Source organism: Balaenoptera acutorostrata, chromosome 11, assembly GCF_949987535.1.
Source record: "Balaenoptera acutorostrata chromosome 11, mBalAcu1.1, whole genome shotgun sequence".
Taxonomy (NCBI): domain Eukaryota; kingdom Metazoa; phylum Chordata; class Mammalia; order Artiodactyla; family Balaenopteridae; genus Balaenoptera; species Balaenoptera acutorostrata.
This window is the reverse complement of record NC_080074.1, coordinates 12,760,515-12,903,155: the sequence shown is the minus strand read 5'-3', so window position 1 is coordinate 12,903,155 and position 142,641 is coordinate 12,760,515. Positions and strand designations below refer to the sequence as shown.

Here is a 142,641-nt window from a genome sequence, read left to right as displayed (position 1 = left end):
AGATTTACTTTCACAGATTTACCTTCATTTAAGCTAAGAGGTTATTTTAAGCCATAATTTCAGCTTTTTACAGTTCTGGAGGATTCAGTGGAAGGGCAGGCTTACCTGAGATCTTTTCCTTCGAAGATTGGTGGGGGAAGATGTGGAGTGCAGGGAGGTAGGCAGAAGAGTGACTGTTGGATTATATTCAAGATTATATTTGAAATAATTTATAAAATGTCACATAGAAAATGTTCCTTTAAATGGAGACCGATGCTCCTTCACGCTGCCATTTTTCTCCCCTCCACCCGTGAGAAGTGTTCTGTTTTTACTGTCTCTCTCCCTCCCACCTCTGAGCAGCGTACAGGCACATTTCAGAGGAGCCAAGAATTAAATCAAAATTACATTTCTCTCGCTGTCTCTGAAACAAGTAAGACGGTTCACTTCCATTGGCTCCTGGAGGCCAGGCGAGGGTTAATAATAATAATACTCCGTATTCATAGACCGCTGTGCGGCAGGGAGTGCCTGCAAACATCATCCTGCAGCAGCCCATATTATTAACTGGTAACTGGGCTCTCAGCCCTAAGTCATAGGCTGGAATGAGACCCCACAGGCTAGTGAGAACCAAAAGCTATGTCTAAAAATGGCTAGATCCAAGGGTTAGTGCTCTGTAAGAGCAGACAACATTTCTTTGGCCCCTACCCTCCATGCAGGCCCTTCCTCCTGTCTGAAGATCTTGGTGCTTCACCACTAAGACGAGCTCAACAAGGGGAAAGGCAGTTAGAGATGCTTTCTGCTGCTGGTAACAGAACATCTGACTAACACAAACAAACAAGGGGCTGCCAGAATCCACTCATTAGCTCAATGATGTCAGGGCAGTGTCTCTGCAATTCTCTCGTCCTTTCCCTCATGGTTATAAAATGGCTGCTACAGCTCCAGGCATCATACCCACATTCCAGGCAGGATGAAAGGCAGAGGAGAGCAAAGACAACTCTACCTATCCCTTTTACCAGTAAAGCAAAAGCTTTCTTGGAAGCCTCACTTCACCTGCAACAAATTTCCACTTATATCTCATTGGCTAAAATAGGACCACATTAAAACACCTAGCTGTACTCTAGATTGACTAATCAAGGGAGAAAATGTTGGGAATGAGTCCCGGGTTAATCAGCTAGCAGTGTAAGGTAGTGGAAAGAGCACTGACCCAGGAGTCAGATGATCAGGCTCTTCTACCATCTGGGACTATGGTCTCAGTTTCCTTGCCTGTAAAATGGGAAGTATTGAACCAGATGATCTATAGCTCTGACACTGAGTCAGTTTATGACTTCTACAGAAACACCTGGGGCTGACATAGAAAGAGCCAAAAGGCTGTGATCCCCTGCTCCTTACTCTACCCTGAAATTGTAGCCCTAAGTGCTGGAGCCTCGTCTAGGAGGAAAGGAATTACAGCCATGGGGAAATCAAAGGAACTGGAGAGTCAAGACACTTGAGTTCCCTTTCCTTGTTCAAACTGCTAACTGCCCAAGGGTTTGAGTGTGCTCAGTATAGAGTCTTCCAATCAAAAGTCATGTAACCTGAAATAATAGTAAATTAATAATGCCAAACATTGAATGAAACTTTACTAGGCACCAGACACTATGCTAAGAGCTTCACCTGCATTATCTCATCAAGTCCTAACAATCCCATAATGTAGGTGTTATTAACACACCTATTTGATAGATGAGTAAACTGAGGTCCCAAGTCATGCCCGTGCCCAACTTCACACAGCTATGAGGTGGAGGAGTTTGGGTTCAGACCCAGGGACTCGTACCTACAGCCCATGTCTTTTTTTTTTTGTGGTTCTGACAATTTATTGGAAGAAAAAACACATGTCACTCATTTACAGAGCCTGTGTCACTCCAAGTGCCCCAGGGGGATGCTGTTCTATTAGCTCGAAAGAGCAGCCCAGGTTCTTAACACAACCTAACATTTATCCTCTACCCATCCATTATCCTGCTTATCCTCATTCCCATGGCAACCCTATGGGGGATGCATTGTCCTCGTCTCTACAGATGAAAAAAGCGAGTCTCCAAGACATTACATGATTGACCTAAAGTGACCAGCTGGTACGTGCTGGAGGGTGAATGGGAACACAGCGCTTGCCCTGAGCCTGAGCCGCGCCCTTGCCACGGTGCCCCGCTGTATGGGAGTGTGTCCGGGCAAGAGGCCCTGGGAGGCTCCTCGCCTTTGGATCCGTCCTTTGTAAGCCCTGCCAGAAAGCCAACCAGTGCTGACCCTGCTTGGCCTGGAATTTGCTAATTCCTGCTAATTCTGGAATTTGCATTATTAGTAATAGCCCGGGGAGGAACATCCTTAGCTGTGCTGCTCCTTTGGGGGTTTCTGTGGCAGCCAGGGGTGTTGGAAGAGCTGAGTCATGACAGGAGACTGACAAACACCGCAGCTCAACCTCCGCCTCAGCCGGCTGTCCTGGGGCTCAGGGTGGCCAGTGACGGGTGCGGGAGGGGAGACTGAGCCCCTCAGCCCCCGTCTCTGACCCTCAGTCCCTACAGAAGCAGAAGGCAGATCCCATGACAGCCGTGCCTTCCAGGAAGAGCAAACGCTGGTCTGAGGGATTCTGGAAGCCTGACCCTTCGGACCACAATTTACAGCTGTGCAGTGTGCAGATCGCCCTGCCACGAACATGGTGGTCCTGCCAGCCTCCCCTGAAACCCCACAGCGGACCCACGTCCCAGCCATACTCAGTTCCAAGGCGGAAGGGGGGCGGGGGCACTACTTCTGAGGATGCAGCATCATCGGGATGCCTTCAGGAGTCAAAAGGAAGCTCAGAAGATCATGTCATGTCAGCACCCCCGCTTCCTTCAGTCCACACATCCCCTTTACTACAGCCAAGTAAAGAGGGGGCCCCCAGGGACTTCCCTGGTGGTCCAGTGGTTAAGACTCCGAGCTGCCAATGCAAGAGGCACGGGTTCCATCCCTAGTAGTGGAACTAGGATCCCACATGCCGCACGGTGCGACCAAGAAAATATATATATTAAAAAAAAAGAGGGGGCCCCCAAACAAGGTGGGCACCTAGTAAGACCCCCCTGCCTGCCCCTCCCCTGGCCCAATACTCACGACTGCCAAATGTCTGGAGACCCCCCCAGGTCTATTCTCATCATGCCCTTTATGTCCATTTGCATCAGTCCCCAGGAGAAGTCCAGGACCCCTGGCACTCTCATCTCTGGACACATCCTCATTCGGTTCTACAGGTGGTGAGGCCAACCCTATTCCGGGAGCCCCCTTCCCTACTTTATTTTTCCCCACAGCCTTCATCCCCATCTGAAATTCTCTCTGTTTCATTTACTGATTTGTCCATTTTCCACCTCCCACATCTGAAAGTAAGTTCCGTGAGGGCAGGGATATCACCACCTTAGCCCCAGTATCTTGAAGGTCCTGATACACAGTCAGACATCTACAGATAGTTGTCAAACAAATGAAGAATGAAGAATGAGTGCAGAAAAGGATGCCTAACTAAAAGCGGCTTGCAGAAATGTATTTTACATCACAAGAAGTGCAGAAGCAAATTGCTTCCGGGGTGGATAAATCGGCAGCTCCATGACATAAGGGATCCAGCTGGTTTCTCTGTGGTTCTCCTCGCTTTTCCATTATGCTTGCAAGATAGCTGTCCCAGCTCAAAGCATCACATCTTGATGTGACAATGTCCAAAGTCAGGAAGGAGCAGGTGTCCACTCTCTGCCCCTTTTTAAGGATGAAGGGAAATTTTCCCACAAGTCCCCAGCAGCCTCATGGGACAATTTGCATCACATGTTTATCCCTCAACCTACCATTGGCCAGGAGAATGGGATTACTGTCTTCAGCTTACACCAATCAGCATTCAGTTTCCACCCCCCAACTAGGGAGGGGCCCATGGAGTACCTGGGCACTCATTACCTGAACAAAGCCTGGACGCTCTAAGAAGAAAGGAGGTGGGAAGGAAACGACTATCGCGGAGGCTGTGCTGGGCATCTGCCATGGACGCCTTAATTTTAAATGCAGTCTCCTCCTTCATTATGCTTTTCACGTGGGCAGAACACTTCACTGTTCCCCAATGCTTTACTGCCTCTTATTCTACTTTATCCCTCACAAAGCCCTCACGAAGTAGGGATGGCAGATAGTGTTGCCAATTCACAGAGGAGGAAACTGAGAACTAAAGAAACAAACATCTCCAAGTGGTGGCAAAACCGGAAGTGATTACCACGTGTGTTTGACACCCAAGTCGAGAATGCCCTTTCCATGGTGTCAGAGTGTCTTCCTGATGAAGGTTACTTTATATAGAAAGCTCCTTTCCTTGGGAGAACCTCAAATCAATCAATCAATCTCACTCTCTCTCTCTCCTCCTTCCATATATGTATATGTATAAGTATATGTATATGTATATGTATATTTGTAACATCATTACTTTCATTCCATGTAACCCCTATAAAACCAAGTGGCGGGACTTCCCTGGTGGCGCAGTGGATTAGACTCCGCGCTCCCAATGCAGGGGGCCTGGGGTTCAATCCCTGGTCAGGGAACTAGATCCCACATGCATGCCGCAACTAAGAGTTCGAATGCCACAACTAAGGAGCTGGTGAGCCACAACTAAGGAGCCCGTGAGCTGCAACTAAGGAGCCCGCTGCCACAACTAAGACCTGGTGCAACCAAATAAATAAATAAATATTTTACAAAAAAAAAAAAAGTGGCCTTAGGGTTCTACCGAGACCCAATATTGCATGTGACCCAGTATTGTATTCCAAACCAACAGTCTCTATGCTCTGGTTTTTTTCTTTTGAAAAGCAAGGTAAATCCTCACCTGAAGAGCCTCACAAAACTTCTAAAGAAGGAAAGTCTATTTATAACGCACAACAAACATCTCACAACTCCTCTTTCCTCAACTCTCTCAATATCTCCCATGAACCACCCCCCAAAACCCTCTTCTCCCTTTCTCCAAACTTCCCTAAACTCTTCCCCCAATCAGTCCATCTTATCTTTCTTCCATCTTCTCACACCTTTCATGTGTATTCTTCTGGCTTTGAGTTGTATCTCTCTGCATTTCCTTCTCCACCCACATTAATCACTCCAGCCAGCCTGAGTGACTGTTTCTGCCCTGACCCATTATCTCAGCTCTACACAAGGGCCCAGGAATCAACCTGACACAGACAGAATCCCCTTGGCAGCCTGGGGAGGGAGGAGGATGTACCCTATCACATGGTAACATTCTCCCCCATCCCAGTCACAAGTCAGAAGTTCAAAGAGCTTCTCACACCAGCACTGCCTCTAGGAGCACCCGATGAAGAAAGACACGGTGAACGAGAAAACAACCTTCCTCCCTATTCATGGTGGCTTTTCATGCTCTAAAAAGCAGTTTCCCTTTCAATTGTCTCACCCAATCTTTACAACAAGCCTGTGAGGTGACTGTTATGCTCACCCCCGTTTTACAAGTGAGGAAATGAAGAATCAGAGAAATAGAGTGGTTTGCCAAAGGACAGAGCCAGAAGGAGACCTAGAACAGTTCTGGCACGTGGCTATTGCATAAATGAACGCCAACTTGAATGCATGGGTGGATGGATGGGCAGAGGGGTGAACGAACAACTTCAAAACCCATATATGTTTCAACCACATCACACTGACCCCAAGACAAATGCTGCTTCTGGAAGCTTCCCCAATGATCTCTCCTCTGAATTTTCTTCTCAGGAATTCCAGAAACCATTCTGACAGTGGCACTAGATTCACCCTGTAGCCCTACATCAGGTCCCACCTGGGCCCCCATCCCTAGAGCCCTCCTCTCCCCACCACCAAGGCCATTTAGCAACCCTGCTCTGGCTGTGGGTTCAGACCCACTCAAGTCAGACAGAGTGAGGACTGAGCCTCAGCGGGATGGATTTAACCACTTGACACTCTAAGCGGGGTCCCCAGCCCAGCAGCACCAGCAGCACCTAGGAGTTTGTTAGAAATGCAGAATCCCAGGCCCCACCTTAGATCGCCTGAATACAAATCTGCGTTTTAACAAGATGCCCAGGAGACTCACAGGGGCGACAGCAGCCTCAAGTCTTCTTTTAGGGTACAGCACCATGCTCTTGGCCTGACCATTCCCTTGTGCCTCACTTCTGCAAGGAGAGCTTTGCCTTGTTTCCAAGAGAGATCCCTGCCTACATTCCACTTATGATAACTATGTCCCTTCATTGTTCCCAGTAAATGAATGTTTTGGGGGGGGGGGCCCTGCTTACCAGCCCCACTCTCTAAGGCTGAGAGCCCCAGTTTAAAATCTCACAGTCTTAGTACAAGGTAAAGCATGTTCCCGTATGTCTATATATCATGGATAGACTTTGAAATTAGAAAAACCTGTATTTGAATCCTGGATCCACTATTTAACTTGAAGTATACTGCAAACTCTCTAAGTCCTACCTATGAAATGAAGGCAGAAACCTCCACTGCAGGATTTTTATGAGTATTTCATGGATCACAGAAGAAAAAGCCATTGGCCCAAGATAGGCACTCAATAAATGTTAGTTCTGTTTCCCTGCCCCTGCCACAGATGGCTTTGTTAAACCTGCAGACGAACCTCTGTGGTCCTGACATTGTGAATCTGTAATTACTCCCCTAAATTTGTTAGGATGCTCTGGGCTACAGGTAATAGAAGACCCAACTGGAAGTGACTTAGATGATAAGGAATTTATTATCTCACATAACAAGGAATCCAAAGAAGTCCAGGATTGGTAAATTCAGTGATTCAACACCTTGAAGGACCCAAGCGCTTGCTTGCTCTCTGCTCTACAATCTTCATCATGCCTTATGGGCCCAAGAAGGCTACATCATTTTCAGGCATCACACATCACATCCAGCAAAAAAGAAGTTTCCTATCATGTACTTTTTAAAATCTTTTCAGAACAACAGACAACAGGCCTCCTCTCAGTTCCCTGGGCCAAGACTGGCTCATACACCTATGCCTGAACTATTCCTCGGTTTGACCACTCATGATCTCCTCCCTGGGGCTGAGTAAGGGCCCAGCATCTAATGAAGCACATAGTTCCTCTGAGCAGGGAAATAAGGTAGGGGAAGCTGTTGGCTCATCAATCAACAGTATCTGCTACCCACCTGCTTCCCAGGGTGGGCCTTCCCTCCACCGCCTACTGCAGTAAAGCGCCACCCAAGCCGATGGCCATGCTCTCAATGTGCCCATTCTGCCTACGGCACTGGTTCTCAAACTCACTTGCACCTTGGAATCTCTTGGAGAATTATTTTTTAAGTACCGATGCCTGGGTCTCCATCCCAGAGATTCTGATATTAATTGGTCCAAGGTGAGGCCTGAGCCTGGAGATGATTTAAATCTCCTAGAATAAGCTAATGTTTGAGAACCACTTGTCGGTTCCAGTGGTTCTCAACCATTAAGGCGCATCAGAGTTTCTGACTGAGCAGGTCTTGAGTGGAGCCTGAGGGCTTGCATTTCTACAAGTTCCCAGGGGATGCCAATGGCGCTGATCCAGGGACCACACTTTGAGAACCAATGGTCTAGATTACTGCTTTTTTTTTTTTTTTTTTTTTATTTCTTTCGTGTGAGGGCTTTCTCTAGTTGCGGCAAGTGGGGGCCACTCTTCATCGCGGTGCGGGGGCCGCTCTTCATCGCGGTGCGCGGGCCTTTCACTATCGCGGCCCCTCCCGTTGCGGGGCACAGGCTCCAGACGCGCAGGCTCAGTAGTTGTGGCTCACGGGCCCAGTTGCTCCGTGGCATGTGGGATCTTCCCAGACCAGGGCTCGAACCCGTGTCCCCTGCATTGGCAGGCAGATTCTCAACCACTGCACCACCAGGGAAGCCCCCCTGATTACTGCTTTTTAAACTTCAATGTGCACAGGAATCACTTGGAGAATCTTGTTTAAATGTAGATGCAGACCCAGTAGGTCTGGAATGGGGCCCGGGAGTCTGTATTTCCAACAAGATCCCAGGTGACGCTTGCAGCCCAAACTGCATTGCAGGGTCTAGACCAGGGATCAGCAAACTAGGGCCCATGGGCCAAACCCAGCCCACTGCCTGTTTTTGTAAATAAAGTTTTATTAGAACACCACCTCACTCATTTATTTACACATTGGCTATGGCTGTTTTTGCAACAGTGGCGGAGCTGAGTGGTTGCAATAGAGAACACGTGGGCGGCAAAGCCAAAAACATTTACTATCTGGTCCTTTACCAGAAAAGTCTGCGGACCCCTGGTCTAGAACGATAACTGGTTCTCAAACTTGGCTGTACATTGGAATCAGCTTTGGAGTTATAAAAGCTACTGATCCTATTCCCAGAGATTCTAACGTAATCGGCGTGGGGGGTTCAGTCTGGGCCTCCAGATTTCTATAAACTTCCCAAATGATTCTACTGTGCATTTGAGAAACGCAGGTCTCCCGGACACACCCCCAGCCCTGCAGCTGTGCCAGTCCTTACCTGTAGCTGGAATCTGCTTCCAGAAGAACTAGGCTTCTGCTTTTATCAGCTGCTTTAGTTAAACACGACAGCCAGCTGGGTCCTGAGCCGTGCCCCTCCCCAGGGGAGAATTTTGGAGGAGTTTCTGCTCCTTCCGATGTGTCAGGTTTTGCACGCTCGTTTGCAATAAATAAATGGACATTCCCACCCCTTCCCAGTTAAATTTCATTCAATATGCAAAAAAAAAAAAAAAAAAAAGTCCATCCTGCCCCCAGCCTACCGAGAGAGTCACCGTTGTCTGGACTGAGCCATGGCATGAAGTCACACACCAGATGTGCTCCTCAAAACATGTGCATTGTCCTTCCTGGGAATAAGGAAAAGAGAGAGAATTACTGGTAACAGGAGGGGAGTTTCCAGGCTTCCCTTTCCAAAGGTAGTGTATACAAGCCCTCGGCAATGGGCTCCAATTAAAGTCCTTAGGAGTCCCCTGGTTAAAATATTTGCATGTAGCACAGGGAGATCAGCTCAGTGCTTTGTGACCACCTAGAGGGGTGGGATAAGGAGGGTGGGAGGGAGGGAGACGCAAGAGGGAAGAGATATGGGGATATATGTATATGTATAACTGATTCACTTTGTTATAAAGCAGAAACTAACACACCATTGTAAAGCAATTATACTCCAATAAAGATGTTAAAAAAAAAAATTTGCATATAGCCCTTTAGTAAACCCCAGCTTTGCATATAGCCCTTTAGTAAACCCCAGCTTTAGAAGGAGAAATGTTGAAAGAAAAAAATCAAATGGGCACTGCAGATAAAGCAACTGAAGGTCACGAGGTTATTTCCCAATTTTACATCACAGATAATGACAGAACCAGATTTTGAGACCTAGTGACTCATTACATTGTGATGCACAGTCTTATAATGCGTGTGTATTCTTTTTTTCATTTGAGTTAGAAAAAACATGTTCCAAAAGGTCCCAGCCCTGATCATTGGATGCCTGTTATCCTCAGATCCACGACGAGACAATACAGTGCTGGCTGCAGCTGTCAGCCAGAGGGAGAGAAAGTTCCTTCTAGCTCCTGCCAGGCTGAGGGAAGAGGCTTGATGTGCAGGTTCAACGTGTGAAAAAGGTCATACGCATCCCTCTGTTGGCGTGCAGTATTGCTTCGGCAGATACTGACCATCGCCTGCCTAAGCGTCATTCCTCCCTTCTCCCCTGCTAATAAAACGTCCGTTTCATTCAGGTGACAAAGTGCCCAGCTCAGGAGATAAACCATGACTGATTGGTCCAAACTAGTTGTACAATCTTATTTCCCTTTGCCAGGTATTAGGTCCGAGAATGGGCATTCGATCCAGTTCTGGAAAAAAAGATACTCAGAGGAGACAACCAGGTGCTTCTGGGAAAGCTATTTCTATCTAGTAAGAGAGAGACATCCTCTCCCTTACTGATTGGTCACTGCAGTGAGGGCATGATCCTCAAAGCTGAGGCAACCATACTGCCCTCATGATAAAAGACGTTACCCAACACACAAGAATACTTGACAGAGCAGAAAGATAGGAAGATCTGGGTCCCTGATGACACCATTCAGTTGCTGAAACAACCCTGTAACTACCTAATTTCCTGTTAGGCAAACAATTAATCTCCTTGTGCTTTAAGCCACTGGTAGTTGGGTTTTCTATTACTAGCAACCAAACACATCTATATTAGTTATCTATTGCTGCATAAAATTACCACAAACTTAGCCATTGAAAACAACACGTATGTATGATCTCAGTTTCTGGAGGCCCAGAATCTGGGCACAGCATAGTTGGGTCTTATGCTTCCGGGCCCCTTAAGAGGCTGCAGGCAGGGTGTCTGCTGGGCCTGGGGTCTCATCTGAAAGGACTCTGGTTGTGAAAGGATTTGGTTCCCTGCTGGCTGTTGGCTGGAAGTCACCCTCAGTTCCCTGCCATCTGGGCCTCCCCAGAGGGCAGCTCACAACGTAGCCGCTGGCTTCATCAAAGCCAGCAGGAGAGAGATTCCACAAATATAACGGAAGCCAGCATCTTCCATAATCCAGTCACAGAAGTCTGCACCTTTGCCATATTCCACTGGGTAGAAGAAAGTCACAGGTCCTGCCCACTCACATAGAAGGATTTAGACATGGCAGGACTGCCAGGGGGTGGGCATTACTGGAGCCATCCTTCAGCCTGCCCACCATCCTTACTGATACATCTATTGATCGAATTCAGATTAAAATCCTCCCCTCCCACCTCACCTGGATCCTGAGTGAAAAAACCCAACTCCTATAAAATACTTTTAAGGCACTTGGGAAATTTTGAATATACTTTTAAGGCACTTGGGAAATTTTGAATATAAACTATATATTATATTATTAGATGATATGAAGAAAATAGTGTTAATTTTATTAGGTGTGCTAATAGCACACTGTGATGCTATATAAGAAAATGACCTTTTTTTTTTCCTTTTATCGCCATGGTGTGCGACCTGTGGGATCTTAGTTCACCAACCAGGGATTGAACCCTGCCCCGGCAGTGAAAGCTCAGAGTCCTAACCTCTGGACCACCACGGAATTCCTGAAAATGACCATTTTTCAGAAATACATAATAAAGTATGTTGGGATGAAATGCCATAGGGTCTGAGGTTTACTTTCAAGTATTTCAGCAGGGAAAAAGGAAAAGAAAAAGGATAGAGCAAATGTAACAAAAACACAGTAATTATTGATGAATATATGAGAAGTCATTGTACTATATCTCAATTTTTGAGTATGTTCAAGTTTTCTATAATCATTATTTTAAATCTGGCTATCCTTTTATGACCTCCATAAAGCTAAGAACTCCACATTAAACATAGAAGATTGAGCAAACTTGTGCTGAGAATACACGAGTGGCTCTGAGCTGATGTCCTCCAAGGTCTGTCCCTGCCTCCTTCTCCATCCTGCTGCTTTCCTACATATATGCTCTCACCCTGCCAACCGAAAACAACCTAGTTCCCCAAACAGATCACAATCCTTCATGCCCCCTACAAGCTTTTGCATTTTCTGCGCCTTTCCCTTGTGGTTTCTTCCAACACCTTCCTCAATGCCATCTATCTATCTGGTCTACCTCCAAAATTCAGCTCAAGTGTCAGATCTTCAGTGAGGACTTCCCTGACCCCATCTGCTATGTAGAATGGACCCTCCCTCTCTGGAGCTCCCACTGTGCCTTGTGCACTATAATGATTATTATAGTATGTATCACAATGTATTGGAGTTATCTGTCTTCATACCCGATTTCCCCACCAGGCTAACGGCTTCTTGAGAATATAAGATTTCTCATTCATCTCTGTATCCAGTGATTAACACAGGGCTTGGCACACGGTAAGTGCTAAACAAATGTTTGTTGAACAAATAAATGAGAGATCGAATGAATACATAAATGAATGAAAAAATCTATACATCCAATTGCAATGTATTGATCGGGTAGAGATGAGTCCTGGAAGAGCGTCAGCTCACTAAGTGATTCCTGCAACCCAGCCATGACTCTCTCACCATCTGAGTCTCCCTTGGTCTAAATACGGGATCGTTGCAAATCCCAATACAGAAAAGACTCCAGGACACTGATATTAAGACAAAGCACCAAGCACAATTGCTTTATATGGCTCAGAAACAGGCACCAAAAACCATTTTTAAAGAGGAGCTGCAAAACTAACAAAAAAAAAAAAATTGCTTATTGACCTGAACAATGACAGTTGATATCACATATATTAACAGGTGCTTAATGGCCATTTCCTGCCCGAGGAACACGTTCCCAGAAGCAATCTGCTCCAGTGGGTTCCTGAGGCTGTACAGGTGGAGCCCTCCTTGAATGCCTCACCTAGAAGTGCCAAGTGCATATTTTGGCAATCTGAGCCCAAAGTGCCCCAACATTTTCAGCAAGATTCAGAGCCAGAGCCTCTTTTGCAAAAACAACCAATTTAGTTTAAAGCTAGAGGCTGTGCTGACCCAGAGGAAAGACAGCCAATATTCATTTGGCAGCTGGAGTACACATCCAGTCAAAGCCAAAAGACTACAGCCCCATCCACAAAGAGGTGTAACCATTGCATCTTAGCTCCTCCAGGAAGGATGCTCTTAGTACCCTACCTGGGTCCTCTTTACGAGGCCAACACAACCATCCGCTGGTTCTGTGACTGTTTGCTAACAGTTCAGAGCTGTTCCCTTCCCTGGAGAAATGCCCTTGGATCCTAGGACATTATGCCCCCTCATACCCTGGGGTACTACTACAGAAAATGAATGACTGACATGGGGCTGCGGAAGGCTGGCCCCTTGCCTGAAGATGGGGCTAACTCTGTAGTGTAATTCATGCTCCAGAGCCCACCATAGGATCAGGCTGAAGCTAGTTTTCAGTTGAGAGCACACCCTTGGCTCCTGCCCCTGCCTACTTGGTCCTCACATTCCCTTTCTCCTGAGACTAAGCCCTTCAATAAATCATTTGCATGAGAATCTCCATATTAGACTCTTTCTAGGGAACCCAATCATGTTTAAAGCGTTGAATCGTTTCTTGGGAGCCTATCATGGAGTCATAGTTAAAAACAAGAGCTGCCGGGCAAGACAGATCTGAGTTTAGATACAAGCTCCATCACTGACTGGCTGCGTGAGCTTGGAATATTTCCTTACCTCTCTAAGTATCAATTTTCCCATGGGGAAAAATGAGACAAGTGGCTCTACCTCAAAGTACTATTGTAAGAGTAACAGTTTGAAAAGTGCTCGGCCTTTGAAATTCTCTATCAGATTGCCTTTTACACAATATGATTGCTCAGTAAATATTTGTTCATTCATTTATTTAATAAACTCTAACTTATCATTAAAAAAAAAAAAAGAGGAGCTGCAGAAATTGTCTTTGAATTGATCTTGGAAAGGATAGCTTCGTTGGCAGCTACCATTCTGTGCGGGTAGCGCTCAAAACAACAGGGCCATGGGATAGGAAGGCAGATTTGGGCTCAATATTGAGAACTTTCTTGAGGCAAGATCCCCATTTTCTGAAGAAGTTCCCCATTTACCCAAAAGTGAACAGTTACTTACCAAGCACCTATGGTTCCAGGTGTTGGGTTACTCCCAGGAACAGCATAGAAAGGTAACTACCCTTGGAAATGACATGCTGGATAAGCCAAGGCAAAGTCTGGGTGATTCCAAGAATATTGCAGAGGGGGGTCCTTTCAATCTAGACCCCCAGACATTGGACCAGATAATCTCTACAGTTCCTTCCAAATATCAGAGCTGTTTTTCTTGCCCTAATGCTCCTTTCCCAGTTATAAATTTCACATAGTGGCTTCTAGGGATCTTCTAGGGAGACTGGAGAAGATACTAAATATCTTCTATCAAAGAATGTAAACTGAATCGTATCTCAACAAAGGGAGATAGAGGGAGGGAGGGAGGGGTGACAAAGGGAGGGAGGGAAAGAAGTGAGAACCTCAGGGACAAGAACCCAGACAGGCAGTCTGAGCAGATCCACAGGGCAAGGGTGGAAGAGGGACAGAAATTAAGACCACTGGTGTCATCCAGGTGAGAGATGACAATAAGAGTGGTGGACACAGACCTGGGAAAAGCTGGGGGTAAAATGTAAACTTGAGAAAGCAAGAACCACGTGCCTCTGGTTTGCCATTATATTCAGAACTTGGCACATAGAGAGAACACAAAATTGAATAAATATATAGTAATGGAAGTGGGTGGGAGGGGACAAAAGCAAGAGGGCCATTATAGTTGGGATGATTGGGGTGAGGGGAGCTTTATGTATGTGAGAGATATGAAGAGTACAAGAAATAAGGAGAAATGAGTATTAAGAAGTTTTGTTATGCCTTTTAATGCCAATTCTCTTTGTCATTTTCTCAAGAGGATTGCAATAAAAAATTAAGTTGCCTGTTCAACTACTTTTGGATTCTGGACTGATCATTCTTTGCATGAGATTCCTGTTGAAAACAGATAAAAAGTGGCCTACAGGGTTTCCCTGGTGGCGCAGTGGTTGAGAATCTGCCTGCCAATGCAGGGGACATGGGTTCGAGCCCTGGTCTGGGAAGATCCCACATGCCGCAGAGCAACTAGGCCCGTGAGCCACAACTACTGAGCCTGCGCGTCTGGAGTTTGTGCTACGCAACAAGAGAGGCCGTGACAGTGAGAGGCCCGCGCACCGCGATGAAGAGTGGCCCCCACTCGCCGCAACTAGCGAAAGCCCTCGCAGAGAAACGAAGACCCAACACAGCCAAAAATAAATTAATTAATTTAAAAAAAAAAAAGTGGCCTACAATTTATATGCGTGATGATGTTTTTAACATGATAGGAGACCATAGCATTAGTCAATCGGCAATGATCTCTTTGAGACGCCGGTCTTACGCAAAATGAGAACGCCACAGAATTAGCTCGACATACAGCAAACTTAAAAGTCACTCCTGAGGTTCACTGATCTACAGTCAACTTGTTGTCTGGTCTTGTTAGATTGTCCAAATTTCCTTTCTGTGTTTTTTTCATGACCTAGCTAAGGAAGAAGGCAGGAGTGGAGAAAGGACCCATGGGAAGATTTGGTCTGTGTGGTTTTAACTGGCAGTGACAGGTCCAGCACCTTGTGATACAAAAGGCCCCAGTAGCTCATGCAACACGGGTTGTCCAAAGCAGCAGGAGAGGAACTCTCGGATGGATCTGCAGCAGAAGTTAGATTCACTCTGACTTCCCAGCGGGTCAGTGGGCCACGGGATTGGATGACCTCTCCACTGGTGGGCACGGAAAATACTCTTGCCCTTGCACTGTTCTGGGAGCCAGATGCCGCTGGGAGCCGTCTCCGCTCCATCGTTCCACTAAGGAACCACAGCCTTCAGCATTTTCTTCCGCTTCAATACAAAATATTACCTGAATTAATTCATGCAGAAGTCCCAAGAGTTAGCTATAATTGGCCTAATTTTATAGATCCCAGGGTCACACCGCTAGTAAACAGAGAAACATGATTCTCAGATCCAGTTTTCCAACGACTCTGTTATGGACTGAATGTTTGTGTTCTCCAAAATTCACATGTTGAAGCCCTAACCCCCCGTGTGACTGTATTTGGAGATGGGGCCTTTAGGGGGGGTAATTAAGGTTAAATTAGGTCATAAGGGTGGGGCCTTAATCCTATAGGACTAGTGTCCTTTATAAGAAGAGGAAGAGACACCAAGGATCTCTCCCTCTCTCTCTCTACCTCTCTCTCTCTCCCCTCCCCCCACCTGCACAGAGAAAAGCCCATGTGAGGATATAGCAAGAATGCAGCCATCTGCAAGCCAGCAAGAGAGCCCTCATTAAGAAACCAAATCAGCCAGAACCTTGATCATTGACTTCTAGCTTCCAGACCTGTGTGAAAATAATTGTTGCTCAAGCCACCAGTCTGTGGTTCATTGCTCTGGCAGCCCGAGCAGACTAAGACAGACATCAGCACCTTCTTAATGTGCCCCTGTCACTTGCCCCTCACTCTGAACTTTGCTCATCCTACTTCCCTGCACTTAGGTCCCTTTCCTGGCTCAGGTGCGCCAGCACCACTCAAATCTCTGAACAAGCATCACCCTCTCCAACAAAACGTTCCCAACCCTCCTTACGCTGGCCCTGTACAGATGTCAGTAATCAGGACAGCAACAAAAAGCATTTATTAAGCACTAAGTGTAACCAGGCACTCTGCCATGCATGTGTCATTTACTCCTCCCATCCACTATTTCTATCCGCTTTATCAAATAGGCACTATTTCTATCCACTTTGCAGATGAGGAAACTGAGGGTAAGCACCTTGCCCAAATAAGTGGCAGGGCCCAGATTCGAACCCTGGCAGTCTGACTCCAGAGCTTGTGACTCTCCAGAGCAAGCTCCAGACCTTGCCCAACCTCATAGCACGTGAACACCTTATCACCTGCCCTGTTTATCACTTTGTCTCCTCCCACCAGACGGTGAGCTCGGCAGGGGCTGGGACCTTGTCGACCCATCTTGGCATCTCTATGCCTCCAATGCCCAGCACAACGCCTGGTGCATCCTGGGCCTCACAATGGCTTGGGGAATGAATGAACAAATGAATGAATGAATGCCTCAGCCTCACACTGGTAGCCACCTGTCACAGAGATCAGAAAATCTGCAGTGCCTTTGACCGCGGTTATTAACAAAGAACCTCAGTGTGGGATAATGAAAGTTACAGCGTGTGCCGTCTGTCCACACGGCCTCCCTCTGTCTCCATGCACACACGTCTGAGTGAACAGATAACTCACGCTGAGATTTACTTAAAAGGCATTTAACTCAGCTCGCACGTCTGCCAACCAAGCCTATTACTTGCAGTAATCTATTCCATGCATTACAATTTTGATTTCCAGCGCGGAGAGACGGTGGTGGGTTGGTAGGGTTATCTTTCCCCCTCTCGCCAGTTGAGTTATTGTCTGCTTTTGTGGAATAAATTGCTATAAGTTGAGTCACCAGCACCCCAAAATGGGCGAAAATATTCTAGATGCTCTATGGGCAGCTGACAACATTACGGAAATACACAAAGTGTATGTCCAAGTTTACACGGATGGTGATGAGTTGTGAGGGATGTCGGGAGAAGGGAAGGGGTGGGGGGTGGCCTCAGGCAGAGAGACGCTCACAACATGCTTTTCCTCCTGCAACGGGGTTCAGCCTCTAGGAAGGGAGTTTGGGAGGTGAAAGGCCAAGAAGATTTCAGCTACGAGGATAAACAAGGGGGCTGATCGCTGGAAAAACCAGCTTGGGAAATAAAATAAAACCAGCCTAGTAGGGATGGTACTGGGGACATTGCTGGTACCCTGCTCATATTCCCTTAGATGGCTCTTACCTGTCCTGTGTGCCCATCACCCAGCTTCTAGGTGCTTTGATTCTCAAGGCTACACCTGTAAACTCTCTTTGGAAGCCTGCCCTTGGGCTACTGGAGTGACTTTGCAACTCTGCAGTCCACCTCCCAACCCCAATCTCCAACCCCGTCCCCCCACCCCCAAGACAGCTCTCAGCTAGTGACTGTCTGGTGTGACAGTACGAAAGCCCAGAGCCCAGAGCTCCGAGTGGGGACGTGTTCTGAGGTTTAATATCCACTCCAGAGCTTCCCATGGAACCAGACTGATGCTGGGGCTTCGCCTAAGGTCGCGCGGTTGCTAGGCTTCTTCCCCTTCCCTGTCCTCCTTTCCCAACTTGCTTACAGGTTTCTCCGGGGAGCATCTCCTTAATAAACCACGTGGACACAAAGGTTGGTCTCAGGATCTGCCTCTGGGAAAGGACCCAGGGTTTGCCAGTCAGGTGGCTTCTAACAACTGCAAGGGTCTGTGGGAGTGGATTGTGGGAAATCCAGGAGCTGATGAGGCAGAAGTGTCCAGGGGAATTGAATGGGAGTTGAGGGCAGCAGTGGAATCCCCAGAAAATCCATCCGGCGCCCGAAAGAGAAGGTCAGCTCCACTGAGCACTCCAAAGATCTGGAAGGCATGTGATAACACTACCAGGCAAATAAGAACTTTCCTGACCCCTTTTCCTCCTACCCTCCACATCCCCCTACCCAATGCTCCACAACCCCAGAGGAGCCAGAAATAGCAGCTCTCAGTGGGAAAAAGAGAAGGACCATCCCCTTCCCAAGGCCAGAGCCCTATCTGCAGCCGGCCCAGCTGGATGGGGGAGGGAGACATCCTACCTTGGAAACACACTGAAGTGCTGACTAATAGATTGGACTGTACATTCCAATTTCCGAACAAAGGTTCTGTTTTGTATCTTAAAGTGACCACAGGGGTTTCCCTTGCCTCAGCTGACCTGCGGAGCCATGAGGACACCAGAATTTTCCTCCAGGACCAGGGAAGGGACAACTCTTCTAAGGCCAGGGTTAGAGGGACAGGGAGAGACAATAATAAAGTGACTTTTAGAATTACGCCTCACAAGTCCTGAATGTTCGACACACCAGTACACATATAATAGACATTTGCCATGGGTATTATTATTACCGTCTGTACTGTAATTGATTTGCTGCATATAATGGTTTCTTATGACCCTAAGACAGACACTTTGTCAATGGGAACACTCTGGTGAGAATAGAGACAGAAAGGTCAGTTAGGAGGCTGATGAGATGAGGGACGATGTAGCAAATGCCAGGATTGGCTACCTAAAGCCATTTGCATTCCCCTTTCCCCTGCCTCCCTCTCCTATAGAGCCTGGAAAGTGAAATACTCACCTCCCCAGATTCCCCTGAGACCCGTGGGAGTCATGTGACATGGTTCTTGAGATGTAGATGGAAGACTCTAGAAAAGGGTCCCCTTCCCAAATAAAAAGACGAAGGCTCTCAATTAAAAGGAGTGATGGCCTAGAATGTGGAAGTGATGGTCAGAGAAGCAGCAGCTATCTTGTGACCATGAGAAGCAATGCCAACGCTGAGGATGGTGGAAGAGAAAAAGTAGGAGGAGCCAGGGTCTCTGACGACGTCCTTGGGCTTCCGTTCTAATCCTGAACTGCCTGCCCCAAACTTCTTTTTGCATATATCAATACACTCTTTACCTTTTTAAGCCACTACAGCAGAGTTTCTTGGTACTCAGTCCTAGCTGATCTGAATGATGAGGGCTTGACCTAGAGAAGCTGTAGAGGGACAGAAGGGGGAATGTGGGTGATGCTTCAGAGGTATAATTGATAAGACTTGACACCTGATTGGACATGAGAGGAGGAGGGAATCAAGGATGAAAAGAGTGAGTGTCTTGCCCTAGATAAGGAATAGAGGAGTAGAAGCAGATTTTAGTGGACAGAGGTAAATCCTCATCATTTTAACAAGTTCCTAAGAACTGAATTGTGTCCCCCTAAAATTCATATGTTGAACCCTAATGTGATGGCATTTGGAGCTGGGGCCTTTGGGAGGTAATTAAGTTTACATGAGGTCATGAGGGTAGCGCCCTCATGATGGGACTAGTGAGCTTATAAGAAGAGGAAGGGACACCAGAGCTGTCCCCCTACCACATGAGGACACAACGAGAAGGCTGCCAGCCAGAGAGAGGGTTCTCACCAGGAACCCAATCGGCCAGCACCTTGACCTTGGACTTCCAGCCTCCAGGATACCACGAAATAAATATCTGTTCCTTAAGCCACCCAGTCTATGGTATTTTGTGTGGCAGCCCGAGCAAACTAATACCTAAGTACTGTGTGTTGTGCTAATGAATGAGTTTTTTCTCCTATTGTCCCAAAGTTGTACATAAGCCCCCAAACTTAGGACAATGGGCACCAAAAACTCTCACGTCTGAACAGAGCTGTGACACAGCCACGGAGGAGGAGCTAAGAGAAGGCAGAAGCACCTCTGCCCCCCAGTCATCCCCCCTCCCAGAACCCCTCCAGCCTCTATTAGCAGAAGAGCTAATACCTAAATTTAAGGGGATGCATTAGAGAAGGGAGCCTTGAACTAGGGGGAGAGGGCTGCAACTTTTCCTTTCCTGCCACATACCCCTCCTCTCCCCCAGCCAACCTCAAGAAAACCACTTACAAAGATTAGGGCTCAGTCTCCGTTTGGGTTCCCCCAGAAGGAGACCTTGACACAAGGGTTGAAGGACAAGTGGTTCACTTGAGAGATGATCCCAGGAAACACCAGGAGGGGAGTGAGAAGGAGCTGGGGAAATGAGGGCAGTGAAAAGGGTTTGGTTATTGAGCAAGGGACCCCTTGAACAACGGAGATGAATCCCGCTGGGGAGCGCTGGGGTCAGGGATGAGCAGGAGCCCCAGAGCTATCCCCCATCAAGGGACAAGGGAACAATGGGGGTTAATTCACCAACACTCATTAGCCATCGGCTGGGGGCTGCTGTTGGGCTGTTGATTCCCTGCACTTCTGTCTGCCACTCCTGCCAAGGCCCCCGTAGAAAGCTCTGGGGCAAACAGATGCAGGGGCTGCCCCAGAAGTCAGCGAGTGAGCACTTCGGTGGGGGGTGGGCGGGTGGGCACCCCAGCACCTGCTCCAGGTGGCCTGAAAGGAAGGAGGCTGAGTCTGTGTTAATGTCGCAGGCTTTCCAACTTTCCCTCTAAGTCTAACTCAACGGGGAAGAAAAGAATTGGAGAGGATGGAGGAAGAAGCTGTGAGCTCCACCGTCAGCAATGGCGCGGGGGCGGGTGGTGAGGATGGCCAGAGGGCAGGACCGTGCAGAGGTCTCCACAGGGCCCTCGGAGAAACCCACACGGGGGCCCCTTGGCTCTCAACCTTCCCATCCCCCAGCCCGTGCAGGTCCTTGCAGGTCCCTGGTGCCCCGGGTCAAGTGTGCGCTAGAGGGAGGGAAGAGGGCACGAACTGGAATGTGGAATTGAAGTTCTCAGCTGCAAATAACCAGAGAGCTGTGGGATCCGCCTGCAGCAGTATGAGAGGGAGACGGTAGCGTGTATTGCGCCCCCACGTGGTCAAGAAGGTCCAATACATCCATATGGCAATGCTACTGAGTACCAGACGCACAGCCCCGTGCTTGGCATCGGTGAGCTCGGTTAATCCTCTCAGCAACCTTACGAGGAAGGCATTACTGTCCTGATTGTACAGCTGAGAAACGTGAAGCTCATAAAAGCCACAGTTTGCTGAGAATCGTACAGCTGATATGTAGCGGAGTCCAAATTCAAACCCAGGCAGCTCTGCCTGACTTTTAGGTTAATTTTAGATGCCTCGGTCATTGACTGGTAGGTGGATTAAACAAATCATGGTAAATCCATACAACAGAATACTACTCAGTCATAAAAAGGAACAAACTACTGCTGCAAGACAGAACATGGGTGAATCTCAAAGACATTACCATACGTGAAAGGAGCCAGGCACTAAAGACCACATTCTGTGGGACGCCGTTTCTGTGAAATTCCAGAAAAGGCAAAATACAGGGACAGGAAAGAGCTCAGTAGTCACCAGGGGCCAGAGATGCGGGAGGCAAGGGGGCCATGAGGAAACTGGGGGGGTGACAGAAGTGTTCTATATCGTGAGCATGGTAGAGCTTATGCTCTTGTGTGCCTTTGTCAAAACTGACAGATGGCCGCTTGAAATGGTCAATCGCACTGTACACAAATTATACCTCAATAAAGCTGATAAAAACCTTGGACGCCTGAGTTGAAGGTGCCAATGGAAATATCATGGCAGAGATGGGTCTGGAGTTCAGAGGACGTGCTTGGCTGCAGAGTTTGTGAGTCATCGGGGTATCCACGATAGACACCTGGGGAGTGGAGGAGCTTACCGAGGGAGAATATGCAGAGCGAGGAAGGCAGAAAAAGGAGCGTACAACCCTGCAAAACCCCAAAACTGAAGGGGCAAGCTCAGGAAGGAGACTGCAAAAGAACCATCAGAGCAATGGAAGGAAAATCAGAAATGGTGTCCAAGAAGTGACCAGAGGGCTGTTATGTAAGCCCTTGGCTCTTCCTTGGCTGATGTGGCTCTGGAAACCGGGATGGCGGAGTGGGAGGAAAAGTGAAGCTAATGGGGGCAGCAGAGGGGGACCAGGCAGGAAGGGAGCAAAGCCTTTCCTGGTGCTTGAGTGGGTGCTGAGAAAAGCGTGGCTGACCTTCTCCCCATCCCCCTGCCCACGCTACCCACCCAGCGCCATCCTTGGTTCCTCAGACACGGAAACCCAGAAAACCACACCCTGCTGAGGACTCCAGACCTCCCCCAAGGGTGTTAGCAGAACCAAGGGGGCTCTGGCCATGTTAAGGCACAGGCTGGGGGCAGGGGTGGGAGGGGGCACAAACAGAGAAATTAAAAGTCAGATGAGGGGCTTCCCTGGTGGTGCAGTGGTTGAGAATCTGCCTGCCAATGCAGGGGACACGGGTTCGAGCCCTGGTCTGGAAAGACCCCACATGCCGCGGAGCAACTGGGCCCATGAGCCACAACTACTGAGCCTGCGCGTCTGGAGCCTGCGCTCCACAACAAGAGAGGCCGCGATAAAGAGTGGCCCCCACTTGCCGCAACTAGAGAAAGCCCTCGCACAGAAACGAAGACCCAACACAGCCATAAATAAATAAATTTAAAAAATAAAAAAATAAAAAGTCAGATGAGAGGCAGCAGAGGAGAAAAAAGGAGAGAGGATAGAGAGAGAATCTAGAAAAAATCTCTGGCCGGGAGGGGCCTCAGATGAATTCTAGACCACCTCCCCCCACCTTGGAAATTGAGCAAGTGAGACAAAAGAGGAGAAAGAGGAAAAGATAAAAGCAGTGACACTGGCTGATGTTTGCGCCTCATTTATTCACCCAACAGACATGTGTAGACAGCTTACTGTGTGCTACAGACCAGGAATCAAGGTCAAAAAGGGCAGAGTCCGGCTCTCTGGGGGTCCACAGTCCGAAAGAGGGGACAGCCACGTCCCGCGGAAAGTTACTCTCTGTGCTGCTCACGAGTGTCAGTGTCTCAAAGCTCCCAGCCCTTAGTTCTCAAAGTATTTGCGTGAGCTGGGGTCAATACAGATTTGGGGGGTCTGAAGCTTATTCGGAGACGCCTCTTGTGGAAAAATAATTCAAAATTATAAATGCAAAATTGGGTACAAAAGTAAAAGGGGTCTGTGCAAGTGAGAGACTCTGAAGCTTAAGCTTTTTTGGCTTTCATAGCAATTCCTGCTCTGACCACATATAAGTTGTAGGGAAAGTAAGTACTTCTAAACTGGGCCAGCAGTGCCCTCTAGTGGAAACGCAGAGGAAAGCCTCAGAGGGCCCCAAAGCTCGGACACAGCTGCCCGCACCGCAGAAAGCCAGGCAGGCCAATTTGGCCATCGGCTTCCCCGAAGTTTCTCATCAGCCCCACCTTCCAACCCCAGAGTTGTGTCATTATTATTAGAGGTTCAGAGATCAGCATGTACAGTTACCTGTAGTTGGATTTGAGGCAAGTAAATTTACCCTTCTGAACTTCAGTTTCCTTTCCCATAAATAAGATGTATCTGTATACGATTAAATTAACTGCCTACTTCGGAGGGTGGTTCTAAGGATTAAATAAGATGACTCACATGTAAGTGCTTTATACAAAGGGCAGTTTGATGTGTACGTTATTTTTTAAGGAAAATGTATTGACATTGACCTATGTTTCTGCTTCTGAATCAACTCTTCTGAAGAAATCACCTTTACTATGCCCCCAAGAAGGACCATGCAGGGCCCCAGTTACACTGTGCAGGATGGAAAGGGGGTGTGTGTCTACCTCATGCACCACTCTGCAGCCCCCAGGAGAGTCAGGTGGGAGTTTATTCATCTCCGGAGCACCCCCAGCATTTCCATGTCTCACGGGCAATCACAGGCTTCAGAAAAAGCCACTGTGTGAATGAGTGATTGGACAGGGTATGAGATGGTTGAACCTAAGTAAGCACTGTCTTTTCATTCTAAGTATATTTTGACATAATTTCAGATTTAGAAAAAAAGCTGCAAGAATAGCGCAAAGAATTCTCATGTTCCCTCCACCCAAATTCCCCATGCACGCACCTGTACCACGTGTGCTGTATCCTCTCTCGATAGATGTGAGTGTATGTGCATTGTCTTCTGAAGCATCTGGAGTAAATGGCAGACGTGAGGCTCCTTTGCTCCTAAATCTTCAGTGCGTATTTCCAAAAAAAACAAAGACAGGCTCTTATAGAATCACAGTTCAATTATCAAAATAAGGCAATTAACATAAACTCAATACTATTATCTACTCCAAGAACCTTATTTTGATTTCACCAACTGTCCCAATCATGTCATCTATACAAAAGAAAATCCAGGATCATGCATGACATTCAATTGTTTTATCTTTTTAGTCCTCGTGAATTTGGGGCAGTTCCTCAATCTTGTGCCCTTGTGCGTGCATGTGTGTGCATGCTTCACCACACTGACTTTTTTTTGGGGGGGGGGAGTATTTTCTTTTAGCTGCGCTGGGTCCTCGTTGCTGCGCGCTGGCTTTCTCTAGTTGCAGCGAGTGGGGGCTACTCTTCGTTGCGGTGCACGGGCTTCTCATTGCGGTGGCTTCTCTTGTTGCGGAGCACGGCCTCTAGACGCGTGGGCTTCAGTAGTTGCAGTGCACAGGCTTCGGTAGTTGCAGCAAGCAGGATCAGTAGTTGCAACACCTGGGCTCCAGGGCACACAGGCTTAGTTGCTCTGCGGCATGTGGGATCTTCCCAAACCAGGGATCAAACCCGTGTCCCCTGCATTGGCAGGTGGATTCTTAACCACTGCGCCACCAGAGAAGTCCCCACACTGACTTTTTTTAAGACTTTTTTGGGGGGGACATCCCTGGTGGTGCAGTGGTTAAGAATCCGCCTGCCGGGCTTCCCTGGTGGCGCAGTGGTTGAGAATCTGCCTGCCAATGCAGGGGACACGGGTTCAAGCCCTGGTCTGGGAAGATCCCACATGCCGCGGAGCAACTAAGCCCGTGAGCCACAACTACTGAGCCTGCGCGACTGGAGCCTGTGCTCTGCAACAAGAGAGGCCGCGACAGTGACAGGCCCGCGCACCGCGATGAAGAGTGGCCCCCGCTTGCCACAACTAGAGAAAGCCCTCGCACAGAAACGAAGACCCAACACAGCCAAAAATAAATAAATAAATAAATAAATAAATTATTAAAAAAAAAAAAAAAAAAAGAATCCGCCTGCCAATGCAGGGGACACGGGTTTGAGTCCTGGTCCAGGAAGATGCCACATGCCGCGGAGCAACTAAGCCCGTGCGCCACAACTACTGAGCCTGTGCTCTAGAGCCCGCGAGCCACAACTACTGAGCCTGCGTGCTGCAACTACTGAAGCCTGTGCACCTGGAGCCCGTGCTCTGCAACAAGAGAAGCCACGGCAATAAGAAAACTGCCTACCGCAACAAAGAGTAGCCCCTGCTCACCGCAACTAGAGAAAGCCCGTGCACAGCAACGAAGACCCAACACAACCAAAAATAAATAAATAAAATAGAGAAATTTTTTTTAAAAAAGACTTTTTTTTTTAGAGCTGTTTTAGGCTTAGAACAAAACTGAGAGAGAGGTACGGATATTGACATTTTAAAGAGGACAGCCTAGTAATATTGTAGAACAGCTTTCATTTTGGGTTGTCTGATGTTTCCTCATAATTACATTTGGGTTATGCATCTTTTGTAAAAATAACACGAGAGTGATGTTTTCTTCCCAGTACCTCATATCGGGAAGCACATGATGTCAATTTGTCCCCCTGCTGGTGATGTTAACTTTGATGCCTGGCTAAAGTGGCATCTGCCAGGTTCCTCCAGTAATGCTGCCGGTTTTTCCTTTGCAATTAATAAGTACCTTGTGGAGAGCTAATTTAAGACTATGTAATATTCCATTACTCCCCAACTTTACCCACTATATCAGCATCCTTTGCCCACTGCCATCTGAGTCAATTATAACTATGATAGTTGCCAAATGGTGATTGTCTAATGCCATCATTTTTTTTCTCTGTTTATTGGCTTTTCTTCATAAGGAAGCACTTTCTCTTCTAGCCCATTTTTTATTTACTTACATTTATCAGTGGACTCAATGATTCTTCCTTTATTCAGGGGTTGTAATTTGTTACTACCATTGTTTATTTTCATGCTCGAATGGCCTCAGATTTGGCCAGTAAGAAAAATTGGGAGAAGAGTAGGTTTGGGGGCGAGTGGGAATAAAGTATATTTTTAATGTCACAAGAAGACAGTCCTCAGCAAGGGCCTAGGATTTAGCAAGGACTGGAAAGTAATGGGAAGTCATCCCTCTCATTTGCATAGCCACAGTTTTACATACAAGAAGAGCCTGCAGGGAGAAGAGGGAAGAGGACTCTGATCCCTTCCTTCTATAGTTTAAAGTCATTAAAATATTTCTTATGGGCCACAGTAGCCCCAACTGGAGCTTGATTGCTGGAAAGGAAGACGCAGGAAGGAAGTCTGCCCTGGGATGGGGAGCTGGGAATTGAGGGGCGCAATGATGCACCAGTGACCTGGACGCAGCACTGAGATTCTGTCCTCAGGGAGAGGTCATGGTCCAGCCATCTGGCGCCGTGGATGTACCATGGGGACAAGACATGGCTGCCATCATCCCCTGGGAGCTCATCACTGAAGAGCTGCTGGGACCTTTGGGGACCCATGTGACTCCCCTGACTGAGCATAACACAGAGAGAAGGAGGAAGGCAAAGGTGGGGTCACAGGGAGTGGGCAGTCCTGCTGGAGGTCAGGGAGGGCTGTTGGGGACCAGGAGGGGCAGATGAAAGCCAAATCATGGGTATGTGAAAAGACCTCTGGGCATTTAGGAGACCCAAGGGAAAACTGGGCCCCCTCTAAATAAATTGAGGGCTCAGAGCAGTTGCCATTTGAGCAACTCTGCTGGGTCCATGAAGTGGAGAACTTCAGGGATACACTTCCTGAATCCCTGGACATTGAACCAGAATTACCAGCTTTCAGACACAAGGACAGGGTGGGGAGTGACTTGTCTGGGGGGGTCAAGAAAAAGTGAGTTTTCATCTCAGTAATGCCATCAAATTACTGTGTGATCTGGGATATGTCACTCTTCACATCTGAAAAACCAATAGGATAAGACCAGCCAGGTACCAAAAGGAGTACTTATGAGAAGAAAATGTATATCTTGAATGACCAAGCAAATGACTTGGTATCTGTGAATGTGTCCTTCAGTTTGTTGGGTAGTACAGAAAATTACCAGATATGTACACCAGGTTGATTTCTCTTACACTGGACTTGACCAGGAGATCGCGGCTTTGAGAATATTTTGAAAGAGTAAAATTCAAAAGGTTATTAATGCATTTCAGGAGGTCTCGGTGAAAGACATAGCATTGTTTCCATCAGCAAGGATCAACCTTAATTAATCATCTCATAGGCAGAAGGCATAGAGAGGAGGGAGAGAGGTGGAAGCCCCCAAATCAGAGACATAACAGAACCCAGGAAGCCAAGGGTAGGAAAAATACAGAAGTCCATTCAACCGCTTTGGAAAGCAACCTGGCAATATCCAGTAAAGGTAATTATATGCACTATGATACAGCATTTCCACTCCTAGGAGATACCTCAACGAAACTCTCACACAATTGCACAGGGCACTTGAACAAGATTGCTGTGCTACTGTTTACAATAATTTTTTTAATGGATACAATTTATTTATTTATTTATTTATTTATTTTGGCTGCACTGGGTCTTCATTGCTGCGCATGGGCTTTTCTCTAGCTGTGGAAAGCAGGGGCTACTCTTTGTTGTGGTGCGCGGGCTTCTCTTGTTGCGAAGCACAGGCTTTAGGCACGCGGGCTTCAGTAGTTGTGGCATGCAGGCTCAGTAGTTGTGGCTCGTGGGCTCTAGAGCGCAGGCTCAGCAGTTGTGGCGCACGGGCTTAGTTGCTCTGCGGCATGTGGAATCTTCCTGGACCAGGGCTCGAACCCATGTCCCCTGCATCGGCAGCCGGATTCTTAACCACTGCGCCACCAGAGAAGTCCTTAATGGATACAATTTAAATGGCCCTAGGGACCTGGTGGCGCAGTGGTTAAGAATCCGGCTGCCAATGCAGTGGACATGGGTTCGAGCCCTGGTCCAGGAAGATTCCACATGCCGCAGAGCAACTAAGCCCGTGCGCCACAACTGCCGAGCCTGAGCTCTAGAGCCCGCGAGCCACAACTACTGAAGCCCACGTGCCTAAAGCCCGTGCTCCGCAACAAGAGAAGCCACGGCAATGAGAAGCCCTCACACCGCAATGAAGAGTAGCCCCCGCTCACCACAACTAGAAGGAGCCCGCGTGCAGCAACAAAGACCCAACGCAGCCATAAAAATAAATAAATAAAAAATAAATTAAATAAATAAATAAATGGCCCTAGTGGGATTTCCCTGGTGGTCCACTGCCTTCCCTGCACTTCCACTGCCAGGGAGCCCAGGTTCGATCCCTGGTTGGGGAACAAAGTTCCCGCAAGCCACACAATGCAGCCAAAAATAAATTAATAAATAAATGCCCCTAGTGATGAAAATGAATAAATAAAATTTGGTACACTGTCGCCATAGAATACTATACAGCTATGAAAATAGATTACCTGGATGTATATGTGCCAACACAGATGGATAGCAAAGACAAAATTTTGTGTGTGTGCATTTTGCAGCTTGGTTTCTGATGCCTTCTCTTCTTTTTTCTCCCTGATCAGTCCAGCTAGAGATTTATCCATTTTATTGATCTTCTCAAAGGATGACCTTTTGAAAATAAAATAATTGGAGTAATTTTAGACTTACAGAAAACTTGCAAAGATAGTCCAGAAAGTTCTCATACCCCCCCCACCCACCCAGTTTCAGGTTCCCTTTATACTACTATCTCACATTACTGTTGTATATTTGTCAAATCTAAGAAACCAACACTGATACATTACTATTAACAAAACTCTAGACTTTGGATTTTCCAGGTTTTCTATTAATGTCCTTTTTCTGTTCCAGGATCCATTCTGGAATACCACTTTGTGTTTTGTTGTGTTAGTGTCTTCTGGCCTGTGACTATTTTTCAGCCTTCCCTGGTTTTTCATGACCTTGACAGTCTTGAGGGGTACTGGTCAGGTATTTTGGAGAAGGTCCCTCAATTTGGGTGTGTCTGATGTATTTTCTCGTGATTTGGCTGGAGTAATGGATTTAGGGGAAGAATACCTGAAGGAGAAGTGTCCTTCTCATCTGGCATATCAGAGGTGACTAGTATCATTTGGTTAAGGTAGCATTTGTCAGGATTCTACATCAACACTTACTATCTTCTCTTTCCATAATTTACTCTTTGGAATTGAGTCACTAAGTCTAGCCAACTCTCAAATGGAGAGGTGGGAATTAAGCTCAGCCTCCTGGTGGGGGCCAGGGGTGCCTGCATATACTATTTGGGATTCTTCTACAATGCATATTTGTCTCTTCTCCCTTATTTATTTATTTATTTATTTATTTATTTATTTATTTATTTATATCATTACAGACTCATGTATATTTATTTTATAATCTGTGTTATGATCCAATATATCATTTAGTTTGTTGCTTGAACTGCTCCAGCTTTGACCATTGGGAGTGCTTTCAGGTTGATGCATCTGTCCCTTTGACATACCCTTGCCCCCTTCTCTCTTTGTTAAGAACTCTCCTTACTTTCTGGTACTACAGACTGCTCCAGGCTCATTTGTATTTTCCCTTCCCCAGCCTAGAATCCATTTTTCACTCTCATTTCTTTTCTCTATTGTTCTTCTGCTTTCCACTTTACTGATTTCTGCCCTTCCCTTTATTACTTCCTCTCTTCTGCTTATTTTGAGTTTAATTTGCTCTTTTTTCCCCTCATTTCTTAAGGTGAAAGTTGATGTCCTTGATTTAAAACTTTTGAGACCTGTCTTTCGCTGATAGATGTATTTTAGTGCTATAAATTTTCCCCTAAGCACTACTTTAGCTGCATCTCACAAATTTTGATATGTTTTATTTTCGTTCTAATTCAGTTCAAAATACTTCCTAATTTCCCTTTTATTTTTGGACCTATGCATGATTTAGAAGTATATTATTTCATCTCCAGATATTTGAGAATTTTCCAAGTATCTTTATGTTATTAATTTCTAATTTAATTCCATTGTTGTTAGAGAACATATTTTATATGACTTGAATCCTTTTTAAATTTATTAAGACTTTCTTTAGGGCTCACTGTACAGTCTATCTATCTTGGTAAATGTTCCATGTGCGCTTACAAAGCATGTATTGTTGTTGGGTGGAATGTTCTGTTAATGTCAATTAGGCCAGTTAACATGCTGCTCAAGTCTTTAGTGGCATTCCTGATTTTCTGTTTACTTATTCTATCAGTTATTGAGAGACGGTTGTCGAAATCTCTGATATAATTGTGTATTTGTCTATTTCTCCTTACAGTTCTATCAGCTTTTGCTTCATGTATTTTGAAGCTCTGTTATTGGACCATGAACATTTAAGATTGTTATGTCCTCTTAATAAATTGACCTACTTATCACTGTGAATAAACCCCCCCTTTCTCTCTGGTAATATTCTTTACTCTGAAATCTACTTTGTCTAATATAAAAAGTTACTCCAGCTTTCTTTAGGGTGTCTTAGGCTGCTGTAACAAAATACCACAGACTGGGTGGCTGAACAACAAACATTTATTTCTCATAGTTGTGGAGGCTGGAAGTCCAAGATCAAGCTGCTGGCAGATCCAGTGTCTGGTGAGAACCCACTTTCTGGTTTGCAGATGGTCTTTTCCTCATTGTATCCTCACGTGGCAGAGAGCAGAACAAGAGAGAGGAAGAAAGCTCTCCTACATCTCTTTTTACAAGGGCACTAATCCCATTTGTGAAGGCTACATCCTCATGAACCTATTAACTCACAAAGGTCCTACCTCCAAACACCATCACATTGGGGATTAGGTTTCAACATATGAATTTGGGGGGGGGGGGACACTTTCAGTCTATAGCACCATATTTTTTTCCATATTTTACTTTTAATTTATTTGTGCTTTGTATTTAAGGTGGGTTTCTTATAAGCAGCATATAGTTGGGAGGTTTTTTTCCCCAACCTGTCAATTTCTTTTATTTTTGTATTGTTTAGGTCATTTCCATTTAATGCAATTATTGATATGGTTGGTTTCAAGCTACCATCTTGCTACTTGTTTTCTGTTTCTCCCATCTTTACTTTGTTCCCTTTTCTCTCTTTTTATGCCTTCTTTTGGACTAATTAAGTATTTTTATGATTTCCTTCTATCTCTTTCTTTGGCTTATGAGCTGTAACTCTTTTGAGTGTTTCTGTGATTGCTTCAAGATTTACACTATACATCTTTAACTTATCTCAGTCTGTCTTCAAGTGATATTTACCACTTCATGTATATTACAAGGATCTTTCAACAATTTACTTCTTTTTTTACCACTCTTGACCTTTGTGATGTTGTTGTCATTCATCTTATTTTACATACGTTTTTAAAAACCCACAATTCGTTGTGAATATTTTTGCTTTGAAAAGCCAATTTTCACTTAAAGAGATTTCAAAGAAAAAAAGCTTTCACATTTACACACATAGTTACCACTCCCAGTGCTGTTTATTCCTTTATGCAGATCCAGATTTCATCTGGGATCATATTCCTTCCATCTAAAGGAATTCCTTTCACATTCTTGTGAAGGTCTGCTGGTAATGAAATTTTTAGCTTCTGAAATTGTTTCTTTTTTACATTTTTATATCAGTTATAGCTTCATTTGAAAGATACTTTTGCTGGGTATAGAATTCTAGGTTGACTTCTTTTTCAGGACATTACAGATGGTGCTCCACTGTCTTCTGGTTTACACTGTTTCGAACAAGAAGTCTGATGTCATCCTTATCTGTGCTCTTTTTTGTGTAATATGTGTGGGGTGCCAAAGATCACCCACATATTCAGAAATCTGTTGGAAGGACTCATAGGATTCACCATATAGCTGTACTCATGGCTAAGATTAATTATAGCAACATATAAGGATACACCGTAAGGCTACAATATAGTAAAGATACACAGTAGGGGTACACAGTGAGTATACATAAGGGGAAAAGACAAAAGAACAGCCTGGAGGAACCCATGTACAGACTTCCTTATGCTCTCTCTCCCATAAGTCGTCACACAGTGCACTCTACCCCTGCAGTAAAAATGAAGAAACATGTGTGATATTCCTGCCCAGAGAAGCCCATTGGATACTCAAAGCTTATATTGGGGGGTTGGTCATGCCAACTCTGCCTAGCATGTACTAAAATTCCAGACTTCCACAGAGAAAGCAGGTGTTCATCATAAATCACATTTTTTGCACAAATGGTAGGCACAGTGCACCACTCCTACCAGTTAGGAAAGGGTGGAAACCACCCTCCCCAAAATCCAACTTCATAGACACCAGCCAAGGGCCAAATTTTCTAAGGAGAGTAGTCTTAGGCCTGCAATGTTAAGTCTTTTCTGCACAAAATGTCTTCTTTTTCTATTTACACCTTTAAGATTTTCTCTCTATCACTGCTTTTAAGCAATTAGATAATGATGTGCCTTGGTGTCATTTTCTTTATGTTTGTGATTTTGGAAAATTTGGAAAATTTTATACCAATATTTCTTCAAATAGTTTTTTTGTATCCACTCTCTCTCCTCTCTCTCCTCTTTCAGGGACTCAAATTACACTTTACATTAAACTTAATCTTTTCCTACAGCTCACTGATACTCTTCATTTTGGCGTGGGGGGGGGGTATTTTCTCTCTGTTTCATTTTGTATAGTGTCTCTAGCTATATCTTAAAGTTCATTAAACTTTTCTTCTTCAGTGCCTAATTGACCATAAATCCCATTTAGTATATTTTCCATCTCAAATGTTGTAGCTTTCATCTCTAGAAATTTTATCTAAGTCTCTTATTTTCTGATATTTTTGACATCTTTATTGAAATATAATTGACATGTATTAAACTGCACATATTTAAAGTATGATATTAGATGAGAAGTTTTGACATATATAAACACCAATGAGACAATCACCACAATCAAGGTAATAAAATAATATAGAGTGCATCCACGGACCACAGTCGAATCAAACTAGAAACAAAGATACAGAAAAATCTCCACATGCTTGAAAACTAAGCAACACACTTTTAATAATCCTTAAGTTAAAGAGGAAGTTTCAAAGAAACAGACAAATAACACTGAATGAATATAAAACATATGAAAATCATGGGACACAGCTTTAGCAGGGACAAGAGGGAAATGTATAGCATTAAATGCACACATTAGAAAAGAGGAATGTAGGTGACATCAGAAACATGGCAGAGTGAAAAATCTACCCTTGTCTCTCCCCGTCAATCTATAGCCAGTAAAAAAAAATCCACAACTCAACAAAGGCGCCTCTGCCCAACATAACAGGTCGCCGAAGAATTTCACACATTTGCACATCTAAAGGTGGGTGGGCTGTAACACACAGAGGAGGGAACAGCAGCCATGGTTCCCGCCAATCCTAGCCCTCTGACCAGGGAGCAGAGCCCACAGTTTCAGAGAACCCAGTGACAGCAAGAAAGGCAGCACACATGACTCCAGTCACCCAACCACACCAGTGCCCACAGCCACTGCTAACTGGGCAGCAGCAGCAGTGAGGCCTGGGACCCCATCCCTCCAGCTGCTGAGGCACCCATGATCCCAGCCCCCACCTCCCTCCATTCACAGTGGCAGAATTCATGAACCCAACATCAATGGACAAGGTAGAGGCACCTGCACGACCCTGGCTTCTCCCCCTGCGTTGACCCCTCCCTCCACAGCAGCAGAGCCTGTGACTCAGGGGGTCCCAGATGCAAGGGAAGAGCCCACCATCCCGGTGATGACAGAGGCTCTGGCAGAAGCAAGGCAGCAAACACCCAGGTGGCACAAGAAGCAACAGCAAAGGCACAAAGCCACACCTCTTACAGAGCCAGTGGAGGCTGGAAAGTGCCACGCTCAAATTTTACCAGGAGCAGCTCAGGCAAGAGAAACCAAAAATGTGCATGACAGTGCCACCTACCAGAAAACAAAAGAAAGGAATCAAACACCTAACCTGTCTTTTAATATCAGCAGAGGAATAATTCATCAAACAACATGAAGAGCCACAGTTAACACTACACAAAAAGAAAACGACAATTCTCCAAAAGCCAAACTTAAAGTCACAAAATATTGCAATCTAATGGATAGAGAATTCAAAACAGCTGTCATGGAGAAACTCAACAAGATGCAAGAAAACACAGGAAGGCAGTTTAATGAGCTCACGAATAAAATTAATGAACAGAAAGGATATTTTACCAAAGAGATTGAAATTCTAAAAAAGAACCAAACAAATTCTGGAGCTGATGGACACAATAAACGAGATAAAGAATGCATTAAAAAGCATTGGAAATACAGCAGACTATATGGAAAAAGTAATTAGTGAGCTCAAAGACAGAAATCTAAAAATGATACAAGAGAAAAGGTAAACAAGACATTTTTAAAATGAGGAAATCCTACAAGAGCTATTCAACTCTTTTAGGAAGGGCAGCATTAGAATAATGAGTATCCCAGAAGGAGAAGAGAAGGAAAAGGGAGCAGACAGATTATTTAAAGAAATAATAGCTGAGAACTTCCCAAACCTGGGGAAGGAACTGGATATATAAGTCCATGAAGCTAAGAGAACACCTAATTACATTAATGCAAAAAGACCTTCTCCAAGACACATAATATTAAAATTGCCAAGAGTCAATGACAAAGAAAGAATTTTAAAGAATTTCCAGCTAGGGGAAAAAGGATGGTAATCTACAAAGGAACTCCAATTAAGCTATCAGCAGATTTCTTAACGGAAACCCTACAGGCCAAGAGGGAGTAAAATGACATTCTCAAAATACTGAAAGATTAAAAATCGTCACCCAAGAATATTCTAGGGGAGTTGCCTAGTGGTCTAGTGGTTAGGATTCAGCACTTTCACTGCCGTGGCCTAGGTTCAATCCCTGGTCAGAGAACTGAGATCCCACAAGCTGTGCAGTGTGGCCAAAATCTTTTTTAAAATTCTATACAGCAAAGTAATCATTCATATATGAACAAGAAATAAAGACCTTCTCAGACAAACAAAAGCTGAGGGAGTTCATCAACACTAGACCTGCCTTATAAGAGATGCTGAAAGGAGCTTTCTACCAGAAAAAAAGCAGGCAAAATACACAAAACTTTGAACAAGGTGATAAGCAGACAGAACCAGAAAACTGCAACTCTCTATCAGAATTTATAGGTTTTTACATGCTCTATTATAGTATAAAGGTTAAAGGGAGAAAAAAGAAGGCAGAAAAATAACTACAGCTATCTCAGTTTGGTAACAAACTCACAACATAAAAAGGGATAATTTAAGACAAAAGAAACATAAAAGGGTAAGAGGTAAAGGATAGAATACATAAAACTAAACGAAGACAAGATGCAAGCAACAGAAAAAGGACTACTTTATCTTTGAGGCATTTTATACAAGCCTCCGGGTAACCACAAAACATAAACATGGAGCATAGAAACACAATATTTTTTAAAAAGGAAATTCAGAAAAATATAGAAAACCACCAAACCAAAATGGCAGCCAGAAATACAAGGAAAAGAAACAATAGAGATATAGAGCAATCAGAAAACAAAAAATAAAATGGCAGTATCGGGACTTCCCTGGTGGCGCAGTGGTTAAGAATCCGCCTGCCAATGCAGGGGACACAGGTTCAATCTCTGGTCCGGGAAGATCCCACATGCCACGGAGCAACTAAGCCCATGCACCACAACTACCGAGCCTGTGCTCTAGAGCCCGCGAGCCACAACTACTGAAGCCTGTGCTCCTAGAGCCCGTGCTCCACAACAAAAGAAGCCACTGCAATGAGAAGCCTGCACACCACAACAAAGACCCAACGCAGCCAAAAATAAAAATAAAATTAATTAATTAATTTTTAAAAATGCAGTACCAAATCCTAATATATCCATAATCACCTTAAATGTAAATGGATTGAATTCATCAGTCAAAAGACACAGAGCGGGACTTCCCTGGTGGCCCAGTGGTTAAGAATCCATTTGCCAATGCTGGGGACATGGGTTCGATCCCTGGTCCAGGAAGATCCCACATGCCACGGAGCAACTAAGCCCATGCACCACAACTACTGAGCCTGTGCTCTAGAGCCCGCGAACCACAACTAGTAAGCCCTCGCGCCACAACTACTGAGCTCATGCGCCACAACTACTGAAGCCCACGTGCTCTAGGTCCTGCATGCTGCAACTACTGAGCCCGTGTGCCGCAACTACTGAAGCCCACGAGCCTAGAGCCCATGCTCTGCAACAAGAGAAGCCACCACAATGAGAAGCCCACGCACCACAGTGAAGAGTAGCCCCTGCTTGCCACAACTAGAGAAAGCCCACGCGCGGCAGTGAAGACCCCAACACAGCCAAAATAAATAAATAAAATTTTAAAAAGACACAGAGTGACTGGAGGGATTAAAAAACAAGACCCAACTATAAGCTGCCTCCAGGAAACATACCTCAGCTCTAAAGACGCACATAGGCTAAAAGTGATGGGATGGAAAATAATACTTCAAGCCGATACTTCAAGCCAAAAGAAAGCAGGTGTGGCCATCCTCATATCAGACACAATAGACTTCAAGCCAAAAAGGTAACAAGAGATAAAAATGGACAGTATATAATAACAAAGGGGACAATTCATCAAGAAGACATAATAGTGATTAATACCTATACACCAAACATAGGCACACCAAAATATATAAAACAATTATTAACAGACCTGAAGGGGAAATTGACAGCAACACAATAATAGTAGGAGATTTTAATACCCTGCTTACATCAGTGGATAGATCATCCAGACAGAAAATCAACAAAGAAACAGCAGCCTTAAATGAAACATTAGACCAGATGGATTTGATAGATTTGTACAGAATATTCCATCCAAATGCAACATACATATTCTTCTCAAATGGAAACTTTGAAACTGCGTGCAAATGGAACTTTCTCAAGAATAGACCATATGTTGGGACACAAAACAAGTTTCAGTAAAGTTAAGAAGATGGAAATTAAAGACTGAAATTTAAGAAGGCTGAAATCGTATCAAGCATATTCTCCAATCACAATCGAATGAAACTAGAAGAAAACTGCAAAAATCACAAATATGTGGAGACTGAACAACATGCTACTGAACAACTATTGGGTCAATGAAGAAATCAAAAAGTACCTGAAGACAAATGACAATGAAAATACAACATACCAAAATCTATGGGATACAGCAAAAGCGGTACTAAGAGGGAAGTTTATAGTAATACAGGCCTACCTCAAGAAACAAAAATCTCAAGTAAATAATCTAACCTTACACCTAAAGGAACAGAAGGGACATACCTCAACATAATAAAAGCCATATAAGACAAACCCACAGCTAACATCATACTCAATAGTGAAAATTGAAAGCTATCCCTCTAAAATCAGTAACAAGACAAGGATGCCCACTCTCACCACTCTTCTTCAACATAGTATTAGAAGTCCTAGCAAGAGCAATTAGGCAAGAAAAAGAAATAAAATGCATCCAAATTGGAAAGGAAGAAGTAAAACTGTCATTATTTGCAGATGACATGATTTTTATATGTAGAAAACCCTACAGATTCCACCAAAAAACTATTAAAAATAATAAATGAACACAGTGAAGCTGCAGGATACAAAATCAATATACAAAAATCTGTTGCATTTCTATACGCTAACAATGAGCTAGCAGACATAGAAATTAAGAAAATAATCTCATTTACAATTGCCATAAAGAAGAATAAAATACCTAGGAATAAATTTAACCAAGGAGATGAAAGACTTGGACATTGGAAACTACAGTAAGTCCCCTACGTACAAACGAGTTCCGTTCTGAGAGTACGTTTGTAAGTCCAATTTGTTCAAAGTTAGCCTAGGTACCCAACTAACACAATTGGCTATATAGTACTGCACTGTAATAGGTTTATAATACCTTTCACACAAATAATACATAAAAAAACAAACCTTGAAAAGTACAGCAGTACCAGCTACATCGCTGCTGCTTTTACGCTTGCTTCCAGACATGCTGGGCTTGAAATAAAAGATACTGTACTACTGTACTCTACACAGTACTGTAAAGTACACAAAGGCGCAACCACTTGTAGAGGATGCATGCACATGACAATGTATGCCAGACGTGTGAACTAACTTACATGATTGGACACGTGACACACATTCATATCTTTGAAAGTTTGAAACTTGAAGGTTTGTATGTAGGAGACTTACTGTATAAGACATTGTTGAAAGAAACTGAAGACACAAATAAATGGAAAGATATTCTGTGCTCATGGAATGGAAGAATTAATGTTGTCAAAATGTCCTTATTATCTAAAGCAATCTACAGATTCAATGCAATCCCTATCAAAATCCCAAGGACATTTTTCACAGAAAAAGAACAAAAAATATATAGTTTATATGGAACCACAAAAGACCCCAAATAGCCAAATTAATCTTGAGGAAAAAAAGAACAAAACTGGAGGTATCACACTTCCCAATTGCAGACTATATTACAAAGACATAGTAATTAAAACTGCATGGTATTGACAGACAAATAGATGTATAGATCAATGGAAAAGAACTGAGAGCCCAGAAATAAACCCACATATATATATGGACAATTAATTTACAGCAAAGGAGCAAAGAACATACAATGGAGAAAGGATAGTCTCTTCAATAAATGGTGCTGGGGGACTTCCCTGGTGGTGCAGTGGTTAAGAATCCACCTGCCAATGCAGGGGACACGGGTTCGATCCCTGGTCTAGGAAGATCCCACATGCTGCTGAGCAACTAAGCCCGTGTGCCACAACTAATGAGCCTGTGTGCCACAACTACTGAAGCCCGCATGCCTAGAGCCCATGCTCTGCAACAAGAGAAGCCACCACAATGAGAAGCCCACGCACCACAACGAAGAGTAGCCCCCGCTCACCACAACTAGAGAAAGCCCACGAGCAGCAACAAAGACCCAACGCAGCCAAAAATAAATAAATAAATAAATTTACATAAATAAATAAATAAATGGTGCTGCGAAAACTGGACGGCCACGTGCAAAAAAATGAAACTAGACCACTATCTCACACCATACACAAATTATTTCAAAATGGGTTAAAGACTTGAATATAAGACCTGAAACCATAAATCTCTGAGAAGAAAACATAGGCAGTATGCTCTTCGACATTGATCTCAGCAGTATCTTCTAGATATGTCTCCTCAGGCAAGGAAAACAAAGGCAAAAATAAACAACTGAGATTACATCAAACTAAAAAGCTTCTGTACAGCAAAGGAAACCATCAATAAAATGAAAAGACAACCAAGCAAATGGGAGAAGATATTTGCAAATGATATATCCAATAAGAGGTTAATATCTCAAATATATAAAGAACTCATACAACTCAACAGCAAAAAAAAAACCATACAACCCCGTTTAAAAGTGGGCAGAGGAGCTGAATAGGCATCTTTCCAAAGAAGACATACAGACTGCCAACAGGTACATTAAAAGATGTTCAACATCACTAATCATCAGAGAAATGAAAGTCAAAACCACAGTGAGATATCACCTCACACCTGTTAGGATGGCTGTTATCAAAAAGGCAAGAAATAACAAGTGTTGGCAAGGATGTGGAGAAAAGGGAACCCTCTTACACTGTTGGTGGGATATAAATTGGTACAGCCACTATGGAGAACAGTATGGAGGTTCCTTAAAAAATTAGGAATAGAACTACCATATGATCCAGCAATCCCACTTCTGGGTATTTATGCAAAGAATACAAAAACACTAATCCAAAAAGATATCTGCACCCCCATGTTCATCATGGCATTATTTACAATAGCCAAGATATGGAAACAACCAAAGTGCCCATCAACAGATGAAAGGATAAAGAAGATGTGGCACATATATACACAATGGAATAATACGCAGCCATAAAAAATATGAAATCTTGCCATTTGGGACAACACACGCATGAACCTTGAGGGTATTACACTATGTGAAATAAGCCAGACAGAGAAAGATAAATACCATGATTTCACTCATACTGGAATATAAAAAACTAATAAACAAACAAAAACAAAAATAAATGAGCAAACCAAGCCAAACAAGAACAAACACATAGATACAGGGAACAGAGTAGTGGTTACCAAAGAGGAAGGGGTGGGGGGAGGGTGAAATGCATAAAGTGGATCAACTGCATTGTGATGAATGGAAAATAAATTTTTGATGGTGAGCATGTTGTAGGGTATACAGAAGTAGAAATATAAATGCTGTACACATCAAACTTATATAATGTTATAAATCAATGTTATTTCATTTTAAAATAAATTTTTTAAAAACTAAAAAAAAAAAAAAAAGAGGAATATCTCAAACTGATAATTGAAGCTTCCACCTAATGATCCTAGAAAGGAAGAGAAAATTAAGCCCAAAGCAACAGAAAGAAGGAAATAATAAAGTTAAGGGCAGAAACCAACAAAATTGAAAACAGGAAAACAACAGAGAAAATCAATGAGACAAAAATCAATAAATTTACAGAGAGAGAGCACAAGGGGGTAGAGAGGGAGAGAAAGAGAACAGAGATTACCATTATCAGGACTGAAACAGGAGATATCACTACAGACCCTGCAGACACCAAAACAATAATAAGGAAATACTATGAACAACTCTATATACAGTTGTAGGTTTGTGACTCTTTTGTTTTTGACAAATAAAAAATTTTATAATTTAAGGTGTACAACATGATGTTTTGGTATATGTATATATTGTGAAATGATCAAACTAATTAATATATCCATCACCTCCCATAGTTATCATTTGTATGTATGTGCAGTGAGTATACTTGAAATCTACTCTGTTAGCAAATTTCAAATACACAGTACATTATTATTAACTATAGTCACCATTCTGTACACTAGTTCTCCAGAATTTATTCATCTTACAACTGAAAGTTTATACCCTTTGATCAATACCTTCCCTTTTCCCATACCCCACAGCCTCTGGTAAACACCACTCTACTCTCTTTTTCTGTAAGTTTGGCTTTTTCAGATTCCACATATAAGTGATATCATACAGTATTTGTCTTTCTCTGTCTGACATTTCATTTAGTATAATATCCTTAAGGTCCATCCATGCTGTCACAAGTGACAGAATTTCCTTCTTTCTCATGGCTGAATATTCCATTGTATACATGTACCACAACTTCTTTATCCACTCATCCATTGATGGACACTTAGGTTGTCTCTCTGTCTTGGCTATTATGAATAATGTTGCAATAAGCATGGCAGTACAACTATCTCTTCGAGATCCTTTTTCACTTTCTTTGGATAAATATCCAGAAGAGAGATTCCTGGATCATATATGGTAGTTCTATTTTTAATTTTTTTAAGAAACTTCATACTGTTTTCCACCATGACTGTACTAATTTACATTCCCACCAACAGTGCACAAGGGTTCCCTTTTCTCTACATCCTCACCAACACTTGTTATTTCTTGTCATTTCGATGATAGCCATTCTAACAGAATACGGTTTCTCATTGTGGTTTTGATTTCCATTTCCATAATAAGTACTGATGTGGAGCACCTTTTCGTGTACCCTTTGGCCATCTGTATGTCTTCTTTAGGAAAATGTCTATGCAGTTCCTCTGCCTAGTTTTTAATTGGATTGTTTGGGTTTTTGCTATTGAGTTGCATGGGCTCTTTATATATTTTGGATATTAACCCCTTATCAGATATATGATTTGCAAATATTTTCACCCATTCCATTGATTGCCTTTTCATTTTGTTGATTATTTCTTTTTCTGTGCAGAGACTTTTTCACTTGATGTAGTCCCACTAACCATTTTTTCCTTTTGTTGTTTGTGCTTTTGGTGTCATATCCAAAAAACTGTTGCCTCGTAAGGTAGTTTTAATTAGGTCCCATCACTCCCAGAAGTCACTCCCAAAAGGGCCCTGACTAATGTACAACCCATCATTGCATCACCCGTCAGGCCTAGCACAAAGAAGCCGATTAAAATCCAGCTGAAAAGGGCAAAGCACAGAAAAATGGTCTGAAGAAGAAAATGTCCAAATGAAGCACAACTTGTTGGGCCACCACCTGCTACTGCCATGCACTGGGCAGTTTTACTTGGGTCAGGTGGACCAGAGAACAGCCCCAGCCCCAGGGAGTGCCCAATCTTCACATATCTTAAATGCCATCCTCCACTCATCATGGGACAAAGCATTATCACTCACAAAGCCCACCATGACCAAGTCCCTCTCCAACTCAGACTACCAAGCAGGTCCTCCTTTCTCTCTCTCCAAGTTTCAGAAACGAAAGAACCATGATAGGATATTCAATAGAGAATCTTTTTCTATCAGCATCCATTCCAGGATCTATGACCTCCAGGCTCCCACACTGACCTACTTCTGGTTGAGATGGCCTCCAGTGTACAACTCATCAGGCCTCCAGTGTACAACTCATCAGAGAAGCTTTTCCTGATCACTGTTTTAAATAACAATCCTTACCACCTCCACCCCATCCTGGTATCTCTTCCAGGTACTTTTCTCTACCTTTAAACATCATCTAACATGGTACCTATTTTTTTATGTTCTGCCCTCCAAGCCAACTAGAATGTAAGCTCTAAGGGGTCAAAGACTCTCAGTTTTGTTCCCTGTTCTATGCCCAACATCTAGGACAGTGCCTGATGCATGCTGTTTTCAATAAATATTTGTTGAATGAATGAATGAATGCACATGCAGTGATGTAAGACTAAGACCAAGTTAACAGAGAGAGCAGACAGAGGAGCGATCCAACTTCCAGTCTACAGGAGGTGAAGATGAGCAATAACTTGCTATGCCCATCCTCAGGTGGGATAAAAGAAGGAATGGGACAAATGGGACTCATGAGGCATTCAGGTCCAAGCTAGTAGTACAGTTAGGCGAACAGCTACGGTTTTTGCCTACCTAGCACCCATTTACCCTTCTGACAATAACCTCTGACTTTCCTTGAGGTTCTGCCTGACCTACTTTTGGGGTGAGGATGTGACCTAATTTAGCCAATCAGCATACCCCACACCTTTGCTCATACCAATTGCTTTCTGTTTGGACACATGATCCAATTCAGGAAAGAAGAGTCAATCCCATGATATCTACCAAAACAAATGGGAAAAAGAAACTTCCTCTCCAGGGACATTGCTAGCAACAAAGACGATAAAGCCTGGGGCTGTCGGAGTCACCACCTGGAGCCTAAGAATAAAGCCAACTCAGAAGAAAGCATCAAAGAGAGATGTCAAGAGACAAACTTGAGTCCCTCCCTGGATCCAGCCACACCTGAAGGTACTGGACATTTCAATAATGCCAGCCAACAAATTCTCCTTTTCTGGTAAACTATTTTGAATTGGGTTTCTGTCACGTACAACTCAGAACATCCTGACCCGTACTAAAGGACAGGAGGGAAATACATTCTTGAGGCTCTTAAATACCTAGCTGAGAAGCCTAACGTCAGGCAACGTGTCCCAGAAGGGCCATCCCATACCTTTTGGTGAAACTCATTGCCAGTCTTTTTGGTGAGCAGGATAGGGGCTGAGAAGAAGGTCATGATGCTAGTTTTTTATTATTTGCGTTTACCTTTAGGGAATTTATTAAACAACTCTGTCTCAAGAGAGCATACTATGGTGAAAATATCACTGAACCAAGAGTCCAATAACCTGGTTTCTAATCCTAATCTGATCACTAACTGACAGTGTGGGCTGAGACAAATCACCTTGTTCCTCTTGGTCTCAATTTGTAAGTATGTAAAGTGAGCAGAATAACTATATCATCTTCAAGCACCTGTCCAATTCCGGAATGGAAAGCCCACTAGGAAAGATGTTCTTAATCTTTGATGGGATCAAAACCCCAGAAAAATACACATGTGCACAAACACATAATTTTGCATAGAGTCTCATGGGTTTCACAACTCTAGAAGCCATTCTATATCTGTAACCTCTCTGCTCTGCAGAAACTAGGACACTAGCTTCTGCTTGGACTCCTCTGGTGACAGGGAGCTCACTACCTTAAAAAGTAGCCCAACGTAATTGAACTGCACTGGAAAAATTAATTCGTCTTCATATTGAACCAAGATCTGCACACTGTAACTTCTACCCATTGGTCTAAATTTTCCAGAGCAAAACAGAAAAAAATTTTCTCTCCTGTGTGTAACATCTCTTCATTTCTCTGAAGACTGTTTCTAACTTTTAAATGCAAATAATTTATGGGGAGAAATGCAGATGATGTACCACGCAAATTATTTTACAGTGCATTGTTATAAAGATATATTCTGCCACCTCACCCTAAATATGCCAAACACCCAAATGTAGACGCTAAATTCCAGACAGGTACCACTGCTATTAATCTGCATGGTCTAGGTTTTGCAAAGACAGGAATTACTGTATAAAAATATCTTGAAGGAAACAGCAGTGTCTTTTGGAAAGAGCACTTCATTAAGAATGAGAAGATTTGGGAGTAGTATCTATCTCCCACTCCAACTACCTGTGTACCCCTGGGCAAATCATTTAACCCCTCCCTCTGAGCCTGTTTCTCATCTGTAAAATGTGACAAAACCTACCTCACAGGGATGCAGTGAGAATCAAATGCTATCGTGTTCGTAAAGCTTCTAGCCCAAGCCCGGCACAGAGCAAATTCTCACTACAGGCGAGCTCCCGAGCTCAGCAAGCCCGGCGTCGCATTCGATGCGCTCGGCGCTCTTGCAGCAACGGGATTCCCCTTCCCAAGCGGAGTCTGCGCTCTGGGCTCGACTGAGGCTCCCTGGCCGCTCGCGCTTTTCTCTCCTTCTCCAAGATGGCGGCGGTCGGCGGCGCTGAGGCGGGATCCGAGCGAGCCTAGTGAAGGTAGCGGCGAGCGGAGCCCCCACGAGGCCGAGCTGGGCCCCCACCCCCAGGCGGCAGTGGCCCCGCCCCGCCACCACCCGCCGCCTCGGGCCGCGACACCGCCCTGAGGGCGCCCGGGGCCAGTTGCGGCCTAGCCCAGGGGCCGAGCCGGGGACTGGAGTAGCGGCCGCAGTCCGCCCCCGGGAAGGGGCTGGAGCGGGTCGAAGGAGGAAGGCGGGCGGGAGCTGTTCAAATGGGGAAGGCGGGAAAGTGCGGGCCGGGAGGGGGCGTGCGGCCGCCCCGGGGGCCCGCGGGCCGAGGCCGCCCCTCCCCCTGCCCAGCAGTCTCCGCCCTCGGGGGTGCCGGGAGCCGCCGGGACGCGGGAACCCGAGTCGGGGCCGCCTGGCTCAGGACCCGGGACGCAGGGTCCCTGGGCTGTCAAGGGGCGAGGGGGCCGGGGTGACGGGAGGGCCGGGGCCGCGGCTGGCAGGAGAGGATGCAAGGAGCTTTCTTCTTTTCCTCTTTGCACAGCTTTATTGAACTAGCTGTTGCTGCAGAAGTACCGGGAGAATCCTGTTGGTTTGCCGTGGGGACCACAAAGACGGTGGTCCTTGGGGCCCTTTGTAGCAATAACCCGGTGTGGTGTGTACTCTTTGCGTGCGACCCAGTGTGAACGTACCTTCCGAGTGGGCTCTTCTCCATCCAGGCCCATTTCCCCCCAAAGCTGGTACTTGTAGATTTCACTTTATTTTTCTATCGGGCGGAAGAGGAGAACCGTCTATCTCCCTGCTTCCTGATGGCTAAGCTGGTGGCTGACTATATTCCCCCACAGCAGAATAAATAAAAAACGGAATCCAAAGTAGAGCCCGTTGGTTGGACAAGGCTTGTCAAAATTTGTACCGCTGGTTTTTCGGGAATGTGTGTTGTCAGCCGCTCTGTGAGGTCGTCGTGGTTCCGCTCAATTGCGCTACAGTGAGAGGATTCAGTCCCCATCCCAGGCTGTCGGGATCTCTGCAGTTCCCAGAGCTGGCAGGGGCTGTGAGTGCTGCATAGGTAGGTTCGTGGAGAAGGGAGTGGCAAGAATTCGGAGTCGCTGGGTTCTGAGATTGGAGGAGATCTCGAGGAAAATGAGAAGACATCCCCTGCTCCTATCCTAGAAGTAACAACAACGACAACAATTCAGAAACTGGCAACAGCTGGATGTGCATCTTCCTTTTCCTGCACTGAGTGGCAATTTGAGCTCCTGAAAGAAGTGCTGGAAGAAGAGAACACGGAATCTTGAGCAAGGCTGTCCTCCTGGACTGGACCTGGGTCTCAGGATTTTGCTTACTGCCCCGTTTCCGAGGCTTTACTTTGTCTTTTTCAATACACACTTACATTTTGGGATGAAGAGGCTTGTTAGTGATTGCTGGGGCTCAGATGACCTCAAAAAATCACTTTCTGAAACTTTTTTTTTTTCAGTATTTGTAATTTGGACCTTCAAAATAACAAAGTACTGTGTCTGGTGATTTTCAGTTTTTCCCTGATTCCTTTGATAATTCTAAAAGCAAAGCCTGAACATCACGCATGTACTTATCTACAAGTGGAAGAGCAGCCCTGCCTCTCCTTTTTCATCTCCTGAAGAAAAGTCCCACAAGAGCAATTTGATAATTTGCACCTTTCAAAAGTACACATTTTTTATGATGGCATATTTCTTACTTCCATAAACAGCTTTAAGTAATGAACTTTTACTTCTGTTGTCATTTGTTAGCCCACTGAGAGGAACATAATTGTAAAATTATCACTGCCTCTTGAAGTTGACAACATTGGATTCTGTAAACTCCAAAATTTGTGGAATTTGGGAGAATGAACTTTAACACCTGTTTTACATTTGCCAACGTTTAATGTAATTATGGCTTCTGTTTTCTAATGTGAATATCAAACCTAATATTTTTCATTTTCATTAATCCTGAATCTGCTGCCTAACCCTGGACTCTGAATTTATCGTGGATAATATTCAAGACCTGGAAAGAATATCACAGGAGTCGTCTGATCTTATATAAATGTTGCCCTAACTCTGCCTTTCTTCCACACTGTTGCTTGAGACTTCTTTATCTGGTTCCATCTTTCTTCTATGAGTCAGCAACCAAAACTAACCTCTGGGCTGCAATAATATCCTGATTTTAAAGAACCCAGAAGTTCAGGGTCCATCAGTCTGCCCAGGCTGTGAGTGAGATAGTCCATTGCGTCTAAATTTAGTTTTTTAAGCTCTTGGCTGTCCCAGTTCTTTATTGAATTAGACTTGCCTTCAGGCCCTGTTCATTTTTTACTATCGGTTGTTTAATCATGTAATTTATAAAGTGCTCTTCCATGTCTTTGTAAAAATTAAATAGTAGCAGGCCTAATTCTAATACATAATGCTAACAACCAGCACATGTGTTCTGTGCTGCTCTGCGCCTCTGAGGATCAGCTCCTAATTTTCTGTTCCCTTTTACAATTTTTTCATCCACTGGTTGTTTTTCAAAGCAGTCAGTTATGAGACCATGAGCACTTTTTCACAGTCCAGTGACATCATTGTTTTCCTCCTCATACTGTCTTCAGAGGTACTTAACTCCTGTTCTGACTGTTCGTTGTTCAGCTCTGTTTTATGTTAGTTTTGATGTTACCAAAGGGAAGGCCTGGTTATAAGTCTCAGGACCTGCCTTTGCTTCATACAGAAGAGCATTTTGTTGTTGACAACAGGTTGGTGGACACATTGATGATGTTGAATATTTAAGATTTTTTGCCCATTATTTCTCAAACGTTCTTTGCCAGACTCTATTTGTCATGGAAAACATTTAAGCTGAGGTCTCAAGATGTGGTATTTCTTGGCATTATCAGCCTATGAAGATTAATGGGATCCATATACTCTGCTAATAAGCTCACTACTTTAGCGCCAGTGAGTGGATATACTATTTTTAAATGAATGGATATAATTCCCTTTGATGATCCCCCTCCCCTAACCCCTTGTGGAGTTACACCACTTGGGTGGACAGGGGATGACAGTAATTTCTATTTGAGAAAGTTGAATGCCTGATGCTGGAACATGAAAAACTGGCTGTATTAAGTATCTTGCCTCCTCGTAGTTTCTACATGAGACCTGACCTCATATCCCCTTCATTTCCTGTGAAAAGCCCTTTGAGTAAATAGTTCTCCGATTACCTGTAAAATAACCCAGTTCATTTCTTCACTCTTACCTTGACCAAGTTCATTCTTCATTCCACTTCTTAGGGAGGTGGAGAAATGCTTTTTTATGTTTCTGAATCTCGCTTGTAAATCATTCTTGGTAATACTTCTCTTTCTGTTTTCAACTTAGGCATTATCTGTGCATTGTATTTTCTGACTTGTGCAAGTAGGTCTTTTTTCTTTTGGTTTATTTTAAATGTAACTCTTAACGAAAGTTTCCTTTGTTAATTCATCTTTTTCTTTCCCAAAAGTTACATACTTCACTATTACCCATACCTTCCTGAAGGGACTGGCAATGTCTCATTGAAGTGTCCTTCAGCATTTCTAAACCCCACTATAGTGATGAAGGGAAAATAAAATTTAAGTAAATAACCAGTCAGATCAACTTTTAAGCATTTCACTAACTGAATGAGGACATTTTCAATATATTTAGTATATAATTTTTAAATTTCCTGCAAAAACTTTTCCTGCGGGAATTGTGACATTGCCTGTCCTAAAAATATTTGAAGAACTTTACCTTCGAGTGCAGTTTATGGCTTGTCATCTTCAAAGTCAAAATGGACGTATAAACTTGAATGCCAAAAAAGTAATTTTAACAAATTTAAGACAATATTTAGAAGATTTAAATTTTAGTAGTTCTTCAAATCAGTGAAAATCTTAATAATGATAAAAATTTCATCACCAGTGGACAAATGACAATTCCTCCTTATTTTCACCTGTAGCCTTTAAGAAAGGCTTGATAGCGCTGAAAGCTGTTCTGTGGGCAACTAATATAAGAAGTGTGCCTACTTTTACACTTCTCTGGTTTTGAGCAAATTCAGAGAGCCCAACAAAATGCATACCAAAAAATTATGCTCTCAAGATCTTTAATATCACTATCATGTTCTCATCAGTTCTGTTTAAATTGCAATACAATAGATTTTAGACTTTCACCGATACAAATGATAGGATTTTGTGGTCCCGAGTGCATGGTATAACCTGTCTTCCTCTGCATCCTGCTTTATCTGTGCATTTTGTAACCGTGATTGAACCTATCCCTCTGACTTAATGTCGGTTTTCACCCTGTCTCAGTGTTGTCAGACCTGTTGGCATGTCAGAAGTTCTCATTAATCTTGAAGTATTTTTTTATATGGGAGGTGTTTTATATACTTCCCCAAACAACAGCTTTAATTCATGAATCAAATCAAATTAAGCTTAGTGCACTTCCTACAGCTTCATCCCTAGTATGTTTACAAACAGAAAGAGGAGGTGACAAGACACTCCTTTATTCCTTGCTGCCCTTCCAGTCAGCCCTTGGATCACTACGCATTTCCATCTGGAAGGTTGCTTCTCCACAGTGATTTCGCATTACAGGAGGGTTTTCCTTCTTTGTTTCTCAGACCTGGTCCTGTAGACGGGAAGGAGCCTGGACACAGGGACCCATTCTCAAAGGCCCGGCAGGACCGCCATGGCTTATGATGACTCCGTGAAGAAAGAAGGTATGACCCCTTAACCTGAGAAGCATTCCAAAGGGGGTGTCCTCTTCAATCCTTGCAGCCCATGGACATAGAGACCAGGACTGGCCATCAGAGCCTGGACTCCCAAGTGATGATCCAGAGCACTAGTAAAACTCTACGTCATCCCCAGACTGGGCCCATGGAAACGAAAACCAGGACAGGGTTCCAACACAAGAGTCCGCACCATAAGTCTCTGTAGTCTATCGGGGTGATCCCCTGCAGCACTCGTGGTCCTTGCCAGCTCCAGTGTACAGGAGTCTGAGGATAGGAGTCACACAGTGGACACCCACAGAGCAGCACAGCACATGAATCCTTATTCTTTTCAGCCTTACCTCTGCAAGTCTGTGTCCACCTGCCAAATCACAACTCAGAAACCATGTCTAAGGATGCACCTTGGGCCTTTGCATAGCATGGAAGCATTGTTTCGTCATGTTTGATTCCTGTATTTGCAGCCAAGTCATCGAGACATATTCTTGTCCCCTTGGATCTAGCCCTGTGTTCCAGTGGACTTTCCAAATAACATGATTCTAATTTGGAAGTGAAGGGACTGTTGCATTTCATATGTGGCGATTTGGTTGTGACTTACTTGACTTTCTCATTTCCTTTCCCAAATGAACCTGTGCTTCTCAGATTGCTTTGATGGTGATCACAGCTTTGAGGACATAGGGCTAGCTGCTGGCCGAAGCCAACGAGAAAAGAAACGTTCTTACAAAGATTTTTTAAGGGAAGAGGAAGAAATCGCTGCTCAGGTCAGGAATTCTTCCAAGAAGAAGTTAAAGGTAAATTCTAAACATTTGAATTAGGAAAGTTTTAAACTATTTCATATCATGTTTCCTAGTATTTGAAGAAAGAGGTTTCTTTGCAAAACATTTAAAAAGAAAAATAAACATCATTCACATCTATGTTCACTATTTCCTGTGTTTTACTTTATTTTCCAAAGTCAGAAATCATCAGAAAACAACATTGGTTCCAAACTGCCTTTGCCTCATCATCTTATCCATTGCTCAATTCTTCCTCTTTAATTCTAGGATAGTGAACTTTACTTCTTGGGGACGGACACGCACAAGAAAAAGAGGAAGCACTCCTCTGATGATTACTACTATGGAGGTAAGGATGGGAAGGGGCAACAGGCGGGAGAAACACATCACTGGTTCTTGGAGTCGGGGTAGGGGAAAGGGATCCAGATGTTGCTGACTCAGTGGCCTATTTAACAGGACAGTGGTTCTTGTTCTGAGTGCCGATAAACCAGTGTGAAGGAGGAGAGAGGTGGAGGGCTGGTATTTTGGAGGATTCAGCATAGAAGAACAGTCTTCATTTGTGATACACCAGGTACCAGGTTCCTTCTCCCCTCAATCATCCACTTATCTTGTGCCCATTGCTGTCTAGCATCCCTTTTGCCATATGTGGTCCTGGGCCCTCTGGCCTGCACCTGTGGGTTACTTCTCAGTCCAGCGCGTATCCACTCACAAGACCAGTTTTTCTTAGCTATGTTATGCACGTAGCTGACAAGACTAACTCTTTCCTGGAATGGATTTGTCCTGAACACAGGAACAAATGATGCTTTGTCTTCAGCGTAATCTAAATTGTAACTACTCGTAATCCTGCAGCTATGGTCCAGTCTTCTGGGTATGCTCTCTTTGATTGCTTGTGAAGACTCAGTGAAGAAAAACAACTTGAGTGGCAAGAACTGTCTCCAGGGTCAGAGGCAGAATCTACCAAGCCAAGAAGCACGTGGGCGTCATCTCTGAATGTTCGGAATCAGTTGAAGGGCCTCCCCTCCAACCATTCCTGTTAGCCTCTTCCTCATCTTAGTTGGGTGTTTTTGGTGAGAGAGGAAACTTGCTGGAAGTTGCTTTGTCAAATGGACAATTACTTCTCTTGATTATTTCTAGATATTTCGTCTTTGGAGTCGTCACAGAAGAAAAAGAAAAAGTCTAGCCCGCAGTCTGCTGATACAGCTATGGACCTGTTGAAAGCGATCACTTCCCCTCTGGCAACAGGCACCAAGCCTTCCAAAAAGACAGGAGAAAAGTCCTCCAGTTCTTCAAGCCATTCAGAGAGTAAAAAGGAACACCACAGGAAGAAAGTCAGCGGAAGCAGTGGGGAGCTGTCCCTGGAGGATGGTGGTTCCCACAAATCCAAAAAAATGAAACCGCTCTATGTGAACACAGAGACACTGACTCTTCGTGAGCCTGATGGGTTAAAGATGAAACTTATTCTCTCACCAAAGGAGAAGGGAAGCAGCTCAGTTGACGAGGAGTCTTTTCAGTACCCCTCTCAACAAGCGACTGTGAAAAAATCCTCTAAGAAGTCAGCTCGGGATGAGCAAGGTGCTTTACTCCTAGGACATGAGTTACAGAGCTTTCTGAAAACAGCCCGGAAGAAGCACAAGTCATCCTCAGACTCACGTTCGTCTCCTGGCCCTGAAGGCTGTGGGTCTGATACCTCTCAGTTCCCAGAATCCCACAGTGCTAACCTTGATCTTTCAGGGCTTGAACCTATTCTAGTGGAATCAGACTCCTCCTCTGGCGGGGAGCTGGAGGCTGGGGAGTTAGTGATCGATGATTCTTACCGGGAAATCAAGAAGAAAAAGAAGTCAAAGAAGAGCAAGAAGAAGAAGGACAAGGAGAAGCATAAAGAGAAGCGACACTCCAAGTCCAAGAGAAGTTCGGGACTTCCCGCTGCAGCAGTGGGAGAGGTCCCGGCGCCGCCCGGCCCTCCTCCCAGCGTCCCGTATACTGGAGCAGCCGCCCCTCCTCCACCGCTTCCTGGCCTCCACGCAGATGGGCACAGTGAGAAAAAAAAGAAGAGAGAGGAGAAGGACAAAGAGAGGGACAGAGCAGAAAAGGTAAGGCATTTTTTAAAGTATGATGCGGGGTAAGAGGTGAAGCAGGTTTTTCCTTGACAGTAGTAAGTGGACTTGGAATTTAGCAGATGAACCACTGGGAATGTAGCCAGGTAAACCTGCTGGAATGATACAAAGTAGAAAATATTACCAATGGTACAGAAATAGCAGCGACCTTAATTATTCATGGGTTTTCTTGATAGAGTTGTTCTCCCACCGTGCCAAGCAGAGGTTTAGAAATACAGAGCTTATTCTAACTGACCCTTAAAATTCACAGAAGGAACCAAACCCAATTTCTTTCACTCAGCAGCACTGTCTGGCTGAGGCAGTTGAGAGATACAAAAACGTATTCATTCTGTGAGTTCGTTGTGAAAAACAGATTTTCAAAATTAGAATGATGGAAAAAAAAAAATTAGAATGATGACCGATTAACAAAGTAAGCTAACAGCTTCCCGCCAACTGGTGTTGGCTACTTTCTGGTATTCTTTTTAGTGTCAAAGGTGTGTGCTCTCCCCATTTGAGCGCTTCCTGTGTGCCGAGCCCAGTGCTGCCATAGGAGTTGAGAGGTGGAAAGAGGAGCAGGAGGACGCAGCTCTCGGCCTCAGTGATCTCACTGTTTGTTGAGGAGACAGGAATGAGAAATCAGCCGCCTTGGTTTGATTTCTTTCTCACAACTCAAGAATCTAGCAGTTGTACTACAGTACAGGGGCTGATGACTGTGTCATTACAGGTTTCCTTTCAAATATAAACTCTTTCCCCAGATTACCAAAGTAATATATTATTTTTCTAGAAATTTAGAAATTCAGAATAGTAGAAAGAAAAAAAATCATAGTTTTGCCACCGAAGGACAACCACTTTCTTCCTTTGCTCTGCAAAGTTAAATGTCAGGTAAAATCTGAAAGAAAGGCAGCTAAGAAAGAGAAAAGCAAATATATTAAGAATATGGGATTGGCGATTTCATTTCAGTCTATAATTGAGGCACAAGTGATTTTCTCCAGTAGTAGGAGTGCCTTTTAAGCAAGTATACAGATCAGAAAGAAAAAGCTGTATCTTTTTTTTTTTTAACTGTACCTTCTGAACTAAGAATCAGGTGAGCATCAAGAACTGAACAGTCCAGTACTAGGGTGGGTTTTATTCATTGTTTATTCCAAAATTGTTTCATGAAATAGTACATATCCTGTGTAAGAGTCTGTTTATTCCAAGAATTTCCATTCTAGTGATACATGATAACGCCGTAAACTAATCTTACAGTGCTAAATGTGAGGAGGGCAGGGTGGTCAGAGAAAGCTCTAAAGAAGAAAAAGGTTATCAGCAGAAGGGAACACGTGGAGGCAGAGAGATGTTTAGGAAGCAGCATAGCAAAACAGCTGAACTCTAGTCCTGTGTTTCCAACTGTCTGATAAATATTTCTTCCTGGACGCCTTGGCTACCTCAGAGCCATGTGTCACTAATGGGCTCATCGTCCAGACCCTTAAACATGCATCTCCTCCTCCATCTCCTTCTGTAGTCCGCGTGTCCTACCAGTCAATCCAAACTAAAAACTATATGCTGATTATTTTTCTCAGTACTTCACTATGAAATTTTTCAAACAAAAAGCATTGAAAGAATTGTACAGTGAATACCATATGCCACCCATCGAGATTCTTCAGTTAACATTTTGCTGTTTGCTTTATCATCCATCCATCCATCCATCCATCCATCTTACCTTTGTTAATGTATCTTAAAGTAAGTTGTAGGTATCATATACACACCCCTAAACACTTCAGCTTGCATATCATTAACTTAAGCTCAATATTTGTTTTCTGGGCTTTTTTTAGGTAAAATTCACATATGGTAAAATGCACAGGTGTTAAGTATAGCACCTGATGAGTTTTGATAAGTTCACACACCTGTGTGACCAAACCTCTGTCAAGATACAGATATTACCCTCATCACAGATACCCAGTGGTGTTTCTCATACCCTTTCTCAGTCAAGCCCCACTCCCAAAACCAACCACTGTTCTGATTTTTTTCCACCCTTATGGTTCACTTTTACATTTCCCTCTTCCCTGCCCACACCCACCACTATTTCCACTCAGCTGTTGAGCCTGATACTCTTCCTCTTTAATAACTTCCACACCTTTATGCCCTCTATCACCACTGCCTCATCCCTCCCAGTACTTAATGTAGTAATAAATGGCCCCCTTCCATTTCTTCCCCCATGCAATTCATCTTAACTCTGATGCCGGAATGAACTTAAGGACCACTTTGATGATGACAGTTGTCTGTTCAACGTCCTCAGTGGATCCTTACTGCCTTTATGTTAGACCCATAAGCTCCAGGAGGACCAGGATCATGTCTGTCTTGCTGTCTACTCTGTCCCTGGTACAAAACCCACAGTCTGGCCCATCGTAGAAAGTCAGTAAATACTTCTTGAATGAATAAATATCAAAGTCCAAACCCTTGACCAAGCATTCATAATTGTGATTTAGCCCGAAACTTCCCTTTTCAGCTTTACCTCCTATTAGTCTGCTTTGCATGTACTGTGTGGAAACCAGACTTGTTCCTTACAGTCTTAGCTCCACTCCTTGGATGGTATTTTGCAGTGACCTTCTTCCCCTTGTTTTTTCTCCTTCGCATATTGAAGCCCTGCCTTCCCTTCAAAATGCAATCAAATGCCACCTCCTCTAAGACATCCTGACTCTCCAGTTATAATTAACTTCTGAATTCCCATAACACCCTTGCTATGGGAAGTTACTGCACTTTTTTTCTTCCTTATATTGGATTCGTCTTTGTATATATTCGATTTCCCCTACTGAAGACTCCTTGAGGGCATTTTAGCTCCTTAGGGACTCTTAGCCACCTTAATGTTATTACCTTCAACTCCTCAATGTCCTTGGTAAGCATTTTGTGACACATGTCAAATGAATGAATATGTGGATGAAAACATAGCATCGGAAAGGTAGGTTGTAAACAAATGGTAAAGAATCTTGAATGCCAAAGTAAGGGATTTGGCCATGGGCACTTTGGGGTTATGAGCAGAGTTTAAATATGCTGTAAATGATAACTTAAGAATAAAATGATGAAGCTATACCTGGTGACTTAGACCGAGGAGAGACTTGTGGCAGATCACCCAGGAGGTTATTATAGTCGGAGGTCAGTAATGAAAGCCTGATAGAAATAAAATTGAAGAGACAGATTCAAGAAAGACTCTGAAGAAAAAACTGACAAGATCTGGCAGCTGGGCTTGGCTCTGGGGAGCCAGAAACATAAATGAGTATATAGATGTCCCTTAAGGTTTTGGACCTGGGTGCCTTGCAAGATAAAATTATAATCTCCTCAAGGGTAGGGACTTATTTCTAATTCCCCCATGCAGCTAGCAGTTGCTAGTGAAAAGTGAATTTCAGTTTATAGCAAAAAATCTTACTAGGAATCAGTATTTGATTGAGCCTGTCCAAACCTGAGACCTGATGCTGTGAATGTAGTCCTTTATTTAGCCAACAGATTATTTATGGCGTGTGCGCCATGTTTTTTAAACCTGACCTGTGCGTGAAAATTTCCATGGAGCTTTCAAAGAAACCCTTTCCAAAAAAGTAAAGAAAGAAAGAAATTTTTTAAATCCTGGGTTTTGTTTCAGTATAAAAAAAGAACTATCTGAGGGAATTCCCTGGCAGTCCAGTGGTTAGGACTCTGTGCTTCCACTGCAACGGGCACGGGTTCAATCCCCGGCTGGGGAACTAAGATCCTGCAATCCGAGCAGCGCGGCCAAAAAAATAGTATCTGAAAGTCCACCTAGAGATAGAAAGGAAGGTTTCAGGAATAGCGTTCCCTCGGCCTGCAGTGAGCACACACAGAGAGCCCACTGGTGGAAATGCAGGAGGCCTCTGTGTGCCCTTTCTACCCTAGACTCTGTGACCAAAACTGCAATGAAAATAGAGAAGCAAGAGAATGGCTGGTTTGGGAGAAGAAGAAAAGTTAGGTTTAGATTCCAAGATATAAGCATCTAGAGATTCAGCGTAGCTAAGTGGTTCAGAGCGTGGCTGTGGAGCCAGACCCCTTGGGCTCCATTCCTGGCTCTACCACTTAGAAGCTATGCGATGTTGGACAAGTTGCATGACTTCTCCACCTACAAGTGGGGATGATGATAGACCTACCTGGTAGGATTGTTAAGGGTTCAGTGAGGTAACACAGGGAAAGGTGTTCAGGGCCTCCGTGTGCCAAGGCGCCCTGGGGTGTCACAGCAAACTCACAGTGGCACCACTAGATTTTTTCAACATTAAAATTTCAGGAGAAACAGTCATACTTGCCATCTGTCAGGTACCTTATGAACTAGCGCAAAGTAATTCACAGTTTCAACGTCTTTTTATGTTCCATTCCTTTCAGTGATCGCTGTGATAAAAAGCACGTACCACGTGAAGACCCACACAGGAACCATGAACCAACAAAGTTTGGGAAGCTTGGCTTTGCACAGTGTTCGGCACGTTAGCTAAATAACATTCAGTACGTGTTAGTTGTTACAGTCACCATCTCAGTAGACTTTCCAGGGAGCAGTGGAAATGCGAGACCTAGAGTTCAGTGGACCACCTGAAACCAGGGTTAGAAGTTGGGTGTTCGCAGGCAGTAAATGACACGTGTGAGTGGATGGGAGGTCATACAGCCCAGAGCGGAATCGTGTAGCACACACACGAGGGCACTGGATGGGGAAGAGGGGCCGTGGTGCTGGAGGAGACACTGAGAGGCTTAGCATCACAGAGGGAGGAAGACAGTTTCAAGAACAGATTGGTCTCTTGCTTGAGAAGACAGGAGTACAGGTGTAGTGGGGAGAATGGAAGCCAGGTTGGCAGAGTTCACACGAGAGTGAGAAGCGAAGGCAGCAGGGGGGACTCTTCCTGGAAAATTTTGACTGATACGAAGAAGGGAGATTGGACTATCTCCCTTGTGAATGGTGACACTTTCAGTGTGGAGTTTCATTTAGGGAGTGTTTTTTTAGCTTTCCTGTTTGCCTGTTTGTTTCTTTGTTGTTGAATCCTGCTTTCCAGGAGGAGAGAGAAATCATATGGTGATACCTTGATGCATCGTTTCCCCTTTAAGTCCATTCCGTTGGAGTGGGGATCTTTTGGTTTATATTGGAGGAGCAGGATATGGTAACATTTCAGAAATACCTTACTTTTGGTTTTACTAAATCAGTAAAAGCCCATTCACTACCACTCAAACTAAAATCTGTGATGTTGCCACTTCAGAGGAATGCCTTCACTTATCTGTATGTTTCCAGAATGTTCTCACTTCCTCTAAGCAAACGAAGCCTGGCCCAGTGGCCTAGTGCCTGGCACACTCAGGCATTGCTGTTGATCTACTAATAAACTGAATTCTGAGAGATAACTAGACTTGTCATGGTGTTACGTAAATTCTCCCTCTGGTAAGACTGAAGCTGAGTAACAGTAGCGATAAGTGGTACAAATCAGGAGGTACCATCTCTGAGAGCCTGCTCTGTGCCAGGCTCTCTGAGGCATTTTCTCACATGTAGGGGTCTTGACTGATAGGTGTTGTTAGCCCCCTTTCACAGAGGAGGAAGCTGAGAAGAAAAGGCGTGGAGCCAGAATTTTCATAGCGGTTCTTTAACCCCAAGGCCGTACTCTTGCCACTGTAGCACATGCCTTTCTAAAACGTAAGAGCCGGTTACCTGGTGCCACGACCGATCTCTGACAAAGCTAAAAGGAGGTTCTAGGGTGAGGGAGACGCGGTGCGCTGGTGTCTGAGGTTTGTCCTGCGGAGGCATACAGACGTTGAAATGAAGGGGCTGAAAGCTTGGACTCGAGTTCAGCAGACTTGGTTCTTGTCCTTGTTGCTACTTAACTAGCCTTGTTCTCTTGAGATTGCTTCCTCACTTCTCTGCTCACTTGTGAAGTAGGGTTACTTAGATTAAATCAGGTGTACGTGTAGCACGCTTGGCACAGGGCAGGGCTCAGTCAGTAGCTGCTGTTGCAACGACTGTTGCTTTCATCCCATGTTCTTTGGAAGCATAAAATATACTTGAAATCACCTATTTAAGAGTTTTTTTTTTCAACCACTCATTTCACATATTCGACTAAGCAAAGGGGCTCTGCTTTTATGGTTTTATGTTTTCTTTTGCTTTTTAATATTAACATCCACCTTTTAGGAAGCAAACTCTGTAGCTATCACCTATTTGGAAAGCAGTTAAGAACCAGAAAGAAAACAGGGTCTCTGAGGACCAAAAGCAGATGTTATAGAGCAAGTTTCCTACAGCTCCTTGGAGCACGTCGTGGGCACTGGGGAAAGGAACATCAGCTGGAGAGGAGTCAGGGGACCACCCTGACCCTGTTGTTTTCTTCGTAGAACTTCACCTACGAGGGTGTTGTGAAAAGCAGACAAGGTAACACAAATGAATGTGCATACTGGCCTTTGCACACACAATTCTGAGACTTTGTTATGCATTCAGTACATATTTATTCTGCACTTACATCGTGCCAGGCACTGAATCAGGTACAGTGTTAGCTCTCAAAGAGCTCCGGGTGTAGTAAGGGGTTGGAAAGCATTCAGAGTGTTGAACCTCAGCAGAGGTGGGTGCAGAGTGCCAGGGAGAGCCTGTGGGTGTCCAAGAAGCTTTCAGGGGGAGGCAGCCCTGAACTGAAACTTAAGGCCAAATAGGTATTCCAGTCAGGGAGTGGAAATGCATGTGAAGGCCCAAGAGGGCATAGGATGTTCAGAGAACCACAGGAGGTCCAACCAGCAGAAGGTTAAAAGTAACCATGTGGAAAGCAGGAAGGGGGCTTTAATAAATCACAATAATAATAAGAGCTATACTTACTGAGTTGTTCATATGTTCTAAGCACTGCACTACGTTTTTTATCCATGGTGTATTGGTGAATTTTCACAGGAACCCAATGAGATGTAGGTATTATCCTGTCCATTTCACAGAAATAAGCTCAAAGTGAAATAACCTGCCCCAGGATGCACACCTGTTTAGTGGCAGCACAGGAATTTGAACCCAGATTTTTCTGATTACAGGACCCAGAAAGAATGTTTAAATTATATTCAGTGGTGTATTATGAGAGAGAGCAGAAATAGATTCCCATTCAGAATGGTTAAAATAAAAGCTTTGGTGTGAAAACTTTACTTCTCTGTCACCCTTTCCTTTAGCCAGATCGCATTTAGGGATCTGAGTCAAGTTAGTTCAGGAGAGCATCAGATGGTGTCCCTGCCACTCCCTGGGTTAAATGACTCTGGATCTGTTCCTCATCTTCAAAATGGCAGGAATGATGGAACTTACCTCGTAGGGTTGCTGGGCGGGTTAAATGAGTTTCTATAGGTAAAGCCTTGGTAACAGTGTCTCCTACACAGTATTAACATCAATGAAGAGATTGGGTTCCTGTCATCAGCAGAAGAAAGCCAAGTTTTATTTTGAAGATTCATAAATGATGTTTTGCCTTAACTCCCAGATGTTTTATCCTTTAAAATAGGTTCTTAAACCTAAGCTATAGGTTCATAGATGGGCTTGAAGAGGGATTTCCATCAGAGTTTCTCAAAGAGTTCTATGATCTCAAAGAATTCAGCGTGACTGCTTTAAACAGGGCATTAAGAAGTTGCTCTTAGAAGGTCTTGATATTGTGACACATATCCTCAAACATTTAAAAAGAGGTTCTGGCTGTAAAAATTACAACTTTCTGAGTCACACTTAAGTGGATTTGTTGCTAGTCATTTGCTGCTAGTAATAAAGTATCCAAGTTTTTAAAATATTAACATTTTGTTAAAGGAGAGCCCATGTTATTCCACATGTAACTACTGTGATTTACTTGCCATACTGTTTTCTTGCACTAGAAAGTCTAGGGTGCAGTTACTAGCCTTGCATTTAGAGTCACTTGGAAATATTTTGATGTCTCGAGATCATCCATTATTTGTGTTATTTCTAACTATTAATGTAGAAAAATGTCTGTTCCCTGGAAAAAATTTAACTCTTAAGTTCGAATTCCAAACTTTGGATCCACAGGCCTGAGTTGCATCTTAGAGCACAATGGTTAGGTTCTAAGGTCAGCACATAAGGTGAAAATTGTCAGAGTTTCCCTTGAAAATCCCTTAGGAAGGCTCCACGATGAAGGCCAGCAGTTGCTCAGTCCAACAGAATGTCAGCCCAGTGCACCTGGATTTTACTCTCTTCACCAGGTGAGGTCATTGGTATATGTTAAAGAGCCATAATTTTATTTTTTAAACTATGTCAGCTCCAAACATCAGAATTACACTTGGGTAGCGAGTTACACACACTGAGGGAGACATACAGGAACTATCTGGGGAAAGCAGATCTCATGCTGTCACACACACTCCAAGGAATGGGTTCTTAGAGCAGAATCACACAGACTAATCAATCCATATCTCCCTCTCTCCGTCTCTCTCTCATGGCCAAACAGAACTTATATGAACTCATGCCTTTCTTTGTAATGCAACCTCATTTTATCTTGGGCCCAGTAAAGGGGGACTTGAAAGGATTAGATCACTTAGAGCATTTGGGGATATGAGGCTGCTACTAAATTAATAAAGGAGATGCAGCACCCAGAACTCACTTGTGTAGCATCTCTGAACATGACTAACTTCACCAGAAGAATACTGAAAATGGGACTTTTACTACTGAAATGAAAGTTTAAAGTAAAGGCCTTGCTGCTATTTTCTTTGTCTGATTTAGGTCAGAAGATTTCACTCTATCCTCCCTCACCAGAATTTCTATTTTTAAAAAATCTTCTATTAGCTTTTTGGATGCTACAACTTCTATTTTGAAAAATACAGAGGGAATAGAAAAGTACTTTCCTATTGTGGCATAACAAATTATGACAAATTTAGCAGTTCAATACAATATCCATCTATTAGCTCACAATTCTGTAGATCAGAAGTCCAGATAGGGCTCCACTGGGTTCTCTGCTCCGTCTCTCACAAGACTGAATCCAGGTGTTGGCTAGAACTGGGTTCTTAGCTGAGGCTAGAGGTCCTCTTCCAGGTTGTTGGCAGCATTCAGGTCCTTGCAGTTGTAAAACTCATGGCAACTTCTTGTCTTCAAGTTCAAGGCCAACAGCAGGAGAGTGTCTCCTGTTGGGTCTCACCTCTTTTAAGGACTCACTGGATAAGGTCAGGCCCACTCAGGATAATCTCCCTTTGGATTCACTCAGATTCAGCTCACTTAGGGACCTTAATTACATCTGCAGATTCCCTTTTGCCATATAACATAACATGATCATGGGAGTGATGCCCCATCATATTCACCAGTCCTGCCCACGGTCAAGGGGAGGACATTTTACAGAGTGTGTCCACCAGGAGGCCAAAATCCTGGGCACCATCTTGGAATTCTGCCTACCACAGAAATAGCATGACTGAGTACCTACTGAAGTGCCAAACGCTGATTAATTCCCACCCCTGGGAATGGTATTACCCAAGTTTTACTGACAGGGAAACTAAAGCTCAGGGAAATGAAGCAGTTTGTGTAACTAGTAAATAGTATGGTCAGGATTCTAACGTAGCTCTGTCGGCCTCCAAAGCCCAGGCTCTTTCCACTTTTTCACATTATCTCTGGTAAATCCTGTCACTTCTCCCTCCCTTTCAATTTATCTGCCTTTCTCCAACCCCAGTGTCTTGGCTGTAAGCCTTCATCATCCCTCTCGGGCACTCCTGCAGCAGCCCCCCAACCCCCATCGGGCTTCCTGCCTCCGCTGTTGCTCTGCTCCAGTCCATTCTCCATGGTCCTAACGTGCAACCTGACCATGGGACTTCCTGCTTAAAATACTTGCATCACTTCTCTCCAGTGGAGTCCATACTCTTCAATACAGGTTACAAGGCATCCATCTCTACGCACTCCCTGCTTCTCTGGGATCATCTCCTACTTCTCTCTCTGATGAGTGTTACCACTCTAAGAGCCTAGAACACCCGTAACCACTCTTCACCTGGCTAATTCCACCCAGCTTTCCAATGTACATTTAACATCACTTCCTCCAGAGGCTTTCTTCGATTGTCTAATTTGTGAGGTGCTCCTATTACATGTTCCTGTAATACCCAGTAGTTTCCCTATAATATTGTCGCATTTTATTATGACATATTTATCTGTCTTTTCTGTTAGGTTATGTGTCTGGTTCTTGGCTGTATTCCCAATGTCTGGCACATAGTGGATGCTCAGTAAATATTTATTAAGAAATGAATGGCAGAATACTTTGGTGGGTTACTTTTTTTCTCTTTCCTTTTCAGTCTCCTTCTTTTTAGTCTCTGTTTTTCCTTCTTTGCCACTGAAATACTTTTAATATCACATGTCAGGGGACTTCCCTGATGGTCCAGTGGCTAAGACTCCGCATTCCCAATGCAGGGGGTCCGGGTTTGATCCCTGGTCAGGGAACTAGATCCCCACATGCCGCAGCTAAAGATCCTGCATGCCACCACTAAAAGATCCCGCATGCCGCAATGAAGATCCCGCACATGGCAGTGAAGATCCCGTGTGCTGTAACTAAGACCCGACGCAGCCAAATAAGTAAATAAATAAATAACAAATACAATATTTTTTTTTTAAATATCACATGTCAGAGAGCAATCCACTTCTCATGCGTTTTATTCAGGATCAAATAATTAGTATAAGGTGAAGCTAAAATGGTGAGAAAAAATGGTGGGCCTTTAAACTTTACATTTCATATGTTTTCCACTACTTTATGCTGCTTGACTGCCTTAGAATAAGATCTGGGCTTCAAAAGCTCATCCTCTTAACTACTCACTGTACCCAGTACAGATACTCAATAAATGCCGGTATATTTTCTACATAATTGAATAAAGTCCTTTATAAGAGCTATGAGACGAACCCCTTTCTTCACTATGTGGATTTGGATCTAACATATTGGGTAAGAGTTGTGATTAATTTTGTAAAGGTAGTTTCAAATTTATGTTATAGCTGTAGATAGCCTTGTGGAATAGAGAGCATTGACTTTTTGTAGTCTTATATCATGTTTGAGAAAACATTGTTAAAACTCCTTGCAAGTTTTGTTTTATTTTATGGCCAAACGTCAGGCCTATGAATAAGCTGTTTTTAAAAGATTAGTCTAAAATTTTTGAAGCTAAATTTATGACAAACATGGCATAATTTTCGTAGCCAAAGAAGCGCTATCTCATTCAAAGCAGTTACTTTGGAAGACGTTTCAGGGTTGTTTCCATTCTTCAAAAATGGTTTCAGAATTCCTTTTGGAATTAAAGTCTGAGCCATCACACAGCTTTTTTATTGTCATAAGTTTTAGCTAGTCTTTGGCCTTTGAGGATAGTTGTTTTATGAAAACAACATTAAGAACTAAGGTGAGGGCTTCCCTGTTGGTGCAGTGGTTAAGAATCCGCCTGCCAGTTCAGGGGACATGGGTTCAAGCCCTGTTCCAAGAAGATCCCACATGGCATGGAGCAGCTAAGCCTGTGCGCCACAACTACTGACCCCACGCTCTAGAGCCCGTGAGCCACAACTACTGAGCCCACGTGCCACAACTACTGAAGCCCGCGCGCCTTGAGCCCGTGCTCTGCAGCAAGAGAAGCCACCGCAGTGAGAAGCCCGCGCACCGCAATGAAGAGTAGCCCCCGCTCACCACAACTAGAGAAAGCCCGCGCACAGCAACGAAGACCCAATGCAGCCAAAAATAAATAAGTTTAAAAAAAGAAAAAGAACTAAGGTGAATAAAGTGTGTGATCAGGCTTCGTTTAAAAACAAGGTGCAGGGGCTTCCCTGGTGGCGCAGTGGTTAAGAATCCGCCTGCCAACACAGGGGACACAGGTTCATGCCCTGGTCTGGGAAGATCCCACATGCCGCGGAGCAACTAAACCCGTGCGCCACAACTACTGAGCCTGCGCTCTAGAGCCCGCGAGCCACAACTACTGAGCCCACGTGCTGCAACTACTGAAGCCCGTGCACCTAGAGCCCGTGCTCCGCAACAAGAGAAGCCACTGCAACAAGAAGCCGGCGCACCACAACGAAGAGTAGCCCCCGCTCGCCACAACCAGAGAAAGCCCGTGCACAGCAACGAAGACCCAACGCAGCCAAAATAAATAAATAAATAAATTTATTAAAAAAAAAAAAACAAGGTGCAACTCTGAAGTCACGAGACAGGACTGTGTTGTTGGTTTGTTTTGGTTGTAAAATCAGATTCTTGAGGCAAACAGAAATTTCCGGTAGCTTTTAAAGCACCAGCCAACTGTTCATGTCATTATAACTGCAGGACCAGAAAGGACTATCTTGGGAGGCAGTGGAGGACCGATCATCATGTTTTGATACTTACAGATGAGGTTGTAAGGAAAGCCAGACTGAAGACATCTCAGTTTATTAGATAACGGTTATAAAGGGATAATCTTTTCTTTTGAAATGTAATTTTTTCTGTTACAACATATTTTTTTTCTTTGTCCCATAATGCATAGCCTTGGAGGTCAGGCTAGGTTGTAGCCATTCTCGTGTTATAACTGGCATAGCTGCAGGACCCAGGAAAGTCACTATTTTTCTAAGTTTCCTTTCTCATCCTCAAAATGAGAGGTTTGAGCAGGTGCTATCTAATGCACCTTTTCAGGTAGGAAAACTTTTTTCTCCTGAGTCTATGGATAATTGTAAAATGGGATGCACAGTAATATATTATATCTTTTGTTTTATATATCCCTCATTGAACTGGTTTTAAAAGCTCATTTTGTTTTTGTTTCCCAAAAATCATGCATTGCTTTTGGAATTGTCATAAGTGAAGAATAAACACATTTCAGGTAGTACAAAGCCGTTTGTTGAAGTGAAAGAGGTTCGTCTTACGTTAAGTACCAAAGAATTGTCTTCAGTTATTTATTTACTCCTCACCTTGGACCACAAGAATGTGAATAATAAAATAATGATAAACTACAAGTGACAGTCAAAGCAGGATCAGGAAAATTTTAAGATTAGAAATCAAAACCAGAGGAACAATATGAACACAAATTTAGCTCTTGATTTTCTGGCCCCAAAGCAAAGGGAAATTATGTGGTTCTTATTTTCAAAGAAGATGAAAACTAGACACCCCAGGAGAGGTAAAGATTTTCTTAGCACTTAATTCTAACTGAAATATGTAACATTTGTAGGAAGGATGAAGAGCTTTACAAGTAATTATCAAGTAGCTGCAACAACCTGAAAAATCTAAAATTTATTTAGCATGTGGTTTTTACCTTCTAAAATAAAACTGATACTCATCTCTGAGTCATAAGTAACATGGATTAAAAATTAATTATCGTGTTTAGGAAAGCTGGTTAGTAATTTAGAACTCTTGATGAAAAAGTGCAGGTATCTTTTTTGTTTTGTTCCCATAGATGCAAGGTTGCTCAACCTGTGTTCTAATTAAGTCTTACCCTGTTCTATTTTTATGTGGTACTAGCCAAAAAAGAAGAACATGTCGGCCTACCAGGTGTTCTGTAAGGAGTATCGTGTAACCATTGTGGCTGACCATCCAGGCATAGGTAAGAACATTTCTCAACTTTAGTGATTTTACTTTCCATTTGTGTCCCTGAAGCAGTGCAGTTAATCCAGTCAGCAGGCAAACTTATTCCCATAGTATGAAAAGAACACAAATCTCATTTCTTTCCTCAGTTGTGCAAGTCACTGTAGATTTTGTCTTAGTTCACCCCGTCCATAAAGCACAGTACATAAATACGCAGTTGTTTCTTTCCAAGATTCTACAGTTGACCTTTTCCTTAAACTGCCCTCAGTATAGAGTCGGAGTGAGATGACATATTATATTGTTCATATTTGTCTCTATACGGAAGTTAGGGAGGTGAGAAGCACACTACACCTGAGGCCTTAGACAAGTCACGTACCCTCTGCACATCTCATTTGCCCAATGTGTGAACTAGCTTCCCAACCTGCTCACCAGGGTTGTTGTGAGGCACACTGAAGCACCGTGAAAGACACAGATGTGCTTTATAAAGCATGACCTCGCTCTACATGTGGAAGCACAGCATTACACGTCTGGAAGATCGCTTCCGAGCTGCTCTAGGGAAGTTTGTCTCTGAGCTCTCAGAAATTCGGTAAAACTCTAACATCTCTTAATCAGTCAGATTCTCCATAACATATTTTCTCTAACTTAAGTAGATAAGCCCTGTTCCGTGGGATCAAATTAAAAGACACCAGAAAGATGCTTAAGGAATAAATCCTTAGAGAGTAGACATATGAGAATTTGAGCCTGTCTCACGGCCACCAAAACAGCCCCTTCCTTCCAGAAAAGAATCAAGGAAAGTGATGGGGTTTGGTTTGGTTTTCTGAAAGACTCTTGTGCTATTTAAATCTGATCTTCAAGACCCTTTTCCTAGTTTTTGCTCCTGTCAGTCGTCTGTTTTGTTTATGGTTAAACCTTTATTGTTTTGGGTTGTTTTTGTTTTTTATTTTTTTTTACTCTTTTATGCTAGATTTTGGGGAACTGAGCAAAAAACTGGCTGAGGTGTGGAAGCAATTGCCAGAGAAAGACAAACTGGTAAGTACAGTTTATTACGGACACATTTTTCATTGCTTTATGCCTTCCAAAATGTGTAATCCCCCTATACACCATCCCAAACAACACTGAACATAGAAAAAAAAAATTACAAATCAGTGGAAAATGGTTTAGCAGAGGGCAATAAAGTAGTTGGTGCCAGTTCACTCGACATGAGGATTTAGCTGCAGGGAGGCTGTCTTCTAATCTGTCAACCTCATCTAATTTTTTCCCAACAACCTGACATTTGAGCCAAAAGATGACCTAACTTGGGCAATGAGTCGTGTTAAAAGAGAATCTGAAGTCAGAGGCCTTGACCACAAACACCTACTAGTCAGCTGTGGTCTGAGAACTGAGGAAAGTGGTGCACCTGATAGTCCCAGCAAATAATAAAGACATGGGACAATGTTTACTAGGTAAGTAGGTTCCAGGTCATCATCCTCATCAACCATTACCAAATAATAAGCCTTCCTGTCAAAAAGCTAATAAGACAACGATAAATAGTCATATTTGAATCACAGTCACTTTCCAGTTAGATGAGATGAAGGTAGTCTAGGCATTAGAATTACCATCTTGCTTTTTTAAGGTACAGCTCATCTGGGTGAAACAACATATATTTTTCACCCAGGTCAATTATCTTCAGTTTCTGTTTTCCGTGTCATTGTTATCCTAGTATTGGTGTTTCCAACCGGCAGGTTAGAAGAAATGTTTAAACCACATGGACATTAGGATGAGCCAGATGTTTCCTCTGTGATTTTACATTTCAATTTTAGAGTGATCGCAGAATCAATGCTGTGATGTGACCATTAGCACTGGGGGGTGTTCGTGGTCCTCTCCTAAGATACTATTGTCACCGCTACCTGAAGCCTGTTCACTGACCCTCCGCTGAAAAGTTAACATTAACCCTCTGTCTGCTCCCCTCCACTGTTCCCTTTCTTTTCTTCATTCTCCTCTTCCATGACTGCTTTCCCTTTTACTTTTTTGCCCTTTTAAATTTGTTTGCCTTGATCTGGTTGCAGATTTGGAAGCAAAAAGCTCAATATCTGCAACACAAACAGAACAAAGCAGAAGCTACAACTGTGAAAAGAAAAGCATCCAGCTCAGAAGGTTCCATGAAGGTGAAAGGTAGTCACCACACCCCTCTCCTCTTTTCATTCTTTTCCCTAGAGCACTGTGAATTTTGCTTCCTCACTAAGAAATGGGGAGAATAGCCTATATTAGAAGCAGATCTTGATATCCAGATATTATTACTGAATATTAAGGTTTGCCAAAAAAATTTAGAAAATGTTAAGTCATAAGTCAGCAAGCTTTCCTGTAAAGGGCTGGAGAGTAAATATTTTATTTTTTGTTTTTTATTTAATATTTTATTTATTTATTTATTTATTTATTTATTCAGTTGCGCTGGGTCTTAGTTGCAGCTCTTGGGCTCCTTAGTTGCGGCATGCGAACTCTTAGTTGTGGCATGCATGTGGGATCTAGTTCCCTGACCAGGGATCGAACCCGGGCCCCCTGCATGAGCTTGGAGTCTTAACTGCTGTGCCACCAGGGAAGTCTCTGAGAGTAAATATTTTAAGTCTGAGGGCCATATGCATTCTCTGTCATGTATTCCTCTTTGTTTTTTCTACAACAGCCATTTAAAAATCTAAAATCATTCTTAGCTCACAGGCCAATACAAAAACAAGTCATGAGCCAGATTTGGCCCACAGTCCATAATTTTGTTAATGCCTGGTAGAGCTCATAAAAAGGGAAAATCCGGAAGAACATTGGCAAGCTTTCTCTCTCTATTTTGCCTCTGTTCTCAGCTTCCCCTGCAGGAGTACTGTCACCCCAAAAGAAATCCCCACCCACCACCATGCTGCTACCCGCCTCGCCAGCCAAAGCCCCTGAGACAGAGCCCATCGACGTGGCTGCTCATCTCCAGCTGTTGGGAGAGTCCCTGAGCCTCATTGGACACCGCCTGCAGGAAACCGAGGTGAGGGCCCTGCCAGCAGCATGACTCCAGTTGCTTATGTGATTTGAATCCACTTGCTCATTCCACATACATTCATTGAGCAACTGCTGTATGCTGGCTTATGCCAGGTGCTCAGGATACGGTGATAAAGAAGAGAGATGGTGATAGAAACGTCTAGAGATTTGGAATCTACCTACTGGCTCTCAAAGTTTACACTAATACCATCCTATTGAAACAATGGCACAAAAGGAAATTAGACTACCCTGTAACTTTTTTTCCCCCAGTTTTACAGAGATACAATTGACATATAATCCTGTAACTCATTTTTATTTTTTTAAAATGCAATGGGAAAAATGAGTACAAATCCCATGGAAGCTTTGATCATTTTTATTTCTAAGAGAGTTTGGATTTTTCTATGCATTTCCAGCAAGGTTTTCAATAGACAGATTAGATTGTACAGGGGATTAAGTGTTCCTCTACTGCTTTGAAAGTAGGTAGCAACTGGGAGATTGAGGCTCTCAAGCTCTTCATTACTCTGCACTTGAATCATACCGTGCTGTGTACCCTAAGGAGATCTGTGTCCTTTTAAGCTTCAATTTCAAAATCACTTAACCTGCAAAGCTGTCATGTTCCATTTCTATTACCGTATTCAATTTCTAATGATATTTCTCCCGACTAACTCAGTAAGTAGTGTAGTATTTCAGTTTTCCACTGGGTCCTAATAGGACATTTCAGCAAAGAAATCTGTCTGAATTACTAAAGGCATCTTTAAGCTGAGAAATCGGTGTAGGGATATAAAACTCCTCACTTGCTTTTATGTGGAAGTTGAATTATTATTCAACAAATAAAATGCCAAAGGCCGCAAGAGATGAAGCTTTGTCTAAGTTCTTTGGCTAGTTTCTCAAAATTTAGTAGGTGTCAAAACAGCTACTTTCCTGTAGGCCCAGATATTTGAATGGATATAGATATTTCCAGAATAAAATATTCTGGGATCCTTATTTATTTTTCATATTTAGACATTCTTACGTTTCCTAAAAAGTTAAAATTTTAAATGATTTGTTTTTTTCACCTTCCATATTCCAGATTTTCCCTGACGTTTCCATTGAGTTTAGCAAATACTTGTTGAGTACTTAGGCATTATTCCAAAAACCGGGGGGAGTAGAAATTATGATGATTTCGTACCCTCAGGAAACTTACAGCCTAATTGGAAAGATAGAATAGATTAATAATTAGCAAATAAAACAAGCCAGCTTCTGTGAGCAGTTGCTGTGGGAGAGTTACATGTACATATTGACCAGAAAAGGGAAAGAATGTTGCAGAATCTCTAGTCCCCTTTTTTTTTAACATAAGGAGCAGTCTTATTACGATATAATTCACATACCATAAGGTTCACCCTTTTAAAATGTAGCATTTAGTGGCTTTTAGTATACGCACAGATTTGTGGCTCCGTTACTACTGTCCAGTCCAGGCCGCTTTCATCGCCCCGGAAGAGACCCCGTATACGCCAGCAGCGATTCCCCGCTCCCCCATACCCCACTTTTCCCCAGACTTTAATCATTTGTGTGCATCCTCACAATTTGGCCATTTCCACATACCACTTTATACTGTTATTTACTTTGTATTTTTTTAATTTTAACTTTATTGGGGTATAGTTGATTTACAATGTTGTGTTAGTTTCAGGTGCACAGCAAAGTGATTCAGTTACACATATACGTATATTCATTCTTTCTTAGATTCTTTTCTCATATAGGTTATCCCAGAATATTGAGTAGAGTTCCCTGTGCTATACAGTAGGTCCTTGTTGGTTATCTGTCATATATAGTAGTGTGTGTGTGTGTTCATCCCAAGCTCCTGATTTATTTATATTTTTATTTAAATAAATGTATCCATGCTTTCACAATGATGTCCTCGATATCGCAAGTGAGATACTCTAATCTTTTTTCTAATGTACCTCAAAATGGATGTATATCAAATAATTAATGTTCACCTCTACGCCACCTGAAATTAGTAAACGTACTACACTTTAAGGAACACTGACTTATACAGTTTGCTCATTTAAAGATTGAATACCTGAAACCTAATGAAATTAAGTGACCGTTATCACAAGTTTACGCAACTCGCTGTGACTGAGCGCAGCTTGCCCCACTTCTCAGCCTGCTCTCATTCTGCGGCTTTGTGCCACCTGAAGCAGTTACAGCAGCGCTCGAGAGCAGAGAGTTAGGGGGTCAGGAGAGGCTCTGTGAAGGGGAGGTGGGGTTCCAGCAGGACCTGGAAGGATAAGCAGGACTTGGTATCACGGAGATGTTGGAGAGAGACATCCTAAACCAAGAGAACATCTGCTTCTCGACCCTGGGGTTTTCTGCAGAGATGGGTCAAAAGAGACCCAGTGGGGCTCTAGACCCCCCATTCTCACTTTAACCAGATCTTTTAGCTGTTTTATATATTGGGGTTCCACTTTATGTTTTATTTCCAAAGGGGTTTATTGCTAAAATGATGAAAAACTAGAACAGCCAATGCATAAGGTAGAGGAAGGCTGAATATTAAGGGCATAGTCCAAACTACAGAGGGAAATGACTGCTCAGGAACTACCGGAATTTTTTGAGTAGGGAGGAATGATCAGAGCTCTCATTTGGTTTTCACTGAGAATATCTTCTATTTTATTTTATTTTTTTTAATTTTTTTTAATCTTCTATTTTAGATTGGGAGTGAAAAGAGACCAGAATTAGGGAAAAGTTATAACAATAATCTAGACTAGACATGACAAAGATTTGAATTTAATTTAACAAATATTTATTGAGAGCTTACTCTGTGCAGAACCCCAGTAGTTATTGGAAGGGTATAAAAATGAGTATGACTTGGTTCCTGCTCTCAGGTTGCTTATTGGGAGAGTCAGACATAAAATATTAGCTATCATTAACTGTAGGGCAAAAGTAGGGAATAATATTACTAATTGCTGTCTTCCGTTGAATGCTCACTCAGGCAGCTTTGGTTCAGAGTGCTGTACATGGATCCTTTCCTTTAATGCACACTGCAACTTTGTGAAACAAAATTTGTGTTCCCTTATTTTAGAGAAGGAAAAACAGACTTAGGTTAAGGAACTTTCTCTAGAGTTTAGCCCATAAGTGCTGAAACAGAGCCTTGAGTTTGGTGGCATGACCTCAGGGTCCATGCTTGTAACCCTTTGCTGCCTGCCTTGGAAGTGGGGGCAGACATTGGACAAGGAGAATGAAGGGAAAGAAAACTCAGCGGTGGCAAGGCCTTGAGACTGGGCAGGTGTGTGAATGGTGGTGATTTTAGCAGAGGAAGGGATGCTAGGAGGAAGGGTAGGTTATTTCTCTTTACCGTATGTTGAGATTGAGAAATATCCAAAATGAGAGCCCTAGCAGGCAGCCAGAAAGGCAGTTTTGGAGATGAAGATGTTGGTAATAGTAGTAATCATTATTGATACTCTCTGAGCACTTCCCAGGTGCCAGGCACCACCCCAGGTACTATGTACTATATGTCTGTTGTCTCACTTAATCCGCTCCGTGCTACAGACGCTGTCAGTACTGTGTTTTCCAGGCACAGCATAGAAAGCCGCTTGCGCCTCTCGGTGAGCGGGATAGCCAGGTTCTTGACCCCGCCATCTCGAGCCCAGAGCTCATTCTCTGAAGGACGCTTCTGTGCTGCCTTCCTAGGTGACATATCCTCACAGTACTTCTGGTTGAAGCAGATTATACAAGAGCTGGGCAGCATTATTTGTAGCAAGCAATCTTATTTGTTATCTCTTTGAATCACAAAGATATAAACAATATGCATTTTGTAAGAAGTTAAGTTTTAAAAAGAACAGAAAAGTGGTATCATCCACTATCAAAACAGCCACATATGTGGAGAAGTGTGTGTGTGTTTGTGTTATATGTTAACATGTAGAATTCTCATGGTTATCACATTTGAGCTATATTTGTGGAGTTCATAAGAAAAATACTTTTGCATACATGATCTCCACAAATCTTCCCAGCAGGTCTCCAGAATAGATGAGGCATTTTTAAAGATTTTTCAGTATAGGTTTTTTGGGGTTTTTTCCTACTGTTCCTAAGTGACTAACCTAAGGTCTCACAGAGGGTACAGTGGATTAGGAATATAGAAAGGAAACCTGAGAATGTATTCTTATCAAAGCAGAGACCTTCCATTTCTGCCACAAGTTTCATAGAACTGCCCAAGACTTAAAGAACCATGCAAGGAACTCACCCAGAACCTGGAGGGAGCGCCAGGAGTGTGATTCAAGCTGCAGTCCTCTCCTGTCACGCTCTCCTTTTCAGGGCATGGTGGCTGTGTCCGGCAGTTTGTCAGTGCTTCTGGATTCCATCATCTGTGCGCTTGGCCCCTTGGCGTGTCTGACCACACAACTACCTGAGTTGAATGGCTGTCCCAAACAGGTCTTGGTGAGTTTCCTTGTTTCCTGGGATTTTGGGGGCCAGACCCCTTGGGAGCCAGAGAGGCCCTGCCTTAATGAGCCCTATCAAGCACAAGCCCATAAAGCTTCCTGGATATAGTGTTGCCATAGGCTGTCGGCCCATGGAACCTGACACTGAGTGTTGAATGCATGCCAGGCTTTCAGTGAAATAGCAAACACGCCATTTCCTAAGATTTCTCTCCTTTGGAGAGAAGCGTTGTAGCCCTTAAGGTACTGCAACTCCTGTGTTGCCTATTTGCTCTTCCAGAGACAAAGAAAGTACAGGAGTCTCCTGCCTCTAGTTTACTAGGATTAGTGGGAGAAGTCAGCAGAAAAGCTCCCAGCATAACAGACAACGGCGTGACATCTTCTCTCTCCCTGTTTTCTCTAACTCTAGATTTTCTTTCTCATCTCTCTCCCTTGAACAAAGAAATATGTCTCAGGGAACTAAGGTAAAATACTCTTCAGCTGAACCTTTTTCCTTTGTTTTGCAGTCAAACACACTAGACAACATTGCTTACATCATGCCTGGACTGTGACAGCAGACACTCCTGGGACAGAACGCTTATCCCGCCTGCTGCTGGCTTGTGTACGTGACTGTTCCAGACCCCTTCACTGGCCTCGGGGTGTAGCTGTTAAATTTTTATATATATGCATATATATATATATATATATATATATATATCTCTAATGTATAATATATACATAGGACTGTAACTACTTTGCTTTTAATAATTTTATGAAATGGCAAAGGTTTAGCCAAGAGGAAACCTTGGCATGAATGTGGGCTTGGGATTCTTTCTTCTACTGTGGTGGATAAATCTGCCTTAAAAATCAGTGTAACTTGGGGGCTGGGGGCTTGTTCTGGATGCCAAGTGCATCGCTTTAAGGTCAGCTAAAATGTGATTTTTTTCCAAACTCAGTTGTACCTCCAGACCCATCACTGACCATTTGCCTTACCTGTCTTACAGTCTGAAATGTAATGGGAAAGATTATGGGAAGATGTCAGTTAACTGAAAGTACAAAGCTTTTCAACTTGAAGTGACCTAGGTGGGAAGTGATAACATCGTTCCCATCTGAAAGTTATTGCGATGGCTTAAGTGAATTTAGTAGGGGGTTCATTCCAATTCCTGCTCTACCAGTGTCCATGTCTCAAAACTTACTGTAATCATTGGTACCATTGGCAGCCTCAGCCGGAGCCAAGGAGATTTGTGAGCCCTGGAGAGGGTAAAGCTGTCAGTGCCACCAGTTGAATGGCCTATATCGTGAGCTGACCCAGAGCATTTGGTCTGCAGAACTAAGAGCTGGTATCTTCCATTGGCAGCGTCAGCTTAGCTCACAGTTCTGCTGCTTAGCTGCTTGGCGGGTGTGGAAGGTGAGCTTTGCCCAGGCTGATTCCTGGGTTCATCTCATTGGCTCCCCTGCTGGGCAGATACACAGGGTTCTGCATTCCACACGTAAGCGAATTGCGAAAAAAGTACTCTGTTCTCATGTAGGGTTATTTATGTGCGTGTGTGAATGTGTGTTTTAATTATGTGTATTTAACTCTTTAAACTCTCTTAGATTTTAATTTATCCTGTAAATTTCTGTATATATAATTTAAAAACAAGAGCCTCCACCAGCAACAGCATGTGGAAGATACAGATTTGTCATTTCTGCCTCCCTTCCTTCCTCTGGTCTCCTCTGCAAACTCCAAATCATCTACACTTTAAGGTATCGTGCCTCAAAAAGGAATTATGTTGGGATTCTAGTTCTTTACAAATGAATAATGTCAAGAAAGTAAATAAAAAGGAATGTTACCATTCCCAGCTGCCCTTATTTCCAAAGAACGAGGCTTTTGCTTCCCAGTTCCAAAGAAAACAGTTGAGCACTTCAGCGTTGTTTTTAAATTCAGTTTGAGAGTCCATGTCAAAACCAAGCTCTGAGGTGACTGCTTTCTTCCCTTGGCCTGGACAGAGCACTGCAGCATCAAAGTAGATCTTTGAGGACAGTGCCGCCAGCCTATTTAATTCTGCTGCATCCTATTTAATTCTTTCCTTTTTTCCCACCAGTGTGGTCACAGGGCTGTGTTTCTTAAAGGTATTCTGGCTGCTGAATGCCTTTCTCACCTCAGAGCAGTCTTGAAATTTAACTGGGAAACAGAAGGAAACAGGAATGCTTGGGAACCAAAATCACGAAGAGCAGAAATCCTGGTTTAATTTTGTGTGTTAGCACCTATCCCACGCCTCCTCTGTACCCATGTCAGTTTTCTGTTTGACACAGGGTATCAAGGAAGGGCCTCGGAGACGTGGATTAGTACAGAAAGAAGTCAATCCTACCATCGCCATTTGTACACATTAACGAAGTCCTGACGAGGACCTGCTTTTTGTTTGTTTGTTTTCCTTTAAAATCCAAACCTATTGTATTTGTATTTAAAATTTGTACACATTTGTATAATAATCGGTTCCTTGTGGTATTTGGTACTATTAGAGGAAAAACTTTGGATTCAGACCTTCTTGCAGTTTTTATATCATTGTTTTATTTTGTTTTTTAAATAAATTCTAGCTGTTTGATCCAAATCCCATTATAGTTGTATAAAGAAATAAAATTTTGTACTTATATTATTAAAAATCACATTTTTAATATTTGTAGTCCAGTGTCAGCTATCTTTTCCCTGTTGCTAACGAAAGTTGCTATGAAATTTTAAACCTTTCACACTATATCCTACCATAATTTTCTTTAAAAAAAAAATCCATTTGGAATAGAGGTCAAGTTTCTGATCATAGCCATCTTCCTAACAAACATCTTGCTCTGTTTCTAGTAACTTTTACATTGCGGACTCTCATCTTCTCTCTTGCAAACTGCAAAGCCAGTGGCTCTGATAAGCGTAGCTCTATTCATTGGCAAATGAAATTGTCTGTACGTTACATTGTTGGCCTAACTCAAGAAATACCTATCAGTCTTGTATAAGAATCACATCCAAATCTTGTGCTAAACCATGTGTTTCAGTACTGTCCTTACTGAGTGATACTGGATTGGATAGGTCACTTAACCTTTATAGGCATCTGCAGTCTCATCTGTAAAATAGTGTTAAAGTCACTTCCCTGTCTCCAAGCCTTGAAGCCAGCCAGCCTGACATGAAGTTTAGTAGTATTGTGAACATTCAATATATGAGATTAGACCTTTCAAAGTAAAAATTTCAATTCACACACAAGGTTGTTAATAGTCATAAATAGCAAAATACTATGATTGGTTGAAAGGCTCACTTCTTATGGAGAGGCAGCAAAAAAGAGACCGCTATATTACTGAATGACTAGAGTGATTGGCATATTTTATCGCACTTAATCCTCCCCAAGGCCTTATGAATATTATCCCCCTTTACAAATGAGGAGACAGATGCAGAAAAGTACTTTTCCTGAGTTTATACAGCTACGTAAATGGCAAAGCCAGAATAAACACACTGGTACAGCTGACCCCAAAGCTGAGGCTCTCTTCAACCCCAAGCCACTTTCAAAGTTAAATTGTGTATGTAATTCATCAGAATCCTTCTCCATTATCTGCAGTCCTGAGCAAATGTGATTGTAGGAAAACTGTCAGACCTTTTCATTGTTCAAATGTCCTTTTGTCCTAGCTGGATTTTACTATACAGACCTCACTTTTCTTGTCATCCTGTTATCTTTAAGCTTTGGAGGCAAAGTATCTTGATTTTTTTTGTCTAAAAGTACTTAAAGGATATAATTATTGTTACATTTATGCAATATGTCAATTTTGAAAGACTTAAACATTTTTATCCTTAGGAAGGCATTTGATTTTTTTTCTTTTTTTTATTTTTAACATCTTTATTGGAGTATAATTGCTTTTCAATGGTGTGTTAGTTTCTGCTTTATAACAAAGGGAATCAGCTATACATATACATGTATCCCCATATCTCCTCCCTCTTGCGTCTGGCATTTTGATATTGATATTGCTAAAACACTTAAACGGAAAAATTAAACAGACTTTTTACTAAATGAGTTTGTTCCTGTTAGGAAACACTTTGAACACATAGTTTTAATTAGTTCTGTACTACACTTAATGTTTGCAATTTACATTCCTATCTATTGTATTGACAAAATCCACACACTTCCATTTCTAATATAATAGCTAAATAGCTTTCTGTTTACATAGAGCTATGATTTCACTCCCTGTTTGGGGGTATATGGTTTCTTACCATGAAGGATAAAACTTATGGCTGTTTTATTCTTGGCAGAAAGCCAAGATCTGCCCATAATCACTTTAAACCAGAGTGGTGCAAGAAGGCAAGAACTTCTGGTTAAATCACCACCCAACATGGGGATGTTAATAGAAGAATCCAATGGAAAATCATGCTAAATATATTCCATACAACCAAGCAATATGTTTAAATGAAGAAAAACATGGAAGGTACCTGACATGAAGATCATCTTAAGTGTACATCCCCCCCTTATAGTCCAAATACCGTTACAGAAAGGTAGATTGATTTAGATTTTCATGCGTTAGTCATTGTGCTGGACAACAATGAGAGAAATGGACGTAGCATCCCAGCCCTCAAGGAGCACCTAGACTACTGGGGGGTATGGGCATGTATTAACAGGTCTCATGAGCATTATTAAAACAGTTCAAAGCACAGAAGTACATGACTTCCATAAAGCTTTTATGTTGTATGGTAAAGATGTCAGCCCCTATGCTCAGATTAACGGAAGTGATTAAGTTCTAATTCAGGTTTTCTATCGTCCTAAATTTCTGCAGTTGACTAGCCTTTCAAATTTAAAATTCACAAATATCATGCCCAAAAAATACTAAAGCATCCTGCAGTAACCCAAACTACCAAAGCAGTGGTTATTGTATCTTTTGGAGTGCATGTCATTAGAAGCAAAAAAACGTAACCAATAGATCTAGTATTGGTATCTAATGAGTAGATGACATAGCTGAAACACAGCACACGGGAAGGCTGAAGAAGATACTAGAATTACAAGGCTGGGAAGAGCCTTTGAGATTCTTAATTCTTAGCTTGGGGTCCACTGCTGCACCTCAGGGACCCCAGAAACTCCCTGAGGTCAAATTGTATCTCTGCCTTTTTTCTTCAGAAAGGCTCCGCTGCTTTCTACACTTTCTCAAAGGAGCCAGTGACCTAAAAAAAAGAAAGGTCCTTGACCTAATTCCAGAATCCAGAGAAAATGGAAGCCCGCTGTTTGAATCACACAGTAAATGAATGGCTGAGATGGGTCCCAGGACCCACTCGTGACATCTGTGTGCTTTCTCCCACCCTGGGCTCTAGCCCGTCCCTAGCTGCAATTCACTGAGTTGGCTCTCAGTGTCAAGGTGTCGCAAAACCCTTGGCCCTTCCCTCCTATTTTGAGGTAAGGGAATCTGGGCTGCAAACAGGATACATTTTGCAGCCGGGAGACCTCGATCTCAAATAGGAAGAGTCTTCTCTGAGCAGAGAGACAACAGGCCAGGGAGGCTGTCAAACCCAGCAGTGGGTGTGTAGTCATTGTGAGGTCCTAGAGGCTAAAACTAAGAGCGAGAGCTGGAGTCTCAGCTTGCTGGGTAACCTTACCCAAGTCATTTCCCTGGTCTAAGACTGGGTTTTCTGGGTGTGTACAGATCAAAGACAACGCCCCTAAATCCTTAAAAAGACGTGGGGGGCGTGGCTTAGACCCAAGCGCCCCAGGAACGCCCGGCATCGTGCGTGACGTCCACCGACGCCGAGTAAACCGCAGTGAGGTCATCGCCCTCCGCCTCGAGGCGCCGACCCTCCACGTCAGGGGCGGGGCCTGCGGCCGGCTCCAGCCTCCCTCCGCCCCGCCCCAGCCGCGCCTCCTCGAGGACCGTCCGGCGCATCACGTGACGGGTCCGGCGCTGGCGGTTGCTGTCAGCTGATTCCCCGGCTTGGTGGCAGTGGCAGCGGCAGCCGTGGCGATGGACTTTCTCCTGGGGAACCCGTTCAGCTCTCCAGTGGGACAGCGCATCGGTAAGTCCCCGGGGCTCGGCCCAGCCCCAGCGCAGGGTTCCGCGCCCGGCCCCGGCCCCCAGGCGCGCCTCCAGGTCCCCAGTTACACACCTGAGGGAGGTAGGGAGAGGAACGAGGCTGGAGCGTCTCTCCCTGACCTGGCCCCGCCCAGCCTCCCGCCTGCTTTGATTGACAAAAACCGCGGTCCACTAAGAAGCCTCGGCTTGTGATGGATGCCTACAGCAACCAATAGGTAAAGAGAGAAGGCGGGTCCGGGCGGCCGCGATTCAGCCAATGTGCGGCTGCTGGGGTCGCTAATCCAGGGAGAAAGTTTGGGGGGTTAAAGGGACTGCGTGGTTTTGCAGTCCTTGGGCCCCTCGAATGTTTCTCTCGTCGCCTACCCAGCGCGGGTCGCGCCTCCTGGGCTCTTGCCGTCTCATTCCTCGCTCACTCGGCGCTGCGGACACGGATACCTGAGAAGGGCTGGAAGCCCATTCTCCAGGACCAGGAGACAAGGGCTTGGCGGCTGGGTGGGCGTCTTGCGGGGAGGGGGACAGGGAGCCCTGCGTCCCCCGGGCCGGGGCTAGACGCTGAGGAACCCGCTCCATGAGGAAGCCAGGCCAAAGCCTCAGGACGTGCCGGCCTTGGCCGCCCTCACCAACCGGCATCAGATGGACCGCATGGAGTCGCAGACTCTGAGCTGGAAGTGATCTTAGAAACCACCTGATTCGGTCTCCCTCATTTCTCAGTAGAGGGGACGGCCAAGCCCTGTGGCCGAGACACAGGCTCACTCAGAGCCCAGGTCTCCTGAATCTCTCGCCCCCTATTGACGGGAGACTTATTAGTTCTGTGACGTTGCCTCTGTAGGGAGGATTCCTCACCTGTGATTAGGGGATAATAATGATCCCTACCTCCGTGGGGTTGTTGTGTAGGTTAAACGCGTTAATAAATGTAAAGGACTTAGCGCCTGGCACGTGGCCGATGCTATATAAAAGAAAGTGGTAATATTTATTATTGTTGCTGAGACACCGCCAAGTGAGGGTCCGGAATTCCTGAAAATGGCTTGGACATTTGGTCTCATAGGCACTCATTTCTGCCCACCAACGCAGAGAGGACCCACAGGCCATGGCCCAAACAGCTAACACTTCTCCAGGGCAGTCTGGGTGTGCCTCCTTGCATGAAGAAACCCAGGGCAGTACTGTGAAACTCTCTCCAACTTTTTGATGGTTTTTAGCCTTAAGTTCAAACTGGGAAAATTGGATCTTTTAGACAAGATAGTCTTTCCATTCTTACTGTCTTAGAAGCCAAACCTCGCTTAAGTCTGTTGACCCAGCTCTGTTGCAATCGCCCCCGTGGCCGTTTGTGGCTCTTCTGAGGTTTTGTAATGAAATGTCTTCAAGAGGAGGCTGTCAGTAGAGAATTTACACACCAGGAAGCTCCTGGACGAGAGAGGGGAAGCTGCACCTCTCAGGACCACCACCCTGCCCCACCGACCACCCCCCCCACACACACACACGTGAGTCATTGTTTTGGAGCTGAAAAGAGAAGGCGGCTTGTCTCTCATCTTTATTTCTCTAGCTGCAGATACCACTGCTTTCATCACATGACAAGTTTGAGACTTTCTACCCCTCCCCGCCCAAAAAATTCTGGCCTTCACAGTCAGCCACATGTGCCTGAGCCTCTCTAGAAAAGCTCATCTGGACTCTGGGCTTTAGATGGTCAAAGAAAACAGTTTCTTTTCTTACCCTGAAAGGTTGCCTGTCGTGGGCAAGAGATAACTCAGTCCAAAGAGTTACTAACCCTTAATACCTTAGAGCACAGAGCAAGTTTTACTGCAGGAACAGTCCTTACCCTGGGGCTCTTGTGACCCAGGGCTCTCATCAGAATCCCCTGGAAGACTTGTTAAAGCATCGAAGGCTGGGCCCCATCCCCAGAGTTTGTGACCCTATAGGTCTGAGGTGGCCACTGGATTGGAAACCACACATTAAAACCCTCTGTTCTAGCCCATCCCCTTCATTTTATACAGGAGACTGAGGCCCAGAGAGGGGAGGTGGAGACTAGGACTCACCCAAGGACCCCAGTGAAGTGATAGGAAAGCTGAGATGAACTGCCCTGAGCCCCTGATACCTGAACCAAAGCTGAAGAAGCTCTAAAAGTAGGATTGAATGAAGAATGTCTGCCATTTGAGTTAATACCCTCAGTATTCCTTTTTTCTTTTCTTTTCTTTTTTTGATAAAGAGACGGCAACACCCCTGATCGGCTGTGATTACTATTACTAATGACCTAGTATTAGCTGCTTGCATTTCTGTAAACTGCAGGGGTGAAATAATCTCTTCTCAAGCCTGCCAACTCCATCTCTCTGTTGAGAGTAGAGCCCTGTCCAGTTGGCAGCCCTGAGCACAGGGGTCCTGATGGTGTTAATCAGGGGTGAGTGTCTCTCAACTCACAAAGTCCCCAGCCCCCCACCCACACCCCTTTGTGCTTGCTGCTCCTTCTGCCTGCTCCCGGTGCATCCTTCAAAGCCCCGGGCGTCGTCACCTCCTCCCTGAGGCTTTCTCTGACCCCTTCAGATCCAGCCATTGCTTTTGTGCCTTCCCATCACCCTAGCTCTGCAGGCTCCCTCACTGTCTGCCTTTGGGCTCTGAGCCTCTGCTTCTTCCTGGGTGGAATGGTGGTTATACCAGCATCCACCTCTCAGGATGGTTGTGAGAGTGAAGTGAGATGCTCTGTGGAGAGGGCCTGGCACATTGTCAGTGCTGGGCAAACATCATCATCATTTTTATTATTTTCACCGTCATCACACTAATAAAGCGCTGTCCCATTCTGTTAGTAGTTGTGCATGTGTCTCCCTGGCTAGCCTGGGCTTCCTGAGGGCAGGTGCTGTACCTTACTGATCCAGACCCTTGGCTCTTAGCATGGGGCCTGCCTGGCACATAGTAGGAGGGAAGAAAGGAGAAAAGGAAAGTAACAGTTTGTGAGCAAATGCCAGGTGCCACACTGGTATCACGACCCTGTTGTCAAACCCAAGTTCGTGTGCCCAGTGCACAGTGAGGCTAAACAAACCAAACAGTTTGGAGCAGTGAAAGGTTTATTGCAAGGGCCAAGCAAGGAGAATGGGCTGCTTGTGCTCAAAAGACCCAAACTCCCTGATGGTTTTCAGGGAGGAGTTTTTAAAGGCAAAATTGGTTGCGGGGTCGGGGGGAGTGCAGGGTTTGTGACTTTCCTCTGATTGGTTGGTGGGGAGGTAACACGATGGTGCTCCAGGAATCTCAGGCATCAGCCTTCTGGTTCCCTCCAGTCTGCGGTCTCCTTGTGCAGACCTGAAGTCACCATCCTCCCCCTGGGTGGGACCCCCAGGTCCAGCAGAAGAACTCAGAGATTTGTATCAGATTATTAAGTAAATCCCTTGAGGAGGAGCTGGGACTCTGCTTTATCGCTGCACCATTGTTTCTTGACTGCTTTTCCTTTGTTTCTGCATTCCCTCCCTTCCCTAATTAGTAACTGTTTGAATCTGCCCTTTGGCTCTCGGGAAGATTTAGGAGGCTGAAGCCTTTTTCCCACAAACAAGAAATGGGGGACACGGAAAAGCTTTTGTGCCCGATAGGGCCCCACAGGGTCCCACTCAGTTTCAAAGCCCCCTTTTCTTTGATATTCATCAATCTTGAGGGGAACAGGTGTGGGACGAGAAAGGGAATAGTTTTGGATGGAGAGGTTAATCAGAAACTCGGCAGAGGAAGTCGGTTTTACGGGGACTCAGTTTCTCCCCTGCAGGGTTTTGCTATTTTTTCTCATGTCACTAAAGGTAAGTCTGAAGGCAGGTGTCACTCCCCAAGGTTTCACAGCTCAGTAGAGTCTCTGGCTGCAGAGCCCAGGTCCTCTCTCGCACCCTCACCACACTGCCTCTGGCTGATCAACACCTGTTTGGAATACGCAGCATCCCAGCCCTCCAACATGCAGTTATTGTTTGACCCACAGACTAGCTTTTCTGATTGCGACGCACGCCTGGACCTGTGCACATTTCCAGGTCACTCACCTGTCCACTAAAGAAAAATATGCACCACCTAAAAGCTGAGAATTATGTTTTATCTGGAGACCTTACTGAGGATTACAGCCCGGGAGGGAGGCAGCCTCTCGGGTAGCTCGGAGGGACTGTTCCAAAGAGGTGACGGAGGAGCCAGGATATACAGGAGTTTTTGCTGGAAAAAAATAAAAAGTAGTCAGACATCAAAAGATGACTGCTAATCACAAAATACAGACATCTCAAGTTAGTGATTTTAGGACTTTTTCCTTTGTGTGGGGAGATGCAAGAGTCTGGGCTTATTGAAATCAGTCCTTTGACATGCATCTTCAGTATCTAGTGCCAATATCCGGTTTTTCTCCATCCTGAATTCCACTCAGGTGCACCTTTGGTGAGGGGAGGGTGCTGCAGTGGCCAGTGGCTTGATGGCCACAGCTGCCTTTGTTTACTGAAATGGCGGGTGACATTTTTTGTCCACACACCCTTATCTATCAGGAGAGCTTCCCATTTCCCGTGGGCAGCAGCCTGGGGCTGAAAGGATCCCAGATAGTTGAGTACTATCTGGTGTTGACACAGCCCTTTTCTTCCAAGGATTTAAAAACCCATCCCAGGTATTCTCTGAGGACAGCCCTTACTGGCTGTGTCTTATAGAGGGACGTCAGAAGGCAACCCAAGAACCTCATATTCCACTTCAGGCTGTCAGCTCACCCCTGGCACTTTGAACTTGAGATGCAGGTGACTCAGGAGAGCAAGCTGCAAACAGCAGAGACTATAAACATGGGCAGTGCCTGGGGACCAGCCCCTGGTAGCAGGTGGGGAGAGCAAGGTGGACCAGGCGGAGAGCCCAGAGCCTAAGACTGAGTCCTGGGGTGGACGGGAGAGGTGAAAAGTCAGGGAGAGCCACCCTTAGCTCCACAAAGGCCAAGCCAGGGGGACCACCAGAAGGCATCACAGGTAAGAGACCATAGGCATTGGCAGGAAGAGAATACCTCGGGCCCTCGGGGCTGCCATTTTGGGAGTGATGAGTGGAAACCAAACTGGACACTCAAGCAAGGTTGTCAAGGGGACACCAGGCTGGGCGGCAGGAGACCTGGGTCCAGCTGCAGTTCCACTGCTGACTATGTCACACTCCTTCTCCACCGCCTCCCCTTACCTGTAACACAGAGGTGCCACCGTTCTCCCTCTGTTTCCCAGAGGATTGAACAACTGAAGGGACGATGAGGACGGGGAAGGATTGATGCTGGAGGGAAGAAGCACACGGATGGCCATTGCGGAGGGGCGATAGAACCGACTGCACAGGCTTAGAGGGCAGAGTGTCTGGTTACCAGAGGAGCTCAGTGCCAGCACCTTTCACAGTGGGCCTGGCTGCCTTGTTTGGTAGTGAGCTCCCCAACCCTGGAGGTATGAAGGCAGAGGTTGGAGGGAGGGAGGCTGTAAGGAGGATGCCGCATGGCTGGCAGGGTAGACTAGACCAGGATTTGCAGACTTTTTCTGTAAAGGGCCAGATAGTAAATATTTTGGATTTTATGGTCCATATGGCCTCTGCTGCAAACTGCTCAACTCTGCCATCAGAGCACGACAGCAGACAGACAGTAAGTCAATGAAAGGGCACGACTGTGTTCCAGTCAAACTTTATTTATGGACACTGAAATGTGAGTTTCATGTAATTTTCACGTGTTACGAAATTTCATTCTTCTTTGGATTTTTTTCAACCATTTAAAAATGTAAAGACCATCCTTAGCTTGTGGGCCATGCAAAAGCAGACTGCATTTGGCACGTGGGTTTATAGTTTGCTGACCTCTTAGCCAGAGGCAGAATGGTTAAGTTCTTTGTTCTTCAAACTGGGGTCCCAGAGCACCTCCGTCAGAGATGTTTGAGGATTCTCCAGCCCTGGACCCCCTGAGTCAGAATCTCTACCGCTTCCCACTCTGTGCCGTGGGGAGCCCTTGCATCTTGAAGCTCCGACTCCTTGATCCATAAGTGCTGGTGCCAGGTTAGAAACCCAGATTTCTGTCTTAAGGATAACAGGGACTAATGTCTAGAAAGGGCTTCGTGTCAGCTAGCCGCATGGTACATAGTAAGGCATCCAGGATGTGCTCCTGAGTCAGCCCAGGTGGTCTGAGTCCTGGTTTATCCTTCACCTGCTTTGTTACCTGGAGCAAGTTACTTAACTTCTCTGTTCTCCAATTTGCTGTCTAAAAATAAGGATAATAATAGCACGTATCAGTTGGGATTGCTGCACTGCTGTGTTGGGAGATTGTAGTATTGTCACGTTGTGCAGCACTTGGCCTGGTGCCCGCCAGACAGTAATCGTCCATAATTGTTAGCTGTTGTGATTTTTTACCCGGTCTTATCATCACTGCTGGGATGTAGTCTAAGTTTGAGGCAGAGCCCAGGTGCCCACCCAGGGCCCTGGCTCCAGCACAGCGTCTGTCTGGTCTTGGTGTCACTGGGAATGAGCAGTCGCAGGCTGGGTGGCAGCCACTGTCACAGACAGGTCAGGTTTCAGGCTGTGGGGTGGAGCCGGTTCTCACTTGGGAATTAAAGCCTTTGCCTGACCCTACAGATGGAACTGGTGAATAGGTTTTGTTCCCTCCCTGAGCTCAAAGAAATAAGAGTAAAGTCCTGGAGTTCCGTCCTTCTGGTTTTAGAAAAACAACAAAAACCCTCAGTGTCTTCTAATTAGCTTGGGACTGTCACCCCATGAGAAGCAGGAGGATTCAGGACAAGTTAACTCTTTACCTTCTTACCAAGGAGGCCTCGGTCTAGGCTAGCACTCTCCAGACTTCTGTCCTTCGTGTACCACCTTTATGATATGTGTCTGCCCTTCATGTACCACCTTTAGTTTTATTTGCAGAGTGTTTTCCTTTTGTTCACTCACCTTTTTAAATTTGACCTTATCCTGTGTGATTATATCCTGAAGTCATGACTTTGATAAGCTAGTGTGTGTTTTTTCCCTTCTACTTGACATTAAAGTAAATAGGTAACTCTAAAAATGTCTTTATGTTTGCCCATGAACCCACCTAGCATGTTCCCGGGTGGCACGTTTTGACCACTCGGACGTAAGCAGTCTGAATAGGGTCAGCACTTAGACCCTGCATCAGAAGATCTGGGTTCAAGTGCCAGCTCCTGCCCTTCCCAGTCGTATCCCGCAGGCAAGTGACAAAACCTCCGAGGGGCTTGTTCCCCCACGGAGGTGGGAAACTTGACAATTGATAAAGCACCAAAAAGTGCCACAGAGAGCCAAGCAGCTGTGCAAGACCCATGGGGAGGAACTGGGCTTTGCTCCTGCAGGGGAGGTAGAGAAAGGAAGGAGGGAGCCGGGGAGGAGGGGAGGGAGGAGCCAGCGAGGCCACACAGGCTGAGACCAGGAGAATTGAAGGACAGACAGAGGTGTCCCCTGTTCCAGTGGAACTTGTTTGTATTGATGCAGGATGAACCCTTGGGGTGGTTAACTTCATGTATCAACTTGGCCAGGCCATGGTACCCAGATATTTAGCCAAACATTAATCTAGATGTTTATATGAAGGTATTTTTTAGATGAAATTAACACTTAAGTCAGACTTTGAGAAAAGCAGATTACTCTCCGTAGTGTGTGTGTGCCTCATCCAATCCGTTGAATAGAAGAAAGACTGGCCTCCCAAGAAGAGGGAATTCTGCCAGCAGACGACCTTCAGACTTAAGCTGCATCTGTCCTCTGGGTCTTCAGCCTGCTGGTCTACCCGGCAGATTTTGAACTTGCCATGCCTCCACAATAGCACGAGCAATTCCTTAAATCTCTTGATAGGTACATACATACCTACATACATACATTTGTCAGTAACATCTTTTACATTCGTGAGTTGGGGGAACAAGGAAAGAATGTCATATACACCTTGGCCAGCCACTTCAAGCCTCTCTACTCTCATGGCCTTGCTCCTTCTTACCTAGATAGTTTTTTAAAAGCCATCCTTCATCTAACTGAAATTTTCTTCAGTTAGGTACTATAGTTAGTTGTATCAACTTTAAAATTGTGGGTTGCCAAAGTTATGCCTCTGTGAAGTATTTTAGAGTTCCTCTTGTGGCCTGTGGTTACAGAATGGCAGAGGGGAGACAGCCAGGGCTTTGAGGAAGGATGGCTCAGCAACTTAGGAGACTGATGGAACTTTCCATGCTAGGCCTGGAAAGAGCTATTCGTTTGGAAAATAGGCTTCAGGACAGTTTGCTGGCTGGGGAAAAAAGAATGGCTTCTGCATGTATGTGATTTAAAAATCTATTTTATGGGAATGCTTGAAATTTTCAAACAATGATTTTTAGGTTGATATTTTTGTAGTTGGCAACGTTTGTTTTGGTGTTGGCTGTTGTGCTAGGTGGGATGCAAAGCACATGAAGTGCATTCTCTCATTTCCTCCTCACATAACCCTGGAAGGTGAGTGCTTTAGTTATCCCTATTTTGCAGGGGAGGAACGAGGGCACAGAGAGGTTAAGGAATTCACTCAGAGACACACAGCTAGTGAGTGCTCCAGTCAGGACTTGCACTGGGATTTGTCTGTGTCCAGATCCCACTCTCCTAACTTTCCCACCTCATTGCTTCCCCTTAGAATTGAAAGGGACCTGGCGGGTTTCCTTTAGAGTGCAAATGTCTGGGTTCAGGGTCCATCTAGGATGAGTTTGTTCCTAATGGTTCTTTCTGTATTTCTCCACCCACCACCCCAACCTTTAGCATATTGGTTTCCTCCTCCTGCTAGTCCCCGCATAACAGAGAGCACAGGTGAAGGCACCCTCTGGCGCTGCCTCTGTTATCAGGAGACGAAAACCTTCGCCAGGAGCCACTGGGAAGAAAATTCCACTTACATCTCAGTGGCCAGAACACAGGGCCTCTTCTGGCTGCAAGGGAGACTAGAAAAGCTAAAGAATGTGGGCCAGTGGAGAGTGTCTTTCACAGCAACAATCTCTGCAGGAGTCAGTTCCATGCAGTAGAGTTGATAAACATCCAATGTAGTCACAGGGTGAATCAACACAAATACCATATCCCACGTGGGTTCCCACACTGTTTCCAGGAGGACAGCACAGCTGGGCGGTGTCCCAGGGGGATCAGTGGGAACGGTGAAGGCTCTAGAAGTCACTTCCAGAGTGGAGTGGTCACAGGAACTGAGGATGGTAACGTGGAGGTAAGATGAAGGAGGGACATGGTGCTTTTTAAAAATATTCACAGAACTGCTGAGCTGAAGAAAGATTAGGATTTCTGCACAACCGCTACTAAGGGATCAATGAGGGCCAAAGGGTGGGAGTACTTCATTTAAATTAAAGTGCTCTAAGAGCTTATGGTCGTGGTGAATATAGCCTCATCCTTCATTCAGTCATTCATCAAACACATCCTGCAGGTTTTTCACAGGCCCCGTCATCCTGTGTGGTGTAGAGAATTCAATGACTCACAAGCTGTAACCTCCATCCTTGAGCTCACAGCCTAACGAGAGAGACGTAGAAACAAAGAAGTAAATGCTATAGGGTTGTTGTAACACTAAGCAGAGCTTGTAGTTGTGGTGTGCGCAGGGTGCCGTTGGCCCAGCATGGAGGGGAAGGCCCTCTGGGGGTCAGGGCAGGCCCCGCAGGGAGCAGGCGCAGGCAGAAGGCCCAGGCGATGGGAGGACGAAGCGGGGAGAAGACCGGTCTGCACACTGCAGCCTGCCATCAGGCTTCGGGGTACCTTGGCTGCAATGACAGAGAGACACAGCCGAGCCAGCCCCACACGCTGGGCTTACCTGGCAAGAAGTCGGAAGGTCGGCAGTTCCAGGGTTGGTCTGACAGATCCGCGATGTATTGCAACGCCCAGGCTCTTTCTTTCTCTGTCCTGAATACGTTGGCTTTGTGTCCTGAGCGTGTCACCTCCTCGGCCCAAGCTCCAGGCGCCGTGCTCCCATGCTGGCTCCCAGAAGAGAGGACAGAAGGAGACCGGGGAGGGGGAGGGGGTAGACAAGGCTCTCCCCTCCCCGGCGAGGCCCCGCCGACACCCTGTACTCCCCAGGGATCGGGATTGGGTGGCTCACCCACTCCTGGACCGGGCTCTGGCGAAGGGGGGAGGGGTTGCTGCTTTGGGTGGGGAAGGGGAAGGAACGGTTGGGGGAAGGCTAGGGGGTGTCTGTGCCTGATTCCCTCTGTCTGGCTTTGAGGACTGGTCTGCCAAGCCATTGGCATCATGGCCTTTCTCCTCCGGCTGCCTTGCTCCCTCCTGGACCCTCAGCCTCCCTTGGGCTCCTGGATCTTTCCCGGTCTCAGCACGGCCTTTCCTCCCTCCCTCAGGTCCTTCAGACTGACCCTCAAGCCCCTCGTCTCTGCTCTTCTTCCCGTCATCCCTGAGGTTTCATCACGCATTCATTCATTCAGCACGTGCTCTTCCTCTACCAGGAGCGTCCCTCCTCACCTTGCCCAGCATGGCAGCTTGTGCTCTGCGCTCAGCTCAGTCGGCACCTCCTCACTGGAGCCTTCCCGGTTCCCCTGAGGCGCTGACCCCCTGCCCCCGGCTCCCCCAGCGCCCCAGACTGACCTCAGTCACATCACCTGTCATTTTGCACTGAACACACCTGTCCCGCTGTTCTCGCTGACCGCTGTAGGGCCTCCCTAAGGGCAGGGATTCTCTTCTCCCTCTTTGCCTCTCTAGCACCTAGCACAGGGCCGGACAAACAGTAGCTGCCCAGAGCGTGTCGTAGGATGGAGAATAGATGGGCGGGCAGAGGGCATCTAGAAGGCAGCTGGGGGGCAGATGGGATAAAGGGGCACTGGGCAAGGGATGGAGGCAGCTGGTGGGTGGGGGGAGCGGAGGGGAACAAAGGGGTGGGTACTACTTACAGCAGATTCCAAACAGCATATCATTTCGTTCATAAATATTTCAGCGTGTCTCTTAAGGGTATGGAATAGGATTCCCATTTAGAAACCAACAAACAAGCCATAATCACAATACCATTACACACTTTAAAAAAATATGCAGGTGTGTTTTTTAAAGCCTGAAAACAGTAAAGACTAGAAGGAAATCTCCTCAGAGGTTCACCATGGTTCCTTTGAGTGACGTTAGTAGGTGGCCATTACACTGGAAAGATGACATTCCTTGAATGTGGACTAAAAACAAAACGACTGTGGACACCTTTGCAGGGGTGCCGGTCATAGGAGGAGGATCTCGAAAGAGGGCCCCCATGGGAGCTCTGGGTAGAGCTGACGCACCGTGTCACTGCTTGCTTGATCACGGTCAGCTAACTCCCATTCTCTCCCTATCCCCCGGGTGGGTGAGCCCTGCCCTAGACCTGGTCATAGTCAAGGTGGGACTAGGGCTGCTATCGGCCTTGGCCTTTAAGACAGTTCCTTACTATTTACAAACCATATTTCATTGAATCTAGAAAGAAAAATCTACCAACTGAGCTCTGACAGGTTATTGTTTGTAAGAAACATCCCAATATCAGAGGGGCTCAAGAGTGGACGAGGGGGGATTTCCCTGGTGGTCCAGTGGTTAGGACTCCGCACTTTCACTGCCGGGGCCCGGGTTCGATCCCTGGTCAGGGAACTAAGATCACGCAAGCCGTGTGGCGTGGCCAAAAAAAAAGAAGAGCGGACAAGGGAGCTTAGGGTCAGTGAAACATGAGGAATGTTCCCCGGGACGGGGTGGGACGGGTGCTCAGCACTGAACTGGGGCAGCGAGGTGGTCTGGAGGCTCGGCCGCTCCTTCCGTAGACGTTGGCCGAACCTCTACCCTCCTTCCCACCAGAGGGTAGGCCCCGGTGAGACAGAGATGTCCCCGGAGCTCAGGGTCCAGCTGAGGCAGGCGGGGGCAGAGCAGAGGGAGGGCACACGGGTCCAGAGACCCCCGGGCCCGGCTCTGCATCCCCGTCCTCCACTTCCGGGTGTGGGCATCAGCTGTGCCCACACGTGATGGGGGCTGTAGGGCAGTGACAAGAGGTCCGCGCCGCGTCCTGCACAGGCTGACATGCAATGAAGGCCGGTCATTTGGTCACTGTTGTCCACAGTGTTATACCGCAGTGCGGGACGAGGCCTGGCACGGTTTGCCCAGTTGGAGGCAACACTGTGGGGCCGACACTGGGGTAGGGCCTTAAAAGCCGTCCCCATCGGCACATCTGAATCTCAGCCCCTCTACTGTCTCGGCGCCTGCTCTTTTCCGTCGGGGCATTTTTGCCATCTGTAATGTCACTTGTGGCCGCCCGCCAGACTGTAGACTTCCCAAGGGCAGGACCTAGTTGATTTTGCTCTCTGATGTCTCCCGGGGCCTGCGTGACACGTGCTGAGTATGTTCGAGAGGCACGTAACCTAGTGGTTAAGGGTACGGATTTGGGAACCAGACCTCTTTGGGTTCAAACCTCTGCTCTGCAACATACAAGCTGTGTGACCATGGGCAAGCCACTAGCCTCTCTGTGCCCCTCAGCGTACCCATCCTCTGCCTTAGGGGCTGTGGTGAGGGCTGGCGGAGCTGGGGTGAAGTGCAGAGCCCCGTGTTTGGTGTGTGGTGACAGCCCAGCGAGTCAGTGTGGTGGGCCGGCGGGGGGGTGGTCTCGTCATCACCTGTGAACCAGTGCCGGCCTGAAGGGGAGCCGGGCATCCCCAGCAGAAGCCCCAGCGCCTGAAAGAACAAGGCCCGCCAAGGGAGGGAGAACAACACAGTGGATCGGGGCGAGCTCAGCCCCTGAAAAGGTCCGGTTTTTGACCCTCAGGCAGTGGGGGGTCATGGATGACATTTAGACAGAGAAAAAGCACTGGTTGGATTTATGTTGGAAGAGGAGAGTGTGCAGGTGACGGTCCAGGTCTGGGTGGGAGACAGTGCCTGAGCCAGGGCCGTGGCCCTGATGATGGAGGCGTTGAGCAGCTGGAACCCTCAGCCGGAACCCCGGTGAGTGAACATGCAAGGTGGTGGGGAGAAGGCTCTAGGCTGTTGCCCTCGGGCTGACCTGGCAGGAGGTGGTCAGCGTGACTCGCATCCACAGTGCTGACCACGGGTCCCCTGATCGCCGCAGAAATGGCTTCCTGCAAAGCAGGGCTTCCCCCGTGGCCGAGAGGGCAGGCTTGCCAGATACCCAGGGTGTCCCCGAGGACGCGCAGGCTGACACCAGGGCCCCGGAGCTGGAGAGTGTCTAGTGGCCACTCTCTGCTGCTCTTGGTCCAAGTCACAGTCATGGGACTTAGCAGTGACCCGTCGCTGCCCTTTAGCTGACACCATACGTACATTGTCTGGCTGAAGGTCCCAACACCTGTGAGGGAAGCAGTCAGTTTTCTCCTGGTTTCACAGGTGAGGAAACCCAGACTCCGAGGCTCGGATCCTTGCCCGTGGTCTCTGAGTTCAGAGGTGGGGTCGGGCTCGTCCCACTCCAAAGCTGTGCCACCACCCAGCCCCACATGGAGAGGACAGAGCAGACAGAAAGACGCCCAGCGGATCCCATCCACCGCCTGCCAGCCCCCGACAACAGCAGGTGGTTTGCAGGGCTCAGCTTCCTCAGGAGCTGGGGACAAGGGCAGGGCCTCCGAAGGTCACTGCCAACAGCCCAGAGCTGGGCAGGTCAGCAGGCTGTCTTTTAGAACTGGTAACCATTGTCAGTGTTTTTATCCCCCCTTCTTAAAATAGCCAGCTGAGTTACTTTTGCGGTTAAAACCAAAACTAAAACACATATCCCCAGATTCCTGTGGGTTTAAATTTCTGCCCTTAATGGAGCATGCCTGCCCCTTGGACATGTTTATTAAGGAAGTCTTAGACCTCTCCCCAGATCTGAGGGGAGGGGTCTGGGCACACCTCTCTTCTGGAATTGCTCACATGGCTCTTGTCTCTCCTCTGCCTCTTCCTCCTCTTCCTCTCCACCGCCCCCCCCCCACCTATTTAGACTGACTGAAGCTCCCCCTTTCCCCCCACTCCCTCCAAAAAACTCCATCCTCTTAATGGCTCTGCCCACGACTGGCACTAAAGAACTTGGCACCTGTGCTCAGGTTAGCATCAGACTCGCGCTCCAGGGGTCCTGATGCGTCCACCTTGGTTCCTTGGGATGGCTTGCCTCTTACTCATAAATGTCCCAGCTGCCCCCTTAGCAGCCCGCTTGCCGTTCCAGAATGATCATAATCCCTTCTGAAACCTTGCCCTTCTCTCCCGCAGGAGAAGGGAGGTGCCCATCGTTTTCAGCAGTCACTGGGAGAGGTCATAGGGGATCCAGTGGAGGAACCACTGAGAGGGCTGCTAGTGGAAGAGGGGGCAGATGGCCTGAGTGGTCCAGGTGGAGCCTTCTGGAAAAGCAGAGCTCCCTGACTCCTGATGGGAGGCGGGGGCAGTGGCATCAACAGCCATCCTCCCTTTCCACCATGTGTGACCTCTCCAGGCCTCAGGTTCCTCATTAGTTAGACAAGGGCAATAGTGTACACCTTATAGGTGTGAGGGTTGAATCACCTTCTTTACGTAAACAGCTAACAATGCTTGGTGTTACCTAGCATCTAACTTGGGAAGTTAAACTATTCCCATTGTGGAAGGGCCCAGCCCAGGGCAAGGGAGCCTTTGAAGGGACATGGGAGGGACACGGTCACTCTCAAGCTCCGGAAGGTTCACTCTGGGTCAGCATGGAGAACGGCTGGGGGCAGGGAGGCAGGGGGAGCCGAGGCCATGGCTGACGAGGGCGGGGAGGTGGCGCAGCTGGGGCAGTGGCCGAGGGCAGGGCGGGAAGGGAACGGCCGGGAAGGAGAGAGCCTCAGGGGCTGGAACTGGCAGGACTCAGGGGCCCATTAGGGGCGGTCGGGCGTCAGGTTGCCGAATCCCACGGGCCAGGAGGTCACTGAGACGTGGCTTCCGAAGGAGGAGCAGTTGTGCGTGGTTGATCAGCCACCATCCCCCAGACCCTCCAAAGCAGGGCCCAGCCCCCCGCTCAGGAGGCACTCGTCCAGCTCTCTTTGGTTCTTCTTATGTGGTTCAGTGTGTGTGTGAGTCCCAGGGGTGGGAGTGTGGCCCAGAGGAGCCACACCTAGGACATAGTTGTGGGATGAGCGAGTCCATCTTCACCCATTTAAAGGGCACCCTTTCTCCCCCCCTCTCGCAGCCCTAACCCGGGAGCAAAGCAGCCCACCCTGCTGCCGGGTCCATACCTGGATGCCTCAGCTGCCTGGCACGTGTCCTGGGCCGCCCTGGCATCCACCCAGCCCGCAGGACCCAAGGGGGACCCAGGGTGGAACTGAAGTCAGGCCAATTTCAAAACCGAGATCATGGAAGCCACCGTTCTAGGGAGCTGACTGTGCCAGCCCAGCCCAGGCTCTGCCCGCAGGATGGGGCTGCCTGCCCAGCGGAAGAGGGCCCTGCCCAGTCACACGGAGTCTGCCCCTTCTATCCTGACGGGCCTGGCTCGGAGTGCGGCTTCTCTGGGCACCACAGGGCAGGGACCGTGTCCATCTGTCCACATTGCATCCCCAGTGCCTAGAGCAGGCCTGCCACGTCAGTAGCTGTGCGATGCGTGAGGGGTCTCACCCGAGAGCAGGGTGGTGAGAGAGCCTCCCTTGCACCATCACGTGGAATAAGAGCTCCATGTGCCCGGTCCATCGGGGCTCCTGGGAGACAGCCCACAGAGCTATGCCCGCAGGTGCACTGAGGCCCGGGTGTGAGGGCTCTGAGCCTGGAGCCAGGCTCTGAAGCCAAAGACACAGCCGTAATGGGGGAACTTGGCTACTGCCCTAAACGCTGATCCAGCCGATGGTTAAAAACTCGTGCGTGGGCCTGACAGACCCACAGGAGTAACGTGCGGGGCAGAATCTTTCCTGAGACAAGCAGAGTACAGAGTTGTCTCTGCACACTCTGCTGGAACTTGGTCTTTTTCTTTTTTTTTTTTTTAACATCTTTATTGGAGTATACTTGCTTTACAGTGTTGTGTTAGTTTCTGCTGTATAACAAAGTGAATCAGCTATATGCATATGTATATCCCCATATCCCCTCCCTCTTGCGTCTCCCTCCCACCCTCCCTATCCCACCACTCTAGGTGGTCACAAAGCACCGAGCTGATCTCCCTGTGCTATGCGGCTGCTTCCCACTAGCCATTTATTTTACATTTGGTAGTGGATATATGTCCATGTCTCTCTCTCACTTCATCCCAGCTTACCCTTCCCCCCTCCCCGTGTCCTCAAGTCCATTCTCTATGTCTGTGTCTTCACTCCTGTCCTGCCCCTAGGTTCATCAGAACCAATTTTTTTTTTTTTAGATTCCATATATATGTGTTAGCATATGGTATTTGTTTTTCTCTTTCTGACTTACTTTACTCTGTATGACAGACTCTAGGTCCATCCACCTCACTACAAGTAATTCAATTACCTTTCTTTTTATGGCTGAGTAATATTCCATTGTGTATATGTGCCACATCTTCTCTATCCATTCATCTGTCGGTGGACACGTAGGTTGCTTCCATGTCCTGGCTATTGTAAATAGAGCTGCAATGGACATTGTGGTACATGACTCTTTTTGAGTTATGGTTTTCTCAGGGTATATGCCCAGTAGTGGGATTGCTGGGCCATATGGCAGTTCTATTTTTAGTTTTTTAAGGAACCTCCATACTGTTCTCCATAGTGGCTGTATCAATTTACATTCCCACCAACAGTGCCAGAGGGTTCCCTTTTCTCTGCACCCTCTCCAGCATTTACTGTTTGTAGATATTTTGATGATGGCCATTCTGACTGGTGTGAGGTGATACCTCATTGTAGTTTTGATTTACATTTCTCTAATGATTAGTGATGTTGAGCATCTTTTCATGTGTTTGTTGGCAATCTGTATATTTTCTTTGGAGAAATGTCTATTTAGGTCTTCTGCCCATTTTTGGATTGGGTTGTTTGTTTTTTTGATATTGAGCTGCATGAGCTGCTTGTATATTTTGGAGGTTTATCCTTTGTCAGTTGCTTCATTTGCAAATATTTTCTCCCATTCTGAGGGTTGTCTTTTCATCTTTTTTATGGTTTCCTTTGCTGTGCAAAAGCTTCTAAGTTTCATTAGGTCCCATTTGTTTATTTTTGTTTTTACTTCCATTCCTCTAGGAGGTGGGTGTAAAAGGACCTTGCTGTGATTTATGTCATAGAGTGTTCTGCCTATGTTTTCCTCTAAGAGTTTTATAGTGTCTGGCCTTCTATTTAGGTCTTTAATCCATTTTGAGTTTATTTTTGTGTATGGTGTTAGGGAGTGTTCTAATTTCATTCTTTTACATGTAGCTGTCCAGTTTTCCCAGCACCACTTATTGAAGAGGCTGTCTTTTCTCCATTGTATATTCTTGCCTCCTTTATCAAAGATAAGGTGACCATATGTGCGTGGGTTTATCTCTGGGCTTTCTATCCTGTTCCATTGATCTATATTTCTGTTTTTCTGCCAGTACCATACTGTCTTGATTACTGATTACTGCTTTGTTTGAAGTCCGGGAGCCTGTTTCCTCCAGCTCCATTTTTCTTTCTCAAGATTGTTTTGGCTATTCGGGGTCTTTTGTGTTTTCATACAAATTGTGCAGTTTTTTGTTCTAGTTCTGTGAAAAATGCCATTGGTAGTTTGATAGGGATTGCGTTGAATCTGTAGATTGCTTTGGGTAGTATAGTCATTTTCACAATGTTGATTCTTCCAATCCAAGAACATAGTATATCTCTCCATCTGTTTGTATCATCTTTAGTTTCTTTCACCAGTGTCTTATAGTTTTCTGCATACAGGTCCTTTGTCTCCTTAGGTAGGTTTATTCCTAGGTATTTTATTCTTTTTGTTGCAATGGTAAATGGGAGTGTTTCCTTAATTTCTCTTTCAGATTTTTCATCATTAGTGTATAGGAATGCAAGAGATTTCTGTGCATTAATTTTGTATCCTGCTACTCTACCAAATTCATTGATTAGCTCTAGTAGTTTTCTGGTAGCATCTTTAGGATTCTCTATGTATAGTATCATGTCATCTGCAAACAGTGAGAGTTTTACTTCTTCTTTTCCGATTTGGATACCTTTTATTTCTTTTTCTTCTCTGACTGCTGTGGCTAAAACTTCCAAAACTATGTTGAATAATAGTGGTGAGAGTGGGCAACCTCGTCTTGTTCCTGATCTTAGAGGAAATAGTTTCAGTTTTTCACCATTGAGAATGACATTGGCTGTGGGTTTGTCATATATGGCCTTTATTATGTTGAGATAGATTCCTTCTATGCCTACTTTCTGGGGAGTTTTTATCATAAATGGGTGTTGAATTTTGTCAAAGCTTTTTCTGCATCTATTGAGATTATCCTATGGTTTTTATCCTTCAGTTTGTTAATATGGTGTATCACATTGATTGATTTGCATATATTGAAGAATCCTTGCATTCCTGGGGTAAACCGCACTTGATCATGATGTATGATCCTTTTAATGTGCTGTTGGATTCTGTTTGCTAGTATTTTGTTGAGGATTTTTGCACCTCTGTTCATCAGAGGTATTGGCCTGTAGTTTTCTTTTTTTGTGACATCTTTGTCTGGTTTTGGTATCAGGGTGATGGTGGCCTTGTAGAATGAGTTTGGGAGTGTTCCTTCTCTGCTGTATTTTGGAAGAGTTTGAGAAGGAAACTCAAATGTTAGCTCTTCTGTAAATGTTTGATAGAATTCCCCTTTGAAGCCATCTGGTCCTAGGCTTTTGTTTGTTGGAAGATTTTTAATCACAGTTTCAATTTCAGTGCTTGTGATTGGTCTGTTTATATTTTCTATTTCTTCCTGGTTCAGTCTCAGAAGGTTGTGCTTTCATAAGAATTTGTTCATTTCTTCCAGGTTGTCCGTTTCATTGGCATATGGTTGCTTGTAGTAATCTCTCATGATCCTTTGTATTTCTGCAGTGTCAGTTGTTACTTCTCCTTTTTCATTTCTAATTCTATTGATTTGAGTCTTCTCCCTTTTTTTCTTGATGAGTCTGGCTAATGGTTTATCAATTTTGTTTATCTTCTCAAAGAACCGGCTTTTAGCTTTATTGATCTTTGCTATTGTTTCCTTCATTTCTTTTTCATTTATTTCTGCTCTGATCTTTATTTCTTTCCTTCTGCTAACTTTGGGGGTTTTTTGTTCTTCTTTCTCTAATTGCTTTAGGTGTAAGGTTAGGTTGTTTATTTGAGTTGTTTCTTGTTTCTTGAGGTAGAATTGTAGTGCTGTAAACATCCCTCTTAGAACTGATTTTGCTGCATCCCATAGGTTTTGGGTCGTCATGTTTTCATTGCCATTTGTTTCTAGGTATTTTTTGATTTCCTCTTTGATTTCTTCAGTGATCTATTGGTTATTTAGTAGCATATTGTTTAGCCTCCATGTGTTTGTATTTTTTACAGTTTTTTTCCTGTAATTGATATCTAGTCTCATAGAGTTGTGGTCAGAAAAGGTACTTGATACGATTTCAATTTTTTAAATTTACCAAGGCTTGATTTGTGACCCAAGGTATGATCTATCCTGGAGAATGTTCCATGAGCACTTGAGAAGAAAGTGTATTCTGTTGTTTTTGCATGGAAAGTCCTATAAATATCAGTTAAGTCCATCTTGTTTAATGTATCATTTAAAGCTTGTGTTTCCTTATTTATTTTCATTTTGGATGATCTGTCCATTGGTGAAAGTGGGGTGTTAAAGTCCCCTACTATGATTGTGTTACTGTCAATTTCCCTTTTTATGGCTGTTAGCATTTGCCTTATGTATGGAGGTGCTCCTATGTTGGGTGCATGAATATTTACAATTGTTATATCTTCTTCTTGGATTGATCCCTTGATCATTATGTAGTGTCCTTCTTTGTCTCTTGTAGTAGTCTTTATTTTAAAGTCTATTTTGTCTGATATGAGAATTGCTATTCCAACTTTCTTTTGATTGGAATATCTTTTTCCATCCCCTCACTTCCAGTCTGTAGGTGTCCCTAGGTCTGAAGTGGGTCTCTTGTAGACAGCATATGTACAGGTCTTGTTTTTGTATCCATTCAGCCAGTCTGTGTGTTTTGGCTGGCGCATTTAATCCATTTACATTTAAGGTAATTATCGATATGTATGTTCCTATTACCATTTTCTTAATTGTTTTGGGTTTGTTTTTGTAGGTCTTTTCCTTCTCTTGTGTTTCCTGCCTAGAGAAGTTCCTTTAGCATTTGTTGTAGAGCTGGTTTGGTGGTGCTGAATTTTCTTAGCTTTTGCTTGTCTGCACAGTTTTTAATTTCTCTGTCGAATCTGAATGAGATCCATGCTGGGTAGAGTAATCTAGGTTGTAGGTTTTTCCCTTTCATCACTTTAAGTATGTCCTGACACTCCCTTCTGGCTTGCAGAGTTTCTACTGAAAGATCAGCTGTTAACCTTATGGGGATTCCTTTGTATGTTATTTGTTATTTTTCCCTTGCTGCTTTTAATATTTTTTCTTTGTATTTAATTTTTGATAGTTTGATTAATATGTGTCTCAGCATGTTTCTCTTTGAGTTTATCCTGTGTGGTACTCTCTGTGCTTCCTGGACTTGATTGACCATTTCCTTTCCCAAGTTAGGGAAGTTTTCAACTATAATCTCTTCAAATATTTTCTCAGGCCCTTTCTTTTTCTCTTCTTCTTCTGGGACCCCTATAATTCGAATGTTGGTGCATTTCATGTTTGTCCCAGAGGTCTCTGAGACTGTCCTCAATTCTTTTCATTCTTTTTTCTTTATTCTGCTCGCTGGCAGTTATTTCCACTATTTTACCTTCCAGCTCACTTATCCGTTCTTCTGTCTCAGTTATTCTGTTATTGATTCCTTCTAGAGTATTTTTAATTTCAGTAATTGTGTTGTTCATCACTGTTTGTTTGCTCTTTAGTTCTTCTAGATCCTTGTTAAATGTTTCTTGTATTTTCTCTGTTCTGTTTCCGAGATTTTGGATCATCTTATTACTATCATTACTGTGAATTCTTTTTCAGGTAGGTTGCATATTTCATCTTCATTTATTTGGTCTTGTAGGTTTTTACCTTGCTCCTTCGTCTGTAAAAATTTTTTTGGCGTTTCATTTTTTTTGTTTTTGATAGGTGGTGCTATATTCCTGTCTTACTGGTTGTTTGGCCTGAGATGTCCAGCACTGGAGTTTGCAGGCAGTTAGATAGAGCCGGGTCTTGGTGCTGAGATGAGGACCTCCGGGAGGCCTCACTCCAGTAGATATTCCCTGGGGTCTGAGGTTCTCTGTTAGTCCAACGGTTTGGACTCGGAGCTCCCACCACAGGAGCTCAGGCCCAACCTCCGGCCCGGGAACCAAGATCCCGCAAGCCGGTCACTGGGGGTTCCTCCCCTCCCCTTAGGTGTCTGTGGTCCCCCACCAGTGCCTGCTAAGTGCCCTAGTTGTGAGGAGACACGGATCCTGTGTCCTCCTAGTCCGCCATCGTGTGTCCAATTGGAACTCGTTTTAAAGTCAGGTCTGCATGAGGATGGAATCTAGAAGATGGAGAGGGCAGGAAAAGTGGGTGATGTGAACGCAAGGACAGCACTTCGGTTTTTGTTTTTGGTTTTTTTTGGCTGCGTTGGGTCTTTGTTGCTGTGCGCGGGCTTTCTCTAGTTGCAGCAAGCGGGGGCTACTCTTTGTTGCAGTGCACAGGCTTCTCATTGCGGTGGCTTCTCTTGTTGCAAAGCAACAAGGCACCAGGGCTTCAGGAGTTGTGGCTTGTGGGCTGTGGAGCGCAGGCTCAATAGTTGTGGCGCACAGGCTTAGTTGCTCCGCAGCATGTGAGATCTTCCCGGACCAGGGCTCGAACCCGTGTCCCCTGCATTGACAGACGGATTCTTTTTTTTTTTTTTTTTAATTTTTAAAATTTATTATTTATTTATTATTTTTATTTTTGGCTGTGTTGGGTCTTCGTTTCTGTGCAAGGGCTTTCTCCAGTTGCGGCGAGTGGGGGCCACTCTTCATCGCAGTGCGCGGGCCTCTCACTATCGCGGCCTCTCTTGTTGCGGAGCAGAGGCTCCAGACGCTCAGGCTCAGCAGTTGTGGCCCACGGGCCCAGCTGCTCCGCGGCATGTGGGATCCTCCCAGACCGGGGCTCAAACCCGTGTCCCCTGCATTGGCAGGCAGATTCTCAACCACTGCGCCACCAGGGAAGCCCGACAGACGGATTCTTAACCACTGCACCACCAGGGAAGCCCCAGCACTTCGATTTTAAAGAACGTTTTTGAAAGTCCTATAGTATGTTCTGTTCCCGTGTTCACTGTTCACCCACCTCCTCTCACACTAGAGCACACGAAAGGCGGCCGGGTCCCAGCACTGAGCAGATCTTACAGCAAAGGGCCACCAACTGTGGCCTCGACAGGCCTGGAGAATCTCATAGTGGCTCCTGGCCTGGAGACCTCACCCCAAGAGCCAGATAGACAGGATGGTTGCACAGCATTGTGAATGTACTAAATGCCACTGAACTGTTCACTTTAAAATGGTTAATTTTATGTTGTGTGACTTTCACCTCAATTGAAAAAAAAAAAAAAAAAGACCCACCGCCCACTGAGTACCTGTTTTGCACCAAGTACCATGCATATGCCTGGTTTGCATCATCAGACACCCCAGGGCACTTCTACCCATCTACAGACAAACTAGCTTGTAGAGGAAGACCACGGCCAGGCCTCCTGTTGGTAACAGAGTCGGGATTTAAAACCCCGTGGCCTTGGCTTTGGAGGTAAAGAATATCTCTGGGAGATTTGAGAGGAAACTGGGGGCCTCCAGGAAGAGGGAGCTGGGGGCAGGGGAGGCCTGTAGATTTACTCTCCATTCGATGCCTCTTCGGAGCTTTTTCCATTTTGAACCATGTGAATGGTTTCCAAGTCAAAAGATAATAAAAAGGTCAAGAGGGAACATTTATTTACAAATCTAAAACAAAACCCTGTCTCTATATTGTCATGTCAAAAACAAGCACTCTGAGGCCAGGCCCCCTGAATCCCTGTCCCGCTCACCCAGCTGGTAGACTCAGCCATGGCTTCCTCCCCAGGCTCGCATGGCTACTATAAGAATTAAGTGACGAAATGGGGCAATGAAGGTGACACCATTTACGTGGTGCCTGGCCCATCTCTGGTGCCCAGAAAGCATCCATTGTCCTCCCCACTCCCGCTGAGTTTGTCTGGGAACCCCACACACCTGTGTGACCTGTGGTGTCTTGTCCTCAGAGAAAGCTACAGATGGCTCCCTGCAGAGCGAGAACTGGGCACTCAACATGGAGATCTGCGACATCATCAATGAGACCGAGGAAGGGTGAGGACCCCCGGGGAGAGGCGGGACGCCGGCGGGGCGGCCACAACAGCGCGTCTTAAACGTTTCGGAACCACGATCTAGTCTGACTGTCTCATCAAATGGATGAGGAGCCCAGAGATATCGGGTGTGTGGCCCACCCAGCAGCAGCAGTGCAGTCGACTGGCCCTTCCTAGGACGTCACCTGGACGGCATCTTCCTAGGACAAGGCCAGCTGGCAGCTCTTAGAATTAGGAGGAAGCCCCAAGCCCCATCTGCATGCCGTGGGCTAGACTGTGCAGGAGGGACTCCTAGCTTCCCCAGTGAGCAAGAACAGACTTTCGTTCCCTTAAGGTCTGAGACCAGCAGGGAGGGTTGTGGTCACAGGGAGGGGAGTAAACGTGCAGTGGAACCGAGAGGCTGGTCAAAGTTAGCCCTGGCCGAGCATTTCTGGTGCTTGGGTCCCGGCACCCTGCTTGGGGTCAGGGAGCCCCGCCAAAGACGTGGTGTGGGGCCAGCACCGTGGTCCTGGCTCCTGGGCTCTGACCGGCATCCCTGACCAGCGGTGTGACCTTGGGCAAATCACTTTACCTCTCTGGGTCTTTGTCTCAGAGACAGAGCTCTTCGATCCTTCCAGCAATCTGCCCAAGGCCCTGAGGGGAGCAGAGAGGGGATGGATGCAGGGTCACTGTCCTTCTCAGGAGAAACCAGGGAAGGGTTAGGAGGGGTGTGATGACCACAGCCAGCAGGAGGCACCAGGTGAGGCCTCCGTTCCAGAAAAGCAGGCTCAGAAGTTGGAGCAGGATCTCAGTTCTCTCCCCGTTTTTCACTGGGACGGTCCATTCGCCCTGCGAGGGGTCCTCGCACCACGTGGTGCTTTGCGTGTGGAGGGAGCAGACAGGGAGCCCCCAGCTCCGAGCCGGAGGAGGCTGTGGGGGGCTGCCAGAACCTTCCAGCTCCCCAGCCGTGTGCCATGGGCTTGCCGAGGCGCTGGGAGGGGACACGCCCTCCTGCGTCTGGACTCGTAAGTGTCGGGGGTGAGAGTGGTGGGCAGGCGGCAGGGCCACCAAGAGAGAAGACTGAGGCAGAAAACCTCACGGAGCCTCGCCTTGAATGTCGGGGCTGAAAGTCAGTGCTGTGTCCTTGGAGAAGCAAGTCCCCATCTCCCTTGTAAACGTCGGCAGAACTGGGGTCAGACTTGTTCAGGTGCTATTGATTTGAGCACCTCCTGGGTTCCAGGCTCTGCACGAGGCCCAGGGGACCCAGCAGTGAGCAAGGCAGACGTGACCCTTGACCTCACGGAGCTTGTCATCTAAGCTTTAGTCTCCTGTCCACTCCCGCCTTGGGTTGTGTGTGGCCTCGTGCCACCCACTTTGTGCTGTGCTCCTGGCAGAGTACTAGACCCACGGTAGGCCCACAGCAGTGGCACACAGGCCAGAACTTCTGGGTCACTCTGTAAGGAGTGGAAACAAGTCCCTTTAGAGAGCTGACGTGGCCACAGGGGAGTGGCCAAGCCAGGAGCAGAAGCCAGCTTCCCCTGAGATGGAGCCCCGAGGGCGAGGAGCTGCCCCAGGGCATTGGGTTGAAAAGCGCCCTCACACTTCAGGGGCAGGGTCCCACCCCGTCCGGGGCCGTGGCCCTTCACCCCTCGTGTCGTCTCCGTCACAGCCACCCCCGTGCAGGTCTCTTCCAGAAAGCCTTGCCTGCCGCCTTCACTCCTGTCGGGGGGCCCATGTCATGTCAGGGTTCCCGACTCTGTCGACTTGCCCTGGATGGATTTGGCACTGACAGTCTGACAGATGCCCAAGGGTGCAGGCGGCAGGCCTGGGGGCGGCAGTGGAGTTACCGATGGGGCGGGGAGAGCAGGCTGCCGCCGGGCTCCCGTTCCCCGCCGTGACCACGCGGCCTCCCCAGCCCCTCCCTCCACCTTCCTCCAACGCTCACGGCCTCCTTTCATGTCCTCCCCGCCCGGGCCCTGGTCCAGGCTCCTGCCCCCACCGAACCGCGTCCCCTGCTCCCCGCTGCTGGCTGCATCCCATCTTCACGCTCAGCTGTGGCGCCACCTCCCGGGAGACTTCCCTGACCTCCGGCACCCGCCCACCCGCCCACCCGGCCACACTCACACTCGCTCTTACCTCAGGACCTGCTTGCTTCCCTCCCTTAGGTGGGTCTCCCTGCAACATGTGATCCTTGAAGCAGGGCCGAGGGGTCTTATTCACCAGTGCGTCCCAGCACCCAGCCTGGTGTGGGCACATCTGGTGCCTGATAAGGCCTGGGTGGAAACAGGGGTGAGTAGAGGAGCTGGCCAGGATGGGGCACAAGAGCTCTGTGCCTGCAGCTTGTTGGTGCTTGACCTTCACTTATGCATATAAAGCCCCAGGGGCACGGTGGCATGCAGATTCCCTGAGAGCTTGCTTCAGGGGGTCTAGGGTCGGGTCTGGGGTTCCGCATGTTTAACAAGCGCTCACACCTCCCCACTAAGGGATTCTAGTGCAGGGTGTCCAGAGACTGCACACTGAGAATCCTTGCCAAGCAGTTGTCATCTACGGAGGATTTTGGTGGGACAGGAAGATTCTGATGTGATTAGAACCTGGGCACACAAAACAGGGCGAGACCAAGGGAGACGGGCAAATAAGAGCCGTTCCCGTCTTCCAGTGCCTCCTGATCTTAGGCACGCAGCCGCCTCTGTTGGACAAGGAGGTTCCATGCCTCAGCCCATCCTTCCTCTTGTCCTTCTGCCCAGTCCCAAAGATGCCTTCCGAGCAGTGAAGAAGAGAATCGTGGGGAATAAGAACTTCCACGAGGTGATGTTGGCTCTCACGGTGAGTGCCCCGTCCCTCCATCCACGGTGGGACCACAGTCCCCTGGGGGCCCAGCAGGACTCCCAGCCACCCTGGGGCTCCTCTTTCAAGGGCCGTGGGCAAAGCACTGTCCTGTCTACACGGCTGGCCAACGAGGAGTGGCAAGAGAGGCTATTTGGAAAAGTTCTCTCTAACCTACCGGTGCAGAGAGCAGACACACTGAGGCCCACATCCCTCAAGGGCCCGTCATGGGACGCGTGGGCAGAGGACCTGCCGGTGACACAGAAACTCAGTGCACCCAGGCCTCTGGGGGGCAGTACCCAAGTTGGGTTCCAATTGGCACTTGGCCTAATTGGCCCTGCAAAACGAACATAAAGCAAACGCCAGAGGCTGAGGACAGTCCTTGCTCACAGCAGGGCGGGACAGGCATGAGCGGGCAGCCTGGCAGTCAGGGTGGGCTTGGCTGGGGAGTGGGGATGGGAGTGCTCTGTCTCCGCCTCCCCCGTGGCAGCACTTACATCTGGATCCCCCTGCTCAACTGAAGATCAGAGGCAGCTCCTGCCCGGGAGTAGAGAGACAGGAGCGGGGGCAGGAGTGGGGAGGGAGGTTGGGCGGCTTTCTCCCAGGCCGCGAAGTCACCATTTGATTGAAAGTTCTCTGGTTTACACCTGGAGAGCCACCTCCCCTCTAGACTGTGTTCAGCTCAGAGACGGCCTCAGGACAGGGTTCTGTGGGCACCAGAGCCACTCAGCCAGGGGCCTCCAGCCAGCACTCGGCCCTCTGCCCGCCCCAGTCCTGCTCCCCACCCCAGCCAACCAGCTGCCAGATCTGGTGTCATCCCCGCTCCTCCGTGTTCTGGGTCTCGCTTCAGGAAGCTGCATCCTCTGCTGGGCCTCCCCACTGGGACGTGGGTGGGGTGTGAGGGTGGGGTCCCGGGCGCTCCCGCTCCTCTGCTGGGTGCTCACGGGCACCGCGCGGCCTCCAGGTCTTGGAAACCTGCGTCAAGAACTGCGGGCACCGCTTCCACGTGCTGGTGGCCAGCCAGGACTTCGTGGAGGGTGTGCTGGTGAGGACCATCCTGCCCAAGAACAACCCGCCCACCATCGTGCACGACAAGGTGCTCACCCTCATCCAGGTGAGCACGGGCGGCGGGGGCAGGCCGGGAGGAAGGTGCCCCCGCCAGTGCTACTCCCCCTGCCAGTGCTACTCCCCCCGCCAATGCTACTCCCCCCGCTGGTGCTACTCCCCCCGGCAGTGCTACTCCCTCGTCTGCTCTCTTGGGCCCGTCTTGCTCCTCTGCTGACGGGACCTCTGAGCCGGGGGTTGGGGGGAGCCTTGTTGGCTGAGGGCCTTGCTGAGGAGCGGGCTGTCCAGGTGATGCCGCCAAAGGACCAGCGAGTCCAGGAGGGAATTTCTGCTCCCTGGGGGCCGGCAGGCAGGCTCGCAGGGGAGCCGGTGAGCAGTGGTTACCGGCCGTGTCCCCTTGTCCCCTCTCAGTCCTGGGCTGACGCGTTCCGCAGCTCGCCCGACTTGACAGGTGTGGTCGCTGTCTACGAGGACCTGCGGAGGAAGGGCCTGGAGTTCCCCATGACCGACCTGGACATGCTGTCCCCCATCCACACGCCCCAGAGGGTGAGGAGCAGTGGGCAGGGGCGGCGGGAGTCATCCCCAGAGGGGCTTCTGCGGCTGCTTCCTGGTGGCCCCTGACCTGCCAGCCTCACTGATTCAGCTTGTTGCCTTCTAGACCGTGTTCAACTCAGAGACACCGTCAGGACAGAATTCTTCTGTGGGCACTGATGCCAGTCATCAAGGGGACTCCGGCCAGCACACCACCCCGCTGCCCACCTTGGCCCTACTCCCCAGCGACACACCCATAATGCCAACCGCTGAGCAGGTAAAGGAGCCTGGGCCTAGCCGCACAGGTCAGGATGTAGGCCTGCCCCTCCCCACAAGTCAGGGCGGGCCCCTGTCAGTGTGGAAATTACTCTGCCCAGTCCTCAGGGCAGCCCCACAGGGCGTGTGTCATCCTTCCTGTTGGGAGATGAGGCTCAGAGAGATCAGTTCACTTGCCCAGAGCCACACAGTTCAGCAGAGACAGAGCTGGGATTCAAGCGCAAATCTGACCCCAGGCAGGCTCTGTCCTGCACCTGGGCCCTTCTCCAAACTGTGCCCTGCGTGGAGCCCTGCGGGCAGCTCCAGGGAGAGGAAGCACCCAGCAGGCAGCCCTTTGGCCTCAGCAGCTCCACTTCCTTGCTGGGGTTTGCTCAGGGTCTCACGTAAGATTTCATTTGGACAGAGGTTCTTGCTAAAAACGGTTCTAAAACATCTGTATAGAAAAAAATTTAAACCCTTGCCTTGCACCATGATGCTTCCCACCAAGCCCCAAGAAGAAGGTTTGAGGCATAGTGTAAGATCCTGGAGGCCGGGCCTGGGCCTCATTTTCTGGGGCCCCATGAGTAGCTTTGCAGGACTGCCTTCCTCAGACCAGGCCGCCTGTCCCTCAGCCCCTCCCTCCTGCCAGTGAGGCCAGCGCCCTGCGCATTAGCCTCGAGCAGTTTGTGGCGGCCTTAGCTGCTGCCCTACGAGAGACTTCCACAGCCATGACTGGCATTCCTGGGTGCGCGGTCATTTTAGTTGTGCATGGTGGAGTTGCTCGAGGCCTGCACACTGGGGGTGCCCACTTTTGAGGTGTTTTACAAACTTCTACGGTATCGTTTGGTCTTAACAAACAAATAAGCTTACCAACAGCCTTTCATACTCAAACCTATTTAAAGAGAAACCTCTGTACTTATACCAAGTTATGAAATCAACCCCCAGAGTTACAAATAACATTACTGGAAAAGTTTTCCTAACAGGCCCAATAATTAAAAGTGCATGAAAGTGGTAAAATCACCCTGTGATCCAAAACTGATGTAACCTGGTTATAATTTTAACCAATTTGCCTGAAGTCTGGCACCTGTGTGGATTAAGACTCTGATTATGTCCAGTGGAAGAAGGTTCTTGCTAAACAAGACTGAGTAGTCTGTTTAATTTCAGAGTCCCCTTCTGTCTCCTGGGACACGTTAAGGCTTTCAGGCAGCACTGATGTAACTCCCAGACTCCTTGTAATTAGGTCCCATCTGACCTGGACATGCTGGGTTTGTGATCAGTTGTTTTTCCCTTGCTTCTGCCAGGAGCGTTCGTTAAACAGGCCAAATGTCCCAAACGTTTTACGGGTCTGGAAGCTGCTGGCATACCGTAGTGGGCCTGTGTCTGCGCTCCCACTTCTTCATCTGTAAGGGTTGGGCAGTGATACCTTCCTCACGAGACTATGGTCAAGGTTAAGTAGCAACATACATTAAGTGCTTGGGACTTAGAGGTGATCAAAATGGTAGCTGCCCTCACAGGCAGGCGCCGTGAATTTTTATGGTGACACTGATTCTGAAATCACCTGGTTCAGCCAACTGAGAATGCACCAGCATTTCCCAAAATGTAGGCTGCTAAATCCTAGACCCGTGAGGTAGCCCGTGATCAAAGGGTTCATCAACCAGATCAGGTTTGGGAACGTCCACACTGGTCCCTTCCTGGACATTCACAGTGTCCACGTTGTCCATGAGGACGGGAAACGCCCCGCAGAGCCCGCCGCACGAGACGCCGCAGCAGGGGCCTTTCTCCACCTCACCTGAGTGCAGAGACTGTGCGGCTCGATTTACAGCTGTTCCCCAAGCCAAGACTGGGACCCCTGATCGTTGAAAACCTGCTCACGTCCCTGTAACGAGTGCTCAGTCTGAGCCTCATACTCAGGGTGGGGGGCGGCTCTGGGTCTCATCCTTGGAAGAGTCTGGGGCACCAAAGCGGACCAGGAGCAAGACAGAACCAGTCCTCCTAGGAGGGAGGCCTCCCTCCTCTCCCCTCAGGGGAGCCCCCCTCCGGGGCCTTGTTAGGCGCCAAGCACCCAGGAGATGCCAGAGCCCTCCAGCCACACGCCGGGCCGCCTCCGCCCTCAGCTTCTTTCCCCCTGGCCTCTCCCCGCACTGGGCGCCCTGTAACAGTTGCTAACATCTCTGTAAGGGGGTCAGCGGGGGTGAGGGCAAGCCTACCATGGGCCTCTTGGCGCTGGGCTGTGGCCCGGGAGCCTAGAGAGGGCGCCGGCAGGTCGGGCTGGTAGTGCCAGGCTGTGTCCCAGGAGTGGCAGAGGCTCCAGACCCCGGCCTCTCTCAGCGGGGCCGACCGTGTGTTCCAGATCGGGAAGCTGCGCAGTGAGCTGGAGATGGTGAGTGGGAACGTGAGGGTGATGTCGGAGATGCTGACGGAGCTCGTGCCCACGCAGGCGGAGCCGGCAGACCTGGAGCTGCTACAGGTGAGAGCAGCCGCCCCGGCCCAGCCTCCCTGCCCTGCCACCGCCACGGCGGTTCCCGTGGGGGACTCTGAGCTCCTTGGTCACGACGGGAGATGATAAAGCCGGGGACTCCGGGGTCCATCAGATTGGAACTCGGGGCTCTACCACTTGGTGGTTTGAACGAAATAGCCCCTCTTGTCTCAGTTTCCTCATCGATAAGTTTGCTTCTGTGGTACAAGTTTGACATGAGTATTAAGTAAGGCTTTGCACGTGAAACACCCTCCCTGTGCCTGGTTCCAAATAGCTCCCCGTCAGTGGTCTTGAGGAAAAGCTGGAAGGTGAGGCATCCACCTTTCAGAATATGAAACTTAGCAGGCAGGCCGGAGCTGGGATCTGCAGGCTGGGGCTCCCGTATGTCACGTGATATCCCCAGGGTGCCACCCCCAGCTGGGGCCCCACTCGAGTGAGGGGGTTGTGTGTGGGGAAAGGCACCCTCCCCACAGAGGTCAGTTCCAGACACGCCAAGAAAGCCAGGGACCCCTGAGGCCCAGGAGTCACCTGAACCTGTGAGAGGACAGAGGGCTTGGTATGATTGTCTCTTTTGTGTCATTCCTGCTGGGCCTCACATTCCTGGAGGGCGAGGCTGGGTTGTACTCATCTCTCTGTCCCTGGGCCCGACCAGGCTGACACAGTGTTCTTGCTCCGGGGTCCTTACGTTATGGTAGGAGCAGGGGGCAGGGTGGAGGGGAGTGAAGTCGGAGTCTCACAGTTGAGTAAACACACGAATATGAAGAATAAATGACAGGGCTTCCCTGGTGGTGCAGTGGATAGGAGTCTGCCTGCCAATGAAGGGGACACGGGTTCAATCCCTGGTCCAGGAAGATCCCACATGCCGCGGAGCAGCTAGGCCCGTGCGCCACAACTACTGAGCCTGTGCTCTAGAGCCCAAGTGCCACAACTACTGAAGCCTGTGTGCTTAGAGCCCATGCTCTGCAACAAGAGAAGCCCCCGCTCACCGCAACTAGAGAAAGCCCTCGTGCAGCAACGAAGACCCAACACAGCCAAAAATAAACAAAAAAAAAAATTTTTTTTTTTTTTAAAAAGAATAAATGACAGAAGCTTGAGTGAGTTGGGAAGCAGCAGGATTGCTGTAGCGCAGTTAATTTTGGGTGTCCCAAGCCAAGGCCTTGCGGGTATGAGCGATTTTGGGGACTCAGAAGGCTGGCTGGCAGGCAGGGGTGACACAGGGACAGCTGATGCGCACTGAGCATGTCCTGTGTGCCAGGCTCTGATGTGGACACGTGATTATATACATTCACTCACTTAACCCTCCCCCTCCCCCCCATGAGGTAGGTACTCTTCTTATCCTCACATCCCAGGTCAGCAAACTGAGGCAAAGAGAGGTCATGGGACGCCCCCAGGGTCACAGGGCTGGTCAGCAGCAGAGCTGGGGTATGAACCCAGGACCCTGGCTCCACCAGCTGCTCTTCTGCTCTTGAGAGGGGCAGGAAAGGAAGTAGGGACAAAGCTGCGGTGTGCTTGGTCATGGGGGGAGGAGAGGGGAGGCCCGCAGGATGTTGGAAGTCCCCTGGGCCTGTCCTGCCCCACACTCAGGCAAGAGAGGAAATCCTGGGAGAGGGTCTGACCCGCGGGGGGGAGGCGGGGGCAGCAGGGTCTGAAAAGAACCAAAATCAGTGGTCTTCATGATGCCAGGAGAAAAGTGCTGGCGCGTGGCCACAGTCAGCAGTGCCTGACCATCTGTTGGGACCTCAGGACCGTGACCCGGGCCCCTGTCCACCTGATGTCAGGCACCTGAGGACGGAAATACTCAGCCCTACAAATAAAAAGCCTGGAAATGCTTCGGCTTCTAATTTTTTTTCTTTTTCCCAAACAAGTTTAAATATATAACACTAACTGATTAAAAGTCAGTTGGCGACGTGGTGACTAAATGCAATGTGGGAACAGAGAAAAAAAGGACGTTAGTGGAAAAACTGGTAAAACCTGAATAAAGTCTGTAGTTAGTTAACAGCATTGTACCCACATTAATGTCATAGTTTTGACAAATGCCAAACTCAGGAGAGGCTGGGTGAAGAGTTTACAAGAACCCCTGTGCTGTCTTATCTTGGCAACTTTTCTGTAAATTTAAAATTATTCCAAAATAAAAAGCATTAAAAAAGAAATTAGAGTAATGAGGCAAACATTCAGAGTGGGGATAATAGTTGGGTCATCCAGTTTATTTTTTATGCTTTGGTCACAAAAAACCTCAGTGCACCCAGAGAAGTGGCAGGTGTTCCGCCAGCCACCTCGCAGTCTTGATTTTTTCCCGAAGCAGAGGTGCGGGGAGGAGCTTCATCCTGAGGTCCGCACAGGCAGGTTAAACCCACAGCACGGCCCCCATGTTGGTCGTCTCCTGTGTGCTAAACACTTAGAAATGAGACGCCAGTGCTCATCCGTAGAACCCCAAAAGCTGTTCTGTGCAACCTCAAGTCCAGTCTGGAAACCTCTCCACCTCCAAGGTGCGCCCGGGGCCAGGCATCCGGTAGAGACGGCCTCGCTCCGGGTCCAGCAGCTGTGATTGTCTCACTTCCTCCCCCGGCAGGAGCTCAACCGGACGTGCCGGGCCATGCAGCAGCGGGTCCTGGAGCTCATCCCCCGCGTCGCCAGTGAGCAGCTGACCGAGGAGCTGCTCACCGTCAACGACGACCTCAACAACGTCTTCCTGCGCCACGAACGGTAGCCCCACTCGCCGCCCCTCCTCGGGCCAGCCTCCCCACCTTCTCCCTTCCCCTCTCCCCTGTTCGCACCCTCTGACTTCTCACTTCCCTCTCAAACACCGGGTCAGCCGCCCAGCACACGTGCCCTCAGCCATCTTCATCCAGCATAGGCAGGAGTGCCCGCCCTCCACCCCACACCTCCTTTCCTGCCGCCTGCGCCCCTGCATCCAGGATCACAGCTTAAGCTTTCTAACTTAAGCAGAAAAAGAAGTCGTTAGAAGAACAGCCTTTATTTAATGGATAGCTTTCAGAATCCAAAGAAGAATAAAAGTCAGGCCTCCCAGTGGGGCAGGAAGGACAGATGCCAGGGCAGTTCAGGGGCCTCCGGGGCAGAAACTCCTGGACCACGACCCCAGGGTGTCATCATGAATACATGGGCTCCAAATGCTTGCCCACCTTGTACCATTCTGTCCAGGAGTCAGCTCCCCAAGAGGAACTCTGGTTGGCTCAGCGTCCTTGTGGACGCAGGTGTGGGAGGGGACAGGCCCCCTTGACCACTGTCCCGCCGGGATCACAGGAAAGGGGTGGAGCAGCTCCCCAGAGGAGCACTTAGGTGCTGTTACAAAGGCAGGGAGAGGTGCTGGGCCTGCAAAAACGATGTCTCCCACGCTTCCTCTGAATCTGTAGAACGGAGCTCATGATTCCGTGTAGGTAACTGAGGGCCCATGCGGTTATCCCTGTAAAGCACTCGGTGGTCAGGCTGTCTGGCACAGGGTACCAGTTATGCCAGCCGCCTCCAGCCCCTGGTTCATTTCATGTTTTTATCTATCAGCAAACACTTGCTGAGTGATTCTGTATCAGGTGAGGGGGTGGGGCCATGGCAGGCCACGGCTGCCCGGCCTCTCCTGCTCGCTGACCTGGTGGGACTAAGAGCCCCCGCCATTTGCCGTGTGGGCCGTGAGGTGGCCCAAGGGCCCGATCTAGGGGTGACTGGGACCCCTCTGACACCTGTTCATCAGACCTTACATTTGTTTGGTGGTTCACTTGATCCTCACACCTGGGAGGCAGGTTCCACTGTCACCCGCTTATTAATGGACGGGAGACTGAAGTTCAGAAGTGAGGTGATTTACCCAAGGTCACACAGTGAGGGACAGGGCCAGGTCAGGAACAGATCTCAGACTGAAGTCCTCAGTCTACCCACCAGCCCCTTGACCTGCCTAGGGCGGTTTTAAGTGGCTCCATAAAGCAGTGTAAGAGGTGTGTCTTCCTTACACCGCTTTAGAGACACACACGCACACACACATGCACACGCGCGTGCGCACACACACACGCACACACACATGCACACGCGCGTGCGCACACACACGCACACACACATGCACACGCGCGTGCGCACACACACACACACACATGCACACGCGCGTGCGCACACACACGCACACACATGCACACGCGCGTGCGCACACACACGCACACACACACGCGCGCGCACACACATGCACGCACACACACATGCGCGCGCGCACACACGCGCACGCACACACACGCACACACACATGCACGCACACACACACATGCGCGCGCACACGCGCACGCACACACACGCGCACACACACACACACACGCAAATGTATGTTACCGAACAAGTTCCAAAACACAGTACTTACCTTTGCTGTGTGCACGCACCCCCGTTTCCTTTTCTGCTTTAGTCTATGCCTATTGTTTATTTAATGCTAATGGTGACTAAGGTGACCAGATAATTGATAATCTAACTGGGACACTTGCAAGTGAAAAAGGGGCCCTGCTAATACTTCCCTGGGGCAGCAGGCATAAACTGGGTCGGTCCAGGGTAAACCAGACCGTGTCATCACCCTGTTGGTGACCCACGCTGCTGGTTTTGAGACCCGCAGTGGGAGGAGCTCCGGCCTGGCTGTGCTAAGGGGCCGCCCAGTCCTTCTCCTTGACTCAGGTCTTTTCTGTCTCGCAGGTTTGAACGCTTCCGAACAGGCCAGAACGCCAAGGTAAGAGGCTGCTTCTCCGTGTTAACGGGAAGAAGGAGGGCTGGGCTCACTTCCCTCCCCAGGTACCCTGGTTGGGATGTGCCTTCTTAGCCAGAATCCCCAAGAGGGCCCCTTCTAAGTTCTTACGTCATTGTGCCATTAGGGTAAATGGCGTTCTGCCACCAGCTGATGCCCCGGGGTCTTCCGGGCCTCCCAGGCCTCCAGCTGAGCTAGATAGGCCAAGGGGAGGAAGAAAGACTCCCTGACTCCCAATCACTGCTGCAGGGACGGGGTGTGGGGGCGGGGGGGTATTGCTGGTGACAGATCCTCAGGCAAAGAATGAAGGCGCCAGTGCTTCAGGACAGAAGGGAATGAGGCTGCAGGTCAGGTTGGGAGGATGACGGTGGCCTCTCCCCTGCCCCCAGGCCCCAAGCGAGGCCGAGGCGGCCGCTGACCTGATCGACATGGGCCCTGACCCTGCAGCCACCAGCAGCCTCTCGTCCCAGCTGGCGGGAATGAGTAAGTGCAGCGTGCGGGTTTCTGGGCTGAGGGTACCTTACATACTGCGGGCACCCCTGCAGCTCTGGGGGTGCCGTCCCATTACACAGTTGCAGCTGGAGTGCCAACAGCAGAATCTTGGCCCAGACCCCTCCTCGCCAGGGTCCAGTGCCGAATCTTCCTGCAAGGCTGAGCGTCCAGGACAAAACACAGGGGACCCTCCCTTGCAGTCCCACAACTCCTGAGCCCCCTCAGATCTCAGAAATCCCACTGTTGTGTGATTTCCCATCGACACCGTGAATTCTCCCTGGCCTGAATCATCTGGTGAACCTGGACACGTCACTTGGACATCCTGGGCCCTTTTCCTCCTCTGTAACAGGGGCAGGAATGGGCCCTGCTCACAGGTCATCGTGAGGCCTGGATAAGCTTCTGCACAGAGCGGGCTTAGACCAGGGCCAGGCCCAGAGTGCACTCCTGGTACGCGTTAGCCATCGCCACGGTCGTCACTGTGATTAGCGTTATTGGCCGCCTGCTTCATGCCAAGCCCTTGGAAGTAATTGAGAGAGAGGAAGTGACTTGCCCCTGGTCCCTCAGCCAGCAGGTGGCCTGCCCAGTCCATACGCCCCCCGACCCCGCCGCCACTCCAGGCCACGCTGCTTCTCCAGAACCGACCTGGGCCTGGCAGGGAGCAGCTCAGCCACGGCTCAGTGTCCAAGGACAGCCGGGCAGACCCTTCACGTGGCCTTTCTGTCCCCACAGACCTGGGCTCCAGCAGCGTGAGGGCTGGCCTGCAGTCTCTGGAGGCCTCTGGCCGCCTGGAAGATGAGTTTGACATGTTTGCGCTGACGCGGGGCAGCTCGCTGGCTGACCAACGCAAAGAGTGAGTGGCCGGGCCCCGCCCTGGGCCCCTGCAGTTTGGGTCACCCCCTATCAGGGGAGGGCCTCTCTCCAGGTCCCTGCGCCCAGTTTGTTGGTGGGCACACCAGCCCCTGCCTGCACGCCCTCAGGATAGCAGAGTTCCTTCCCCCGAGCCAGTCCTGCGAGGCCCGGGGAACCCTGTGCCCTACAGGCAGGGATGGATGGGGGGAGGGATGCCCGTAGGTTGATGACCAGCTAGGTGCCAGGATCTTACATGATCTGCTCAGATGAGGAAACCAAGACACTGAGGGGCTGGGTCATTTGCCCCATGTCAGGCAGCTAACATTCGGAGGCACTAGGTTGGGAACCCAGGGCCTTCTGGTTCCAAAACACAGTGTCTCCAGCCCAACCCAGCTCTCCACTGCGCTGTAGGCTGTGTACCAAGCCCTCGGGGGCTGGTCCAGTCATTTCTGCTGTTCCGTAACCAGCCAGAGAAGTCCTGTTACCCCACCCAAGTCTGCCTGCTCTGCACTGGAGCTGGGCTTCTGTCCTTCCCTGGGACTGTCCATCTCCATCAGGGAGATGCTTTCAGCAGCCGCGGCACGTGGCCGAGTGTCCACCGGGGCCAGCTTCCCAGGACTAGCTCCATACAGGCTGGAAGTAGTTTGCTTGGGGTTGTTGTCAGCCCTTTGCTTATAACCCCAGGGCAACCAGGATGTACAGCCAAGGAAAGCTCTGGATTAAGGGACCTTCCCAGTGGACTCCCCAGCTCCCTAGTGGTCATTCTGGTGTCTTGGGGAACTGTTGATGGGCCTCCAGAGGGCCCAGGGATCCCCTCTCCACCCTGGCCAATCCAGGTGGAACCTGACAGGCTGCTCGCAGCCCTGCCCGCTGGCCTAACCAGCCCTGCGCTGTGAGCCGCACCTCTAGTCTGGGGCAGAGCCTATACTCCCGAGCCCAGGTGCTCCAGGACCAGGGGCTCACGGTCACCTTGGAGGTAGGGGCGCAGTGAGGCTGCTGTGTGGCTGCAGGCTGATGAGTCTGGTGGGACTTGCAGCCTGGAGGGCAGCCTACCTGAGAGCCCCAGCCTGGCTGAGGTTTGCTGCTGCACCGTCACTCCTCTGGGGAGCGGGGTCCGGAAGAACAGAGAAAAGCGCACCCCGAGCTTGCCCTCTGGGGCCCGCAGCCTCACGGGGGGAGTGACAAGCGTGCGGACCACTGCTGTGCAGTGCCAGGTGCCGTCCTGGAGGGGTGTAGCCAGCACTGTGGACTCGGAGGAGGACACTCAGGACTGGACCACGCAGTGGGGAGGTCAAGGTGGCCACTTCAGGCCATGGAACCGTATGTGCAAGGGGTCAGAGACAGGGGAGCACGTGAGACGCCGGGGCCAGGGAAGACGTACTGCAAGGGCAGCGCGAACCGTCTCAGGTCATGGGTCCTCCTGCAGGCCCTCCCTGGGGAGAAGTTTCCACCCCAGCAGAAAGCGCCCTGCGGGATGGGAGTGTGCCCGAGCCTCCTCTTTGCTTTGCCAGCCTGCCTGGCCGTCCCTCTCTGGTGCATCAGCTGGGTCTTCTAGCCCTGGTCACCTGGCTGGCCTTTGGACTCCCCACCTTGCCCTGTACCCTGTGGCTCTTGAACCCTCCAAGACCTCTTCTGCCCACCGAGTATCTGGCCCATGCCTCCCTCTGGCCTGTGCCGACCACAGCTGGCACAATCACGGCCTCACCAGCTGACCAGGCTCTTCCACTCAGGATGCCAAGTAGAGCCGTGGGGACATCTGTGTGAGCAGAGTTAGGGTCACCTTAGCCAGGTTTGGCCGGAAGCAAGGGTGCTCTTTTTTTTTTTTTTTTAATAAATTTATTTATTTATTTTTATTTTTGGCTGCGTTGGGTCTTTGTTGCTGCGTGCAGGCTAAGTGGCGAGTGAGGGCTACTCTTCGTTGCAGTGCCCAGGCTTCTCATTGGGTGACTTCTCTTGTTGCAGAGCACGGGCTCTAGGTGCGTGGGCTTCAGTAGTTGTGGCACTCAGGCTCAGTAGTTGTGGCTCGCGGGCTTAGTTGCTCCGCAGCATGTGGGATCTTCCCGGACCAGGGCTCGAACCCATGTCCCCTGCATTGGCAGGCGGATTCTTAACCGCTGCGCCACCAGGGAAGCCCAAGGGTACTCTTCCTCAACGTCTTCCACGCTCACTTGCTTCCCAGTGCCGCTGTGTCTTCTTCAGGCACTAAGTGTCACCCCAAGTGGCCCCGGGTCCAGCCCCTGCCCCCCAGCCTCACCGAGACCACCTGAGGGGTGGCCCTCCTCCCTCCCGCGCCTGGCACAGGGCTGGCAATCCCGTTTGCATCATGTGGGCCCCACCGCTGCAGGCACAGCCCCCAGGGATGGCCAGGCTTTGGCCTTGGGGGCTGTATGAGAGCAGGAGAGAGACGGAAAAGCCGAGGTGGTGGGGAGTAATTAGGAAGGAACACGTGGTTCTTTTGAATGAAGGGCATCGTCGTTTTCTGTACGTTCCTGGGGCTGGACATGCCTCATCCCTGCCTTTCCCCCCAGCACACCCGCTGCATCTTAGGTGCACGGCCACTCCCACCCCAGAGTGAGCGGGCCTCCCCGGGTCAGGATGCGCTGCTCAGGCTTTGGCATCTCCTCCTCCTCGCCAGCCCTTGTTGCCCCAATTAGCCAGGGGTGCTAAGCTGCCCTCCAGAAGGGCTGCGCCCCGCCCGCCGTCTGGCCTTCGGCTTGGCCGCAGCCCACTTGCATGGGCGCCGGTGGTGGGGGCCGTGAGCTCGCTGACGAGCGCACTCTCCTGGCTGCCTCCGGGTCCTGTGGGAGGAGCGGACGGCCGCTCTTCAGAGAGGCTGCCTCAGAATTGGGGGCTTTTACTCGAGAGGCCTGTTTAAGTGCCAGTCTACCCAGTCCCCAGGAGGGCAGCTTGGCGTTACGAGAGTCCCATGTGCTATGGTCTCGGCTCCTGAAGCCTCGAGCTGGACCAGCCCTGGCTCCAGCAGAGGGTGAGATGCTCCCCAACCCGCCCCACCTGGAAGAAGAGCCCTCATCTCTATCCGTAGCGGCTTTCCCGTTGAGGCTGGAATTCCACGCCCTCGTCTGTGCCTCAGTGACTGACCCGGTCTCACCTCCTCTCCGCCAGCAGCTCAGGGCGAGGATACCTCCTCTTTCCCAGTGCCAGGGCTGAGTCCCCAAAGCCTCCCCTGGACGTCCCCTCTGTAGCAGTCAGAGAGACACCCAGCCCCCTCGTTAGCACAGGTTTTCCTCCCACTCCTGGTTCATTCTCTCGCTCCCCCTGGAACCTCACCTCACACACCGCAGACACCTCCTTCCCCGTCCTCCTCTGCCTGGAAGCTGTGGTGTCAGCTCTGATTTCCTCCCAGTACCCGCCGGCCGGCATCCCCCAGAGGACATTCAGAATCCTCCTCACCCGCAGTCTGCAGTCTGCACGTTTGTTTTCAGCTGCAGAATGGGATTCCCCCATTCAAATGCAGCCTTGCACAGAACCGTGATTTCTGAAATTATGGGATGGGAGCAGCTCGGAAAAGGGTCTAGATAAAAATTCTCTATGACTGTGGGGTCAGTGACACTATTTCTCATCCAGATCTGGTCACAGGAGGTCAGTGGTCTTGATCTTTGGCCCCCAACACCTTCCCTCCCCTCTCCAGCCTTGCTCTGCCTGTCATGCGGGTCACACGTCTGATCCCGGTTCCCAAAGGCAGGAAATGAGACCCCTCCTACCATCCTCAGGCAGGCCTGCAGAGTTGGCGCCCTTCCTGGGGTCTGAGCCGCCCCTGCCCAGGCACGTCCCAAGTCCCCACGGGTTGTGAGTCCAGCTCATCCCCACTCAGCCGCCTCTGTCCTCACGTCAGCTGGCATGCCTGGTAAGGCAAGGTGACCTCTGTGTTTCAGGGTAAAATACGAAGCCCCTCAAGCAACAGATGGCCTGGCTGGAGCCCTGGATGCCCGGCAGCAGAGCACCGGAGCGGTAAGCAGAGGGGCCCTGCCGCCACGCTGGGGCCTGTCCAGAAGGAGGGCCAGGGGATGCTTGCCCAGCGGTGCCCACGGTGGTTGATTATAGGCAGCGTGAGAGGGCAGATGGGAGCTGAGTCAGTATTCGGCCTCACTGCCCCTCCAGAGACCTGTTATCTGCAGGAGTGTGGACAGAGGGGGACGGCAGAACAGACCCTAAGACCACAGGGAGGCATCCAAGGGCGCCATTTTTGTTCCATTTAACTTCTGGACTCTGTGGAGTGACAGCCACATGCCCACACTGCGCAGGCTCTGTGGGCGACCCCTCCCCCTCGCAAGAGCTCCAAGTACAGTTCTCGCACCTTTACATTTGTTTCTGGATGCCTTTAGGGAAGAGAGAATTTCTGTCCCACTAAGTGGGCCGAGTAGCTCCTTGGGAGGTGGTTAGAAAGTGCAGGACCTGGGAGCTGGAGATGCAGGGGCAGTGAACAGCGTGGCAGAGGAGAGGGTTGGTGACAGCATAGGGCTTCAGAGGCCGAGGTGGGACTGGGTGCTCGGAGCCCGAGGGGCAACTGGGAGGACTGGGTTTATGCCACATGAGGTGGGAGCCCTGAGCAGTCCTGAGCAGAGGGGAACGTTTATCTGGCTTCCATTTTAGAAGGACCCAGCCTGGAAGCTGGGAGAGCGGTCAGGAGGCCGTGGAAGCTGCCCAGTCTTTTGGAGTCGGGCGCGGGGCAGGGGGTGCAGGAGGGATCCCCAGCGACTCCCCACGGGCGTCCCCAGCATCCCAGGAGTCATTCCCAAGTCAGACAGGGCAAGACCTGGAACACTGTGGAGGTGGGACCAGCGAGGACTCAGATGCCTCCTGTGTGCGTTGTGGACCTGCTGCCACGCAGAGCGCGTTCACGCCCCGGTCTCAGAGCCTCCCACCATTTTTCTTTGTAAGCAGTCATTTGTTGAGCCTGTGCCCTGTGCTAAGGACTCGGCGTCCCCAGCTTACTGAGTGAGTCATCACACAAACCCTTAAGGTGTCCCCTTTTACAGATGAGAGAATTACAGAGGGGGGTTAAGTGAGACCACAGATGTCACATCCTTAGCACAGTGCCTGGCACGCAGTGAAGCTTTTAACCTTTACATCACTGCAGTGTGGTTATTCCCACTCAGGAGGACACCACGGCTTAGAATTGAGGTCATTTGCCCATGATCTCACAGCTGTTGGTCTGTCCAACTTGGAAGCCAGTGCTGGTAACGAGAGCCCCAGATGGCCTGCGGAGCTCTAAAGAGCAGAGGTGCTCCCCTGCTGCTCGCCCTTCCTTTCCCAGGGGCCATCATTCTGGCTCCAGGACTCCGTATGAATCAAGACACTCGGGAAGCCCTTCCCTCCCACGCCACCTGACCTCCCATGGGCGGAGGCTGACCGAACAGCCCAGCTGTGCTGACCGCTGCAGCCCAGGACGGGTGTCACTTGCCCAGGGGCACACAGCACCTCAAGGGCATGAGGAGCACTAGATGCAGGTCTCCTGACTGCTGCCCCACCTGGCAGGTGCTGCCCCACCCGGCAGGTGCTGCCCCACCCGGCAGGTGCTGCCCCACCCGGCAGGTGGCCACGGGGCAGAAACACACACACTCCACTGCCTGCAGAAAAGCAGACGCTGGTTAAGTTCTGCTCATTCATCTCTGATGACTTGAGAGATTTAAGTGACTTCCACCAAATCAGGGTATGACTTCCTTAAAACCAGGTCATAAACATCTGCTCTGAGGTGCTTACGTCTGGCTGGGGGGTAAGGCTTTCTCCCTCTCGGTTGTCAGCACGTGATCCCAGGCAGCAATGTACAGAATGGAATCATGTGCCAACTCTGTGGGCAGCCAGTGGCTGCCCCCCGGGGTTAATGAGTCCTGGGAGGTGGGGATGCTGGACGGCATGTGACAGGCCCCGGGCTGGGTCTGTCCAGGCGGGAAAGGCAGTCACAGGGTGATGGGCTGGGAGCCAGGACCCTAGGCTTCCTCCATCGTCGGTCTGCTCTGGGGCCCTAGGGATCTCCTCTTTGCCCATCAGTAAACACGAGGGGACCGGGTAGAGCAATGCTTCTAACCCTGGGTGCCCATCAGAATCCCCTGAGAACCAGTGGGGGGCTAATGGCTGCCTACTCCACCATCCCAGGATTGCTCAGCTCCCCACCCCCAGGGACCCTTGGGGTGAAAAGTAGGGGAGAAGTTTTGCCCTGCCCATCCAGGACTCCGGGGTCCCCACAGGGAGACGCCCTCTGCTGCTTCCTGTGCCCTTTTACCGCCCGCCAGCCCAGCACAAGCATGGGCGCGCACGCACGCACGCGCGCACAGAGGCTCCTGAGGCGGCAGCAGGCCCCTGCTGGAGGAGGCCCCCAGCGCGCCAGTGGCCCTGGCCCTGGCCTTCCCGCCACCCTCAGCGTGACCCTCTCTCACCCAGATGGGGGGCGGCGGTGAGAAGAGCCTCAGTGACTGGATGGTGAGACCAGGCACGGAGAGGAGGGGCCGGGCACACTCGCAGGGGGCCCACCCAGGCGGTACTGGCCGTCAGAACCAGAGGAGAGCAGGGTGGGCAGCCGAGGGCCTGTCGGGGCCCACGTAGCACGGCCCCGCCCCCTCTGCTCTCGCTTCCACGGCCCCTCGGTGCTGCCTTGGAAGCAAGGCCCGGGCAGCCCCTGTGGCGGCTGGGAGGCGACCGGGGCTCTCCTGGGTTTGGGCCGAGTGCCTGCAGAGGGGGTTGAGGTGGGCAGCCCAGAGAATTTGCTGCCGCCGCTGCTGGGAAGTCAGCTCCCGCCTCTTCTCTGGGGGCTCCTGCTGCCCCCTGGGGCCCTCGGTGCTGAGGATGGAGCCTGGGGACTGACCTGGCTTTGGTTGGAGAGAGACTCGCTCTCCCTCTGTTTCCCGAAGTAGCTGAGTGGTAACGGCATTTCCCCGAGCACCTCCACTGTGCCGGGCGCTGTGCTGAGCTCTTTCGCTCCCTCATCTCGTTTGATCCTCACAGCGATCTGGACCTGGACGGTAGGTCCTGTCAACCTCTCTAACCATGAGCGAAGTGAGGGTCAGAGGGGCTGAGTAACCTGCGCCGAGTCGCAGGGGTCCAGCCAGCCTCTGGTCTCTCTGATCCCAGAGTCTGCACCCCTAGCCTCCAGCTGGGTTCTCCCGCTGTAGACGCATCTCGCGTGGGAAGCCCCCAGGCCCCAGCCCTGCCCCAGTCCGGCCCTCAGCCCCCGGCCCCCGTGCAGGAGCCTGTGTGGTAGAGCCACAGTGCCATGTCCCCGTGCATAGCCGCAGCCCCTCGGGATCCACCGGCCTGGCCTCGTCTGGTCGTCTCGGCCCCTCCCTCTGTCCCGGCCCACCTCTGCCCCCTTCCACCACCAACGCGGAGTCTGCGGAGGTGTCGGGGGACAGCCTGCAGTCGTGCCCCCTGCCCCAGCCTTGCTGGCTGGCCGCTCCCTGGGCTGTGCATATTCTCATGTCAGATGCCCCTGAACACCCGTGCTTGGTCCCGGCCCTGGGCCTGCGCACCAAGCCCGCACCCTTGGCCTGTGGGAGCCGGGGGTCCATTCTCTCCTCGTGGCCCTGCTCCAGCTGTCAGGAGCCCTTCCCCATCCCCTGCTCAGCCTGCTGGCCCCGCCTCCCCCTTGCCCACAGCCTGGCACAGCGGGCAGAACTCGGGGTCCCAGGCAGCTGGGCAGGAGCCATCCTGGAGGGACTGCCGGGGACGGGGGTGCAGGGCAGGTCCGACTGGCCCCATCGCATGAGTGAGGAGGCTCAGGGGTGGGCAACTGCCCCAGGCTGCAGCCGGTGGACCCCAGACCGGCGAGGTGCACTGCCCTCCTGCCTCACCCCCTGCCCTTCCCTCCAGATCCCCATCACCCAGGCCTGCCTCATGGAGGACATTGAGCAGTGGCTGTCCACGGACGTGGTAAGTCCAGCCCCCTCCTCACCCACCTGACCCGGGGCTCCTGTTGTCTCAGGAGGAGGTGGCGGGGGGCGGGGTCAGGATGAGCAGCTGGTGAGGAGAGAGCGTTGGCGGGGTTAGTGTCCCTTCCCCTGCCGCTGCTCCCGGTTCTTCCCTTTAGAGGAGGGCCCGGCCCCGCACCCCTCGCAGCCTCTGGGGCCTCCCCTTCCCCGAGGCTGCTGCCGATCGAGGTCCCACTGTGGGCAGGACAGGTGGGCCAAGGGCAGCCGGGACCATGGGAGCACTGAGCTCGGCAGCCCCTCGTGCAGGTCGGGAGGCTGACAGACAGCTGCGAGGGGTGCCACGCCCGCGGTGGGGGGCGGCAGTCTGCAGAGCCCCACTGCCCGCTGTGAGCGGCAGGGCAGTCAGCCCGGGCCCCCCTCCGGGCTCCTCCTCCAGCATCTGCCACCCCACCCCCCATTCTTGGCGCCAAGGACCAAGTGCCTGGGCACTTCCAGGCCCAGAGGCCGCCTTCTGCAAGTGGCCAAGACCATGTTTCTGCCCAAGGTCAGGAGAAGGTCCATCCGTTTCATCTGGTGGGTGAAGGCTTATCCGCTCCCCAGCCCCCAGCGTGAGCACGCGTGGCCTCAGGCTTGGGTGTCAGCTTTTCCACCATGGGGCGAGTCTGCCCATCCCTCTAGACACTGGAAGGAAGGAACTAGCGATTGTCAGGGGCCCACCGGGCACCCTACCCTGCGCCTGGCCCTCTGCGAGTAGTCGTCTGTTACAGCTTCCCGACAACCCTGTGAGTGTCACCAAGCAGAAAACCGAGACTCAGAGAAGTCCAGTGGCTCGGGCCAAGGCCTGTGGCTCAGGAAGGGGTGGAGCCGAGGTCTGGACCCCTCTGGGTCAGCAGCCTGAGCCCCAGCCCGCTCCGCAGTGCCCGCAGCTAACCTCACCTTCTGCTTTCTCAGGGGAACCATGCGGAGGAGCCCAAGGGCGTCACCAGTGAAGGTAGTAGACCTTGGCCCTGCCCGCCCCTCCCCGGCTCCAGCCTCCGAGCCCACCCACAGCCTCCCTCTCGTTCCTCCAGAATTTGACAAGTTCCTGGAAGAACGAGCCAAAGTGGCCGACCGTTTGCCCAGCCTCTCCAGCCCCTCAGCCGAGGGGCCCCCGGGTCCCCCGCCTGGCAGTGCCCCTCGAAAGAAGACCCAGGAGAAAGATGACGACGTGCTGTTTGCCTTATGAGTGTGGGGTCTGGCACCCTGCAGCCCAAGCCCCCGCTGCTCCCACACCCTGCGGCGGGGACCTGTCTCTCCTTCAGTGTTAAGGCTGCTTTGGGGGTGGCTTGTTACATATGCCCTTCTCTCCTCCTTGAGGTTGGGGCCGTGCTGCCTGGCGGTGTGGGGGGCAGCCGGATGAATTGGGGGAACAGGTCAGTTGCACTTCGGGACCCTGGACACCCCTGCCTCCCCTCCCGCCCCAACTGACCACTACGACTTTGCTGAGAACCCGGAGGCCCCGGAACAGACAAGGCCGGCTGCTTGGTTGCCCCAGCGTGAGTCCCCTTGCCCCTCCCTGGACCCATGCCCAGAGGAGCCCTCTTCCGAGCCCACACTGACAGTCGAGGCCTGGCCGTGGGCTGGAGACAACAGAAGTTTCTGTTGCAGCCTCAGGTCCATTCCCCAGGCCCTGCCTTGGAGCCCTAAGGCTTTGGCCAGCTGTTGAGGGCAGGGTGTGTGACCCTCTGCTGAGCGCACACTGTCCAGATATGAAGCTGCACATGGTTGGGGGAGACCTCACCAGGCCCAGGCCGCCAGGGGAGGCTTCCAGGGATGCCTGGGGCACCTGTGGCCCCCACAACCTCCACTTCCTTGCCCTCCATCCTTCCTCTGTTCCTCCCACGCAGGGCTGCACCAGGCACTGGGCCCCCGCACCTGTTGGTTGATCCTCTTGTACCGGGGGAGGTGCCTTTTGTACCCCCAATTAAAGGTAGAAAAGCATCCTGCTAGCAGTGTTCAGTCTCCAGGAGGAGGTGACTTCTTGGCCTCACCAGAGGCAGGGATTCCTGTGGGCTGGGCTGGGGGCCGCCCATGAGACGGGCATCTGCAGACGAGGCAGGTGCAGCAGCAGGACTGGGCACGCAGCCGCGGCTCACACCAGCTCCGGCTGCAGCCACAAGTTGCCTGCCGAGCGGCCCCATTGCTCTCCCAGGTGACGCGCCTGCATCCTCAGCACCTCACACGGCCGTCCCCGCTCAGGCCAGCTCCTGCCCAGCAGCAGTAGCAGTGTGATCACAGAGACGGAGCAGGTGGGGGCATGGTGGGGCAGTGAGCCTGCAGGGAGGACACGGCCGCCCCGTCTGGGGCCTAGGTGCCAGGTGCTGTACCAGGCTATACGTGGGCTCGTGGAATCGTCTCGACAACCCTGGGCGGAGCAGAGTTGCATCTTGTTTTACAGACTCAGTGGGTCATGTGAGCCGCCCCAGGTGCAGCTGTTTATTAGGTGCCGGGCACTTCCTCACGCATCAGTGCGTCCCCATTTTTCAGATGACAACGCTGAGGCTCAGTGTGGATGCCTGGGCACACAGCTCAGGCGCGGGTGTCAGTTCTTATCTCCGTGGCAGTTCAGGCGCCCCAGGTCTCGGGGTACCACCTTTTCTGGTCTGGGATCTTCACACCAGGCTCCCCGGGAGTCACTGCTTGAGGCACATTGGTGCCCCCTGGCCCAGCACTCGGTGGTGGGAGGGAAGGGGGCTGAAACAGTTGGTCTGCCTGAAAGGTCAGCCCATGAAGGAGAGCAGAAGTCTGAATGCCTGGGTCCAGGGGGCCTAGGCAGCTGGAGTGGGGCTCACCCGGGTCTGTGAACAGCCCCCAGCTCCCATCAGCAGCGGGCGGGCCGTACGTGCGTTCTGAGGCGTGGCCTGGAGCCGGGCACACAGGAGACCAGGCTCAGCCAGCCCTCCAGGTGGAGCTGGGGCAAGGGAAGCAGCTGGGAGGCGGGTACAACGGGATGGCAGGCTTGGCCATCCCCTAAGCAGGGAGGAGGGGCCTTATCGTCTAGGCCGAGATTCAGAGCTTTGCAGAGGAGCCAGCCTGGAGGAAGGCGGCTGAATGTGACATCTGACCCATTTCCCCAACCTAAACCACCTTTTGTTCCTCTCCCCGCCACCCCTGCCCAAGGGGAGCAGCCATATCCCTGTCCCCTGGGTAGCCAGCCATCGGCCTGGTCGGGCAGCTTTTCAGGAGATGGAGGCGCCCTGGGCCCTCACCCGTCAGTCATACCAAGCTCAGCTGGTCCAAACTCAAGGTTACCGCCTACGTCCTGTGTAAATTAGCTGTGTTCGCCCAGGTAACGGGAAGGCTGTGGTTTTAATGAGGTATTAAGCATCTCCTGGACATGGTCCAGCTTTGCCTAGTTACTCGGCAGTGACGCCTGTGCCGAGGTGGTGGAGCCTTGCCAGCCCTGCCCAGGCTGCTGGGACTCAAAATTGGGAAGAAGCCCAACTTGGTGTACCGTGCTATCTGTCACACGGCCACCAGCACCCCCGCCGTCTTCTGCTTTAGGTCACGCAGAGGTGGCCGGGTGCTGGGGACCGCAGCGCGACTCTCCAGACTGCTTTAACTTGCTGGCCCGGCCGCCTCCTCCCGTCAGCACTCATGACAGCAGGTCGCTTCCAGAGGCCCCTTCCCCGGCCGCTTCCGGCCGACGGCCAGCTACCACACACCGGACCACCAGCGTCTGGAGCCGGTAGCCGAAGTCTGTTCTTGACGCCACATAGCCTGTGAAGGTCCCTAAAGCACCTGGGTTTGGTGACCGTCTTTTTCACAGTGTGCACCTGTATCATGAGGCTGGCAGCACCTGGCGGTCAGACGAGAGGACTGTGGGGATACTCGGTGGGTTACCCACCCCCGCTGCTGGCTAGGCTGGACGGCTGCAGCTTGTGCTCACACATGCGCGGTGGGGCGCTGTGCCGCTGAGCTCAGACAGGTGTCCCACCTGCTCGCACGGCCATTCCAGCCACCTGTCCTGGGGCCTGACCTGAACCCCTCGGAGACTGGGGGCCTCTCCCCTTTCCCTGCAGCCCCCAGCTCTCCCAGGTCCTCCCCTCCATCCCCACCACATCCCTGCTGTGGGCCCTACCTGGCCTGGGCCTTTCCATGCCTCACAACGGTCCCGCGGGGTTGATGGTTTTGACCACTGCTTACAAGTGGGAAACTGAGGCCGGGGGACGCCACAGTCACACACTAAGTAAGGGAAGAGCGGGACCTGTTCCTCTCGGCACCGTTGCCTCTCCCCTCTGCTTGCCCCTCCTCCAGGTGAGCGTCGGCGAGCCAGGGAACCCTCAGTGGGTGGCTCCCGGGGCTCGTGGCCTGTGAATGGCTAAAGTTGCCAAGTGACCTGTTCTTTCCTGCGTGTGGGTAGGAGTGCCGGCTGCACACCAGGCATGGTTCTAGGTGCTGAGAATACAGAGGTGAATGGGCCCGGTGGGTCATGTGGAGGGAAGGGGGCAACATAGACAGGTGTAAGTGGCAAACGTGCCACCTGCTCTGAAATGAAGGAAAGAGAGACTAATGCCAAGTGACGGGGGCTAGGAGGCCAGGGAGGGCCTCTGACCAGGACCCAAGGCTAGTGAGGCGGGGCCTGCCCGAAGAGCCCGGCTGTGAAGGTGTCCCCGGAGGGTGCAGCTCTGGGCGGCCCCACCTCCAGGGCCCCTCCAGAGAGAAGGCGTCCGGGGCTGGGCGGGACTGGGCGGGGCGGGGCGGGGCGGGGCGGGGCGAGGGAGCCCCGGCAGAAGCCACCGGTGCAGCCAGGCTGGGTTTCCTGGCACCAGGCAGTGTCTGAGGCTACAGGTCCTGGGCCAATCACAGCAGCGGGAAGTCATGCGGCCCCACGTAAAAGAGGACCAGCTGCAGGCGGGAGCCTTGGGCTGCGGCCCCCGCATCAGGATTAACCAGGCGCCAGTGGCTCCTGCAGGGCCCTCTGCCTCGGAAATGGCACCTGGCCAGGGGTGTAGGGAGGTTGAGTGGAGGCAGGCAGGTGGGTAGGGAGGGGCCGCCTGGGAGGCAGTCCCTGGAGCCTGGAGGAAGCACTGACCAGAGCTGCCTAGAAGCCCCTTAGCAGGGCCTCCACCCCCTTTGCACCCTCCCGGCTTCCCTGATGCCCCCCAGACCCAACCCTGGGCCTGGATGCTGACCCCACCCCCCAATCCCATTGTCAACATCCAGCCTCTCCAGTTGTCATACAACAGCAAATCATGATGCTACCCTTCTGTGCTGTGTGACCTTAGGCAAATTACTTAACCTCTCTGTGCCTCAACGTTCTCACTTGTAAATAGGCTAATAGCAGTTGCTCCTTCATAGGGTTGTTATGAGGGTTAACTGAGAGGACCAGTACCACAACATCTGTCAAGGAAATGGTCCCAACATGTTGTCATGGATGGTACCCCCTCCATCCAGAACGGCCTCTGCATCTGACACCCAGCCAGGGGCACTGCCCTGCCAACTCCTGGGTAATTTCAGAGACCCCAGCTCAGCCTCCGGTATTGCTCTCCCAGCTCTCAAGGGTGCTCGCTGCCTCCCAGACAGCAGTTCCAACAACAGGGCCCTTGTGCCCCTCTCTTGGGTCTGAGCTGCTGCCCCTGAGTGGGGCCGTAGTGTCTTGATCCCGGCAATGAGAGAGAGGCGGGATCTGCCCGCTGGTACTGGATCGGGCTCTGCTGACGCACAGTGGGGAGCTTTGGAAAGTACCCCCAACCCCTTCTCCAGGGGTGACCCTGGCTCAGGACAGTGTCCCAGAGCGACCACGAGATGGCAGCAGCGCTGCATGTAGCAGGGCCAGCGGGCCAGCACCACCGAGTTGACAAGCCAGGAGGGCCGGCAAAAGGGAGCTCTGAGTGCCTCCTGCAAAGCCCGGGGTGCACTTGTTCCTGTGGGCCTGCTCAGCGGATGCCGAGTTCAGACCCCTGTGTATGTCTAGTTCTACCTGTATAGGCAGAAAAGCACAAGTTTACACCAACAACTCCAATCACAACCCAAAATCACAGATTCCTTCTAGTTTTCCCCGTTGCCTATGACCCCCTTCGATAACAGTGAGAAGCCTGGTTCCTGCTGCCCTTTGTATACAGACTTACTTGCTCAGTCCCATCAGTAGCCAGTCTCTCGCTGCCCCGGCCCTGTAGGTGTCCTCACCTTGTTTGGGTCCCGACATCCCTGGATGGACCACCAGAGCCCCTGCTCAGACTTTTCCTCACCCAGTGCAGGCTCCAACACCGTACTCGGGGCCACTGCAGCCCAGCCCCGCCTCCAGGCAGCTGCCTGCCTTGCCTGGTCCCATCTAATGGCTTTAAACCAATTATTCAGGACAGGAGTGGAAGAAGAAGAGGAGATTTCACTTTAAGAAGAATGATGAGACTCCAAAGTGATGTCTGAGCCCCACTGTCTCCTCAAACCATCCAAATGTTTGTGCGAACCTAGTATTGACACCTCCAAACTACCCCTGCCTACCTCTTGCATCAGAAAACACCACAAAAGTCCTTGGCCAGTGTATTAGTGTGCTAGAGCTGCCATAGCAGAGTTCCACAGACTGAGGGCTTAAACAACAGAAGTGTATTATCTCGTAATTCTGGGGCATGGAGGTTACGGTGCCAGCAGGCTGTTTGTCCTGAGGCCTCTCTCCTTGGTTTGCAGATGGCCATTTTCTCCCTGTATCTTCACATGGTCTTCCCTCTGTGTGTATCTGTGTCCTAATCTCCTCTTCTTACACAGTCATACTGGATTAGGGCCCATCCTAGTGACCTCACTTTACCTTAATTACCTCTTTAAAGACCCTATCTCCAAATACAGTCCCATGCTGAGGTCTTAGGGGTTAGGACTTCAACAGCTGAAGCTGAGGGAGACACAATTCAGTCCACAGTTGGTCAGATATACAAAGGCCTGGCCCCTCTGGCCATCCTCCCAGGGCATAACCACTCTGCTCTGGACCCCATCCTAGAACAGCATCACCCCTGACCCACGCTGGCTCTGCAGAGGAGTGACCACATGTAACACCCACCTCCACACCCCTGTTAGGGATTTGAGGGTGGTTTGATCCATCCTTGGGCCAACCTGGCCTTGGGATCCCAGGAAGGGCCAGCCACTGGGGCCAGGAGCAGAGCAGAACAGGAAGGAGGTGGAGGCGAGGAGGCCACAGGCACCCAGAGCCTGGGCTAGGGGCTGTCCTGGTCCCCACTGCCACCTACTGTGTTTTAGAGCAGATCCAAGGCAGCGAGCTGGCGGGGTTCTCTTCTACCCGCCCTGGGCAGCAGGACCGGGCTAGGGGAGCAGCCTCACATGGCCCCATCTTCTCCCTTTGCCTCTGGCTCAGGACTCTTGTGGCCTCTCCCTGCCCCTGCCCTAGGGCAGCCTGCACCCCTCTTCCCGCCACAGTCCAGGCTGGGCCACTGTGGTATCACAGACAGGGAAACAGTGGCCCAGGGAGGGGAGGGGCCTCCCTGCCCAGGAAGACGCAGCCCTCAGCCCACCCTGAGAGCTCAGCGAGGCCAGGGCGGAGGCCTTATTTGTCCTGCAGAGGCTGTGTGGCCCCAAGCCCTGGCGGGGAGTCAGCAGACACAGCTTCTGGCCCACACCACCACTGATTTACAGTTTGACTTGAGACAAGCCCTTTCCTGCCTGGGCCTCAGTTTCCCCAACAAGTAACCAAGGAGATTGATTAAGTGATCCTGAGGCTTCCTCCCACTCTGCTCTTCCACTCCCTCAACCCCCAAATTCCACAATCCTCCCTCTGGGAAAAAAATGTGAGGCTACAAATCCTAGTAACAGAGGTGGCAACATGGGGTCCCAGGGTTCTTCTCCCGCTGCAGGAGCCACAAGAGTGGGAAAATGCCTGCTGGCCAGGTCAGCAGACATGGAAGACCCCGGCCCACCTCCTTGCTAGCACACGGGTTGCCCCCTGGGGAGCTGGCAACCTCAAGGGCAGAAGGGAAGTGAATCCCAAGCTGGGAATGTCCTTGCACTCCCCGCACAACCCCCCCGCACCCCACCTCCCCCCACCCCCATCGCCAGCCCAGCCCTGGGATAGCACCTGAAAAGGAGAAGCAGATGGCCCAGGAAGAGGGCAAGGAGGACGCCTGTGTCCCTGCCCTTGGGCTCCACTGGGGTGGCGACCCGGAATCCCCATTTTATGGAGGAGAGAAGTGAGGCTCAGAAAGGTCAGCTGCTCAATCCAAGGTCACACAGCTGGGAAGTGGACTGGCCTCCCTGAGTCCGCTTTTTCTGGGAATAAAGAGTCCTAGTGGGGGTCGGATGAGGTGCATTTTATTCTGATACTGGGGCTGTGCCCAGGGCTGCTTGGGGCTAGAAAATCCACCATGTGTGCGTGTCTGTGCATTGCGTGTGCACGCCCGCACAGCTAGATGTGTGTGTGGCCCTAATCCTGGTGGGCTGAACGTGCCCTTTAGTCTGCAGGAGCTTCCGGTCACCTGCAGGAAGGGGGCTGCCAGGGTGAAGCAGGGCAGGGTCCCTTCTCAGGCCTAGAGTGATGCAGAGACTTGGCCAAAGCCACACAGCAAATCTGTGGCAGAATCAGGACTAGAATCCAGGTCCCCCACGGAACCTGCCCAGCAGGGAGGAGGGAGAGGACAGTAGATGGGAGTCCCTCTGTGGAAACACCTCCTGGCCCCCTGTACGCACCCCTGGCTCCCCCAGAATGTTAAACCTCAGAGACCCACTGGTTCGCAGGTTATAAACCTTCTCTCACCGAGGACCTCCTTTATCACAGTTTCCCCAGGACCTGAATTTGCACGTTTTTTGTTGGTCTTGGTTTTTTGTCTACAAAACATTTTGCAATGCAATGAGGAGTTAATACTTTACCTTTTGTGCATCATAATCAGACTGCACCGCCTACCGAGGCAGTTTCTCATTCCAGACAGAAGTGTCCCAGCAGCTCGTTCTTGGGAACTAGCTGTACAGCCTGTTTGTCCAGCCCCACTGGGCCTGCCCGCTGTTTGGGGCAGTCGCACCACCCAAAGGGGCAGGGGATGAGGACAGCTGCGCTCACCATCGGCCAGGGCACCCGCCAGGCTCCCACAGGCCTCGGCCTTCGCCTGCACCACACGTGGCCATTCTTTTTTTTTTTTTAATTTATTTATTTATTTTTGCCTATGTTGGGTCTTCGTTGCTGCATGTGGGCTTTCTCTAGTTGTGGCGAGCGGGGGCTACTCCTCGTTGCGGTGCACAGGCTTCTCCTTGCGGTGACTTCTCTTGCTGCGGAGCACGGGCTCTAGGCGCGCGGGCTTCAGTAGTTGTGGCACTCGGGCTCAGTAGTTGTGGCACTCGGGCTCAGTCGTTGTGGCTCACGGGCTCTAGAGCGCAGGCTCAGTAGTTGTGGCGAACGAGCTTAGTTGCTCCGCGGCATGTGGGATCTTCCTGGACCAGGGCTCGAACCCGCATCCCCTGCATTGGCAGGCGGATTCTCAACCACTGCGCACGTGGCCATTCTTGACCCCTGGCTTCTGCACTGGTCTCTCCCGTGTGGACACAGTCTGCTCCCCACTTCCCACCTCAACTCTGTGTTACTGAGTCCAAGCTCATACTGCTCACCACACAACAGGCCAGTAAATCGGGAGGTGAGTTGTTGGGGCAAAGAATAGTGACTTTATTCTGAAAGCCAGCAGCCCGAGAAGATGCTGACTAGTGTCCCAAAGAACCATCTTACCCGGGTTCGAATTCAGGCTTCTTTTATACTGAAAGGGGAGGGGGCGTGGCTGGTTGTTGTAAACTTCTTGGTGCTGGAATCCTTTATTCTTGCAGCTTGTAGATCTGGTCGATGTTCCTATAAACCTCCAACAAGACAAATGTTATTCTCCGTTCTGCAACTTTTTATCTCTATGTGAATGGAAAAGTGTTATACCTGTAAAGGTCAGAGCCTTGAGAATGGGTTATCCCGTATATTTCAGGTTATAGGCAACATTCTTTTAGTGATTAACTTGTAGCAAAAGCAATAGAATACACAGGTTAAAGGAAACAGATCCAATATGGAGTCAGATTTGTTCTTCCCTATGACACCTGCAAACCCAGACTCTCAAATTGAGTCCCATTTGCCCCACCCTCCCTGGCACTTGGAATCTTGGCTTTTAGACCCCGACTTGCGCTGAGAAGACCCATCCCCTCTCTCCCTCACCCCTCCCCAGTTACTCTCCCACCAGGTTCTCTACCCATTGCCCACCCACTGAGGATCAAGAGCGGATACTGCTGAGCCTTCTCAGATGTTGCCATGGAGCTTGAGGACCAGACAGGGGCAGTCAGAGACCTCCAGGTGAGAACACCCAATGCCTTCCATTCCCTCCTCCATCTCTCGGTGTCCCTTTCCCCCCATCTGTGCACCACTGATCCACCCACCATCCCGCGATTCATTCATCCAACACAAATGCCAGTACAGCCTCCTTCCTTCTATCACCCATCTATCCAGACTGCATAGACACCTGCCACACAGGGGACATCAAGAGCCACCAATGAGGGCCACAGAAGCAGGGACATCACACAGAAAGGACCACGGCAGCACCACCTGATAAGAGATGAGGCCCTTTCTGTGTTTCTTGTGCCCACCATAGCCCACCAGAGAAGAAAGGGACCCAAAGGACAGGGGGAAGGGGGGGGGGGGAAGGAGCAGGCCACCCCACCTCCTCCAAGTCCCTCCAGTAAGGCCCTGGGAGCTGAGGAGGTGGGTGTTCAATCAGATGTGAGATTTAACTTTGGACTTTTTCATGCTTGAAAGCAACAAGAAAGTTAACAAAACTGCCGGAGGTGTCCAAAAGGCTGCAAAAAGGCTGCAAATGGGAGGCTGGGCTCCATCAAAGGCAGGCGTAGGAGAAAATGAACAGAAGTCATGGTCAGGTTTGTGAACTGTGACTTGGGATCTGCAAGCTTGGAGAGGGAGCTGGGGAGAGTGGAATTGCTCTGTGTGTCAGTGGGAGATGAATCCTACAGTTCCAATGCCCCCTGGGAGAGGGGAGGGGAGCCCAGAGACAAGCGAAGGGGAGGAGGAGAGAGGAGCTGGGGTGACCAGGCAAAGGGTTGGGGGAAGATCTGGAGATGAACTACTGGACTGGGGGAGGGGAGGGAACAGAGTATCCCCAAAAGGTCTGGAAGAATAGACTTATCTAAGATGCCCTGTAAAGTGTCCTCTGTGTGGGACCTGATATCACCCCTCTCTATGACCCCAAGATCTATGTTCCACTCACCAGTATTTGTCAAGAGGAGGGTTTTATGGAAATGGAGAAGGGGTGAAGTTTCACGTCTGAGTCAGCACAGTACCAAGCAGAAATCGCTGAGGAAGAAGCGAGAATGGCAGGGGAAGTGGTGAAAACATAAGTGTCCAGGGATCTCTGAAACTGTGGAGGATTTTGGACTTTTACTGGACATAAAGTTAGAGCATTAAAGCATCAACTCTGTCTTCCCCCCAGTGATTTCCTCACACACAGCCAGAATAAATTTCAAAAGGCGAATCTGACCATGTTTTATAACACCTGCACCCCCGAGCCCCAACACACACACCTAAAACCCTTCACTTGTTCTTGAGTTAAAGGCCCACTTCCTGGCCTGGCCTGCAAGGCCTCTGGGGTCTGGGCCCTGCCACACTCTCCAGATTCTCTGCACTCTAGACATACAGGCTGGCTTTCTCACCTCAGAAGTTTCATACCAAAAAAAAAAAAAAGTTTCATACCCTACTGACCACAGGGCCTTTGTACATGCTGTTCTCTCTAGAACTGCCCCACCCCAACCCCAACCCCCAGTTAACTCACTCACCCTTCAGGGCTCAGCTCAGACAAGCCACTCCTGAGCTCCTGACTAAGTCATCCGTCCATCTTGGGATTTACCGCCACGATTACAGTGGCAAAGAGGAATGGAGTAACCATAACATGGCTCAGAGTCCACACCTTAGAACTATCATGATTCATGCCCTGGCACTGGGCACACCTTCCCTGAGTACATCTGAATCCCGAACAAAGTGAAGGTCTGTCATCGAGGGGGTAGGGGGATGGCTGTTAAGTAGACAACCAACAGTGTCTGCACCCTCTTGCAGGGGTGGAGGGGGGCTATCATGTATTCTGGAAGGTGATGGAATGGGCAGAAGCATGAATGAACTCGCCATGTCTCAGGTCTGGACTCAGACTGGCTTGATGAGGTTGAGGGCTGTGTGAGGTCTGAAGGAGCCTCATTATTGGACAGCTTTTTTTTAATACAGGTAAACTGCATGTCCAATCATGTCCCCTGGGACACACAAAACACCCACACAGCAAAACCTCCCACCTCAGCAACAAGTGAGGCTTTTTGTCTCATCCTCCGACAGAATCCTGGTAAAGACCAGTACAGAGTCATAGACTAGTGCCATTCAGCTAATCCCTGTATCTGACAGCAGTCTTTGCTCGCTCACCTCCAGCGATGGGATACCCACCAACTCCCATAGAAGCTCATTTCACCTGACCAGACCCCCACCACCGACCCATCATCAAGCCATAAAATCTAATTGGCATATTGTTTAATGGGAACAGAGTTTCAGTTTGAGATGATGAAAAAGTTCTGGAGATGGATGGTGGTGACAGTTGCCCAAGAATGTGAATGTACTTAGTGCCACTGAAAGGTACACTTAAAAATGGTTAAAATGGTAAATTTTATGTTATGTATTTTTACCATAATTTTTTAAAAAAAGTGCTCTGGGCTTCAAAACTTACAAGCTTGTGTGGCTTTGAGTACTTCTATTTATTTATTTATTTATTTTATTAATTTTATTGGAGTACAAGTGCTTTACAATGTTGTGTTAGCTTCTACTGTACAGCAAGGTGAATCAGTTATACGTATACATATATCCCCTCTTTTTTGGATTTCCTTCACATTTAGGTCACCACAGAGCACTGAGTAAAGTTCCCTGTGCTATACAGTAGGTTCTCATTAGTTATCTGTTTTATACTTAGTATTGATAGTGTATATACGTCAATCCCAATCTCCCAATTCATCCCACCCACCCACCCCTTCCCCCTTGGTATCCCTACGTTTGTTCTCTACATCTGTGTCTCTATTTCTGCTTTCCAAATAAGATCATCTATACCATTTTTTGAGTACTTTAAAAGTAACCATTTAAAGGTTACTCTAAAAAAAATCTAACTAAGAGTTAAGGGACTTCCCTGGTGGTCCAGTGGTTAAGAATCCGCCTTCCAGCGCAGGGGACTCAGGTTCCATCCCTGGTCAGGGAACTAAGATCCCACATGCCGCGGGGCAACTAAGCCCATGTGCCACAACAAGAGAAAAGCCCGTGCGCCAAGACGAAGATCCCACGTGCCGTGACTAAGACCCAATGCAGCCAAATAAATAAATAAATATTTTTTAAAAAACAAACAAAAAAATAGTTAAGGCAAACTCTTAGTGTGCCCCATGCTCTTTGATCCTGATTTGCTTTCATTCAGGCCTCAGAAATCTGGGCTCAGTATTTCCACCTTCAAGTCCTGCCTCTGCCCCCTCAGGGATTATAGTCACCGTGACCCTCCCCTGCTATGAGGCTCTGAGGATGCGTCAAGGAATAAGTCAGAGCCCTTGTCCTCCCAGACACACACGGAGCAATCAGAATTTTTTTTTTTCTTTTTTTTAGTAAAAACCTACAGGGCTCCAGTCTCCGTGAAACCTGCAGGACTGGCCCACAATGATTCAGCCTTGAAGACCACACCTGGGTAGAATGATGACAGTGGCACAGGATGACACTGGTCCCTGAGCACTCAGCACAGGGAATGTTTGTTTGGTGCAATGTGTGGCCTCCTGGGAATGTCAGGTGCCATGGCAAGTCTTGTAAGGGGATTTTTTTTTTCGATTGAGTTTATTGTCAATGTCCAAAAAAAAAAAAAAAAACCTGTGAAATTTCTCATTTCTCTTTTTAAAATAAATAAATAAAAGAGGGTGTCTTTCATGGCAAGAGCTGGCTGGAGCTGAGTTCCAACTGCTCCCTTTGGACGGGACCCATGGGCCCCAACAGTCCCTACGCCTTAACTTCCCTTACTCACATTGCCTGCCGGGCCCCCTGGAGGCCTCTGAGGTCAGGATTTCTGATCTAATCCAACATCTCTATGTCACAGAGGAGTCTGATGAAGCCCAGAGGGGGAGTGACTTTCCCAGTAAGTAACTCCTCTGGGACCAGAAAGATCTAGAATCTCAGGGGGCCCACCCAGCGTCCACCGCAGTCCTCCAAAGAGCCTCCGGAGTGGCTCTGCTGATGGGCAGCGAAGTGGGCTTGCCTGTGTGGTGAGGCGAGCAGGTGGCTCACTGGGAAACCTGAGGCGATGGTCAGTCAGGCACCCCGTCCAGCTGCAGACGTGCCCCACTCCAAGGGGACACCGACGAATGGGGCGCGGTCCTCACCCCTCGCCACAGTTCCTGTCTCCCCTGCTCTAACCTTGACTCCCTGTCTCCTCTCCAGCTCTGGGAGCCCTGGTTCTTCATCTGTGAAGTGGGGGTCCTCATCGCGGCAGGCAGAACTGAGGTCCCCTCCCCCGCGTGTGTAGGAAACAGCAGGTGTGCACGTTGAAAGGCACTTGGGGAGGAGCGTGGGAAGGAAGTGGGCTGAGGAGGACAGAGAGGAAGGAGAGACGAGGCAGCCGCCACGAGAAGAGGGACCTGGGAAAGAGCAGCGATGGTTACGGGGGCGCCAGTCAGGATGCGCCGGCTGATGCTGAGGTAAGAAACAATCCCTCCTCTCAGCCACTCCACTCTTTTACTCATTTTCCCCCCAATTTTATTGAGATATAATTGACATAGAAGTTGGTATTAGTTTCAGGTGTACAATGAATGCCCACCCCCCGCCAGGGGCTCGGGGGGGCAAGATCATCACTCCAGGCATAGAGCAGCCACTTCCTCAGATGTCATTCACATGGTCCACAGCGTGGACTGCGCCCCAGCGTCCCCAAGTCCTGAGTCCTGTGCCCTGCAGAGAATCCTGTGACATTCCAGATTCAGGCCATGCCTTTCCTCCTGTGCGGGGCTCGCTCAAGTTCCAGCTCTTCCCCACCTCTATCTCCCTCCTGCTCACTCACTTCAGGGAGAGGAGAAGGCGGAAGGGGGCAGGACCAGGGCGCTCTTATTTCTCAATCATCATAATTATAAAAACATATCCAGGGCTTCCCTGGTGGCGCAGTGGTTGAGAGTCTGCCTGCCAATGCAGGAGACACGGGTTCGTGCCCTGGTCTGGGAGGATCCCACATGCCGCAGAGCAACTGGGCCCGTGAGCCGCAATTACTGAGCCTGCGCGTCTGGAGCCTGTGCTCCGCAACAAGAGAGGCCGCGATAGTGAGAGGCCCGCGCACCGCGATGAAGAGTGGCCCCCGCTTGCCACAACTACAGAAAGCCCTCGCACAGAAACGAAGACCCAACACAGCCATAAATAAATAAAAATAAAAAATTAAAAAAAAAAAATATCCACATGCAACTAGAGATTGTCATACTAAGCGAAGTAAGTCAGAAAGAGAAAGACAAATACCATATGATACCGCTTATATGTGGAATCTAAAATATGACACAAATGAACCTACCTGTGAAACAGAAACAGAATCACCAACATAGAGAACAGACCGGTGGTTGCCAAGGGGGAGGGGGTTGGGGGAGGGATGGAGTGGGAGGCTGGGGTTAGCAGATGTAAGCTTTTATATACAGGATGCATACACAACAAGGTCCTACTGTATAGCACAGGGAACTATATTCAATATCCTATGATAGGGACTTCCCTGGTGGTCCAATGGTTAAGAATCCGCCTTCCAATGTGGGGGACACGGGTTCGATCTCTCCTCAGGGAACTAAGATCCCACATGCCATGGGGCAAATGAGCCTGTGTGCTGCACCTACTGAGCCCGCACACCACAACTACAGAGCCCACACGCTCTGGAGCCCATGAGCCACAACTAGAGAGAAGCCCGCGCAATGCGACAAAGAGACCGCACGCCACAACTAAGACCCGACACAGCCAAAAATAAATAAATATTTTTTTAAAATCATATGATAAACCATAATGGAAAAGAATATTTAAAAAAAGAATGTCTATATGTATGTATAACTGAATCACTTTGCTGTACAGCAGAAATTAACACATCGTAAATCAACTATACTTCAATTTTTTAAATATTAAAACTTAAAAAAAAAAAGAATAGCTTAGAGGAATGAAGTGATTGAGAAAAAAAATAATTGACAAATCAGGTGGAAAAGCTTCTTTTAAAAACTCTGTTTTTTATGTCACTTTTTATTAAAAAGAACATATCAGTTGCAAATTTAAAAAAAACATATCCACGGAAATAATTACTTTTTATTGCTCAATTATAACAAGCCAGGCACAATGCTAAATATCTGACATGGATAATTTCATTTCACACAAGCTAGGCAGTAGATACTATAATTATCCCCATTTTACGGATAAGAAAACGCAGGCACAGAGACAGTAAAAGACTTGGCCAGGTCACACGGCTTATTACTAATGGGATTCAAAGCCAGGTCTAGATGTGTTTAACCACCAGGCTTTATAAAGAAGGAATAGCATCGTTTATATTAATAAGTCTGTTTCCCTTTGTTTAGTGAGCATCTCCCACTTGACACAAAGGCACTTTTCCTAGAAGTCCTATATAATCAGTCATAGGCCTAATAAAGGCAAATTAAAAATCTGGTAATAAAATACATCTAAACTCTGCCACCAGCTAACTGGGTCTCAGCTTCCTTATTTACCTTATGAGGAGGTTTAACATAACCACATAGTATTCTTGCCAAAAATGTTACACCAGAATCTAATCAGGAGAAAAAAGACAAAGCTAGAACATGGGACATTTTCTTTTTCTCCTTTTTTTTCTTTTCTTTTTTTTTTAAATAGATCTTTATTGGAGTATAATTGCTTCACAATACCGTGTTAGTTTCTGTTGCACAACAAAGCAAATCAGCCATATGCATACACATGTCCCCATATCCCCTCCCTGTTGAGCCTCCCTCCCATCCTCCCTATCCCACCCCTCTAGGTCATCACAAAGCACCGAGCCATCTCCCTGTGCTATGCTGCTTCTTCCCACCGGCCAACTATTTTACATTCAGTAGTGTACGTACGTCGATGCTACTCTCCCTTCGCCCCAGCTTCACCCTCCCACCCCATGTCTTCAAGTCCATTCTCTATGTCTACCTCTTTATTCCTGCCCTGCAACTAGGTTCATCAGTACCATTTTTTTTTTTAGATCCCATATATATGCGTTAGCATACGGTATTTGTTTTTCTCTTTCTGACTTACTTCACTCAATATGACAGACTGACTCTAGGTCCATCCACCTCACTACAAATAACTCAATTTCGTTTCTTTTTATGGCTGAGTAATATTCCATTGTATATATGTGCCACATCTTCTTTATCCATTCATCTGTCGATGGACATTTAGGTTGCTTCCATGTCCTGGCTATTGTAAATAGTGCTGCAGTGAACATTGTGGTGCATGCCTCTTTTTGAATTATGGTTTTCTCAGGGTATATGCCCAGTAGTGGGATTGCTGGGTCATATGGTAGTTCTATTTTTAGTTTTCTAAGGAACCGCCATACTGTTTTCCATAGTGGCTGTATCAATTTACATTCCCACCAACAGTGCAGGAGGGTTCCCTTTTCACCACACCCTTTCCAGCATTTATTGTTTCTAGCTTTTTTGATAATGGCCATTCTGACCGGCGTGAGGTGTCACTTCATTGTAGTTTTGATTTGCATTTCTCTAATAATTATTAGTGATGTTGAGCATCTTTGCATGTGCTTCTTGGCCATCTGTATGTCTTCCTTGGTGAAATGTCTATTTAGGTCTTCCACCCATTTTTTAACTGGATTGTTTGTTTTTTTGATATTGAGCTCCATGAGCTGTTTGTATGTTTTGGAGATTAATCCTTTGTCTGTTGTTTCACTCACATATATTTTCTCCCATTCTGAGGGTTGTCTTTTTGTCTTGTTTATGGTTTCCTTTCCTGTGCAAAAGCTTTTAAGTTCAATTAAGTCCCATTTGTTTATTTTTGTTTTTATTTCTGTTACTCTAGGAGGTGGGTCAAAAAAGATCTTTCTGTGGTTTATGTCAAAGAGTGTTTTTCCTATGTTTTCCTCTAAAAGTTTTATAGTGTCTGGTCTTACATTTAAGTCTGTAATCCATTTGGAGTTTATTTTTGTGTATGGTGTTAGGTAGTGTTCTAATTTCATTCTTTTACATGTTGCTGTCCAGTTTTCCCAGCACCACTTATTGAAGAGGCTGTCTTTTCTCCATTGTATGTTCTTGCCTCCTTTGTCGTAAATTAGGTACCCATATGTGCATGGGTTTATCTCTGGGCATTCTATCCTGTACCATTGATCTACATTTCTGTTTTTGTGCCAGTACCATACTGTCTTGATTACTGTAGCTTTGTGGTATAGTTTGAAGTCAGGGAGCCTGATTCTTCCAGCTCTGTTTTTCTTTCTCAAGATGCTTTGGCTATTTGGGGTCTTTTGTGTTTCCATACCAATTGTAAGACTTTTTGTTCTAATTCTGTGAAGAATGCCATTGGTAGTTTGATAGGGATTGCGTTGAATCTGTAGCTTGCTTTTGGTAGTATAGTCATTTTCACAATATTGATTCTTGCAATCCAAGAACATGGTATATTTCTCCATCTGTTTATGTCGTCTTTGTATCTTTCATCAGTGTTTTATAGTTTTCTGAGTACAAGTCTTTCGCCTCCTTAGGCAGGTTTATTCCTAGGTATTTTATTCTTTTTGTTGCAATGGTAAATGGGAGTGTTGTTTTCCTTTTTTAATATTTATTTATTTATTTGACTATGCCAGGTCTTAGTTGTGGCTCACAGGATCTTCGTTGTAGCATGTGGTATCTAGTTCCCTGACCAGGGTTCGAACCTGGGCCCCCTGCAATGGGAGCACGGAGTCTTAGCCACTGGACCACCAGGGAAGTCCCAAACATGGGATATTTTCAAGGCAACTGACCTAACTTTTCAAAACAATTCTTCACAAGTTAATGTCAAAAGATACTGTTAAAAGATACTAAAAAGACATGACAAGCAAAAGGAAGGTGTGAAACTTGACTGGGTTATGGGGGAGGAAGGTGTCTTTTAAAGAGCTGTTTTGGGGATCCCTGGGGAAATGGAATGTGGACAGATGGTGAAGGACATCATGGAGTCAGCAGTCAGCTTCTTTAGTGTGATGATGATAGCATGAGCCCTTTCTCTCACAGGTGAAGGGTTATGATGTCTGCAATTTACTTTCAAACAGTGCTGAAAAAAAGAATGCAGGCATACCTCTTTTTACTGTGATTGCAGATACTGCATTTTTTTTACAAATTGAAGGTTTGTGGCAACCCTGTGTTGTCAGATGATAGCATTTTGTAGCAAGAAAATATTTTTATTTTTATTTTTTATTTTTTAACTTTTTTAGTTG

General features: G+C 48.2%; 2 protein-coding genes across 6 annotated transcripts; both read left to right on the top strand.

Moving 5' to 3' along the window:
- Positions 1-44,595: 44,595 nt before the first annotated feature.
- HMGXB4 (HMG-box containing 4) lies at positions 44,596-75,642 on the top strand. 4 transcript variants are annotated; one of them, XR_009009716.1, is made up of 12 exons: positions 44,602-44,667; positions 49,230-49,328; positions 49,977-50,125; positions 50,375-50,453; positions 51,239-52,194; positions 65,556-65,637; positions 66,583-66,647; positions 67,664-67,769; positions 68,447-68,616; positions 72,894-73,016; positions 73,522-74,740; positions 75,290-75,642. XR_009009716.1 is itself a non-coding variant. In XM_057556609.1 (11 exons), exons 5-11 carry the CDS (start codon positions 51,307-51,309, stop codon positions 73,564-73,566), a joined length of 1,479 nt encoding a protein of 492 aa, XP_057412592.1. In that variant the 5' UTR covers positions 44,596-44,667; positions 49,977-50,125; positions 50,375-50,453; positions 50,561-50,675; positions 51,239-51,306; the 3' UTR covers positions 73,567-75,642. The 4 variants fall into 4 exon arrangements, 3 of the variants coding, with proteins under 3 accessions (XP_057412592.1, XP_007165771.1, XP_007165775.1); XM_057556609.1 differs by lacking the exon at positions 49,230-49,328 and adding an exon at positions 50,561-50,675 and having other exon boundaries at positions 44,596-44,667; positions 73,522-75,642; XM_007165709.2 differs by having other exon boundaries at positions 73,522-75,642.
- A 3,196-nt stretch (positions 75,643-78,838) lies between these two features.
- Positions 78,839-124,652, top strand: TOM1 (target of myb1 membrane trafficking protein). Of its 2 annotated transcripts, XM_007165707.2 has the most exons (15): positions 78,839-78,998; positions 102,064-102,148; positions 104,868-104,946; positions 105,911-106,060; positions 106,423-106,557; positions 106,670-106,819; positions 109,148-109,264; positions 111,843-111,976; positions 113,945-113,978; positions 114,383-114,476; positions 115,215-115,335; positions 119,228-119,303; positions 123,159-123,218; positions 124,169-124,208; positions 124,288-124,652. In XM_007165707.2, the coding sequence occupies exons 1-15, from the start codon at positions 78,947-78,949 to the stop codon at positions 124,440-124,442; spliced, it is 1,482 nt and encodes a 493-aa protein (XP_007165769.2). In that variant the 5' UTR covers positions 78,839-78,946; the 3' UTR covers positions 124,443-124,652. The 2 variants fall into 2 exon arrangements, with proteins under 2 accessions (XP_007165769.2, XP_007165770.2); XM_007165708.3 differs by lacking the exon at positions 102,064-102,148 and having other exon boundaries at positions 78,891-78,998.
- The last annotated feature ends 17,989 nt before the right edge of the window (positions 124,653-142,641 follow it).

Coding starts and splice junctions, on each gene's coding strand:
- HMGXB4 (XM_007165709.2), top strand. CDS start 49,298: ATGGCTTATGATGACTCCGTGAAGAAAGAAG. Junction 66,648..67,663: donor TGCCAGAGAAAGACAAACTG/GTAAGTACAGTT, acceptor ATCTGGTTGCAG/ATTTGGAAGCAAAAAGCTCA. Junction 68,617..72,893: donor ACCGCCTGCAGGAAACCGAG/GTGAGGGCCCTG, acceptor TCTCCTTTTCAG/GGCATGGTGGCTGTGTCCGG.
- TOM1 (XM_007165707.2), top strand. CDS start 78,947: ATGGACTTTCTCCTGGGGAACCCGTTCAGCTCTCCAGTGGGACAGCGC. Junction 106,820..109,147: donor TAATGCCAACCGCTGAGCAG/GTAAAGGAGCCT, acceptor CGTGTGTTCCAG/ATCGGGAAGCTGCGCAGTGA. Junction 119,304..123,158: donor GGCAGCAGAGCACCGGAGCG/GTAAGCAGAGGG, acceptor CCTTCCCTCCAG/ATCCCCATCACCCAGGCCTG.